General features: G+C 47.9%; 4 protein-coding genes and 1 non-coding gene across 5 annotated transcripts; 2 read left to right on the plus strand and 3 right to left on the minus strand.

The window, feature by feature from the left end:
- Nucleotides 1–14,236: 14,236 nt before the first annotated feature.
- GAREM2 (GRB2 associated regulator of MAPK1 subtype 2) lies at nucleotides 14,237–24,523 on the plus strand. The gene is made up of 6 exons (XM_040992940.1): nucleotides 14,237–14,348; nucleotides 16,612–16,752; nucleotides 20,278–20,408; nucleotides 20,958–22,028; nucleotides 22,801–22,970; nucleotides 23,310–24,523. The coding sequence occupies exons 1-6, from the start codon at nucleotides 14,237–14,239 to the stop codon at nucleotides 24,340–24,342; spliced, it is 2,658 nt and encodes an 885-aa protein (XP_040848874.1). The 3' UTR covers nucleotides 24,343–24,523.
- A 2,047-nt stretch (nucleotides 24,524–26,570) lies between these two features.
- On the minus strand, nucleotides 26,571–74,190 carry HADHA (hydroxyacyl-CoA dehydrogenase trifunctional multienzyme complex subunit alpha). Its single transcript, XM_040992941.1, has 20 exons — nucleotides 74,073–74,190; nucleotides 69,922–69,963; nucleotides 69,759–69,829; nucleotides 67,366–67,499; nucleotides 60,898–61,036; nucleotides 59,897–60,016; nucleotides 57,721–57,823; nucleotides 47,046–47,168; nucleotides 46,532–46,650; nucleotides 45,335–45,391; nucleotides 43,073–43,182; nucleotides 39,312–39,446; nucleotides 36,038–36,209; nucleotides 31,961–32,047; nucleotides 29,860–30,000; nucleotides 29,158–29,226; nucleotides 28,353–28,548; nucleotides 27,813–27,927; nucleotides 27,173–27,318; nucleotides 26,571–27,087 (listed from the first exon to the last, which is right to left on the minus strand). Exons 1-20 carry the CDS (start codon nucleotides 74,137–74,139, stop codon nucleotides 26,942–26,944), a joined length of 2,292 nt encoding a protein of 763 aa, XP_040848875.1. The 5' UTR covers nucleotides 74,140–74,190; the 3' UTR covers nucleotides 26,571–26,941.
- On the minus strand, nucleotides 55,620–55,722 carry LOC121165443. The gene has a single exon (XR_005885236.1). It is a non-coding gene; the product is annotated as a U6 spliceosomal RNA (small nuclear RNA).
- Nucleotides 74,191–74,430: 240 nt separating the features above from the next.
- Nucleotides 74,431–104,457, plus strand: HADHB (hydroxyacyl-CoA dehydrogenase trifunctional multienzyme complex subunit beta). Its single transcript, XM_040992942.1, has 16 exons — nucleotides 74,431–74,515; nucleotides 79,155–79,229; nucleotides 79,338–79,382; nucleotides 85,259–85,358; nucleotides 87,241–87,285; nucleotides 89,951–90,050; nucleotides 94,191–94,278; nucleotides 96,427–96,614; nucleotides 96,929–97,109; nucleotides 97,599–97,720; nucleotides 99,664–99,743; nucleotides 99,822–99,869; nucleotides 100,427–100,514; nucleotides 100,860–100,934; nucleotides 101,536–101,700; nucleotides 103,934–104,457. Exons 2-16 carry the CDS (start codon nucleotides 79,163–79,165, stop codon nucleotides 103,967–103,969), a joined length of 1,428 nt encoding a protein of 475 aa, XP_040848876.1. The 5' UTR covers nucleotides 74,431–74,515; nucleotides 79,155–79,162; the 3' UTR covers nucleotides 103,970–104,457.
- Nucleotides 104,458–109,655: 5,198 nt separating this feature from the next.
- ADGRF3 (adhesion G protein-coupled receptor F3) lies at nucleotides 109,656–118,217 on the minus strand. Its single transcript, XM_040992741.1, has 11 exons — nucleotides 118,134–118,217; nucleotides 116,946–117,006; nucleotides 116,477–116,608; nucleotides 115,815–116,030; nucleotides 114,308–114,508; nucleotides 113,547–113,602; nucleotides 113,009–113,152; nucleotides 110,948–112,315; nucleotides 110,193–110,234; nucleotides 110,042–110,104; nucleotides 109,656–109,715 (listed from the first exon to the last, which is right to left on the minus strand). The coding sequence occupies exons 1-11, from the start codon at nucleotides 118,215–118,217 to the stop codon at nucleotides 109,656–109,658; spliced, it is 2,427 nt and encodes an 808-aa protein (XP_040848675.1).
- Nucleotides 118,218–126,412: the final 8,195 nt, after the last annotated feature.

Consider the following 126,412-nt stretch of genomic DNA (forward strand, 5'->3'; position numbering starts at 1 on the left):
CCCAAAGCTTTGGGACCCTGCACCCATATGGGAGACCCAGAAGAAGCTCCTGACTCCTGGCTTCAGATTGGCTCAGCTCCAGCTGTTGTGGCCACTTGGGGAGTGAACCATCTGATGGAAGATCTTCCTCTCTGTCTCTTTTCCTCTCTGTATATCTGCTTTTGCAGTAAAAAGAAATCTTTAGGGCCCAGCGTGGTGGCGCAAGTGGCTAAGATCCTCGCCTTGCATGCCTGGGATCCCATATGCACGCCAATTCTAATCCCGGCAGCCCCGCTTCCCTTCCAGCTCCCTGCCTGTGGCCCGGGAAAGCAGTCGAGGACGGCCCAAAGCTTTGGGACCCTGCACCCACGTGGGAGACCCAGAAGAGGCTCCTGGCTTTGGATTGGCTCAGCTCCAGCCGTCGCGGCTGCCTGGGGAGTAAATCATTGGATGGAAGATCTTCCTCTCTGTCTCTCCTCTCTATATATCTGCCTTTCCAATAAAAATAAAATAAATCTTAGAAAAATAAATAAGTAAATGAATAAATAAATCTTTAAAAAATGCAGTTGATCATTTAAAAAAATAAATCTTTAAAAAAAACCAAAAAACCTCCTTAAAAAAAGACATTTTTTTTTTTTAATTGGAAAGGCAGATAGATTAGAAGATATAGAGAGAATGATCTTCCATCCACTGGTTCCCTAGGCTATTGCCCTGGGCCCAGGGGCTTTGGGATTGTAGAGTCCATCTTAGTAATGTCTTCTTCCTGGTAATGTGCTGTGTGTCACACTCTACAGAAATCATGCAAATCAAGGTCACTTCAGTGTTCTCAGATGTGGTCTTCCAGAAACTTTAGTTTTGCATTTGTTTCTTTCCCAGCAAAGGCCTCTGAGTGTGCCTTGTCATCCCAGGTCCACGTGTCAGAGAGTCCACGTTCCCCACCCCATCATCACCTTTGCCCTTTGCCTTTGGGCATCCATCTGACCTAGCACACACGGCTCTCCATTCTGTCCCTTTGGTGCATTTGTCTTATGGCTCAAACCAAAACGTCAGTAGGACGTTGGATAATGTCTTAGCAGGTGAGAACTTCAGTTTATTCATCAATTTGATTGACGCAAGAGGTGTTGGGTGATTTCCACATAACCCAAGTCTACTAAAATGTTTCTTCACTCAAATGTGTTTCTGAAATGTGAAAGAAAGCCAACATGAGTTGTGTCTTTTGGGAAGCAATTTGAACAAAGTGATTTTTAGAAAACATTTGGGGCCACGATTGTAACATAGTGGGTTATATTGCCACCTGCAATTCTGGCACCCTGTCCGCGTGCCAGCTCAAGCTCCCAGCTGTTGTACCCCCATTCCAATTCCCTGTTAAAAGTTACTGGGAAAGCAGTGAAAGTTGGGCTGCATGCTTAGATCCCTACACCCACACTGGAAACCTCAGTGGAGTTACGTGCGCCTGGGCTGGGCCTGGGCTAGCCAAAGCCATTGCAGATGTTTAGGGAGTGAAGCAGCAGATGAAAGATCTCACTCGCAACTCTGCATTTCAAACAAATCCATCTTTAAATGTTTTTAATGGAAAATATTTATTTGAAATACAGAGTAACAGAGAAAGATGGAGATGGAAAAGAACTTCCACAGAGTCAGCACCATGGTGTATAGTCACCCATTTGAGTCCTGGCTGCTCCACTTCCAATCCAGCTCCTTGCTTATGGCCTGAGAAAGTAATGCAGGCTAGCCCAAGTGTTTGGGTCCCTGCAGTGCCAACAACTCATACGGATTCTGGCTATTGCCGTTCCTATCCAGCTCCATGCTAATGCACCTGAGAAAGCAAAAGAAGATGGCCCAAGTCCTTTGGCCCCTGCCATCAACTGACATGAGAGACCTGGAAGCAGCTTTTGGGTCCTGGCTTAGGTTTGGTGAAGCCCTGACTGATGTAGCTATATGAGGAGTGAACCAGGGATGGAAAATCTGGCTCTCACTAAATCCTCTCTGTCTTTATAATATCTTTCTTTCTTTTTTTTTTTTTTTTAAGATTTATTTTTATTGGAAAGTCAGATATACAGAGAGGAGGAGAGACAGAGAGGAAGATCTCCCATCTGATGATTCACTCCCCAAGTGAGCGCAATGGCCGATACTATGCCGATCCAAAGCCAGGATCCAGGATCTTCTTCCAGATCTCCCACATAGGTGCAGAGTCCCAAGGCTTTGGGCCATCCTCAACTGCTTTCCCAGGTCACAAGCAGGGAGCTGGATGGGAAGTGGAGCTGCCGGGATTAGAACCGGCACCCATATGGGATCCAGGCACGGTCAAGGCAAGGACTTAAGCCGCTAGGCCACGCCACCAGGCCCTATAATATCTTTAAACAAGTTTTACAGTTGAAAAGCAGAGTTACATAGAGGAGATACAGGGATCCTCCATCTGCAGGTTCACACCCTAGATAGCCGCAAATGCCAGAGCTGAGCTGATCCAAAACCAGGAGCTTCTTCTGGGTCTCCCACATGGGCGCAAGGGTGCAAGGGCTCAAGGCTTTGGGCCGTCCTCCACTCATTTCCCAGGCCACAAGCAAGGAGCTGGATGGGAAGTGGAGCAGCCGGGACACAAGCCAACGCCCATATGGGTTGTAATAATCCCCTTGAATCATCTCCTGTCTTGTTTTCTTGCATTAAAGGACTTGGGGTTGGATGAATGACAACAAAAGTTCACCAAACTCTTCTCCTGTTTTTTAAAATTCTGAAACATTTTGTAATTCATGCCACAAAAAGGAATCTGAGAAGAACTGATTTTATACCCCAATTTCATATCAAGCTTTCAAATCTGGGGATGTGTCAACTGAACGGTCTGGGGTCTATTAAACTGGGTGAGAAATCGTAAGCTACCATGTAGACACCCGTTATTGTCATGAGGAATAAAACCACAGGCTGTGCTAGGAGTAGGGCCTCGGGCAAAGATGGCTTACTTTTATCCATTATGCCATACACCCTTGCCTCCACAAAACACCTCAAGGTGACACTGCATCTTTGTCCACCCGTCACTGTGGCACAACAGGGCCGGTTTGGACCTGGATTCCCAAGCCAAATCCAACATCTTGAATAGAAGTGGGCCTGGGAGCATTCTGCACCTTCCTCCTTGTCGCCGACCAGCAGCGACACTACCTACGAGGCACACTCTAGAGGGTCTGGGAAAAGCCTGAACCGCAACTGGACCCCTTTATCGCCAAAAGCGGCTGCGTTTATATCCCTTCTCCTTTCCTCCCCTCTCTCTCTTTCTTCCCTCTCTCCGCTGCTCTTCTCCGTTCTTGTCCCCATACTTTTTGCTGCATTTCTCCGTTCTTGTCCCCGTACTTTTCTCTCCATACGCTTTTTACTCCCTCCGCTGCTTTTTTCTGTTCTTGTCCCCGTATGTACGTCTTACTGCTTCTGTACCGCTTTTGTACCCTTCTCTGCCACTTTCCTCCATTCTTGTCCCCGTATGTTGGTCTTACTGCTTCTGTACTGCTTTTGTAACCCCTCTCTGCTTTTTCTCCCCATACGCCTTAGCTTTTCCACCCCCTCACTGCTGCCCCATTCTTCTCATTTTGTCTCTCGTTCTTCTTCCCATCTTTCTTCTCCGCGTCGTCCTCCCCTCACCTTAGCTTTTGCCAGCTGCTTTTATACCGCTCTCCACCAATCACTTCTCCCTGTGGGTCCACTTGGTGCTACCTGATAGGCTAAGTAGCAATGGCATAATCGCAGCGAGGGCATCAGCCTATCCCTGTGACTTCCTGTTTACCTGCTGGCAAGACCAACCCCACCTCCTGGCCCTGGGCCAGCTACCATCCTGCGATGGCCCTTCCTATTCCGGGGAGCGGCTTTGGCACCCCACTCCCAACACCTCTTAGTGGTCATTTTTGAGTTGTTTCAGGTGAGCCAAGTCAACCCCCTTGTGAAATCAAGCACATTTGCGAGATCTTTGTCTTGGTTCCCAAACCTGTGAATGCTCCATGCAGTTATGACACACAGGTAATACCGTGTTCACCTCTAACAATGACAGCAAGAACTATTAAGGTATAACATGAGAACGTGGGGCTGGCTTGTCAACACACAGCCACCAGGAGCAGAGCAGCCATGCACGCATGTCGCTAAGTGGGGTACACGTCACTGTGTCGGGTATGTGTCACTGTATGGGATACATGTCTGTATGCAAGGTCCTATTGATAGGACAGGTATTTTAGAACATTGATCATTTGAAATATAGTGCCTTTCTTGGTGTAAAATGATAACCTCATTTGAGAAATTTTTTTGTAAGAAGAAAGTAATTGTTACAATGTTGGCAGAGGGACAGCTCTGCCTAAGGTTCAATTCTGCATTTACCCTAACCTGAATAAAGGTAAGGGGAGACTTGCTTTTTGCATTTTATTAGGGGCTGGTGCTGTGGGGCTGTAGGTTAAGCCACAGTCTACAGCACCTGTATCCCCTATGGGTGTTGGTTTGAATTCCATCTGCTCCACTTCTTATCCGGCTCCCTGCCAATGGCCTGAAAAAGCAGTGGAAGATGGTCCAGCTCCTTGGATCCCTGCACCAGTGAGACCCAGTAGAAACTCCTCTCTCCTGGCTTCAGCCCCACTCAGCCAGGGTGCTGTGGCCATTTGAGGAGTGAACTAGCAGAGAGAAGACCGATCTCTGCCTCCTTGCTGTGACTCTGCCTTTTAAATAAATAGGGCCCAATACAATGATTTGATTAACTAAACCTCCTGCTTCATGTCTGGGATCCTGTGTGGACACCAGTTGGTGTCCTGCTTGCTCCATTTTCTATCTAGTCCCCTGCATACAGCCTGGGAAATCGGCAAAGGATGGCCCAAAGTCCAAGTCCCTGCCCAAGTCCCAGGTAATAATGGGTATGCATTAATGGACACACTGACACATGGGTGAGTGAAAAATATGCACAGGCATGGGAGGTGCAGCTTCCAGACCCGTGACCCTAATCTAATTCCTGCCTAGATCATATCAGTGCCACCAACACTGGCCTCATCAGAAAATTAAAATCTCTTTAATATATACATTTTTTTAAACCATCACTTAAAACGATTTTGTTTGAAAGAGTTAGAGAGGAGGTGGAGAGAGATCCTCCAAGCACTGATTCATTCCCTAGATAGCTGCAATGGCTAGAGCTGATTTGAAGCCAGGAACTTCCTCCAGATCTCTGCTGTGGGTGTCCACGGTTGCTTTCCTAGGCCATTAACAGAGAGCTGGATTGAAAGTGAGGCTGCTAGGACTTGAACTACTGCCCATAAGGGATGCAGTGCTGCAGGTGGAGGGTTAGCTTGCTATGCCTCCATGCTGGTACCCGAAATCACTTAAAAGCAAAATAAATATTTGAGGCGGGCTCTATGGCTCAGCAGACGAGTCCTCCACTTTCAAGCATCAGCATTTCACATGGACATTCGTTCCTGTCCTGGCGACTCCACTTCTCATCCATTTCTCTGCTTATGAGAGAGGAGTGGCCTGGGGAAGCAGCAGAAGATGGCTCAAGTCCTTGCTCCCCTGCACACATGTAAGGGACCCAAAAGAAGCTCTTGGCTTCAGATTGGCTCAGCTGTGCCCATTGTGGCCATTTGGGGAGTAAACCAGTAGATGAACAATCTGTCTCCTCTCTGTAACTACATTTCAAATAAAAATAAACCTTAAAATTTTTATTTTACTGGGGGGGGGCATGGGGAGGAGTTAAGGGAATCCCAGAGCCTATGAAACTGTTACATAATGCAATGTAATTAATTTAAAACAATTTTTTTTTTAGGGTCCAGCGTGATAGTCTAGTGGTTAAAGTCCCTGCCTTGGATGCACTGGGATTCCATATGGGCATTGGTTCTAATTCTGGAAGCTGCACTTCCCATCCAGCTCCCTGTTTGTGGCCTGGAAAAGCAGTCCAAGACGGCCCAAAGCCTGAGAACCCTGCACCTGTGTGGGAAACCTGGAAGAGGCTCCTGGTTCCTGACTTCAGATGGGCGTAGCTCCAGCTGTTGTGGCTGCTTGGGGAGTGAATTAACGGACAGAAGATCTTTCTCTCTGTCTCTCCTCCTCTCTGTATATCTAACTTTCTAATACAAATAAATAAATCTTTTAAAATTTGTTTTATTTGAAAGAGAAAGAGAAACACGCTAAGTGGCTAAAACAGCCAGGGTTGGGCCAGGCTGAAGCCAGGCTGCTGGAGCTCAGTCAGCTCTCCCCAGGAGGGTCAAGGACCCAAGCACTTGGACCATTCTCCACTGTTTTCCCAGGTGCAATAGCAGGGAGCTAGATGGGAAGTGGAGCAGCTGGGATTCAAACTGGTACCCATCGGGATTCCAGAGTCACAGGCACTGGCTTAACCCACTGCCCCCGGCTGCTTAAAATATTTTCATCTACTTGAAAGGACAGAGCAAAAATGAGATCTACCATCCATTGGTTAAGTCCTTACATGCCCACAACTGCCAGGGATGTGCCAGGCCAAAGTCAGGAACTAAGAATGCCATCAGAATCTCCCACGTCAGTGGCCTACACACTTGAACCATCACGTGCTGTATTTCTGGATGCATCAGCGGGAATCTGGACTGGAAGCCGAGCAGCTGGGACTCAGACCAGCACTCCAACATGGGATGCAGGTATCTTGGCCATCGGCTTCACCTGCAGCACCACAAGGTTCACCCCATACCCTTTTGGACATTGCACTAGCCCATGGATTTCCTCCATATCATAACAATTTTCATGAAGTGTGATTTCTAATGGAAATGTGATCTATGTGCCTTGGAGATGTCTAATGACCGTCGGATGCTAGCAGCTGCTCAGCCCAGGGACGAGACGATCGAAGAGCAGTATTTACAGTCACCGTCCATAGAGCGTGTGGCACACGCTGTGCTAAGTGCTTTATTTGCATCCCGCGTGAAGCTGCAATTTTAATTCCCACGTTATAATCAGCTGGGGCAGGAAGGGAGGGTGAATGTAAACATGTTGCAGTTACTCTCCAGGAAAAAAACCCAAGAAGGTCCTGACTCAGCATGCATGTGCCCACTTGTGGAGTGGAAATCCTCCCCGCCCCACGGTCAGTTTCAATCGTCAGTCTGACATCACTGAAGCGCCATGGAGCACAGCCTGAACGGGAAGACAGCTCACCTACGGACCCCTGGAAATGGTGACCTGCGGTCATAAGGGGATGGTTTTAGAGGGTTAGGCATTTCTTACATTATTAAAGCACAAACCCTGCCTTTAACAGTGGTTCCTGAAATGGTAACAATTGGCTTTTGCTGCCACCAAGAAAAGGCACAGTCACCAGCACAGCCTCTGGGGCTTCCGATGGTGTGCTTCCAGCTCTGGGCTGGCTGATGCTTGTGGCAAACCAGATGCTGTGTGAGCCCCACTGGGGAGTCAGATACGAGCAGAGGCAGCAGGTAAACCCGAGGAGTGCCGAAGCCACGCAGTTTGTCCCAAAGGGAAGGCAATGGCCAGACAATGCTCCACCCCAGCAGCTGACATGGAAAAGTGCAGTCACGTGACATTGTGCACCTGCAATGGAGAGACCACCCCCCTCACGACACGCCCCCAACACAACTCAAGTGGTCTGCATTTGAAGTCAGTTACCCTGCCCCATTACCAACTGAGACGACCAGATGACAGAGCAGAATGCTAACCCATCCCCCAGGGGTTGTGGGAAACACTGCAGGACAAATTACCTGGTTTCTCCTATGAGTTCATTGCCATTGAAACAAAGTCAATCTATGGGTGCACTGGGACTTTGATTTGGATCAATACAAACTGTAGGAGACAACTAAATGTATTACAGTGGTAAGAAAATCCTGAAGCAACTGGCACCGCACAGAAGACACGGCTTGTGACACCAGGGTTTCGTACCAGAGGGCCAGTCTGAGTCCCAGCTGTTCTGACCCAGCTTCCTGCCCATGTGCCAGGAAGGGAGTCGAGGATGGTCCCTGCTGTCCATAAGTGCGGCCGCGATGGAGTTCTGGGCTCAGTCCTGACTGCTGGAGTCATCCAGGGAGCAAACCAGAAGATGGAAGATCTGTCTCTCCCTCTATGCCACTCTGCCTTTCAAATAAATACTTTAAAAAATTTATTTCTTTAACAGAGAGGAGGAGAGAGAGAGGAAGATTGTCCATCTGCTGATTCCTCCCCAAGTGGCTGCAATGGCAGAGTGAGCCTATCTGAATCCAGGAGCGAGGAGCTTCCTCTGGGTCTCCCACAAGGGTGCAGGGTCCCAAGGCTTTGGGCCATTCTGGATTGCTTTCCCAGGCCACAAGCAGGGAGCTGGATGGGAAATGGGGCCACTGGGATTAGAATCAGTGCCCATATAGGATTCTGGTGCATGTAAGGCAAGGACTTTAGCCTCTAGACTACCATGCTGGGCCCTCAAATACATTTTTTTAAAAGAAAATGTCTTACAGTCATTATTTTAAAATTTTCTATCTTATACAGAAATATTTAAAGATGAAACGGTAAGAATCTAAAGTGTTCTGAAGTTCTCTGACAGCAACATGGGTCAATTGGTAAAGGAAACTAAATGGGAGAAGAGGCTGGCATGGTGCAGCAGTAAAGGGATGCTAACATCCTATATGGGAAACCAGTGTCTTGGCTGCTTCCCTTCCAGTCCAGCTCCCTGTTATTGTGTCTGGAGAAAACAATAGAAAATGGCCCAAGTACTGGGTCCCTGCACCCACGAGGGAGACCCAAATCAATCTTCTGGTTTTGATGGGCATAGTCCTGGCTGTTAGAGACATCTGGGCAGTGAAGCAGCAGATGGAAAAACTCCTCTCTCTTTCTCTCTTTCAAATAAATAGTTTCTAAAGAAATGAAGAATAGCCTTCTCCATAAATACTGCTCTGAAACTAGATATTCATCTGCAAAAGAATGAACTGCATTTCCCTAGCTCATACCATACAAAAAAATAAAAACGAAGCATAGAAATAAATACAAGGACAAACCTTTACAATTACTGAAAAAAAAAACTTGAAAGTAAGTCTTCGTAGTCTAGGATCACACCAAGGCTCTTAAAAAAAAAAGATTTATTTGAAAGGCAGAGTTATAGAATTAGAGGGACAGAGATCTTCCGCCCATTGGTTCACTCCTCAAATGGCTGCAAAGTTGGAACCGGGCCAGTCCAAAGGAGTTTTATGTGTGTCTCCATGTGGACGCAGGAGCCCAAGCACTCGGACCGTCCTTTCCTACTTTCCCAGGCACATGAGCAGGGAGCTGGGTTGGAAATGGAATAGTGGGGATTCAAACCATACAGGATTCCAGTGCTGCAGGCAGTGGCATTATCTGCTGTGCCACAGCACCAGCCCCTACGTGATAGTTGCTTAGCTATGACATCAAAAATCACTAATACAAAAGAGCGACACAGTTCAATCACATATTCAAAAAATTGTGCGGCAATTACCATCACGTGAAAATACAACACACAGAACGGAGAAAATGCTTGCAAATTATTTCTCTGACAAAGGAGTTCAGGCAGGATATATAAAGAAATTTTACAAATAAAAAAAAGAAAACAACAAAAAAGAACTTTCACAATCCAGCAATGAAAGGACGAAGATGCTACCTTGAATCTGGGCAAGGCAAGGACTTCAACCACTATACTATTGCGCCGGACACAAAAAAAATGGGCCAAGGATCTCTATAGATATTTCTGGAAAGATACACACATTTCCAACAAGCATAGGGAAGTGTGCTGAGCATTGTTAGTCATTTGGGAAAATGCAAATTACAACCAGCACGAGGGAATCCCATATATTAGGATGGCTACAAAACACGACAGACAGTACTAAGTATTGACCAGGATGTGCAGAAAGTGAAAATGGTGGGAATGTTAGATTTTTTAATAGTTAAACAGAGTTAACAAATGACCCAGCAACTCCAACTGCAGGTAGAGGAATGAGGACGCGGCCCCCCCAACTATTCACACCCAAATGTGCATAGCTATACTCATTACTCACCACAGCTGAAAAATGGAAACGGGACAAATGTCCACCCACTGACGGACACGGGTACACAAGTCAGTGTGTCTATGTTAGGAGATGCCATTCGATCATGAACAGAAGTGACAGGCTTGATACCTGAATGAACCCCAAGACTTCCACAAATGGGCCCAGCGCACTAGGGTAGTGGCTAAAAAGTCCTCACATTACATGCGCCAAGATCCCATATGGACGCTGGTTCTAATCCTGGCAGCCTTGCTTCCCTTCCAGCTCCCTGGTTGTCATCTGGGAAAGCAGTCGAGGACAGCCCAAAGCCTTGGGACCCTGCACCCATATGGGAGACCTGAAAGTGGTTCCATATGGGTGCACCCGCATGGGAGACCCAGAAGCGGCTCAGGGCTCCTGATTTCAGATTGGCACAGCTCCCGCCGTTGCCATCACTTGGGGAGTGAACCAACAAATGAAGATCTTCCTTTCTCTCTCTTCCTCTCTGTATATCTGACTTTGCAATAAAAATAAAATAAATCTTTAAAAAAAAAGTCTTTCCCAAATGAAAAAAGCCACTCCCCAAGAGCAGGTAGGACTACCTAAAGAAAATTCAGCCAAGTCCTTGAGATTAGTGGCTGTACAGGGCTGTTCATGGATCCGAGTTTTCTCCATAGGGGAGGAAATGTAGGGAAACGGATTGTAATGGATGCCTGACAGCTGGACATGCTAAACAGACACACCTGTGTAAGGTTGTGCAGCATGGGATTCATCACAGAAGCGTCTCTGAGGAGGGGAGTAAGCAAGTGCATGGAAATCAGCTCAGCCACAGGTTGTTTTGCTGCTGACGCTGGGAAACAGTGATGGGGCTCATCACACTACTAGTTCTTGTCTCTTTTTGGATTGTGGGTGTCCCAGAGAAGTCATCGGCTATCGCAGATGACCTGTGATTGACAAATAGCAATGTTGGCATGCACATGGGGATTTTGGGAGTCAGCCAACAGGAGAGGCCTTGGGAAGGTGGACTTCACAGGCAGCTAGCAAGAGAGCATGCAGTGGTCAACTGCAGACAGCTGGGCTCCAGGCGCAAGATGCCTCCACCACTCCAAACCCAGAAATCGGCCTGGTGACTGACAGCGCTCACCGGTCTAACCTTCCCTGCAGCTACTCCTTCCTTGAAAACTCTTCATTGGCAGGAACAGCGCATGAGTTCCGCATAACTGCCAGCTGCTAGAACTAAAGCTTGTCCTTCCACCAGCATTCAACTCGTGCTGGACTGCCTTGTCCAATGGTGGGCAGCAAGGGCTAATTATTGGTCCAGCCACAGCTGGGTTTAACATTCTCTGCAACAGGCCTAGTGGCTAAGTCCTTGCCTTATGTGCACCAGGATCCCATATGAGTACCAGCTCTTGTCCTGGCTGCTCCACTTCCCATCCAGCTCCCTGCTTGTGGCCTGGGAAAGCAGTCAAGATGGCCCAAAGCCTTGGGACCCTGCACCTGTGTGGGAGACCCAGAGGAAGCTCCTGGCTTTGGATCAGCTCAGCTCTGGCCATTGTGGCCACTTGGGGAGTGAACCAACAGACAGCAGATCTTTTTCTCTGTATCTCCTCTTTGCAAATCTGCCTTTCCAATAAAAATACATAAAATCTTTTCTAATTCTCTGCAACACACAAACATGGCGCCAGTGCGGTAATGCGGCTGCCACCTGCAACCCAAGTTGGAACGCTTATTTGAGTCCCACTCACTCTGCTTCTGACCCCTGTTTGTCACCAAGCCTGTTTCAAAAGGGGCTCACAATAGACCCCAACCCTGCCTTGGCCCCAGCCTTCTCTGGAGCATCAGGTGCAGGTGCTGCCTCATCTACCTCCATCCCTAGACGCTGGCTCCTGACTTTCAGCAAGCAGGAGCACCTGTGTATCTGCGTGTCCGGGCAGGGTGTGGGGGTTTGCAATAATTAAGCTGCCTCGGAGAAGCCTGAAAGCATTCTAAAACAGTTTAAGAGGAGTTGCCCAACGTTTCAAGCCTGTGCTGTCCCCAACTCAGCCAAGGGCCAGGGTCACATGGAGTATTAGAAGGAAATGGGAAAGGTAGCCTGGCAGGGACTGGAAGTGGGGACCTGTGGAGGTCACCTTTCCCTCATTGCAATGCCTAACCAACAGGGCCTGCCAACTTAGAAACAAGAGAAAATTTAGCAACTTACAGTTTTGGAGGCTCAGGAGCAGGAGGCCTCAGTGCTTCGTGTCTGAGATGGGTGATGCAGCGCACGCACGGCGAACCAGAAAGGCAAAGAGAGCCGCTGCCCACAGCTCACCTTTTATAACCAACACTCTCGTGAAAACACGCTTCCTCCCAGGTGCGCTAAGGGCCTGCACCAGGCCCCCACCTCTCCTCATTAGAACAGAATTCTACTCTGCCCCGCCCCTCACCTCCATAAAGTATCATTCACTTAGGATTTCAGCTTTCAAGGCTAAATGCAGAACCACGGCAGGCTCTGTGGAGTGGGACAGGTGAGGAGCAGAGTTGCCAGGGTTTGGTGCTGGAGAAAAGATCTCTATCTGATGTCCTTAGCCAGGAGAGGGAAAAGACAAGTGGAACAGGCGTTCATGTGACTGCTGAAAGGGAGGTGGCTGAGAGTGCCTTGGCGGGCAGAGTGGGCAAGGCTGGGTGAGGGACTCAGGCAGCCCTCCACTGCAGGAGTGGCCTTCTCCTCCCCCGGGGGTGGGGAGAGCTGGGCAACTGGAGAACCACAGACCCCAGCACAGTTTACACCTGCTGTCTGCAGTTGGGGTCCTGCCTGTCATCCTGGCCCAGCAGGCAGGTGGTAGCACCTAGTTGTTCCCCAAAATATCCCATTTGGATGATGGGAATCCCCACACACTGGAGCCCCTTCAGGTTGGGAAAGGAGAGGGTTCCCTTTTCATTTGTGTTGCTCCCTTCAGCTTTCAGGCACCACTTCAGGCCCCATTCCCCCTTGAGACATGCCGCCACTTTTCATCTTTCCTTTCCTTGCGTCTTTTTTAAAAAACCACATCTTTGTGTTTGAAAGGCAGAGTGGTACAGAAATAGAGACACAGGTCTTCGAGCTGCTGGTTCACCTTCCAAATGTGTCCAACCAGGTGGAAGCCAGGCCCCGGGGGTTCCATCCTGGTCTCCCCCGTGCTTGCAGAGACCCAAGCCCTTGAGCCATCTTCTGCTGCCCTTCCAGGTGCGTCAGTGAGGAGATGGATCGCAACTGGAGCTGCCGGGATTGGAGCAACGCTCCTATGGGACCCTGCCATGGCAGGTGTCCCAGAAGGCCAGCCCCCCCTCTCTCTCTCTCTCTCTCTCTCTCTCTCTCTCTCTCTCTCTCTCTCTCTCTCCCTTTAAGTTTTATTATTCATCCAAAAGGCAAACTGACACGGAGCGAGCTTCGATCAGCTGGTTCATTCCAACATTTCTGGGAATTCACTGTAGGTCTTCTACTGGGCTGACAAGGGCCCAAGCATCTAGGCATCCACCCGGGGTGCTCAAAAGTAGGATTCCAGCTGGGCACTAAGACACAGGCGATGGGCATTCCAGTGGCTGTTTAACCCACCTGGGTCCTCTTTTTCCTGGAAATGACGCCACCCTTGCAGGCCAAGGAGAGCGCAAAGCACACGGGAAGTAAGGGCTGGGGTTCACGCGCAGACCCAGAGACACCCTCCCTCCCTTCCTGTACAAGGAGCTGAGCGTCTCTCCACTGACCACTGTCTGGGGATCAGGCTCCATGCTCTTCACCTAGGGTTCTGGGCGGTGGGGACATGGGGCTCCTCTGCGGCCCCCGACCACCGGCAGAGGGCACCGCACACGCGCCTCGAGGGACCGGTCGACCTGTAGACCTCAGGCTTCGGGAAGAGATCCTCGAGGGGAAGGCGGGCAGGGCAGGACAGTTCTCATGTGGGGATCGGAGAAGGGCGGGGACCCTGGGACGACCAGGACCAGAGGACACCGGGCAGGTTGCTCGTCCAGCTTCAGGGTCTCCACTAGCGCGCCGAGAGGCGCTAAGGCCAGGCAGAGGCCGGGGGCTCCGGGATGCCCGATCGGTGCTGGGTTCGAGTCCTGGATCCCCCTGCTCCGCGGGCCGGCGGGGCGGGCCTGGCGCGGGGCGGTCGGGCAGGCGGGCAGGCGGGCAGGCGGGCGCCGCGGGGGTGGGGCGAGGGGCGGGCGCGGGGCCCGCGGGAGGCCGACACGTGACGCTGCGCCCGGCCCCGCCGCCCCGGAGCTACACCGCGGCTCCAGAGGTGACGGGCACCGGAGCCCGGCGGCGCGGGACTGGCCGTCGGGGCCCCGGGACGGCGGGCCCCCGGCGCGCCCATGCCATGGAGAAACTGGCGGCCGGATTGGCCGGCTTGCGCTGGAGCATGGGCGCCTTCCCGCTCGATCTCATCGTCAGCCGCTGCCGCCTGCCCACGCTCGCTTGCCTCGGGCCAGGTACCGGGGTGCGGGAAAGGACTGGGTCCCTGGGAAGCCGAGGTTAACCGCCTTCCCCCAACCCTGGCTGGGGCGGCGGGGCCCTGCCTGTGCGCCGCCCGGGGGAAGGGAAACCCGGGAGCTACCACGAGCACGGAGTCCACTGCTGGGCCCCCCACGCTCAGGCATAGGGTCAAAAGGCCTGGGGGACAGGGCTAGCGATAGAGTTCCTGGCGTCGCTGGATCCCCGAGCGCGGTCAAGCCTGGTGCCCGCCCCGTCGGTGCGCCCCTGTCCGGCCACCCTAGGACCCCCTGCTTCCGCTGGGCCCCCTCCATCCCTTTGTCTTCGCCTCTCACCCCTGGGGCTTCGGGCTCTCTGCAAGTTCCTCCACTCCCTACCTCTGCCATCTCCTGGCCTCGCTAGGTCACTCATTTCAGCGTCCTTCTTTCGTGTACCCCCGGGAGTACTCTTGGGTCCCTGAGGTGCACAGGCCACTTTCAGAGCGGGGTGGAGCAAGCGGACGTTGTGGCTGGGGGATCCCGCCCTCCCCCCCGCCCTCCCTTACTCCTCCTTCCACTTGTTCCTGGGACTTTGCAGATGGGACCATGCATGGGGGGCCAGAGAGAGCACACCCCACAAAGGTGGCATGGAGTGAGGAAACTGTGGAGAGCAGGGTGGAGAGGGGGGCGGCTTGGTTGGGGGAGGGGCTGGAGCTGGGGCTGGCAGCCAGGCCGGGGGTTTTGTGTGTGAGAAGAATAGGGGTTTGGCCCGCGTTGGCACACTCGCTTCCCTGCATGCTAATGGGGCTGGTGGCCGCAGCGGCTGGGCTGGGCACTGAGAGCCTCGGTGAGGCCCGTGCAGGCCCTTGGTGGACGCAGATGAGTTGGGTCATCGGGCAGGGGTGCCCGATGGTCCAACAGCGTCATGGTCGCAGGCATGGTCAGTGAAGGATCCTGGGTTTGTCTGTGTGTGAATGGGATGAGAAGCCTTAGTTCCCTCTTGGCACCTCTCCCTTGCCTGCTACTGCTTTGGAGGGGGCACCCTTCCTGGCAGAAGCTCTTCATGGAATGGGTATGTGTGTCCAGAACAACTGGCATGATGGCCTACTCTCTTTCTGTCTGTGGCAGGACTGGATGGAGGCCGTGGCTGGCATGGGAGCATGTCTGATCAACACTGTTTGTCCCCAAATGTTGTATACATCTCTGTCAGGAGGGTTGCTGTTTTGGGGGGCGGATCCTGGGGTGCCTGGTCCCCATCCCTGGCTGTTGTGGTTGGGCGGCTGGTGGTCATAACCCACGGCTAATGTGTATGTGTGTGCATGGCTGTAGTCTGTGCCCAGGGGAGGTGTCTTCAGGTCATGCCTAGCACCCCCTCCACCCCGATATACAGACACACATGCACACACTTTGCAGAATCCCCAAGCTTCCCAGGAAGCCATTTCCCAGTGGGTGGGGTGGCGGGAATTCCGTAGCTTGTGTCTGGGGGGCTGGGAGGAAGAGTGTACACACACACACACACACACACACACACACAGAAATACTCCCCACCCCCCGCCCTGCCATCCACCAGCTGCCCAGTGGCCTCCTGGAAACCAGCCTCCCTCCTGCTCCCCTGGAAACCGTTGCTGGGTTTGGAGCCTGTGGGGCAAGGCCCCTCCCAACTTCCAACACCTCTGCCCCTGTGTGGGTTGCCCCCGTCGCTGAGCTCCTGGCTCCTGCCTGTAAGACCTGCTTCCCCCTCCTTCCCCTGGCCCTCCAGTCACTGTAACCAGGAGGACGTGAATTGGCAGAGGGAGAGCGGAAAAGCGCTTCTCTGGGATGGCTCTGGCATCTGGGGAATCTCCCCCTCTCCTCTGAGGCCCCTGGGTGCAGCAGACTGCCCACAGCCAAGAGCAGCAAGTCCAGAGTGGGACCCTCTGTGCCTGCCCACTGGAGTTCCCTAGGGCCCTGGGGCTCTCCTGGCAGGGGCCCACAGCATCCATTCCTGCCAGGCCAAAGCATGGAGGACCCAAAGCTCCTGAGCCCCCTGCAGGGTTGCCTCTCACCTCTCTGCGAGTCCCCACTGCTCCCCCTCTTCTCGCTTCCCCAAGGGCCTGGGTGCACGCACTGTGGCAGGTCAGCACAGGTCACAGCTGGCAGCTGCTGGTCCCTGGAGCCTGGCTGACATGGCCGGGGTCATGGTGGGGAGGTGAGGTCATCCCTGCGTGCTCTTCCAGCCCCTGCTTATCTCCCCTCTCTTTCCTTCTTCCCCTACCCTCCCTCACTTCTCCCTCTCACCTCTCAGGGGAGTATGCGGAGGGCGTCAGCGAGCGAGACATCCTGCTCATCCATTCCTGCCGCCAGTGGACCACGGTGACAGCCCACACCCTGGAGGAAGGCCACTATGTCATCGGGCCCAAGATTGACATCCCTCTCCAATACCCAGGTGTGCCCAACTGGGGGCCGGGCACACAGCCTTGGGGGAGGGTGTTCCTGCACCTGCAGGAGGCAGGGCTGACAGGTATGGACAGGAGCAGAGTGAACAGCTGATTGTTTCTGTGCTGTTGCCTGGAGCCCTGGGTTCCTGGAGAGGTGGCTCGCGGATCCACATCTTTTTCAGGAATAGATTTGACAATAACGACTAAAAACATGCCCACATCCCTCCAGTGTTCACAAGCCAAACCTTCCCCCCTTATCCGCCTTCTTCGCACAGAGCCCCAAGAGAACATTTGTTGGGAGCTTCCTCCAACTCCCAACTCCCCAAACCCAGGCAGGAGTGCTCAGGGCCTCAGGGCTGCACCTGGCAGCTCGACTTCTGCTGCCCATAACTCTTGTTTTCACCCGGGGACTTAACAAGTGAGCGTTGACGCGTTGGGATTTCACATGATATTGGTGGGATCCAGCCTACTCTCAAGAGTGAAGGTGCGCTCCCTGCTGCACAACACCGGAACTGCAGGGCTGTTGTTGCTGCCTGGCGCCCTTTGTAAGCCCAGGACCCTACAGCGTCTGTATTCCCCACACTGGACTGAAACACCCCACCTGGCTCTTGGTCTCCCCAAGTCTCCTGGAGCCAGTGGGACAGACTGGGCTCCATACTCAGGCTGCTGCACACTGGCACGACCCTGGGCAGTGGGTACCTCCATTTCCCTGCACCCCATTAACAGATGACTGTCTCAAGTATCCCTCCCACCTGGCTCTCTTGTGGGCCTGTGGCCTCTTGAAGTTGCCTGAAGAAGGGGCCCCAGATTGTTGGCTTTCTGGAGTTCAGAGAAGCAATTGTGGGTGAAAGCCCTGGCAGAACTGTGACTTGGGGGGCTATGTCTGGTTCACTGTGTTATAAGGCCTTGGGAGACCAAGGCATGGCAGCTCTTAGGGGATCCAGCTCCAGGGCTCCCAAACCTGCCTTGTACCTCTGTGGTGGTGATAGGATGGCCCTAGGTCCCCATATTTGCTTGTAGCGGGAAGGGAAAGTGGAGACCAGGAACAGGGGGAGGGGCTGGTGAGTTAACAGGGGAGTCTCTGAGTGCAATGATTCCACCTAATGAATTAATAATGGCCCTGGGCTGGCAGGGTGGCCGGCAGTGGACTGTGAAGACAGCCTCAGCCAAGGTGGGGGAGGGGAGACGATGCAGGCAGTGCCCCTTCTAAGTGGGCGGGAGGTGCTGTCTGGCAACCCTGGAGCCTGTAAGATGCTGTTTCTCCAAAAGTCAGGGACACCTGCTCTTTCCACCATGGGTGTCTTCCTAGAGTGCCGTGCCACTCCCCAGCACTTGGCACATGCACCCTGAGCCAGATAGTCAGCTTCTATTTTACAGATGGGACAGTTGAGGTCCTGGGAGTCAGGGATTTGCCCAAGGTCATCCAGCTGGCCAGGTCTGACTTTAGAGCCTGTGCTGTCACCTCCACCCAGTCTATTAAGTGTGAGCTATGGAGTTGACGCCAGGAGTGGGGAGTGGGAGGAGAATGAGAGCCTGTGCCAGCGGTCAAGGGAAGGCTGAGGGGACATAAATGTGTCCTGGGAGGGCAGGGACAATGTGGAGGGACTGCCAGGGCAAGGCAGGCCCCTGGGGGTGCAGGAGACTGAGCAACCGCCCAGGGCTCCCACCTAGCAGGAGTCAGGAGAGGAAGCTGTAGGGGGAAGAGGCGGCTGGCCGTGGCTGGGTGTCAGTCCCGGGAGGTCTCCCTTCCTTCCACCCAGCAGTAATGGCCACCGCTGGGCTCTGGGCTGTGGCCAGGGGGGTTGTGCTGGGTGCCATGGTTACATCGATCTTCCCTGCCACATCCTCCCCCAGTTCCAGCCCTGACTTGGCTCTGAATCTCCCCCACGGTGGTGGTGGTGGTGGGGGCGGGGAGAGTGGCAGCCACTTCTCACTGCCTGGCTGCTTGCAGTGGGGGTGGGGGAAGGCTACTCCTGGTCAGTTGATGGCAGACTTCAGCGCCTGCTCCTTGACACCCCAAACTCAGCTCGTTACCTAGCTCCCTCTCCTTGTATCCCTGCCACCTTCCAGGGTTGTGGGTGGGCTAGAGCCAGGAAGATCCTGGAGTGTTTGGGGTAGGACAGGGCACCCTCCCAGCTTGCCTCTGTTCTCCCCTCGTGTCTCTGTGTTGTCCCTTCTCTCCTTACGCTGAAGTGCTGCTGCTTCACGCCCCGCCCTTGCCTCCTTGCCCTGCACACCTGCACGGGTGTCCATGGAACACCCTGCAGTTCTCCCCCATGGCCCCACAATGTGCTCCTGCTGGGTCCCAGCCTTTGCTTGGCAGCTGTGCCATTGCTGCGGGGGAGAGGGGACCAGATTGGTGGCCTGAGGACAGCACCCCTCCTTCCTTCATGTCTACTCTCTCAGTCCCCCTTCCAGTATCTGGTGGTCTGTTTTTCTTTTGACTCTTCCCTGAATGCTGGGTCATTTGCCTGCTCCCTACCCCGGTTTCCCCCTCAGCCTCCTCCCCTCCAGGCACCAGCATGTCAGGCAAGGCAGGCGGTCTCCATGTGGGATGTCTGCACTGTGCAATCACTCCCACTCCTCTGCAGCTCAGTGACACCTCTACAACACAGTCTCCCTTTCGCTTTTTGTCCCCAGGCTGTGGTAGCAGGGGTTGTGGTAGCCCCTGTAGGGCTGTGATGCATAAGGATCCTGCAGGGATGCTTGCAGGATAAACACAAGTGGGAGTGACACATCCCTGAGAACTGGGGACACTGCACCTGTCATTGTGTCACCTGTGCCAGGCTCCTCCCACAGTATCACACCTAGGAAGAAGCTGCCCAGTGGATGCCTGGACATTTTGTGCTCCTGAAGTGGGCACAAAAGAGGCATAGCACGAGCTGACAGTTACGTACGTGGGATTCGGGTTAGGTCATTAAAGTCCATATTTGTGGGAAGTGGCTTTACTAGGTTCATGTCAAAGGCCTCTGGATTGGTGGATTGGAGGTTAGGACAGGGTAGGACTTGGGAATACACTTTTGGGCTCAGAACAGCCCTTCTGAAGCCCCCAAGGCCTGGGGCAGGGGCTCTATTCTGCCTAAGGCAAGTGTTTGGGCTTCAGAGCCAGCCAGGGACTTTGATCTCTTATCCTGACCCCTCAGATCCTAAAGAGGCTGAGGGCCTTGCTTAGGGTCCCAGTGGGTCGGAGATCAGCCAGGAGACATGCCAGGAGCTGGTGACTGGACCTGGTGTCGTGTGGATGGTTGGCCAGAGGCCAGCTTTGCGTCCAGGAATTTGGGGCCAGTTGGCACAGGGTTTCTGTAAGCAGGTCCTGCTGGCCTTGTGTGCACCCACTGGCTTTGGGTGAGGCTGGATGCCTGTTCTGGGGGGAACATAGCGTGTTTCTTTGCTAAGGCTGTGCAGTGCCCACTCATGCCTGGACAGAATTGCCTTTTGGCTTCTAAGTTCTGTCTGAGATCGGTGTAGCAAGCAGAGGGGCCACCAGGGCTCCATGCAGGTACACCCCAGCAGCTGTACTTCCTCCTGCACAGGGAAGTTCAAGCTCTTGGAGCAGGCGAGGGACGTGCGGGAACCAGTGAGGTATTTCAGCAGCGTGGAGGAGGTGGCCAGCGTCTTCCCAGACCGCATCTTTGTGATGGAAGCCATCACCTTCAGCGTCAAGGTCAGTCCTTGACCCCTTCCCTGGGCAAGGGGAGGAGGAGTTAGCCAGTCAGAACGGAGAGAGGTACTGAACATGGCTTTGGGTGGCACTTGCCAGAAAGGCCCAGCAGGGGGCCCAATACTTCTCCTGAAGAGTGCAGCAGCAGGAGAGCATGAGTGCATGTGGGGTCATGTACCCCACTTTGAGGCCTTTTCAGGTAGCACTGGCTGCAAGGGTGCAGTGCCCACTGGGCTCCTGTTTACAAGTCCTTTCCTTTCTTTCCACCGGTTCCTCTTGGCTGGGTGAGCAGCACAATGGGCTGGCCCACACGGGCATCTCACTGGCCCGAGGTTCTGTAACTCCCCCAGCAGCAGCTGGCAGTCACAGTCGCCACAGGAGGTAGCACAGGGTCTCGGAGGCAGTGCAGCCAAGACCCAACAGCTGCCAGGGGCCACTCTGGATCTGTTTTTGGGTGGAGAGGGCCGCAGAGAAGGGCTGCTGTGCCCTTCCCTGCCATGGCTTTCCATGCAGGCCCAGGCTGAGGCCCTACCCTCTCTCTGGGGTCCCCAGGTGGTGTCTGGTGAATTCAGCGAGGACAGCGAGGTGTACAACTTCACGCTGCACGCGGGAGACGAGCTCACCCTTATGGGCCAGGCGGAGATTCTGTGCGCCAAGAGCACCAAGGAGCGTTCGCGCTTCACTACGCTCCTGCGCAAGCTGGGCCGGGCCGGGGCGCTGGCCGGGGTGGGCAGTGGTGGCCCAGGGACTGCCGGGGGCTCGGGCAGCAACGGCGGCGGGGCGGGGGCTCGGCCCATCAAAGGCAAGATGCCCTGCCTCATCTGCATGAACCACCGCACCAATGAGAGCCTGAGCCTGCCCTTCCAGTGTCAGGGCCGCTTCAGCACACGCAGCCCGTTGGAGTTGCAGATGCAGGAGGGCGAGCACACGGTGCGCGCCATCATTGAGCGTGTGCGGCTGCCAGTGAACGTGCTGGTGCCCAGCCGGCCTCCGCGCAACCCCTACGACCTGCACCCAGTGCGCGAGGGCCACTGCTACAAGCTGGTCAGCATCATCTCTAAGACCGTGGTCCTGGGGCTGGCGCTGCGCCGCGAGGGCCCGGCGCCGCTGCACTTCCTGCTGCTCACCGACACACCACGCTTCGCGCTGCCCCAGGGCCTGCTGGCGGGGGACCCGCGCGTCGAGCGCCTGGTGCGTGACAGCGCCTCCTACTGCCGCGAGCGCTTCGACCCAGACGAGTACTCTACCGCCGTGCGTGAGGCGCCCCCCGAGCTCGCCGACGACTGCGCCAGCCCGCGTCGTGGACGCCTCTGCCTGCCCGCGCTGCGCGCCCCCGTACCCACCCGCATCCCCGGCCCGCTCGTGCCTGCCCCTGCGACTGCCCCTGCCGGCGATGGCGACCAGGAGTACGTGAGCCCGGACTGGGCTGCCGCCAACACTGCCGCACCACCCGCGGAGATCCCCTATGAAGAGCTGTGGGCACACCAGGCTCCTGAGAGCCTCGCTGAGGCCCGCACGCGGCCGCTGCCCCCTGGGCCCGACCTAATCTCCTTTGGGGCTCCCATGCCACCATCGCGTAGGGAGCTCGAGACGCCGCCTCCTGTCCCTCCCAAGTCCGAGGCGGTGAGTGTCCAGCCAGAGGCTGTCCTGCTGCCTCAGTGCCCAAGTGCAGGACAGTCTGTGGTGTGATGCTGCGGGGAAGACAGAGAAAGACCCAACCACAGCGGTGTGCGGGCCTCACACAGGGCAGGGGCATTATGGGCGTACATCACCCTGGTAGGCCCTTGGCCTCTGAGGATGTGGCACAAGCCCAGGCCCCGTGACCTAGAAGGTTCTGTGGAACAGGAGTCCTTGGCCAGGGAAGAGAAGGCTCCACTGGGTAGAGACTCAGAGCATATCCAAGGCTCTGACAAGTCCTGCATGAAGAAAACCTGTTTTAACCAGAATTTCCCAAACACACCTGCCTCACAGGACAGGTCCTTCTCTGGTGATGCCTGTCACCATTCCCGAATCGGCTCTGGGGATCTGCCTGTGAGGAGGGAACCCGACTTCACAGGCTTCCCTTCCCTCTGCCCCAGGGTCACACTCTTCCTCTCTTGTTCCCTGGGTTGGGAGGGAGACCACCTGGGGTTGTCCCTCATCTACTTGTGATTAGTTTCCAAGGCAATAAGAGACTGTGCGTGTGTGTTGGGGTGCTGCAGGTGGGGGAAATATGTCCCACCTTTTCACTAAGAGGCAGCGGAGTGGGGTGGTGGGTGGCATTTGGGCTGCAGGGCAAAGCAGCTATTGGCAAAGTGGGTTACAAGTCAGTCCCTAGAGCCTGCCTGACCCAGCTGCTGGGGAGAGGGTGTGGGGAGGAGTGGCCGATCAGGGTCATGGCCCCCTCTACTTGCAGGTGAAGGAAGAGTGTCGCTTGCTCAACGCGCCACCTGTGCCTCCGCGGGGTGGCAGTGGCAGTGGCCAGCTCTCCGGCAGCCCCCCGGTGCCCCCTCGCTTCCCCAAGCTGCAACCTGTCCACTCCCCCAGCTCCAGCCTCTCTTTCTATTCTGCTGGCCTCCAGGATGGGTGAGTCCTCATTTTTCTTTATCCTGGGCATGGAGGGGTGATTGGAAGGCTGGGGTCCGGGTGGGCTCAGGCAGGCCTGGCACAGTCTAATGGCACACGCAGCAACTGGGGAGAGGCCCCTCCCCCAGTTGCCCCAGCAAGTTTCTTTCGTAAATTGGTGATAGGAATTGGCTGTAGGGGAGGATGCCCCTTGCCACTGTAAAGTGCCTGTTGAACTCAGTTTAATTTTCCCTTTGTGCTCTTTGCTCTGGGTTGGGGATGCTGGGAGGAAGGCCTGGTGGTCCCTGGGGTGGGGTCTCAGGGCCTGACCAGGCCTGGTGGGTCTGTGTCTCCTTACAGGGCAGGCTCCCGCAGTGGTAGTGGCTCCCCATCCCCGGATGCCTACTCCCTCTATTGCTACCCATGCTCCTGGGGAGACTGCAAGGCGGGCGAGTCCCCCAGCCGGCCACCCCCAGGACCTCTTCCCTCCACCACACAGCCGGGCCAGGCCTCCCGGGTTCCCACAGAGTCACTGAGCACTAGAGCTGCTGCCGTTCTGGGGGCAGACGTTCCCAGCAAGGCCTTGCATGGCTGCCTGCCTGCGTTCAAGCCCTCTCACCCTCCAAAACGCTTCATGCCCTTTGGAGCCCTCAATCCCTTTTCTGGCCCCCCCTACCCATCAGGCCCTGCAGTGGCCACCTCTTCCGGGCCCACTAATGCCTCGGGCCCACTGGCTACCTCCAGCCCTGCTTATTCTGCACACCCAGCCTCCCCAGGCCAAGCCTACCTACCTGCTGCCCCCTCCTCCTGCCCACCCTCCTTGTCTTCTTCCTCTGAGTGGCAGGAAACATCCCTGGAGCCCCTGGAGCCCTTCGAGCTGGGCCAGGGTATTTCTGCTGAGCCCGAGCTGCTGTGCTGTCCAGAGCCCCGAGCAGTGGGGGCCCCTGGGCCCTGCCTCTCGCCACTTGGCTCCACCAAGGCCTTTGAGCCTGAAGGTTTGGTCGTGCGGCAGGTTCCCACCCCGCTGTCACCAGCTGCCCTTCCGGGGTCTGAGGCAGGTGGGGCACGACTCTTCCTCTCGCAGGGGCGCCTAGATGGGCCCCCAGGCAGTCCCCGGGATGGAGCTGTGGGCTCTGGCAGCCGGGAGTCCTCATCGCCATCGTCGTGGCAGCCCCCTGCTGACCTGTCTGCGCTCTCCCTGGAGGAAGTGTCGCGTAGTCTGCGGTTTATCGGACTCTCGGAGGATGTGGTGAGCTTCTTTGCTCGCGAGCGCATCGACGGCAGCATCTTCGTGCAGCTCAGCGAGGACATCCTGGCAGACGACTTTCACCTCACCAAGCTGCAGGTCAAGAAGGTTATGCAGTTCATCAAAGGCTGGCGGCCCAAGATCTGATCCAGCCAGCCTGGGACTGCCCAGCACCAATGACAGAGCCCCTGGGAACCTGGCTGTAGGGAAGGTCTGAGCTAAGACCCAGGCCACTCAAGAGTGCCTACTCTGACTGAGCCACAGTGGGAGCCCTGCCTGGAGTGCACAGAACATATGGGTGGGGACTGGAAGCACCACGCTGGCCTTAGCAGTGACCTTGTGATCCTAGGCCACAGGCCTTTGGTGACCTCTGAAGCTCACTGATTCAGGCTGGAAAGGGAGGACAACAGTGCCTAATTCAAGCACACATTCCCCAAGTGCCCAGCCTCCTTTGCGCTCGGTGGGCTTCTTGGCCTAAAAGTGCCCAAGTCAGGGCTACTGATTTCTGTGCCTCCGACCCTTTTTGCTCCCTCCTGTCTCCCATTCGGGGTTTAGGAGTCTCCCTATAAGCACAGGTGAATGAAGCCTGAGCCCCATGCCATGGTGCCTGGAGCCTCCCCTCTGGCTCCAGTCCTGATATGCCAGCTTGGAAGCACACAGTGCTACTGTTGGCCTGTCCAGGGAGGTGCTCCTTGGTGGTGCCCCAGCTCTGTGCATACCTCATTGTGACCACCCACCCCCTACCTTGGTCTCCAGAGATCAGCTCTGAACCAGGGCAGGTCTGAAGAGCTGAAGCAACTAGGTGGCTGATTTCCCTTGTGCTCAGCTCCTGCCCCGTCTGGTTCTGATGAACATAGTCCTGCCTTGTGCTGTGGCACTGGCAGTTGGGAGAGAATGCTCGGTTGCACGGACAACCCACTTCTCCCTTTCCCTGGAGCTCAGTTTTGTGCTTGGTCACAGGCTTTGGGACAGATTTTTGTGTCCTTGGATCCCAGGTGTGGGCGGCATGTTTGGCCCTCAGAGTGGTCACTGCACATCACCATCCCTCATGCTCACCAGTGCCAGGGCCCCAGGGCGGCCTGCCTTCTCTGCCCTCCCTAATCTACCTAGATATTTATTTCCTCCAGTTTTTATCTTAGCAGTAGCAGCCAAGCTATGCTGGCGCCCATGTCCCAGCAGGGGAATAGGGCACAGGAACTGGTGTGCAACACCTCTAATGAATCTTGAAGGACCAGTGGAATAAATGCCAGCCTGCTGATGGCTGGTGCAGGTGCAACTCTGAGGGTCAGTTGCTTGCTTTGAGGGCTGTGGGTCTTGGCAGACCCCACGTGCGTCCTGACAGGCGAGAACCTTAGAGTATCATGGGCACAGGGCTGGCTCAGATTCCTGGAGGCAGCTGGCTGTGGTCCCGAGTCTGGTTTACCCTTCAGGACCCCACTGACTCCCATGATGGTTCAGAGAGTCACACTCACCTTGTACTGCTGAAGAGATCCCAATGTCAAAGGGAATGTCCGGCCTGGCAGAACGCTCGCTTTCAGGCTCACAGACTTCTGGGTGTAGAAGCCTGTAATGGCTTTGGAGTGCATGGCCTGTTCGCTGCTTTTTACTCCTCACCCAGAGAGCCTCGCTCAAGGTGAACTTCAGGGTCCAGCTCCTAGCAGCCTGCAGTGCCAAGTTGGGTCCATGCTGAGTTGCCTGCCTGCCAGACCCAACCACGGAGCCAGAATCAGGGCAGGACATGGAGTCCTGGTAGCGGGGGGCATCTAAAAATGTGCCAGGGGCTGGTCTGTGATCTGCACATACATTCTCAGTGTGCCTCCTGCTTGACCAGGCCTAGTCGAGGTCCAGTGCCACTTACCTGACCCGGCCACTACTTCTGCCAGAACACAAGGAGGAATGTTCCACACATGGAATAGGGGGAGGGCAGGCAAGTGGAGATCACAGCAGAGAGCAGGTGGCATGGCCTGGGGGAGTGTTCCCATGCTGCCCACATCCCTGTGCAGGTATGTCCCACCTCCACAGCTAGAGTGCCCAAGGCATGTAGGAGTGCTGGGTGGCATAAACTGCACCCTGACAAGTGCACTGGGTCTGATCAGATGGCAGGATGTCTAATCTGGGAAAATGGGGCTTCTACATCCTGGTGTACCAGCTGCTTATGTTCCTGCTATCCTGGCTAACCGAGGTCACTTCCCGAGGGAAGCCCAACCTAGCCAGGATTTCAGTGGCTTCAGGCATGTTCATTCCCTTTCTCATGCCCTGGCTGCCTCTGAAAGAGGGCTATCTGGAACCCTCTAGCATGGGGCTTTAATCCAGCTCACCTCCTGAAGGAGGGTTTAGACTAGAAGCACAAAGACAAGGAAGGAAGAAGCAGAGGCTGAGGGGTCTGGTTTTATTGTTGCCCTGTGTTGGCTGGGTGTGGAACTGCCCTCACTATGTTGGCCACCACAGCCCCCTGAAGGAAGAGACAGCAAAGGTGGCTCCAGAGGGCTTGGACTGGCCACTCTGGGCCTTGGGGCTGACCAAAGGAGCCCAGTGGGTCCTGCCTTCCAGCACGAAGTGCAAACTACGTCACAGTCAGACTTCATTGGGAGGGAGATGTGGTCCAAGCTGAAGGCACTTTAATCAAGCAGCAAACCCTAGGCCACCGCATGTCCTCCTCCTGGTCTTATGCGAATACCAGACAGTGTCCAAGGAGCAGCAGCCTGGCCAGTGGCAGGGGTGGGTGGTGCGCTGGGCAGCGAGCTGCTCACTGGTAGAACTTCTTGCCTGGGCTGTTGGCATGGTCAATCAGCAGCTGGCATGGGGTGAACTGCTGGCCATAGGCAGCCTCGTATTTGCGGAGTCGGTCCACTACCTTCTGAGCACCGAACAGGTCCACGAAGTGGAAGGGCCCTGGACAGCAGAAAGGCACTCAGTGGAAGGGGCAGCAAGCAGAGCTCTGGGGCCAGGTGAACCCCTCCCATCCTGCAGGACCAACCTCCTAGGAAGGGCGGGAAGCCAAGCCCGAAGACAGCTCCAATGTCTCCCTCGGCGGGTGTGGCTAGGATCCCTTCCTGCAGGCACATGACTGCCTCGTTCACAAACCTTGTTAGCAGGCGGTACTGGATGTCCTCGTCGGAGGAGCTGAGAACCACAAGACACCGTTAGGCACAGTGCAGAGCAGAAAGGGGACTTTCAGGGGCCAGGGGCTGAGTGTGCAGGGAGGACAGGGGTGGCTGCTCTGCAGAAGAGATGTGCCGGGGCCCCCACCTTTCCCCAGGAAAAAGGGGAGCGGATGTTCTTGGCCCTGAGCCACAGGGAACCCAAATCTCTCAACAGGCCTGCTTCTCGGCCATCTTCTGAGTTCAACATTGGTTAAGTGCTTCCACATGAGAACACGGCTCCAGGAAGGCAGGGGGCCCTGTTGCTGTAGGGACCCTCCCAGGGACAGCACAGTCCACCTGCAGGCCCCATGGAGCCCAGGGAGACTGTGTGAGGCTCCACATGTGTGGAGAGCCAGCACTGGGGACACTCTTCCTCAAGGGTACGAGTGGCAAGGACAGGGAATGGGGCTAGGGCAGCTCTGGACAGCCAGAGACACTGCATTTCCACGCCTGGGGCTCCTTGAGGGCACTTACACCTCGGGTTTGGCAGGCAGCTTCAGACTCGCCAAAATACTGTCCATGTCAGGATTCACATTCTTATTTTTTGAGCCCTCCTGATAGATGTAAAAGCCTTTTCCAGACTTGCGACCTGTAAAAGTAAGCAAAGGCTGTGTTGCTGTCAACTCTTCTCAGAGCCTGGGCCTGAGAATTCTCATTCTGTTGGTTGGATATGAGCTCTGGCTTCTCTTCTGAATTCTGGAATCTCTGTCTCATTCATTCTAGCAGCAGAGCTGGACCTGGGGGCCACCGGGTGAGCTTTAATGTCCAGAAACACAAGGCAGGGGTCAGGTCTTGGAAAAAGCCCCTTCCCAGGGGCCTCCACTGAATCCACAATGCTGACAGGTGGCTAGGCAGCAGTAGCTGCCCAGAAAGCTGGAGTGCTGCCTTTCTCCACGCCTCACTGCCCCCAGAGTAGTTTTCGTAAATCCTGTGACATCCCCAGACTTCCACACCAGCCTGCTCTGACTACGGAGGACAGAGTGGGATTGGCTGTGGTGCCCCGAGCTCACGCACCCAGGAAGCCCTTGGAGACCATCTGCTGCAGCAGCTCCAGGCTCCCGCCTCCGAACCGCTCCCCGAAGGCCTTGCCCAGATCCTCGGCCACATGCTTCGCTACGTCCACGCCGACTTCATCCGCCAGGGTGGCAGCACCCACAGGAAAGCCAAAGCTGGTGCTCAGGGAATCCAGCTTCTTGGGGCCAACACCTTCCTGAGCAACGAGTGAAGGAGGGCATCAGGAGGGGGTATCCCAGGCTCTCCTTCCACCCAAATCTCTCCAGACTGATCCCAAAACAGCTGCTGCAAAAGTTGCTTTTGGGGGCTGCCTGGCCAGGTTCAAGACTGGCTCATGGACCACTGGTGGGAAGGCTAGTCTTTCATAACACCTGACAAATGTGTAGCGCACACTTTTTGTCTGCAATTTTGTCAGCAGGGCAGTTCCACAGCAGACATGGCAGAGGGAGCCGGGGTGGAGCAGGGACCCAGCGCTCTGCATGAGTGGCTGAATGCCCAGCCAGGGAAAGACCTGGCCAGCCACAGAAGTGCACATGTGGCAGGAACACAGGCAGTCCTGGTCAGACCCAGTGGGCCCTGCTATGCAAAGTACTCTCCAGAGGCGAGGCGGGAAGAGCAAAGCTGGAGGAAGCGAAGTGAGCCATTAGCCTTATTGCAGTGTTGGCCCCACAATTCCTGCTACCATGCAGAAGAAGGCACCAAAGGGCCTTCCGGGAGAAGAGGTGGGAGCTGGCAGGCAGGCAGGAAGTATGTCCCCAGCTCTGTGTGCTGGGAGATGACTGGTGCACTTGCGGGCATTCCCTACCTGCAGGATCCGTATGACTTCAGACATCATGGGGGCCAGACACCTGGTGGTGTAGAAGCCAGGTCCATCCTGCAAGGGAGAGAACGTCACCTCACTGCCCATCCCTGCTCCCACTTCCCACTCCTGAGTCCAGTCTCCCCACCTGACATTTCTGCAGAATGTAAGGTGATTTACAAATCTCAATCTGAATTCTTAAAGAAAAGGAGGTTGGCATTTGGCACAGGGGGTTAAGCCGCCACCTGCAATGCCAGCATCCATGTTAGCACTAGCCTGAGGCCCCGATGCTCCTTGCTAATGGCCTGTGCCACTCATGTAGACGATTGGATGGAATTCTGAACTATGAGCTTTAGCTTTAGCTTGTCATAACCTCTGCCATTTGGGGGGTGAACTAGCAGATGAAAACAAATCTAAAAAAAAAAAAAACAAAAAAAACCTTGCAGGGCAGCCACTCCAGGGTAGCCTATTACAGCATATCATTTCATGGTCACCTTCAAGGTTTGCAATGTTAGGAGACTGCCACCCCTGATGCTCCCCATTCCTGCCTCCTCTGGGTGGCACAGAGCTAATACCTCTGTCCATCATGGATACAGTTAAGGGGAAAACCCAGCTAAAGCAGGGCTGATCTGCTAAGAACAAGCATCAGCAAGCCTGGAGGTATGAGGAGTGCTAACCAGAGGCAGCCACTGTCACATGGCCCCTTACCTTAACCACAATAATGAGTTTCCCCTGCTTGAGGCCCACCGCTACAGCTGAAGCAGTCGTGTCCTTGGAAGTTTTCTGGGTAGTGACAATCTCCAGCAGCTGCATCTTGTCCACGGGGGAGAAGTAGTGCATGCCAATGACCTGGCAGGGGAAGTGAGGGCTGGAGATGAGTGTTGGATGAGGCATCTAACATGGTCCCTTCCCACTAGGTGACACTGCGGGGAGGACAGAGCAATACCACTTGATAGGTGGCTTGGTCCCCTATGTTTAGGGAGAGACTACTGGGATCCTCTGGCTTTTCCATTTGCTTCTGAGACATTTGGTCCTCCTACCCGCAGCACAGTAAGTGCCAAAATCACAGCCCCAGCCAAACTGCATTTAGCGGGATGAGGTAGAAAAGTTTTCACTTGCATAACTACTGCCTCTGACAGATTAGCCAACAGGTCTACCCTACGATGAGAGATAGCAGAAGGATTAGGCTGGATGCTGAGTCCTCCCGGGGATTCTGGCACATCCCAAGAAGCCCTCAGCAAACCGAGGGTTATGTGGTCTTCCCAGCAGAGCTGTGAATGATGTCTATCCACCTACCTGGTGCTGAGCCTGCCCCGTCATCAGCTACAGGGAACAACAGCCAGGACTGTCCACCTGTTCCTTAGTCAGACGATGACATGCTCCTTCATCCACTCTCTTATCATCCTGAACTGCTCAGTCTAACTATCAAAGTTAAAAGCAGCAGCTAAGGGTCAGCTGACAAAGGGCAGCAGGGATGCCTCCACAGGCCTGTGTCCAGAGCCCAACCACTGAGCACTACACAACATGATACAGCTATCCCTCAGAGTGTGTTTGACAATGATGGATTCCGGGACCCCAGTGTATTAAAATCCCCAATCAAGCCCTTCCTACAATAGAATCAATGTTCAGCCATCCGAAAATCTTGTCATCTCCACATTACTTCTCACACCTAATACAATGTAAATGCCAAGAGTGGCTGTTACACTGTACCATGTAGGGGTAACACCAAGAAGTGGGAAGTCAGCACATCATCAGTACAGGTGCACCTCCAGAGGATGAGGAAACACTGCGATCACCGGTTAACCCCCAGGGGTTTCTTCACGGCTCTAACACTGGACCTGACTGAGACCATGTCAGCATTTACTGACACAGATAACCCATATATAACAAAACACAGAGGTCTTCAAGCACTCAATGACATTTGATAACTGTATATGCCCTAGAGCAAAACACAATCCTGTCACTCAGAGGGTTGGGCCAAGGGTGAGCATTCATTGTTGATCTCAGTTGAAGCACTGATGGTCCTATTGGGGACAAACTGAGGCAGCTGTTCACCTCACCCAGTTCCCCAGCCAGTGGGTGAGACTGGATAGCTAAGACCCCTGCACGAGTATCATCCTCTGCTCCTGCAGAGGGGGGCAAGAAGCTGGCAGCAAAGGAACAGCAGGGACTCGTTTCACTGCTCTCCGGTAGTGCACCGAGGCTTCAGGGCAGTCTCAGCTGACTGTGCACTGTGCTGCATGGTCAGGCTGCCAGCTGCCATGGCTTCCTGCTGTCTGTGGCCTGCCTCTCTCATGGTCACATCACCTCCCCTTGCTGTGTCAGGAGCCTAAGCCACTCTGCTCTAGCAAGCTGTAAGAGGAGGGACAAACAGGCTTTTGTGTTTTCAGTATAGACTGTGTATGAACAACCACAGCTGCTTAAAGGGATTTTCTGGCTCCTGCCTACCTTTGGCTGAGTCTGGTCAGCTGTAGCTAACTGGTAGCCTCCAGAGAAGGGGGCTGTCTTCTCCTTTCTTGTATAATTTCTCTTTTTCCTTTGATGAATCAGCCCTTCATATCCTGAGTAGATGGTCTCAGCTTACAGTGGCTGCAGCTACCACATATTCTGACCAGAGCTGGCATTATTGAGAAACCGACCCCACAGCCCCCAGACTGCCTGCAGCCAACTCATGTTCTGTGACATCCCTTCTCATTTTAGGGCCAAACTTTGATTGTCTAAATGTAATACCCAAAAGGGATGTGGTCCCAGCTTTCACCAGTGAGCCTGAAGCAGAACACTGCAGGGTGCCCCTCTGCTCGGCACTTACCTTCTCTGGTCTTTTGCTGACAGCAGCAATTTCATTGATGGGGAGAGCAGATGTGTTACTGGCAAAGATACAATGATCTGGAATGACCTGCGGAGAAAAGCAGTTAAGAGCATGTCACGTAAGCCCAGGAGAGGACTGGTGTGCACAGCCCAGCCAATGAGCGATGCCTTGGCCTGCCCGCCTCGTGTGCTGGGAGATGCTCGCTATCAGTCACTTGGACATTGATGGAGTTACCGAGGGGCTTCAGGGCGGGGGCAGGTGCTGATTTGCTCTGTGCCCACTCAACCTTCCTCTAGCAAGGGGTTACCCTAAGGCCATCTAATGGAGACTCCATCTGGTGAATCAAATGTGTCTGATGAACAATGAAAAGATGGCATGAATTGAGCACGGGGTCAATGCCTCTTCCTGTTTAGATCTGCCCTGGAGTCGGGAAGCTTTGACCCTGGGCCCTGCCTTCACCTTCACAAGAACAAGTCACAGGGCCCAGTGTTGTAGCCTAGAGGCTAAAGTCCGCGCCTTGTAAGCATTGGGATCCCATATGGGTGCCAGTTCTAATCCCAGCAGCCCTGCTTCCCATCCAGCTCTCTGCTTGTGGCCTGGGAAGACAGTGGAGAATGGCCCAAAGCCTTGGGACCCTGCACCCATGCAGGAGACCCAGAAGAGGCTCTGGGCTCCTGGCTTTGGATTGGCACAGCTCCAGCCATTGGCAGACACTTGGGGAATGAAAGCAGAGGGAAGATCTTCCTCTCTGTCTCTCCTCTCCATGTATCTGATTTTTCAATAAAAAAAAATAAATCTTATAAAAAAAAAAAACAAGCCACAGTACACACTTGTCTAGCCCCCCGCAGCGCGCTGGACTACACAGCAGCATGACAGTCACCCGCACAAGGCCTGCACACTGATCCCCGGGAGTTGCACATCCCGAGGACAGGCTCGCATTCACACAGCACTCCACCTGGATACCAACTCAATCATGATTTCATCCAGATGCCTGGATGAAAAGCTTGGCAGGCAGCACCCCTGACAAATGCATGTAAATCTAGTAGGAAAGCAAAGTCGAATCACAGAGATGAAAATCATGATCAATTATAGTGGAGATAAAGTACTGCATTCAAATCTTATGATTATTTTTTAAAAAGGTGAAAAGAAAGTACAAGCACATGATGAGAGCAGGCTTGGTATGAGACTTGGATAAGGATTCCCTGTGTTTGGGCCCGGTGTGATAGCCTAGTAGCTGAATTCTTGCCTTGCAGGTGCAAGGATCCCATATGGGTGTTGGTTCATGTCCTGGCTGCCTCACTTCTCATCAAGCTCCCTGCTTGTGGCCTGGGAAAGCAGTAAAAGATGGCCCAGAGCCTTGGGACTCTCCACTTATGTGGGAGACCTGGAGGAGGTTTCTAGCTCCTGGCTTCATATCAGCTCAGCTTTGGCCACTGCAACTACTTGGGGAATGAACCAGCGGGCGGAAGATCTTTCCATCTCTCCTTCTCTCTGTAAATCTTTCCAATAAAAATAAATAAATATGAAAAAAATTTTTTTGTAAAGGATCTTATGAATTTGGCTACTTAACACTGGGAAGTGGTGGTTGCTGTTGTGGCACAGCATGGGAAGTTAGCTTTCATTTCCCATCTCCGCTTGCAGTCCCTGGTTCCTCGCCCTAGTGACTGCACGGTCACAGCAGCCCTTGCCTTTTCCTTCCATGCCAATCCATCTCTTTTAACCCTAAATTTTTAACTATCAGATTAAAAAAAAAATCTATATATTTTATTTATTTGAAAAAGTCAAAGAGAGGGAAGGGAAAGGAAATAGAAAAGTAGGAGGGAGGGAAGAAGGAGGACAGAAGAGAGAAAGGCAGCAAAGAGATCTTCCATCCTGATTCACTTCCCCAAGCGCTGCAGCAGCTAGGCCAGCACGAAGCCAGGAGCTGACATGGGTGGCAGGGGTCCCAGTCGATACAGTGGCTTGGGACATCTTCCACCTCTCCCCAGATGCATTAGCAGAGCTTGATCAGAAGCGGAGCAGTTGGGACTTTATAGGCACTCCTACAGGCGTGGCTTAACCACCATTGCCACACAACTCTAGCCCCAATCTTTTTTTTTAAAAAAAACAATGTTTTAAAATGTATTTTCATCTGCCTGAAAGGTAGAATGAGTGAAACCGGGAGTAAGAAAATGCTAGTTCACTCTAAATGCCTCAGCCAGGGCTGGGTCAGGCTGGAGGCAGGAGCCCTGGACTCAATCTTCACTTCCCACTTGGGGAGCAGGGCCCAAGCACCCGAGCCATCACCCGCTGGCTTCCACGATGCAGCAACAGAAGCTGGAGTGGAAGCTGCGTAGCGAAGTCGCCACCCAGAGCTCTGCTGTGGGATGCTTGCCACTTACCAGTGCGAACATCAGCCACACCACATCCTACTTGTCCCCCCTGTGTGACTGCTTCCAGGTTCCTAGAATCCATTTGCCACTTACCCAGCAGTACTCCCAAAGTCCCAAGAACCTCACTGAAGTCTCTAAGCTGAATGCCATCTGACACAGATGGCATATAAATCTCCCCAGTCTCAGAGTTTTCTTCTTGAGCTAACTAAACACACTCTACTGAAGAAAAGATTCTGAAAGGAGTGTCTCACAAGTGGAATTTGTCCCCAGCACGAAGAAACCCCACTGGTTTCACACCCTCCTCAGGTTCAGCAGAACTGCCTATGCCCACAGGGAAGGGCATCCCAGGAATCCACGAATCTTGTAGTGATCCCGTGGCACACAGCACATGGGCTGCCCTATGGTCCATTCTCTGTGGCTGACCCACTCTATCCGAGCACAGGCTTGTCCAGGCCTTGTCCCCACTGTGTGCCTGGGTTGCTACAATTTCTCCTATTTTTTGGGCTCTTTTTCCCCCATCTTTCCTTCCATGCTCTTTTTTTTTTTTTTAAGACTTATTTATTTTAAAAGCAGAATGTTGGACAGAAGGGTTGGTAGGAAGAAGAAACAGAGAAGAGAGTTCTTTTGCCAGTAAATGCTGGGCTGGGCCAGGCTGAAACTAGGAACAAGGATCTCCACCCAGGTTTCTCACACGGGCGGCAAAGGCCTAAGCACTTGGGCTACCATGTGCCACCTCCTGGGCTCATTAGCAGTGAGCCAGACTAGCCTCAGAGTGGCTGAGACTTGAATCAGGCACTCTGACACAGGATGCATGGCTCCTCTGTGCCAACTTGACCCACTGTGCCCACCCCAGGGCTCTTTACAGCCCATACTTCAAGGTTTTATTTGTGCTATCCCTTCTCTGCAGCACATCTGGGAACATCTGGGAACAGCACCAGGGCAGCATCTCCATAGAAGAAGCAGACTCCTGCCTGCAGGAAGTGTTTTCCCTGGTGCCTTCACTGCCTTGACCTGAAGGAGCCTGGTTACGGCCAAGGCAGCCAGGCTACAGGCTATGCCAAGACATCTGGCTGTACACCATTAGGTTCTCTGCATGTTACAGGGTCTGGATTCCCCCATCCATAAGGCCAATAAAACATGTGCTTCAGTTAATAAGCTCCCAGATTTTCCCACTTAGGATTAGCACTAGAGTTTTTTTTTTTTTTTTAACATACTGTAGTGAGGTCACATAAAAACCTGTGTTTGGGGCTCAGTGCAGTAGCCTAGTGGCTAAAGTCCTGATCTTGTATTTGCTGGGATCCCATATGGACACCAGTCCGCATCCCAGCTGTTTCACTTCCCATCTAGATTCCTGCTTGTAGCATGGGAAAGTATTCGAGGACTGCCTAAGGTCTTGGGATCCTGCACCTGTGTGGGAGACCTGAAGAAAGCTCCTGGCTCCTGGCTTTGCAAGGGCTCAGCTCAAGCCCTTGCAGCCACGTGGGGAATCAATCAGCGGATGGAAGATCTTTTTCTCTAACTCCTTCTCTCTGTAAATTTGATTTTCCAATAAAAATTAAAAGCAAAACAAAAAGCCTATGTTTGGAAATTAATAATTCTATAAGGAGAACCATGAGTTTCTTCTAATTCTTTTAAAAGCATCATTGGGTGTCCCACCCTTCTCGACCCTGGGATCCAAGTCCAGCCCAACAGGTCCCTTACTCACCGCTTCTACTTCCTTCAACACTTTGTGTTTCAGACTGAGGTCCTCAAACACAGCTTCGATCACCATGTCAGCCTTCTCAAAGTTCTGGTAATCGAGCTGTCCTGTCAACTTGCTGAAGATGGAATCCCTTTCAAATGATGTTAGAGCTTTTTTCTTCACCTTATCATTCAATCTAGAAAAAACACAGCCCTAGTCAGGGAAAAAGAGATGGACACTGACACACTTCCTGAGTGTCCAGGGGCAGACCAAGGCTCTGTGTGGTGTTCATCAACACGGGGACATTATCCATCCCCCACTATGGGCAAGCTGAGCAGCTCATGTGGTCAAACAGTTCCAGGAGGATGCCAGCATCCACAGTTCGAACCCCATGTATCCCTCATAACATAGTAACAGGTGCCAAGCACAGTGACGAGCACCAGCAGTAGAATGGCAGCTACCAGTGTGTCCTGCCGGCTGTGTGGCTTGTTTTTGCTCAGCTACCATTTTATGTTTATGTCACTGTAATCCTCCAGGGGTCAGAGACAGGCAGCATTCCTGCTATCCTCAACCCAGCTCCCACTTATCACCTTATAACATACTACCTTTTTTAACATATAGTATCAACCCATGGGGTCTTCCTTTCCTTAGGAACAAAAACAAATTTCTGCTACTGAGATAGCCAGTAGATATTTTTTGTTTTGTTTTGCTTTGTTTTACTGCCAAAGATGATACATTCTTGTAGTTTCAACCTGACCACACTTCAGAGTTCTCCTTTGAATGAACAAGAACTAAATCCTACTCACTAGTTTCCTTAGCCAAATGAAAATAAAAGCCACAAGACAACCTGGAAGAAGTATTCAATCAAGATATTGAAAACTTGGGTTCAAGCAGATGGAAGATCTCTATCTGTTGTGCTATCTTTCAAATAAATAAATTTTGAAAAAAAAAAAAAAAAGCATAGTTCAAACCTCTTGGTTTCTGACAACAGTTAGCAAACAACATCCTTGTTAGAGTTCAAAATACCTTGCTGCTCTGGCTTGGGTGCCCAGGGCCTGGAGCAGTACTTGATAGGATGGGATATGCCCTGTTTTATGGGTTTTGTTTTGTTTTGTTTTTAAGATTTATTTTTATTGGAAAGGCAGACCAGACTGACGGAGAGAAGGAGAGACAGAAAGTAAGATCTTCCATCTGCTGGTTCATTCCCTAAAATGGCCATAATGGCTGGAGCTGAGCTGATCTGAAGCCAGCAGGCAGGAACTTCCTGAGTCTCCCATGTGGGAGCTTTGGGCCATTCTCTACTGCTTCTACAGGCCGTAACCAGAGAGCTGGATGGGAAGTGGATGGAAAGTGGAACAGCCGGTTCATGAACCGGCACCCATATGCGATCTCAGCAGTTGCAAGGTGAGTATTCAGCCACTGAGCCATTGTGGAAAGAAAAATGAGAGAGAAATAGAAGGAGAGCTGTATCTTCCACCCACTGTTTCACTCCCCAAAAAGTTGCAATAGAGGAGCTCAGCCAGGAGTCTGGGTCTCCCCAGGGTATGACAGAGACTCAAGTACTCTGGCCATCTTTTGCCACTTTCCCAAGCCCTTGAGCAGGGAACTGAATCAGAAGCAGAGGCAGGGACTTGGGCTGTTATTCATATGGAATGTCAGCACTGCGAGTGGCAGTTTAACACACAGAATCACAATGCTAGCCCCAGAATCTGATAACTCTAAGACAGAAAGCAAAAGCAGCGCTGCTGTCTCCTAAACAAATCAAGGGAGAGTGCTATTCTAGAGCAGTGGCTTATCTTTGAAGAGCTGCTTTACAACACCTGCATGCTGGCTCAGGGCAATGCTGCTGGGAAGCTTGGGCTATTCTGGGAGGCCGATTCTCTTACTGTGACCCCCTCAGAATTTCACATTAATCTGCTAACAAAACTAAAGCTGCCAGGTCCTCGTGGTTGTCAAGGTGGCAGTGCACGAGCCTCTGGCACACAAGGATAATGCGATGCTTAGCTACACAATCTCTTAAGACAGGACGAGCATGGGCCCCGCGTGATAGCGTAGCTGTTAAAGTCCTCGCCTTTAACCCACGGTATCCCATATGGGTGCTGGTTCTAATCCTGGCCGCTCCACCTCCCATCCAGCTCCCTGCTTGTGGCCTGGAAAAGCAGTTGAGGACTGCCTAAACCCTTGGGACCCTGCACCTGCGTGGGAGACCTGGAAGGGGCTTGTGGCTTCGGATTGGCTCAGCTCTAGCCGTTGCGGCTGCTTGGGGAGTGAACCATTGGATGGAAGATCTTCCTCTATGTCTCTCCTCCCTGTACATCTGCCTTTCCAATAAAAAAAAAAAAAATAAATCTTTAAAAAAAGAAAGAAAGAAACAGGAAGAATTTAAGGTCACATGCAGCTTGATGTACACCTAGCTTGCCCATTACACTGGAGCTGAACACTGCTGAAGCTACCCCTCAGTGTGCCAAAGCCACTCCCTTCTTCCCACTTGCAAACAAGGCTGAGTGTGTGTGTAGGTAAGGAATTAAGCAGCGAGGAAGGCAAATAAGACACTCTTCATTACTCCACAAGATGGAAACTGGGATGTGTGGACTAACCGGCCAACCACTTCGGTGTGGAAGACAAGGCTGAAGGGCTGGGATCCTGGCCTCGCCTTTTCCCTCAGCTATCACCTCTGCCCTCATGCTCTAATGTTAATCTCTGTGCACCTCACACATGGCGGTTGCTGTTTCAGTAATCTATGACAATGACTGCTTCAGGCAATGCCTCTAAAATCCACTGTCTCAGAATTTCTAAACTGTTATCACACTGTAAAATATGTAGAAACCATATGATAGTTTTCCCTTCTGTAATCAAAGACTACAGAACTACAGACTCCAATTAGGTTAACAGTCTATAAAACAAAAGGAAGTTAGGCTAGTCATGGCATAACAGCCTAAGCTTCCACCTGTAGTGCTGGCATTCCATATGAGTGCTGATTCATTCCTGGCTGCTCCACAGCTCCACTTTCAGGATCCAGCTCCCTGCTTATGGCCTGGGAAAGCAGTGGCTAATGGCTCAAGTCCTCAGGCCCCTGCACCCATGTGGGAGAAGTGAAAGAAGTTTCTGGCTCCTAGCTTTGGATTGGCTCAGTTCTGGCTGTTGTGGCCTTTCTAAAAATCAAAGGAAATTAGGTTGAACTCTGAAGCATCCAGTGTGTTTAAGAAAAGGAAATTAGTGATGGTAAAATCCAAGACCAAATTGGACAACCAAAACCCACACAGCACTCTTAACTCCAGGCCAAAGAGAACAGACTCACCCTTTGAACACTTGTTGCTGTCCTCGGCCCAGGCCGGCCACTGCTGCATCTTTCAGGATGGTGTTCAGGCCCTTGTCCACAGAGACCTGGGCAATGCCGGCTCCCATCAGCCCTGCCCCGAGAATGGCGAGTTGCCTGGAAGGAAGAAAAAGCTTGGGTAAATGACTGACTCACTGCAGTAAACAGAAGTGTGGCTCCCACTAGCATCCCATCAACCAACCACAGCAGGTACGAAAAGACAGTTTTACACATAATTTTTATCTATACTATAGTTTTAATAAAGAATGGGTTTGTACCTGGCATGATACCCTAGCAGCTAAAGTCCTCGTCTTGAATACGTCAGGATCCCATATGGGTGCCAGTTCTAATCCTGGTAGCCTCGCTTCCCATCCACCTCCCTGTTTGCGGCCTGGAAAAGCAGCTGAGAAAGGCCCAAAGCCTGGGGACCCTGCACCCACGTGAAAGCCCTGGAAGAAGCTCCTGGCTTCAGATTGGCTCAGCTCCAGCCATTGCAGCCACCTGGGGAGTGAATCATTGAATGGGAGATCTTCCTCTCTTCTACCCTTCTCTCTGTATATCTGACTTTTTTTTTTTAAGATTTATTTTTTTATTATTTTTTTTATTGGAAAGGCGGATATACAGAGAGGAGAGACAGAGAGGAAGATCTTCCATCTGATGATTCACTCCCCAGGCGGCCGCAACAGCTGGAGCTGAGCCAATCTGAAGCCAGGAGCCTCTTCTGGGTCTCCCGCGTGGGTGCAGGTTCCCAAAGCTTTGCGCCGTCCTCGACTGCTTTCCTGGGCCACAGGCAGGGAGCTGGATGGGAAGTAGGGCCACCGGGATTAGAACTGGCGCGCATATGGGATACCGTGGGCGTGCAAGGTGAGGACCTTAACCACTGCGCCATCGTGCTGGGCCCCTGTATATCTGACTTTCTAATAAATATAAATAAATCTTTAAAAAAATGATGAGTTTTTTAGAAGTTAAAACACAAAATCCCAGGAGAGCTAAAAAACTGGTCTAGAAATAAAGACTCAATTATACTAGTTCTCATTCTTGCCTAGAGATCAATGAACGAGACCATCCAGTCTATGCTGCAGTCTGAGAGCCTGGGCATGTTGGCAGGAAGCCAGGTCAGAAGCAGGAGAGGGTTTCAATTCCAGTCTGGGAAGTACACACCCCAGGCTCACCACCCCTGCCATGTCTGCTAATTTCCTTGAATAAACATCACCAGCATCCCTGTAATGTAATTACTGACTGGTGTGCCTTTCCAGCAAGTTATTATCTGTGGGGCTTTGATATTTATAAGTCAACTGCAGAGTAACATCTACATTTGAGAACTGACTACACAGAAATGTTGCAGTATGAAAAATGTTTAACAAGGTCCCTTCTTTGCATACCAATCCGTAGTTTGGTAACTTTTAAGATAACTGCTATTCTTCCTTTATTGGAATTTAGGAAACTGGTTAGTTGAGTGAAAAGTCATAAAGATAACAGGCAACGAATTCAAATTATCCAAAGTGAGGTGGACTGAGCCCAGAAAAAAAGCCTAAACAGGAGTGCACCTGACAAACAGGACGTGGGAAGTGATCATCCTCCCTTCCATTTCTGGTTCAGTCAGTCTTGCTTCGGGAATTTCACATTGAGCCTTTCTTTCTAAGATGCTGCTGCCTTTTTCTTTCTTTCCTAATTTAGATCAATTATTAGATTTGATCCTGTTTCTCCAGGACATAATTTTGACTTTTCAAAATTTTCTTCCCTCATATGAAAATGCTTTTTATGAATACTTAATTCAAACTGGGGAGTGTTCTGTCACTATTTTCTTCTCTATTGTGGTTGTTTTGAGTGGTGGGAGAATTTTCATATTTGTTTTGATTTTCTTTGTTCTTTACCCTTCTGTACATTCTGTTGTGATGTGAAATTTCTTTAATTGAAAGCATGCTTTCTGTCCATGGAAGGCTGGGTTAGAAGTACAGGTGCAGGGGTAGGGGCTGGTATGTTTATAGTTTTGTGATTTTTATAGCTTTCAGATATCTTTTTATTTCCTGTCACAATAAAGTCCTCCTCTTACATGCATAATTATTAGTTAGCAGTATCCACTAGCTTCCATTTAGGCAGTACATGGGGAAGAAGTGGCTTTTTTTTCTTAATGTATTGGGGTTCTGTAGAATGGGTGAAGTGAACTGAAGCAGATTTAAGTGGCAACACCTAAATAACTGCCCCCACTCACAGACTCCAAGGCACTGTCACGGTTAGGTGCAAGATTCGCAGTGGAGTTAGCCTGACACTAATCACTAAGGAGGCTGCAGAACCAGCAGGGCTGTTTGCAGACTCGATGCGGAAACCAGCCCTCTGGTCTAGAATCAGAGCTGTCGCGCCAGATTTCTCATCCAGGTCACTGTCTTTCTGGGTGGTGACCTCACTAAAGGTGAAAAGATGGAGAAGCTTCTATCAGCTGCTTTTCTTAAACACCTCACAGTAACTCAGCCAGCAAGGGCTCTCGGCCTCAGTGCTACTGACACCCTGGCCTGGAATGGCACTGGGAGCATCACCATGCACTGCAGGCTCTTTGGTGCCTCTGACCAGTACTATTCCTCTCTCCCTACTTGTGACAGCCAAAAACATACCCTACCCAGACACGGTCACATATCCAATTCCCCACAGTGAGAGTCACAGTGATTGGTGGTAAACCTCAGACGTGGCAGGGCTGCTGGGCTGTGGATGCTGAGAAAGGCTTCTGATGAGATCGGACATGAAAGTGGCAAGCAGGCAGCAATGCTCAGGGTAGGTGAAAAGGAGGACAAGATGGGGCAGGTGTCACGGCATAGTAGCTTAAGCCTACGCCTGCAGTCCTGGCATTCCACAAGGGCATCATTTTGAGATCTGGTTGCTCCACTTTTTTAAAAAACCTTTTTCTTTTAATAATAAATTAATTTTATTCTTGGTGATGTTTACATAGTTAAGAAAGATGCTTGCCCATGTGGACCACTGATTAGGGTGGGGAGGGTTGAGGAATGGAGGACAGTGGATGGGACAACTATTTCCAATTTCCTTTTTTCATCCTCTATCTGGGGAAAGTGAGGAGAGAAGGGGAGAGGGCTGCACCCAGCAGCCTAACTCCATCAATAATCAGGGATGGGAGGATGGCACCTGATGTCAGCCCAAGATCCCCTATGTGACAGCTACTCCACTTTTAATCCAGCTCCCTGCTGATGTGCCTGGGAAAGCAATGGAAGATGATCCAGAACCTTGGATCCCTGCACTCATGTGGGAGACCTGGAGAAAGCTCCAGGCTCTTGGCTTCAGACGGGTTCAGCTCTGCTGTTGCTGCCATTTGGGGAGTGAACCAAGATTTAAGATATCTCTGTCTCTTCTCTTTTCTCTCTGAAAATCTGCCTTTCAAATAAAAATAAATAAACCTTAGGAAAAACAAAAAAAATGCCTTTACCAATCACAGTGAAGATTTATGTTGTAAGCGTCCGAGATGGCACCTCTGGTCCCAGGGAGAGATCATTACACACTGCAGAGGCTGTGCATCCGGGGTGGGAAACGAGAAGGCAGAGCAACCAGACACCCAGGAACCACTTCTGTGAGGCAAGAAACCCTCTGAAGGACTCATTAGCGGGATAGACTCAGAGCTCTGCAAGCCCAAGAAGTCCTTGGTAGAGCCATAGGAATGCAGGCAGCTAGGGGAGGAGCTGAATCAGCATCTACAAGCTTTACACAGAAACACACTGTATTTTTTAGGTAGTTTGACTTACTTAACTTCCTTCTGTGGAGTTCCAAATTTATTCTTCTTGCACAGCACCTGACCATGATAAAGTCCCATCAAGGCCTTTGATTCTTTGGTCATTGCAAGTTCTCCAAATTTCTGAAAAGAGAATGTAACAAGGTAGAGCTCCGTGGCCTGGATGAGGTGGCTTTCTGCAGCAGGTTTTCCCTCTTTGGCTGGGGCTGGAGCTGAGTCAGGCCAAAGCCAGGAGTCAGCAGCCTCTTCCAGGTCTCCCATGTGGATGCCAGGGTCCAGACACTTGGGACATCTGCTGTTGCTTTCCCAGGCCAGAAGCAGGACGCTAGATTGAAAATGGAGCAGTCAGACTCAAACTACTGCCCATATGGGATGCTGGCACTGCAGGGGGAAGCTTAGCCTACTACATCATGGCACTGGCCTCCTATTACCAACTTTTCTCATGATCAGTGAAAACTTTAAAACAACTCAAACCACTTAAATCTGTAGTACCGGGGCTGTGCTGTGGTGCAGGTTAAGGCTGCAATTCTGGCATCACATGTGGATGCAGGGTGCAGTCTTGGATGCTCCACTTTCCATTTAGCTCCCTGCTTATGGCCTTGGAAAGCAGTGGAAAATTCTGCAAGTCCCCAGGACCCTGTACCTGCACAGCAGACTGAGAAGAAGCTCCTAGCTCCTGGCTTCAGACTGCTCAGCTCTGTGGCCATTTGGGGAGTGAACCAGTGAATTGGAAGATCTCCCCCACCCCAAATTCATCAAATAAATAAACAAATCTAAAAAGAAATTCTGTAGGGTCCTGGCAGCTGGGATCCTTGCCTTGCATGTGCCGGGATCCCATGTAGGCAATGGTTCTAATCCTGGCGACCCTGCTTCCCATTCAGCTCCCTGCCTGTGGCCTGGGTAATCAGTGGAATATGGCCCAAAGCCTTGGGACCCTGCACCCATGTAAGTGACCCAGTGAAGGCTCTTGGCTCCTGGCTTCAGATCGGCTCAGCTCTGGCTGTTGTGCTCACTTGGGGAGTGAATCAGTGGATGGAAGATCTTCCTCTCTGTCTCTCCTCCTCTCTATATATGAGTTTTCCAATAAAAATACATAAATCTTGGGCCCAGCACGATGGCGCAGTGGTTAAGGTCCTCGCCTTGCACGCCCGGGATCCCATATGGGCGCTGGTTCTATCCCAGCAGTCCCGCTTTCCTTCCAGCTCCCTGCCTGTGGCCTGGGAAAGCAGTCGAGGACGGCCCAAAGCTTTGGGACCCTGCACCCGTGTGGGAGACCCGGAAGAGGCTCCTGGCTTTGGATCGGCATAGTATCGACCGTTGCGCTCACTTGGGGAGTGAATCATGGGACGGAAGATCTTCCTCTCTGTCTCTCCTCTCTATATATCTGCCTTTCCAATAAAAAAAAAACTTAAAAAAAATACATAAATCTTAAAAAAAAAGAAAGTCTGTAGTAGCATCAACCTCAATAACAGCAGAAGCAGGGAGTGAGACAGGTCCACAGATGCTTCTTATCATTGTCTTCTACCAGATATGAGATCGCTCCACTTGCTTCGAAATTCACCAGAGACACTGGGCCTCACATTTTCCTCCATATTCAAATAAATAAACAAATCCTTCCAACCTGTTGCACTTCATAGCAAAATCAGTCTAAGTTCAAAACTAAAACATCCAAGTGATTTACATTAAAAAAATTACAACTGTTTCCAATCTTTTTGATTACAGCCTCATCATAGACAGCAAGTTTAGGAGATGTTGTGGGGTGGTGAGTTAAGCTACCATTTGTAACACCTGCATTCTATTTGACTACAGGTTTGAGGCCCACTTGCTCTACTTCTGATCCAGCTCTTGGTTAATATGCCTGAGAAAGTATTAGAAGATGGCTCAAGTGCTTAGAGCTGGGACCCTGCCACACGTGGGAGACTGGGATGGATTTCAGGATCCTGGCTTTGGTTTGGCCCAGCCCAACCCATTGTGGCTATTTGGGGCTTAAACCATCAGCAAACCAGCAGATGGAAGATCTCTCAGTTTTTTCCTTTCTCCACAACTCTGCCTCTGAAATAAGTCAATCTTGAGAGAGAGAGCAAGTTCAAACATCTGCAGATGACCAGTTTCATTATCTATCTGCTGTTCACTTACAGCAATCCTAAGAAACAATAGCCACTGGAAGAAGAAACAAACTTTTAGGCCATTGATATTTTTTATTTGGCTTTAGACAGAGCACTGGATCTTTGGTTTTCCTGTAACTTGTAATAAAAAATTTGGAGGAAATAACTACCTGAGATTCAGCAAGGTAACCGGCATCACTTCCCTGCTCAAGTCCTGTCTTGACCACCTAAAAAAAAAAACAAAGCACTATTCAATGTCAGCACAGACGGTGAGATGAACAGTGATGCCGAATAAAACTGCCAATGCTGTTAGTCTACACAGAGCAAGTCAAGATCTGGATTTACCAAGAGAGGGACTGCATGGCTGCTTGACACTGGTTTAATTCTCTATCTCCAAGGCAACACTTTAAGTCCAAAATGGAAACAGAAGGAAAGAGAAAGCTCACGTCACTCCTATGGTTTCCCTGCCCTTCTCCAATCTCAGAGTCCAGGTGCCACCTCCCCTTCTCTAGTATGCTTTCCTCCCCACCCTCTGTACTACTTTTCTTCACCTACTCTCCTCCATCCATTTTTTTTTGGGGGGTGGGGGGCGCGGCTCAGATCAGCTCTCCTGAGGCTCTGCCTGACCTCTTTGGAGCAGGAGTGCCTCGTCCCCTGGGCACTTGGTGAGTCCCTCTGCTGAGACTGTGTATTGGAATTATCAAACCTCCCCAGCCCACACTGCGAGGTGCATGCAGGCCAGGTCACATCTCACAGTTCATGCACCCTGGCATCTTCTGCTCAGAATACACTAGTATTTGTTGACTAACCAATTCCCCAGTCTCAAGTTCTGATTACATGTTCTCTTAACCCTGGACCTCCCATTCTGAGTTCAGTGTTTGGAAGTCTACTGCTACGGGTTTCTTCACCTTGTGACCATTTTAACTGTTCTCCTTGATATTTTCACAAATTCTTTATATCATTACATCTTTTTACTAACTACAGCACCGAGGGAGTTCTTGAGAATTTAGGTACTGACAGTGGTTGGATTAAGGACAGAACACAATCATCAATATTGGTTCAAAATACTCCTCCATCAGTGCCCAATATTACACTGTGCCTGTTATATGCGTATGATTTAGGCTCCTTTCCTGATTTCTCACTGGTGATTCTAGATGCATCAACAAGTACGCACGTCTAGCACTTAAATGTCTTCAATTATCACTTTCTATGAGTCCCTTTCACTTGTTACCTATTTTTGCAAAGTATTTTAGTAGCAGTAACAAGAACTATGGTACTGACACACAGGTTCTTGAGTGGCACTTAATAGCACTGCTCTTTATAAAGGGTGGGAAGCAGGAAAAGCAGGGGCACAGGATAAGACTCACATCAATGATTTTCAGAGGTGCAGGATAAAGGCCTTTGGTCTGCTTTTGCACTTGCTCTTCCACCTTTTTGTAAATCTGTTGCCTGACAAATGGAATGGTCATGGCGTACGATGTCAATTCTGTAAGGTAAAATGCTTTCAGACACTTCCTGGCAAGAGCCTAGTACTCCTGTAAACTGCATACAAATGGAGTAATTCTAGCTAAATTTCAACCTAAGTATTTCTTCATATACGCTTTAATTACCCGATAAATGCAGAATCTGGACCTTGGGTAGATGAGTGCTTAACACAGTTTCTATTTTTGTATTAGTATTTAAAAAGTTTCAAAAGAAAAATTTTAATTGGCCAGTATAAGGTTGAGAACTTGATTTTAGCATAGAGGTATTCTATCATTCAGGATGGGCTTTATGTTTTAAGTAAACCATGCATCTACCTCTTTCTCATTTCCACTCTACAGCAAACCAAATGAAACTCCCAGGAAAGCAGCTTTGCCTTGTTCTGCAAGTGACACTCACTTTCCACCAATCCCTTGTCTCTCTTTGGAGAGATCTTCTTGTCAGCTAGTCCTTTGGCAAAAGTAATTGCAACTTCTTCTAGGTATTCAATAGTTCGTTCTTCTGCAGGTTTTAATCCTGGTCCTGTGAAAACAAAGGTAGCAGTTTGGATTGCAAATTGGGCAGAGATCAGTCTGAGGTTGGAGGTCACCTAGCCATGCACGTCAAGGCTAACGGCTCCAGTACAGCTTCCCATTCTAGACAGGCTGGTGGCAGTGTCATGAACTTCAGGTTCAAAGAAGGAAAACACTGAACAACAATGTTACAGCAGATCAAAGGCAGGATTTAAAATCATCCTAATCTTTTACCCTGAGCAGGGCAAAGTTAACGTGTCTTATGAAGCCTGTTCTATTTCTGCAAGACTAACGATAATAATGATAATAATAAAAAAAAGTGAGTTTTAAAATCATGTATAAAGATACTAGAGGGTTGTGGCAGCACAGGGAAGTACATGAAGTGACATTACAGTGGGGGGAGCTCAAGATTACTGGTCATTTTCTTCCTGGTGGCAAATCATGCTTTGGGGCTTGGACTGAGGTTGGAATACTCTTGCAGAGGGATCCTGCTGGGGACAAGTACATTCCTGCAAGATGCTGGTGGTCACCAGATGGGAAGCTGGAAGAAAGCAAACACACAGCCAGCTTTCTTTGTGGCGCATCTGTGGTGTCCTACAGCCCTGCAGAAGGCTGAAAGGCAGATTGAGATCACCCGCTGTGCTACAGAACTCAGTACGTAAGCAGGAGAAGGGACTTCAACAAGTATGCAACTGAATTCCCACTGAAGGCACTTGTCAGACTTTGCAGTCTGCTTGAGCAGGAGATGAAAGAGCTCCCAACAGTTCAAGGAGGGAAGTCACAGGCCTAGGGAGACAGACACTTACCAGGCTCCCCATCAAAAGTCTGTAAGAGTCACACTGGAGAAGGTAGCTGAGGTTAAAAAGGTGTGTAAGCCTGTGGAGCTTGGGAAACAAAATCCCCACAAAAGGTGTAAAATTTCTCCTTTAAGACCTGTGTAGGTTAGGAGAAGAAACAACTCAACCCCAAATTTCCAAATAGCAAAAGTGCAAAGGGTCCACAAAGATCCCAACAGTTACACTTGCAGGGAGGCTGAAGCCAGGAGCACTGTGAAGTAAAACCCTGAAGGGCAGCTGCCACCCAGAAGGAACGCTCCAAGTGGGCTGAGCAGCTTTCTGCACACGTACCACAGCAAACTGCCTATGGCCAGGAAAGGACACCAAAAAGGGAACTCCTAGCTGGGAGACAAACCAACTGACAATGCAGATTCAAAAATAGGGGAAATAATTGGCTTGATATATATGAAAAAGGATATCTAAATTTATGCTTATGGCTTAAGAAGGCAGAGGAAAACAGGAAAATAATGAAGAAAAACTGAATCTATAAAAGCAAATCAAGGGCTGGCATTGTGATGCAGGGGGTTAAGCTGCCATGTGAGATGACAGCACCTCAGAGTCCTAGGTGCTCTACTTCCAATCCAGCTCTCTAGTAACGCACCTGGGATGGCTCTCTAGTAATGCAAGAGACGGCTCATGTACTTAGGCCCCTAGCACCTACACGGGAGATCCATATGCAGCTCCACGCTCCTGGCTTCAACATGGCTCAGGTCTGAGCCTTGTGGCATTTGGGTGATCATTTCTTTATCTGTGCATTTCAAATAAATCTTATTTAAAGAGTGAAACAAAAGGTAATTTCAGAGATGAGAAAAACAATGTCCCAAGTGGAAAACACAGGATTGGATTAATAGCAGATTGTACAATGGAAAAAAGATCACAAATTTGACACAGGCTAATAGAAAGTACCTGAGCTGCATTTTGGAACAATATCAACTTCTCCAACTCATATAAACTGAAATATCTGAAAACAGCTGTGGGACACAGAAAAATGTTGGAGGAAATAATGGTGAAAGAAACTTGGAATTTTGATGAAAACTGCAAGCTCACCTATGCAAAATGCCCCATGAGTTCTACGCACAACATTCAAAAGAAAAACCAACAAACCAGGCGCATGATAAACAAATGACTAAACCCAAGTGTAAAGGGAAACTGAAAGCAGCTGGCACGGACAACGACACACCATCTGTGAAAGAACAGCCACTAATGGCATTAACTTATCCTCACATGCCAAGCAATCACAACACAATGGAGACATCAATAAGGTACCAAAAGACAAATCCTGGCAATTTGGATATTTACACTTAAAAATATTTTTAAAAATGAAACTGAAATAAAGATAGACTGAAACAAGAATTAAAAGACAGGAGAATCACAATTACCAGCAGATCGACACTAGAGTGTTGAAGGAATTCTTCAAGTTGGGAGAAAATCAAACCAGAGGGGAACCCAGACCTAAACAAAGCGAACACAGTGCTGAATATGGCAACCAAAACAAACCCAAAACATAGGCTTTTGTTTCTTAATAAAGATTTTACTTATTTTATTTATTTGAAAGGTAGAATTACAGAACAGAAAGGGAGAAACAGAGACAGAGGAATCTTCCATCTGCTGGTTCATTCTCCAAGTGGCCATGATGGCTGGGGCTTGGCTAGGCCAAAGCCAAGAGTAGGACTTCTACCCGGGTCTCCTGGGTGGTTGGCAGGGGCCAAATACTCAGGCCACTTTCTGCCGCTTCCTAAGCACATTAACAGCAAACTGGATTGGAAATGTTGGAGCCAGGACTCAAAGCAGCATTAACACGGGACACGGTGTTGCAGACAGCTGTGTAACTTGCTATACTAAAATGCTGTCCTCCTGTTAATCTCTTTAAAAGATAATTCTCCAAAACAGAAAAACAAATGTGTTGGGCCCGGCGCGGTGGCGCAGTGGTTAAGGTCCTCGCCTTGCACGCCCGGGATCCCATATGGGCGCCGGTTCTAATCCCGGCAGCCCCGCTTCCCTTCCAGCTCCCTGCTTGTGGCCTGGGAAAGCAGTCGAGGACGACCCAAAAGCTTTGGGACCCTGCACCCGCGTGGGAGACCCAGAAGAGGCTCCTGGCTTCGGATCGGCATAGCATCGACCGTTGCGCTCACTTGGGGAGTGAATCATCGGATGGAAGATCTTCCTCTCTGTCTCTCCTCTCTGTATATCCGCCTTTCCAATGAAAAAATAATAAAAATAAATCTTTAAAAAAAAAAAAAAGAAAAACAAATGTGCTGAGGAATTTATATATACACACAAAATGAATAGGGGAAGGCATTGTGGCACAGTGGGTTCAACCACCATCTCCCACATGTGAGCATCCAGCATCCCACATGGGTTCTGGTTCGAGTCCCAGCTTTTCCACCTCCAGTCCAACTTCCTGTTAATGTGCCCGAGAAAGCAGTGGAAGATGCTCTGAATCTTTGAGCCCCTGCACCCGCAACGGAGTGCTGGATGAAGATCCTGGCTCCTGTTTTCAGCCTGGCCCAGCTCCAGCCCTTGCAGCCACTTGAGGAGGGAACCAACAGATGGGAAAGTCTGTCTTTGTAACTCTGATTTTCAAATAAAGCAATATTAAAAAATAAAAAGTTTATTACAAAACAGCACAAAGAAGGGAGAAAGATCAAAGTGTACTATTGTCTTACTGTTCTAAGGGTCTTGACTATGTAAAATAGTATCTCATTTAAAGACTGACACATTAAAGATGTATATTGGGCTTGGCGCAGTAGCCTTGCAACTAAAGCCCTTGCCTTGCAAGTGCTGGTATCCCATATGAGCGCCAGTTCCAATCCTGGCAGCCCTGCTTGTCATCCAGCACCCTGGATGGCCTGGGTAATCAATGTAGGATGGCCCAAAGCCTTGGGATCCTGCCTACATGGGAGACCCAGTGAAGGCTCTTGGCTCCTGGCTTTGGATTGGCTCAGCTCTGCCACTTGGGGAGTGAATCTTCCCCTCTGTCTCTCCTCCTCTCTATATATCTGCCTTTTCAATAAAAATAAATAAATCTTAAAAAAAATATGTATACTCTAAACTCTAATAATCATTGAAAGACAGAAGCAAAGCAAAGGCCAGTAGTGCATACAAAAAAGGAATAATCCAAAGAAAAGTAAGAAGAAAAAAGGAACAAAGAACAGATGGAACAAACAAACAAAAAGTAGCATTAAGTGACCTTAAAATGTCAGAACCTCTGGTATATCCTAAGAACCAAAAAGCTTAATGAGGCAACTGGAACAATAACAGTGGATTTGGCAGGCCCAGGTCAGCTACCTGCAAGGGCAGAATGGGCACACCTTCCATGACCACAACAAGAAATCAGTTTGTGAGCAGAGGCCCAGGTCAGAAATGACAGTGGGAACACTGTTACCATCATTCAGAATCCTGCAACACGGTGAGGACAATGAGATCCAAGGTGGCCGAGGCCAACGAGCAGGACTTAACTGGCCAATCAGAGTGGGCATGAGGACTGTAAACGGTCAGTGCAGCCAAGCCAGACATTTGAATAGCATGCCCTGCAGAGACCAGTGGTGCCAGTGGGTGGAGCATGATGTTCTTAGAAATGGATGGGTAGTTTATCAAACTCTTAAATCTGTTTAAGTGAAAAACACTGTAGATCCAGTAAACTTAACTGTAACTTAAATCACCACAGGGTCCTGGTCCCAGGATAAAATCCCAGAATTGACCCAGCTCGCAGACCCAAAGTCTAAAGTAAGAAGACTTTACCATTTCTTTCCCTCTGACTTAACCCCTCAGGGGCTGCTTCAGATTTTGAAAGCAGCCTATTACTCACTGTGTTGCTACTCCAGCCCATTTACCAAGTGACTAGAAAGATGGCTACTCTGAGAGCCTGGAACCTGTTCTGCCACCTGGGTCAACCAAGTCCAATTTAATGGGACCTCAAGTCTGAGCAACAGTAAGAGACACTGTCTGGAACCTTCAGCAGCACCACAGGGGGAGTCACAGGGCAGCCTCTTAGGCTGCGTGAGGAAAGCCCTCCAATGGTTTGGAGTAACTACTCCTCCTCAGGGGAAGCAGCTTTTGTCCTTAGTGGGCCTTAGTAGATGTTTGGCAAGCCATAGGCCATCAAGTTACCTGGGGACCTGAAATGGATGTGGTCAATCCTCTGAGGCATAAAATTGGGTGTGGACAACTGTACATCATTACACAGTGAAGAGACACACATGAACCTGGGTTCAAACAGAACCTTTAAAGGCACAAGCTAAAACACCCATGGCTCTTATTCCTTCTCCAGCCTGCACCTACAGGCTTCTAGCGGACTTCTCTAGTGCCAGTTTACTGGCGAAAGGGAAACTTGGGCCAATCTGGGTGATAGGCAGGCAGCACTTAGAAGCAGGCAGCTGCAACACCAGTTCCTTTCAGACTACTGAGGCAGGGAGAGTCTCCTGTGGGCAGATCTTCTAGCGGTGCCCCGGGTGGCTCATTCTGCCCGGTAGGAAAACAGCCAGAGCTGGGCCTATATGACCTCACAGGCTGTGGCCAATGGCTTCACTGATGGTAACTCGGAACCCGGATGGAAACCTGGTGACAAAGTGTTGAGACCTCAGTTCTGTCCCCTAGAAATTCACGAGGAAGCCCGAACCCTCTATATCTCATCAAATGAGACTGTACTTTGAGACAGAGCCTTGCAAAAGGAAGTTAGTTAAAATGGGACCCTTAGGTAGGTCCTATTGATAAGAACTTCCAGGGCCCCTGGAAAGAAAAGGACAACACATGACATGACTAACCAGGAGCACTGGGCACACACAGTGTAATCCTTAGATGCTGGTAAATGCCCAGGGGACCTGAGGTAGTGAGCAGTCTGCACACTTTCCTGCTTCAGTACCCTGAAGTTCATGTGCCATGTCTCATTACCATTTACTTTTAGTAAATGATTGGTTGCTACTATTTTTAAAAAATCTTAATTTTTAAAAAGATTTATTTATGGGCTTGGTGCAGTAGTCTAGTAGCTAAGGTCCTCACCTTGCATGCGCCAGGATCCCATATGGGCACTGGTTCATGTCCTGGCTGTTCCACTTTCCATCCAACTCCCTGCTTATGGCCTGGGAAAGCAGTGGAGGATGAGCAGGAGGAGATTCCTGGCTCCTGGCTATGGATCAGCTCAGTTCCAGCAGTTGAGGCCGCTTGGGGAGTGAACCAGTGGAAGTAAAATCTTTCTTTCTGTATCTCTTCCTCTCTGTATATCTGACTTTCCAAAAAAAAAAGTATTTTAAAAAAAGATTTACTTAATTTGAGAGTTACAGAGACAAGAGGAGGGGAAAAGAGAGCCTAAATCCACTGGTTCACTCTCCAGACGCTCACATGGCTGGCACTGGGCCAGGCCCAAAGCCAGGAGCTTCTTTTGGCCTCCTACATGGGTGGCAGGTGCCCAAACACTTGGGCATTCATCCACAGTTTTCCCAGGCCATCTGGATGGGAAGTGCAACAGCCAGGACTTGGTACAGTGCCAAATCAGGATGCCAACATTATAGACAGCAACTTTACTCACTGGGCTGCGATGTTAGCCCCTGGCTGTTAGTCTTGATTCTTGATCTGCTGCTATCTCTGCCTCCTAATTGGCTGTTCTGTCCCTCCACTTACTGGCTAGATTGGTATTCTTTTCATTTTTTTAAAGATTCATTCTTATTGGAAAGGGAGATTTACAGATTGAAAAGGAGGTAGAGAGAAAGATCTTTCATGCACTGGCTCACCACCCCACCTCCAAGTGGCAGCAATGGCAGGAGCTGAGCCGATCTGAAGCCAGGAGCCAAGAGCCTCCTCCAGTTCTCCCATGTGGGTACAGGATCCCAAGGCTTTGGGCCATCCTCCACTGATTACCCAGGCCACAAGCAGGGCGCTGGATGGGAAGTAGGGCCACCAGGATTAAAACTGGTACCCATAGTTCAGCCACTAGGCTCCTGCTTCAGGGCCAAATTTATCTCCCTAATGCCACATAACAGCTGGCTGGCCAGAACTGTGGAAGGAACTTTGGGAACACTCAGTAACACTGTCAGCTAAGTGATCATACTTGGCAGGGCACTGTCAGTGTACTCGAGGATACTATGTATATTAAACACCAATTTCCAGTATTTGGTACAATTTCTCTCTTAGACAAGATTTACAAGTCTAGCAAGCAAGGAGGAAAAGGATGAATGGTTCTGCTTGCCATCAGTCCTAGCAGCTCACAGGGTAGCACCTCCTTGCTTCCTGTCTCTGTGATTTCTAAATCTGTAGGAGGAAAGGGTTCAGTTCCAAAACCCGGAACACTTCCACCCAGAGACACAACAGTTCTACTGACTCGGAAGCCAACACTCCTCTCTGACCTCGCTTCCCGTCTCTCAATCATCAGCCGGGGAGCTGCTGCACAGGCTGGGCTGATTAATTTGGTTGCCAAGGGGAAACTGGGTTGCTAATTCACAATGCAGGGAAGAATATTTTTCAATGGAAAAGCATATGTTTCAATTCAAGCCAGTCTGCTGATGGCCTTGACCTTAAAGGAATGAAGATCACCTCCCCAGGCAAAGAGTCATGACCAGTCAAGGTTCTAAAAGGCAAAGGGACTAGGAAACAGGTACTGGACATCCTGTTCTCCCCAAGTTACACTCAGCACGCAGTGAGGGCACACAGTCCTTGAAGGATTGACAGCTAAGCATTCAGGTCTGCTGGGCTCACCCTGCTTGTCACAAATTCCCATCCCCAGGCCAGACCGCTTCATTCTCAGCTTTCTATATGGGGCCTATGGCCACACACACCTTACTGAGGAAAGAAGAGAAAAATCTTAAAACCACTTTTTCTCCTACTCCAATCAGCATCCAATTACCAGTCCATAAGGCACAGAAGCCTTTTGTTGTGGGCTTCCCCATGTGCATGCTAACGACTCCTGGCCACTGACTGCACCATTCTACAGGGAAAACGGGATAGGCACAGGAAGTGCTTTCTCTGGCTCCAGTGAGTAGATTTTACTAACCCTGTCCACTGGGTGTGTTGTTTCAGGCAGCCACTCTGTCAGCTGGCAGTGCTGCTCCCCCTCCACTCTGCCCAGCTGCTGACAGAAATGAACACTGTAAAAATTATAAAGTATTTCTTTTTTTACCATGCTGCATGTTCATATATAATTAGCCAAATATTCCTTCTTCCTCCTCTCCCACCTGTTGTAGTCACTTGGAGAGTACACCAGCAGACAGAAGATTTCTCATCTCCCTCACTCTCCCTTTCAATTAAATAAATAAGTTTAACAAAATCATAAGATTCAGGTCCATGTTCAAAAATAAATTAAATTTTTACACATCCTAGTAATTACATGAAACTGAAGTTTAGCGGTTAAAGTCCTTGTCTAGCCCACACTGGGGTCCCATATGGGCACTGGCTTGTATCCCCGGTGGCCCCACTTCCCCTCCAGCTCTCTGCTTGTGGCCTGGAAAAGCAGTCGAGGACGGCCCAAAGCCTTGGGACCCCGCACCCATGTGGGAGACCTGGAAGAAGCTTCTGGTTCTGAATCAGCTCAGCTCCAGCTGTTGTGGCTATTTGGGGAGTGAATCAGCAATGGAAAATCTTCTCTCTCCTCTTCGCTGTATATTTGACTTTCCAATAAAATAAATAAATCTTTAAAAATATATATGGAACATTTCATGAATTTGTATGCCATCCTTGCTTGGGGGCCATACTAATCTTCTCTGTATTGTTTCAATTTTAGTATATGTGCTGCCAAAGCATGTACCATTATGATCTTGAGTTACTTGCTGCACTTAAGATCCAGTTCCCTGCTAATGTACCTGGGGAAGTATCAGAAAACGGCCCAAGTACTTGGGCCCTGCCACCCATGTGGAAGACTTGGATGGAATCTGATATCCTAGCTTTAGCCTGGGTCAGTCCTTGCTACTGCAGTCACGTGAAGGGTGAACTAATCGGTGGAAGATCTGTCTTTCTACTTGTTTCAAATAAACAAATTAATAATCTTTAAAAAAAATAAGAGAGAAATTGATAAACTGGATTTCATCAAAATTAAGAATCTGTTTTTAGGTAATTAAAAGAAAATCCACAGACTGGAAAAAAATATTTGCAAATCATATATCTGATCAAGGACTTGAATCCCAACATATAAAGAAAGCTAGAATTCAGTAACAGGAAAAACTCAATCAACAAAATGGGCTAAAGGTCTGAACAAACACTTTACAGGGGGCAAATAAACATGAGATACTCAGTATTTCTGATGATAAGGGAGGGAATTATGAAACAATAGTAACATAGAACTTGTTAAAATGTCTAAAGGTCTGACTATGCAAACAGGCTGATAATTAAAACTTTAATTAATCACTGACAGAAACATAATAGTATAGTCACTTTGGCAAAACAACTTGATGACATCCTAAAAGCTAAACACATACACATTTTTAATATGTGGGACAGCCAATTTATTCTTCAGCACTGACCTAGTAGAAATGAAGTGCTATGTCCTTATGAAAGATTTAGGAAAAGCAGCTCTATTCAGAATACCTCCAAATTGGAAATAATGCAAAGGTCCAATATTTGATGAACGGATTTAAACACTATAGTATATTTATACACAGTACAACACTGAGCAATAACTGCTAACATATGCGACAACACGGATGTATCTCCTAACATTAGGCTGAAGGAAAAGACACGCAAGGCTATATATCAGAAATGTTCTGAATGTTGTGCTTTTAAACAGCTACGTGCCTTTACCTAAATGCAAACTCTACATTGAAAATGGACATAATATTATGAGGGTACTTCAAAAAGCTCATTTTGATGCAAAGGAATTCCAAAATCCAAGAGGAGTCTTCAAAAGGCTCACAGAAAATATGCATTATGAAGAAAACTGCATGGATTTTAATGGGTTTTATTTGGCAACAAAATAAACCTTTCAAAGTAGTCTCCTATGTAAATATAGCCTGGAAACGCTGATTATTACGAAATAAAGAGTGATGAACACACAATTCAGAATAGAAATTTTCTTGGGTAAGTAGCAGGTAAGAAATTGGAGGGCAGGGGAGAGAGTAAATGGACATCCACCTAAATGGATGTCAATTATAGTAAAATTCTCTGGCTGTTCCATGTATATTTATTATGCTATTAAAATAGACCCAGAAAACAGAACACTACACAGAGATAATGCTATAAGTAATTGAAAAGCTAAAAATGCCTGACTGAATATTGGACTCCTGATGTCCGAATCATGCATAAAATAGAAATCATGGCAATACTGGAAATGATATAGTATTAGCTAGTTCAGAAAATGTCACTCAAAATGATTAAATTCTTGAGTTTGAGTTTTGGGTCCAGCATAATAGCCTAGTGGCTAAATCTGTGCCTTGCACATTCAGGATCCCATGTGGGTACCAGTTCATGTCCCAGCTGTTCTACTTTCCATCCAGCTCCTGGCTTGTGGCCTGGGAAAGCAGTCAAGGACGGCCCAAAGCCTTGGGACTCTTGTACCCAGATGGGAGACCTGGAAGAAGCTCCTGGCTCCTGGCTTCGGATAGGCTCAGATCTGGCTGTTGTAGCCGCTTGGGGGAGTGAACCAGTGGATGAAGATCTTTGTTTCTCCCTCTCTCTGTATATCTGCCTTTCCAATAAAAATAAATAAATATTAAAGTGTTCAACTTTCACTCTGCCTGATACTCAGATTAACTATTTAAGAAAGAGAGTAACTTTGTGAGTCCAACTCAGAGACATGCTGATGCTTACCCAGGGGTTCCACCAGCTGGTCAACCAGTCCCATCTTCTTTGCTCTGTCTGCCCGAATGCTTCTCCCGGTCAGCATCATGTCGAAAGCAGCAGGCACACCCACCTAAATGCGAGCAATGACCACAGTGTAGAGAAAAAGAACATTAGGCAACAATCACAGTAAGTAAACAGTAAAACAAGAATGTCAAACCATATTTTTATGGTACTTATCAGTAAGTTAAAATTTAGAAACTGATACACATTCAGATTTTGACATTAGATACCTCCCAGCTCAAGAAAAAAATGTCTGTATATCTCTAAATTCAATGTTAGATTTCTGTCTTATAGAATTCAGAAGGCAGAAAATTAACTTTAGGGTTCCTAAAATACTGTATATTTATGTCATTCTAAATGTGTTCTTTATTTTTCATATAATATTTTTAATTCCTACATGGAAACTACTAGAGACTTTGAGAAAACTGGTAATGATCAGTCTGAAAAAAAATTTAACAAAAATAAAATTCAGCTACAATGTCTTACATGAGGTGTTATTAGAATGGCTCATAGCAACCTTCAAATATCAACTGCAGGGGTGGGGTTGTGGCATACAAGTTAAAATTCCATCCTCCCACTCAGGGGCATCTGGGTTCGAGACCTGCCTTTGCTTCTGATGCCAGCTTCCTGCTAGTGCTCACCTTGGGAGCAGCAGGTAATGGCTCAAGTCCCCGGGTCTCTGTCACCCACTCAGGAGACCCAGACTGAGTTCCTGACTCAGGGCATTTGCAGGCATTTGGGAAGTATCAGATCAAAGATCTCTGTCTGTCTCTCTCTGTATTTCAAGCAGATAAAAATAACTAAATTTCTGAAACCCCAAGTGTAGTTTAAAAAAATAAAGAAAAAGGTAAAGCAAATTTTCTTTACAAACCTATGTGCTTAACCACTCTAGTAAAATTCTCTTGCTATTCCTAGGGAGGAATGTACATTATTTTTCCCAAGTTAACACCAAAAGCCTTTCTAATTTGTTATTCCTGACTCCCACAGACTTCTCTGTGAAGGGAATTATTTCCACTGCGGTATCTAAAGTGCCCAGAGCTGGGAGGGTTAGCATGCCCTTGGGTTTGCCCTAAGATTGCTCTGCACCTTCTGGCCTGAGTGTCCTGTCCTCATCTTAACAACTGAAAAGACTGATGGGCCCCTAAAAGCATTATGCAAACCTGAGACTGTGGGGAAAGGTCTCCCAGAGTTACCATGAATAGAGCTCAGTTGGAAAAATAGTGAATGTGGTACTGCTCAGAGAAGCAATGAGTTAAAGTCCCAGAAAAAGAGATGAACCTTCCTCTCCAGGGACTAACAAAGGACTCTGATCTATAATTCTGTTGTCGGACTCATGTACAGTGCAGTTAAGCTGCTGCTTACAAATCGAGGTAGAGTGTGGCCGCTCTGCTTGTGATCCAGCTTCATGGAAAGGTGGCAGAAGGCGGTGCAATTTCTCGGCCCCCTGCCAGTTACATGGGAGACCATGACAGTGATCCTGGCTCCTGGTCTCAGCCTGGGCCAGACTTGGCTGTTGTAGCCATCTGGGGAGTGAACCACTGCACTGGATGGTGACCTCTTTCTGTCTCATCCTGTCACTCTGTTTTAAGGGGAAAAAAAGTATTTACATATTTATTTATTTGAAAGGAGGAGCTAGACAGAGACAGAGGAAGAGACAGATCTCTTTCATCCACAAGTTCACTCTCCAAATGGCTGCAATGGCTGGAGCTCAGCTGGTCTGAAGCTGGGAGCTAGGAACTTCTTCTAGGTCTCCCACATGGTGCAGAGGCCCTAGCACTTGGGCCATCTTTCACTGCCTTCCCAGGCACATGAGCAGGGGTAGAATCAGAGGTGGAGCAGCCTGGACTTGAACCAGGGCCCATATGGGATGCTGGCAGAGCAGAGAGCTGTTTTACCCTACTTTGACACAACGTGGGAATCGTCACTCTGCCTTTCAAATAAATCTTTAAAAAAGTTTTTGTGGAATTGAAAAAACAAATTCCAGGAATGAAAAAAATCTGTTGCTGCTTCTGTGTAGTCGTGTTTCATTTGTGGCTTCAACATTCTACAATGAGTATCCTTATTATGCATTTTGTATAACAGGAAATAGTTGTAAAGGACCAAATACTTCCTGAGTTATTGGTGGGGGATATCTCAAACTTACCATTTTGGGAAGCCTTTGAGTGCCTCCTGCTCCAGGTAAGATCCCCAGCAAGACTTCAGGAACTCCTAATACTGTTTTTCTATCTTTTGTTGCTATTCTGTACTGGCATGAAATGGCAAGCTTCAAACAAATGAAAGAAAATTCAAATGTTAAAAATTTAACTCCAAAACATTTTAGTATCTATGAGGGTCTGATTATTTATAAAGCAGGAATGTATCCACCAAATACAAAGAAGCCCCTTAACCTGGCATCTGACAACTCCCTGAAATTTACTTCTTCAAGTTTTTTTCCATACTCTCTCCCTAATTTATTTAACTCTTTCTCACTGAAGATGTTCTCAAAAATCTGCTGAAAGTTATCAAAGTTCTCAAGAGAAAAATGCACACCTAATTTTACAGGGACTCCAAATAAAGAAGGCCTGTACCCAGCATAGACTCCTCACAATTTACAGAATTCCAGCAGGCTTTGCCTACACTTGCCTTGGCTCACATCACAGCATAATGGAAATGCTTTTTCCACTACCACGTGACTAATTAAATTCTGCTCATCTTTCAGAGCTAGAGAAAGTTGTCCTTAAGGCATGCGAAAGTGTCTAGCTTAGAGTTCAGATGTGATAAATACTCCAGAGATGGTATTTTCTTTTTCTCTATTTCTTTCCTGTAGGCTCCAGTTTGGCCTTTCAAATCTTGCATTGTTTACCATAGTTACTACTATTGAAGCACTTAAAACTAGATTCATGGAGCTCAAGACACAGATGACACTTTCAAATCTTTCCCATACAAACTTGCACCAGGTTTTTTTAAATGCAAAGCGTGGTAGAGATGTAGTCCAACTACTTCTGATTTCTAAGTAAACACTTCCTACCTGGGACTCATGTGCACTGCGTCACTGGCCCTGTCACCCAGATTAAAAACATTTTAAAAAACCCAAAGCTGTAATTCACTGCTGAACCCCACCATGGAGCTGGCCAGTGCCTCAATGGCACTGGAGTAAGTCTATACCTCAAGTCCTCCTCCCAGGCAGGATCCACTGATGGCAGCTACAATGGGCTTCGTGGACTTCTCCAGTTTCTCAAACATTCTCTGTCCCTCCTGGGATACTTGTGTTGCTTCTTGAGAGGTTTTGCAAGTGGCTAGCATGCTATGGTGTGCAGGAAAGTGGAGAACAGGAAAAAAAAACATTAAAAAAAATGAGACTGCAGCCTGTTTTCTTCAGATTCACACTCTAGTTTCCATCATTTATTAATATTTGCTAGAACATCTTCAAATATAAAACAAAAATGTTATCTAATTTTTTTCTTCTGTAACAAATAAGGTCTGTACATGGGGACATCATCATCTGGTAAACATTTTCACTACTGGATGAAACATTTCACTAACAGGCAGCTATTTAACAGCAAGCAAAATGACAGGGGGAAAAAAGCTCCATAGTTGCTCAGAAAAAAAAGAGCTAAGAAGTCTAAAAACAGCAAGTACAAAAATGTTGCAGTTAACATACTTTAACTTCAGTTGACTTCATTTGCCAACTTGTTTCTGAACACACCTGAGATGTGCTGGACTTCACACTTCTTCACATGGCTAACTAGTGTTTTTCTTTTTTGTCAGTTCATACCCTAGCAGCATTCTGCTGGCCTCACAGAATCCACATGTATTTCCCTATGGATATAGGCAGCTACAGCCTGCACTATCCGTGACTCCCTGTGCTCAAACGACTGAGCTAGGAGAAAAAACACAGATGATTATTTTTCCTTAAAAAAAAAAAATGAAATGATCAGAACATTTCTGTTATACCACAACACCAGTCCCAACTGTCAATATTTTAAAAACTGTAAGCAAATAATATATGTAAAAATTCTACCATTAAAAAAAGGGGCAGAGGAGTCAGCATTGTGGCACAGGGGATTAAGTGGCACCTGTGACGCTGGCATCCCATAACTGGAGTCATGGCCACTCTACTTCCACTGTAGCTCCCTGCTGGAGCAACGGGGGAAGGCATTGATAGACGCCCAAGTACTTGAGCCCCTGCCACTCACATGGGAGATGTAGGTGAAGTTCCTGGTTCCCGGCTTCAGTTTGGTGCAGCCATGTGGGGAGTAAATCAGTGGACAAATCATCCTTCTCTCTTCCCTTGCCTATAACTGCATTTTAAATCAATCAATCTTTTTTTTTCTTATAAAAGGAAAGTGCTAGGCAGATCTCTAGGTTTCTTTGACACTTCAAGTGCCACCTGACACCTCATCCTCCCTCTTTGGCTCTACACCTCCAGCCATGAGCAACAGAAGGAATTCTTTCAGGCATACAGGGCTTAGCACTATTTACGGGTAGGCATCTGGCCCAGCGGTTGAGATGTCTGCATCCCCCACAGGAATGTGATGGTCCCCAGCTCCAGACTTCAGTTTCCTGCTGAAGGAGGCAGGACTTTCAGATCAAGTTCTTCGGCACTGCCACCCAGATGGGAGGCCTGGGTTGAGATCCTAGCTCCTGGCTTTGGACCCTGCTGTTGTGGTCATTTGGGCAGTGAATCAACCACACAGGAACTCTTTCTGTCTCTCAAGTAAATAAAAATATTTTTAAAAATACATTAATTTCCCTTGGTTTTGTTTAGTGCTATTCCTCTTCTCTGTCAAGAGAACATCTTGAAGTATCACGTGTAGGGCAGGTTTGGAAGAGGCGAATTCTTTTAACTTTTCTTTACTGTGGAAGAATTTTATTTCATTTTCGAAGACAAAAGAAAGCTTTGCTGGATATGTTATCCTAGGCCGACAATTTTTTTCTTTTAGAATCTGGAATATGTCACTCCATTCTCTTCCTGCCTGTACAGTTTTCTGTGAGAGATCTCCTGTGAGTTTAACTGGCATTCCTTTATTTGTCAACTGATTTTTTTCACATGCACATTTAAGGATCTTTTCCTTATGTTCGACTGAAGAGAGCTTGATCATCATGTGTCTTGGTGAAGATCTATCTTGGTCAAGCCTGTTGGGAGTTCTGTGCCCCTCCTGGATCTTGTTTCCCAATTTTTTCTCTAGATTAGGGAAATTTTCCTTTATTTCATTAAATATATTTGTGGGTTTTAAGATTTATTATATTTTTATTGGAAAGGCGGATATACAGAGAGCAGAGACAGAGAGGAAGATCTTCCGTCCAATGATTCACTCCCCAAGTGAGCACAACGGCCGATCTGAAGCCAGGAGCCTCTTCCGGGTCTCCCACACGGGTGCAGGGTCCAAAGCTTTGGGCCATTCTCAACTGCTTTCCCGGGCAACAGGCAAGGAGCTGGATGGGAAGCGGGGCTGCTGGGATTAGAACCGGTCCACATATGGGATCCTGCTGGGATTAGAACCGGTGCGCATATGGGATCCCGGGCATGCAAGGCGAGGACCTTAACCACTGCACCATCCTGCCAGGCCCCATTAAATATATTTGTAAAACCAGTTTCTCTTTCTGCACCTTATGGAACTCCCATAACTCTTATATTTGGCCTCTTAATGGTCAAAACCAAGGTCAAATGGGAAGAACATCCCAGTAAAATGACAACAGAAGACTAAACCAATGAACAACCCATTCCTAAAATGACAGGAACAAAGTACCACCCATACATATTAACTCTGAATGTAAATGGCTTAAACTGAATCAAACATCATAGATTAGTAGACTGGATTAAAAAAACAAAACTCATCTGTTTGTTGTCTAGAAGAGACACACTTCACCAGCAAATATCAGCGGAAACTATAGTGCATAGGATTTGATGTTTTTGTTAGTTTCATCTCTTCAAACCATTTTCTTTTGATTAAATCATTCAATGATTCATAGATCATACAGTAGCATCATTTTCTTCAAGAAGGTTCTTGATTTTCATTTCTTCAACTACACATCAGTCATTTAGTAGCATGTCATTTAACCTCTTGGTGTTGTTAATTTCTTTTTTCTTCCTGATGTTGATTTTGTGTTGTGGCTCTTTATTTAAGGGGATGTATAGTAGCTGTGTAATGGAGACTGTCATATCTAGTAACACATTATTTAACTTCACAGCATTGTAAATTTCTATTTTTCTTTTTATTGTTGATTTTGTATTGTGACTTTTCATTTGAGGGGGATGTACAATGGCTGTGAAATGGAGACTAAAATCCAGATGTGAGGATACAATGCAGTATGCATTTCTACTTCCAGACAAAGATGGATTTACAATGAAATTGTTTATTATATCTTGACAATAGGATTCTGGACACTCTGCCATTGTCCATGCCCGCAATGATGGACATATGACTGTGTATGAAGAACTATACTTTAGTAATGATATAGAGGAACTAGGTGGGGGGTGGAAATTGGGGCTGGGATAAGGAAAATACCAGGAGCCTATTGAACAGTATCATAAAATAATAATAATAATAATAAAATTTTTAAAAAAAGGAAAAATACATTAATTTCTACAAAGTATCGTATGGAACATTCTACAATTTTTTTTAATCTTAGCATTAAAGTTTTAAAATTCAAAATTAAAGAGATTATCTTCCATAACTGGTTCATTCCCCAAATGGCCCCAACAGTGACGGACAGCCCATGCTGAAGCCAGGACCAGCACTCAGGTCTCCCACTTTGGTGGCAAGAACCTAAACACTTGAGCCCATCTGCTGCTTCCCAGCACATCAGCACGAGGCTAGACCAGAAGTGAGGAAAAGCTGGAACTGAAACCAGGCAAACTGCTAAGGGTGTTTCAAGTGGCTGCTTAACCTGGTGTGCCACAAGGCACACCCCAGAATTATGTTTTTGAGGTCTAATATCATGTTATGGATCTAGTTAATTCCTTTGAACTGTTTTGCACTATTTTATCATGTGAAGATTCCATATTTTATTTATCCATTTCCCTACTGATATGTGGTGTTTTAAATCCTTTGTTACTTTAAACTACACAGGACTGCATCTGTGTACACTGATGCTTACAGAGGGAGTGTTCTTCAGTGTATTATATAGAAAAAGATGCATCACTGCATCAAATGATATGCATATTTCCAATTTTACCAACACTTCTAAATTGCTCTCCAAAGTGCTCATATCAACCTGCATTCCTACAAGTAATATACTAATTCTCTCATTTCCTCAAGTTGCTGTTAACACATATTTACCAAATTTTACATGTTTGCTGGTCTGGGGGTATACCGTGGTATCTTACTGTTAGTTTAATTTTATAGTATTTTTTATTTGACTCAAAAATTTCTTTTAGCTTCTTTAAGAAATGGTTAAGAGCTGGTGCTGTGGCATAGTGGGTAAAGTCACTGCTTATGGCACCAGCATTCCATTAGAGGGCTGATTTGAACCCTGGTTATTCTACTTCTGCCCCAGCTGCCTGCTGATGGCATGGGAAAGCAGCGATGATGAGATGGCTTAAGTATCTGGGCCTCTACCACCAATGTGGGTCAAGATATGAATGGAGTTCCTGATTGCAGCCTGGACCAAGCTTGGCCACAGTAGCCATTTGGAGAGTGAAGCAGTGGATGGAAGACCTCTCTCTGCTAGGGTCCTTGCGGTAGGTGTGGATGGCACAAAGGTGTGAAGAGAACAGCTCCCCTGTTTGGCAGGGCCTGGGGGAGCTTCCAGCTGTTTGGCAGGGCCCGGCGGATTTCTCTCTGACCACCCTGACGCTGTTTCACCCTCTGGCTGCATGGACACTCAAGCACCCCACTAAGAATTCTGTATTCTTTTGAGGCATTGTTGTTCGCCCCTGAGAGACAGTTTTTGTAGGTTTTTGCAACCGATGTGAGCTTGAGAGTTAATGTCACTGATAATGTCTTGGTGAGTAGGCCTTTGACAATTTACACACAGGAGCACAATTAAGCCCATGCCATTTTTGGACACCTTATTGTGTGCTAATTATTGCCTCAGAATCTGGCCCAGACATACAGCACACCCTCTGGGAAGGGGCTTGATATATATGTCTTAAATACTAATGCAAGTGATGGGAGTGAGAGCTGAAACTGCTATGGCAATAAATAGTTATTGTTGTCTCAAAGGCTAGCCTGCCTTTGCAATTTTTTTGGAGCCTAGAAAATGTAATTGTTTTAGCTGCTTTTATAATTTTTAGCTAGAGGAATTAAGGATGTTTTATTAACAGAAAAAATGCTTTTAATTATTGCTTTATTGTTTATGGGGTTGTAGGAATCTATAGTTGTAGGGGGATTTAACATTTGAAGTTTCTGTTTTAGATGTTAGATTTTTTTCCCTTGTAACCTATTTTCCCATTAAATGATGAGTAAATTGTAGAAATAGAAATGTGGTAGGTATGTACTACTGATTAGCAGGTAATCTCATGTGCCTTGGCCTTGGAGTCCTGGCTGCTGCTCCATGGCTACTGTTGAAGAATGAATAATAGCTTGCTTTGAAGACTATGAATACAATATTTTACAGAATTATCTTTAGGGGCACCTGTTTAGCCCTGAAGTGCAGACAGAATGACCGAATGTCTATACATGCCCCCCTAGTCTCAAAGTAAAAAATAGAACAATTAGTTGCTTGTGTAGAAGCTTGAGAGGGCTTTGAGTAAATAAAAAGGACAGTTTTTTCCTGAGCTGGTGTGAGAATGCACCAAACGTCTGTGTCTGTGTCTTTCTTTATCGCCGACTCCACGCACCCTTCCTGAGCTCCGAACTCGGCTGGAGCTGGACTCCGGCATCTCTCTATCCCTCCCTTTCTCTGTAACTCTCTCAGATAAAATCAATCTTAAAAAAAAGAAGAAAGAAAGAAAAGGCTATATTTAGACTGACATGGTTTAAGCAACAAGTCGCTCTATTTTAATAACTTTACTATACTTGTTAAAAAATTGGTGGTGGGGGGGGAGGGTGGCATGATGTAATCAGATAAGCCTCTACTGGCAGTCCGGCATCCCCCATGGGCACTGCAGTCCTTGGGCCCCTACACCCATGAAGGAAATCCAGAAGAAGCTCCATGTTCCTGGCTGCGAACAGTTCAGTTTTGGCTATTTCAGTCATTTGAGGAGTGAATCAGTGGATGGACGATCTCTGTCTCTCCTTTTCTCTATGTAACTCTGTCTTTCAAATAAAAACAAATCTTAAAAAGAAAAACCTTTCAGAAAATATACTTCTATCTCCTTTTATTTATTTATCCCTTAACAGAGTGTGAGCAAGGATGCTCTTAAGGAGCTCCAACCACTGGTTCTTTCTCCAAATGTCCATAGCAACTGGGGCTGGCCCAGGCAGCAGCTGGGGACTCAACTAGCTGAGCAGTTACCTGTTGCCTACCACGCTCTGCATTAACCAAGAAGCCGGAATCCAGAAATAGAGACAGAATCTGCATTCCGGTAGTCCAGTCTGGGACCTGAGCATCTCAGCCAGCCTATTACCCATCAGGTCAAATATCTGCCCCTCCACCTTCTTCCTTCTTTCAAAAAGAGTAACTTTAGGTCTAAGAAGTAAACCATTACCTTGGATAAAAAGTGACTTCACATTTCTCAAAACTTACTTGATATCAGCACCTGCCACAAAGCAGCCTGGCTTTGACGAGATAAGGACGGCACTTCTGATCTGATCACTAGTCCAGATTTCATTCATTACTTCCATGAATTCTGACTGCAATTCTTTGTTCAGTGTATTTACCTGCAAAGGGAAATACATAAATTTAGGCATTTAAATTTGAAATAACAAATACAGGCATTACCAAGAAATGCTATTTTGATTATGAGCAATATGTTTATCCAATAGAAATATAGTTAGGGGCCAGGCACGGTAGCCTAGTGGCTAAAGTCCTTGCCTCACACGCACAGAGATCCCGTATGGATGCTGGTTTTACTCACGGTGGCCCTGCTTCCCATCCAGCTTCCTGCTTGTGGCCTGGAAAAGCAGCAGAGGCTGGCCCAAAGCCTTGGGACCACGCACCCAGGTGGAAGACCCAGAAGAGGCCTTGGGCTCCTGGCTTTGGATTGGCTCAGCTTGAGCCATTGCGGCACTTGGAGAGTGAATCAACGGATGGAAGACCCTTCTTCTCTGTATGTCCGCCTTTCCAATAAAAATAAATCTTTTTTAAAAAAGTCACTAGTCTGTTTCTCAGTAAGTAGTTTGAATTAAAAAAAAGATACATGTTGTTAGAAACAACAACAAGAAAAAGCAGAAAACAAAATCTCAAACTCAGTAGTTGGCCGTCCAGACAGCTTTGGTCAAAGCACCTCTTCCTTTAAAAATAGGTCTACTCAAAGCAGGAACTCGAAGTCACACTCCTAAGAGTATGAATCAGATGCAGGCTATATAAATAGGTCTACCTTTACTAGCAAGCAAAATGTTTGGACAATGTTAATTTAATAAATCAAAGTTATATACACACTATGACTAGCGTTGTAAATATTATTTGTTGAAACTGGAGTAAGCGCAATTATTTTTGGATTTAGATTACATATTATTACTATTTGATTTTTTTTAAAGACTTATTTATTTTTATTGGAAAGACAGATTTACAAAGAGAAAGACAGCCAGAGACAGAGAAGGAGAGGGAGGGAGGGAGGGAGGGAGGGAGAGACAGAGAGAGATCCTCTATCTGCTGGCTCACTCCACAAATGGCTGCAACAGTCAAAGCTGAGCTGATCTGAAGCCAGGATCCAAGAATTCCATCCGGGTCTCCCACAAGGGTGCAGGGTCCCAAGGCTTTAGGCCATCCTCGACTGCTTTCTCAGGCCACAAGCAGTGAGCTGGATGGGAACTGGAGCAGCCAGACATGAATTGGTGCTCATGTGGGATGCCAGGGCTTGCAAGCAGAGGATTAGTCAAATTAAGTCTTTGTTCAGGCCTCTGATTTTTTTTACATTTTAACATAGTTGCAAAATTTCTTGTCATTGGCATTTAATACTGCTGATCTAGTAAAAATGCTCATCTTAAAATTCTAAAAAAAATCTCTGAAGCTTCAGTCATGCCTTAGTGGGCACTAAGATTTACTCTGGTGCCAGGGAGTGTTTTTTTTCCTCAATTTTATGCATGTTATCAATTGTTTCTACCCAGGTTCTCCTATTTCTCCTCTAGGTACAAGACTTGGAAATAATATTTTCAGCCTAACTGGCCAAAGTTCTCACCTTGCACGCTCCGGGATCCCATTTGGGTGCTAGTTCTAATCCCAGCAGCCCCACTTCCCATCCAGCTCCCTGCTTGTGACCTGAGAAAGTAGTCGAGGACAGCCCAACATATTGGGACTCTATATCCATGTGGGACAAACAGAAGAGGCTCTGGGCTCCTGGCTTCAGATTGGTTCTGCTCCAGCTGTTGTGTCTGCTTGGGGAGTGAATCAGTGGACGGAAGATTTTCCTCTCTGTTTCTCCTCCTCTCTGTATAACTGACTTTCCAATAAAAATAAATAAATCTTAAAAAAAAAAAAACAACAGAAAGAAACCTTCACACTAATCACAACTCCCATCACAGCACAACCCTGGATTAATGCTTCCTGCACGAATATGCACAATTATGAGGGTCTACCGTGATTTCCAGTAGTTGCATTGCACTAAGCCATTCAGATTCCTCAGGAAGCATGAGGGTCACGGTCCATATTCAACCCAGACACCAGGCAGGTAATTAGGAAGGGGGCTGAGAACTTCAGAGGTGAGAGGGGCAAGTGAGCTGCATCTTATCTCCTAAGCTAGCTTGACAATCCCTGATGCTAAGCTGACACTTAAAGTCAACCAGGAGGGACTCTTCCATAAGGAATTCTGTTTCAGAAAACTGCTCTCCGGGGCAATCTGTCAAATCTTAACTAACCTATCAAAATTAAGGATCCATGTGAGAAAATCATTACTAGACTGGCAGGTTTTGTTCTTTCCCATTCAAATTTACAAATTACATTCAGGACTGAAATACATGGTAGCAAGTTAAATTAGATACCTTTGAATTGGGAGAATTAATCCGAATAACTGCCACATCTCCTTTGACTCCATAGTTAATATGGGTTCTGGCTAAAAAAAAATAAAGAAAGGAAATTTTACTTACAAACATAGTAAGATAACTAAAAAGCAACTTAAGCATGTCAAAAAGAAATTAAACTTACTCAGCAAAGCAGAAGATCCTGTAAAGTTTCGGCAAATATAACCTGTAAGAAAAGGGTATTTCAAAATTAATTATTTTATAAAACAGAATTTATAACCCAACAAAAGACTCAAAAAAGGCTGATGTATTTTAGGCCTGTATTGTGACTATTTATCTATTTCACTTCAGTTATCAGGTCATATGCTTATTCAGATACTAAATGAGGTAGGCAGAACATGTCCACGTCCACACAGCCTGTGTACTTTGGGTTCCATTGCAAAGGGGGAGTAAGACGTTAATATGTTTACCATAATACAGGGAGATTACTGTGGATTAACCAGATGGGCTCTGTGTATCACAAAGGGGAAGAGGGAGCCAAGAGCCACAGACACGGCAGTGTGAGAAAGACACAGGCAGGTTAGTGACTCTGAAGAAGGAATAAGGAAAAAGCCAAGAAACGCAGCCAGCTTCCGGAAGCTGGACGGAAGTAAGGTGATGGATTTTCCCCCAGAGCATCCATCATGAACATAGCATTACTTAACACCCTCGACTTTAACCTTGTGAGGTGCACCAACTTTTAATCTCCCTTTGACAATAAAATGATACTTAAAATATAAAGACTGTAGTAATTTGTTACAGCAGCAACAGGGAAACAGTACACTAAGCAGCAAACCACCTACCAAGGCATCTCAAATGCATTTATCTTAGTTTTGGATTTTTTAATTTTTTCTAGAGAAAAGGACTTTCTGGCATTATAAAAGAGTGACAGTGGCTGCCACCAGTGAAACGTCCCATGTCACACTTTATTATTTTAAGCCTTTCTGACATAGGAAACTGTCCAGGTTTTTTCTGAACATGCTAGTGTATTTACTGATATTATCTCCTTTTTTTACTTGATTACTTAGAATAGGTTTTGTGTGAGCATGTGTGCAACATGGGTAGGTTAGTGGAAGGAGCTGAAATGGTTTAAACTATAGGATGATGCACCAACATATTGTTTCAAATATTTGATCCTTAACCTGTAATTCACGTGAGCCTTCTGTTCTCTTTTCATGCTCAGACATTTATCTTCTGGCATGCTTTCTTTTTCAGAAAGATTTATTTGTTATTTAAAGAGAGAAGGGGAGAGACAGAGAGTCACAATTACAAGCCACAATTACACAAACAGTACAAGGAAGCTTCTACTTAAAAAAAAAAAATCAAACTTTGTGGGTTTTTTTTAAAGGTTTATCATTATTATTATTGGAAAGGCAGATATACAGACAGGAAATACAGAAAGAACTTTCATCCACTGGTTCATCCCCTCAAGTGGCCACAACAGGCAGAACTGAGTTGATTTGAAGCCAGGAACCAGGAGTTTCTTTCAGGTCTCCCATGTAGGTGCAGGGTCCCAAGGCTTTGTGCCTTCCTCCACTGCTTTCCCAGATCACAAATAGGGAGCTAGATAGGAAATGCAGTAGCTGGGATATGAACCAGCACCCATATGGGATCCCAGGTGTGTAAGGTGAGGATTTAACCACTAGGCTATCACACTGGGCCTGGAAGCTTCCACTTGTAATCAGACTTAACCTACTACCCAATAGCCAAGCTGACTCTGCAGCTGTAAGAACTTTGGCCTACATCCACTGTGCCAGACAAACCTTTGACCTACTATTTAATCTTCATTGTGATGTAATTCAGGATCTTGTAAGATACAATCAGTGGGAAAGAGTTGGACTATGTTGACACTAATTTTAAATCTAAAAATGTCACACTGATTATCACAATCAACAGTTTTTCTCAAAATTCAATCCTGTAGGAAGAGATGACTGAAAGTCAATTAAAAAAAAATACACCATCTATGGTGGCATTTGCCTTTAACTCGGCTGTGACTATTTTATCACTCACACAGTTAGGAATTTAGCTATAGGCTAGAGATGGTAATTAAACAAGGTATATTGATTCAGATGAAATTCTCATTTGAGAAGTTCAACAGTTTCTTTTTGTTGTTGTTAAATTTTAATTTGAATTTCTGAATTTCATGGTACAATTTCATAGACTGGGATTCCCCCTCCAGTCTTATTTAAAAGAGTACATCTGCACAGCTGAACACTTTAAAGTATCCCATAAGTCAATTTCAAGAGAATTTAATCACCCACCAGCAAACATCACAAACCCATTAAAAGTTTGGCAATGTCTTGACACAGACTTATATGGTAAAGGATCAATCTATCATGTCAAAATGTAAATTCAGATGTGCAACTAATTTTAAACTCATTTCCAAGACATTAAAAAAATTTTTAATTGCTATTGAGAGGAGCAGTGACTATAACAAATCACACATTTTAAGTGGTTAAGACACAATGCAAAACATACATTTATGTGGATGTACATATTTATAGAATACAGAGAAATTAAGCTGGTAGTTTTTTACTACACATACAAAATGGAAGAATTACTCCAAAAAAACTCTTAGATACACGTATCATGGTTCTTCAAGGCTGAGCAGAGTTAATGACAGCTCATATTTACTGGATATCTATTCTATGAAAAAGTGTCTCAGGACTAGAATAACTCCTGTGGATCTCAAAGGAAGACAGACAGAATGAGAAAACGAGACAAATGGACTGCTGAAGGTCATAGAGGGTAACAGGCAGAACTAGATTCAATTCCAAAGCCAGACTCCCAATCAAATGCTAGTCGTGCGACTTCTCACACCACAGACACTTCATGGGCTTCATTTCTCATTTTACAAATGAGCAAACAGAGCCCACCTGCAGTAGATTAGCTGTCCCCAGTCATGTGGCTTCCCAGTGACCAGAGCCCACGCGACCTGTCATTTCAGTGTTCACACCAGCTGCCAATCCATAAGAGACACCTAAGAGCCAACGCAGCGGCAAGTGCAAAGACACACTTTCAATTTTTCAAATATGTGGAAAATGGGGTAGAAAACCTGTAGGAAAACACAACCAAATGCTAAAGGCAGGCCTCTGAGTAGCTGAGACAAAGCACATTTCTACGCTCTTGAGCCCTTCTCTGGTCTACGATGTATTTCAATTTCCTGAAATCTGGTTACATCATGGCTGGAACCCCCACACATGACAGCCCTGTGGAGACTCAAATGAGGAGTAGAGAAAGACTGATTCATTCAGTGAATCCCTTACAGCAAAGGGAGACTACTCCAGTATCTTAAAATAAATAAATAAATAAATAAAAGCCATGCCACCTCTTATCCCTGCGTTCAGTGGAAGAAAGGGAAAGGAATTCATATTACAAATGAAACTGAGAGTAAAAAAAAAAAAACTAAATAAGTGACAGGAAGTACACCCATGTCATAAAAGTTATGCCTGGAAATGTAATGAAATGGAAATGAAGGAAAATGCTAACTTTGAGGCAACCATGCACGTTAATTTTACTGCCCTTTACTGCCTGTTTGAGGAGAAAAGATACTGTAGCCAATACAAGCTGGCTGGAAATGGTCACAGCCTAGGGCCAGCTTTTTACATGGCACAGTATTTTAGTCCTTAGTCACTATTCTCGCTATTTGCATATTTCTTCAACCTTCTCGTTGCAATTTAACACACTCTACATTCATACTAATTGCTGCATAAGTTGTGCTCCTAACTTGAAATGTAAGTAATAAATAATTAAAACATAAGCGAACAAGTAAAAAATAATAAGCAAAAAAAAAAAAAACCCAGTTAAAAACAAGTTTTAAAAAAAGGAAATTAGTAAAAAAAAAAAAATGGCTGTGAGGGAAAGGCAGCGATCTGTAAGACTCAGCTGTTGTGGACAGGTGCTGTGGACACAAAGATGCAGCACAGCCTGGGTCCCAGGGCTGCGGGAACTCCCAACCTTAGCAGCACCAGGTCGAAAGCCACCACTAACGAAGCCACGGGGGGCATGGGTCCAGCGGGGCGACCCGGGAGCCCTGCAGAGAAAGGGTCAGACCGGCCGAAGAGAACTCAGAAATATGGGGACTGCGGAGGCCGACAGCACAGCAGGACCCAGACGGGAGCCAGGAGATGACAGTCCCAACTTGGCAAAGACGAGAAACGGGGTCCCCGGACAGTGTCCCCCTCCATCCCGAGGGCTGGAGCCCCGGAGGGAGTGGGCCGGAGACGACGCACAGGACAACCGCGGTTCCGGAGTTGCCTTCCGCTGCCTTCTGGGGCACCCTCGGCTGGGGCTCACCTCGGGAGCGGAGGATCCTGAGGGCAGGGAAGCGGCTCAAGCTGCCAATTACCCGGGAGGCCACCATCTTGGGCTGAAGAGGACGAAAGTAGAGAGCGCTTATAGCAGGGGCGGCGGCGGAGCAGAGGACTTTTCTTCCCTTGGCCGGGACGCCCAGGCGCCTGAGGGACTGCCTGACTAAACTCCAGCAGCCAAGCTGCTGCCGGCCACCCAAAACACTACGCTTCGCTCCAAGCTAACAGGGCCAGAAGAACGCTTTTCTCCGCCGGAGCACAGAAGCCAATCGAGGAGGGGCGGAAGGCCGAGTTTTCCAGTCAGGCGGTCAGCGGGCAGCCTGCGCAGGGCGAGGGGACCTTTATGAAGTGGACCCGCCCCTGGGTGCCCCAGAGACTGGTTAACCTGGTTGCAAGCCTCGTCCTGAAGAAGAGTAAACACTGAGAGAGGTGAGCCACGGCTTAGGCTCGGTTTGGCTTCCAGCGTTTGCCGCGGGCGAGCTCTGGCTTCCTCTCCGTCCGCTGGGCCGTCGGGCAAGCGGTCCTCGGAGGAGGACGGTACCAGCCGCGGTTCGGGCGGGGATTTGGGCTGGCGTCGTAGCTGCGGCTCTGAGCGGTAATCACCCGCGTCTGCCTGGATCACCGCAAGCTGCGGGACTGTGAGCGCGCGTGTGTGGGCCTCAGGCGTTGGGCTGTGTTGGGCAGCGCCTCTTCCTCGGGGCTCGGTCGGCTATAGAGATGCGGAACGTCCGGGTTCACCCCATGTCTCTGTAAAGGCGGGGATGGAGTGTTTGGATGTGGAAGGAACTGGGACAGCCCTCGGTCCTGCTTGGTGACCCGTTGTCCCTTCTAATCCAGAAGGGTCCTGGCGGTTATCTGACCATTCAACCCTCCCATCCCCACTTTCTCCGGCGAGTCAGAATGATTTTAGGGACCACAGGTGGCAGACATTGGAGCAGGGCCTCAGTCTTAACCTCGGAGCAGGAGCCCTGCGTTGTGTGACAACCTGTGTTTGTGCGGGGAAGGTAGGCCCGAGTGCTGGGATACGATGTGGGGCGTCTCCGAAGAAAGTAGCATTGATGGCCGCCTGTGCTTTGGGCGCGATGCTAAAGCGAATGTCAGCGTTTGTTAAATGAAGTTTGGGAGAACCTAGGAGATGACGTAAATGCTCGGGTTGGTGGCAGAGCCAAGATTCGGAGAGAAATCCCTGTCTCCACTGGCAGCTCGGTGGACGTTAGAACAAGAAACAAAAGGGATTGTGGGAAAGGGCAGGGACACTGGCCTGAAAGGAAGAAGGAAGAGAGTTTCTCTTGAGGCTTATGTCGGATAGGGTGGTGTTGAGTATAGCAGGTGCCTCTGCTGGTCCTATGCTGGTGCCCCTTGTGTGCACAGGTTGGAGTCCTGGCTGCTCTACTTTCCTTGTTAATACACCTGAGAAAGACTTGGAAGATGGACCAAGTACTTGAGGCCCTGCCACTCGTGTAGGGGAGACCAGAATGGAGCTTCTGGCTTCCGCTTGGCCCAGTGCCTGGGTGTTGCATACTTTTGGGGAATGAAAGGCGGGTGGAAGTTCTGTGTCTCTGTAACTCTACTTCTCAAGTAAAATGAATCTTTTTTGAAAGTGTATTCTTCATCATCGTGAGCACTGTTTTAAAGATTTGTGTGTTCACCCATGTGACAATATCACAGGCCCCACCATGAGCACTTTAAGCAGAAATTGGATGCCCTTGTGAGTAAATTGCAAGAAGGGTTCTTGATGTGCTTGTAAGATATTTGGAGTTTTATAGCCTGCTTCCTGCCCACGTAATGCTGTTGTCACCAAATTGCATTTAGCACTTATTATGTGGGTCAAAGTTGCCATTTTTTTTTTTTTTAATGGCAAGGGCCAGCTTTTAGTTGGCAGTTTTCAAGGCTATGTTTGCAGGGTAAGATATCCTGTTTTGTTTACAACTCTTAACAAAATAAAGGTTAACTTATTTGAAAGGCAGAGTTACAGGAAGAAAGAAATCTTCCATCTGCTGGTTCACTCCCCCAACGGCCACACTAGCCAGGGCTGGACCAGGCTGAAGCTGAGAGCCAGGAGCTTCACTGAGTCTCCCACATGGGTGCAGGGGCCCAAGTATCCCAGCCCTTCTCTGCTGTTTTCTAGGCACATTAACTGGGAGCTGAATTGGAGGTCGAGCATCCAGGACTGGAACTGGCACCTGAATGGGCTCTTGGGGCTGCAGGTGGCGGTTCAGCCTACTGCCTGGCTCCCTGGCTCCTGTTCACAGCTCCTCAGAGGTGTGTAACTTTGAGCCCCAGGGACTGTAGTTTGCCAGCCTCTGATCTAGCTCATACACTTCATTTTATTCCCTGAAGTTACAGCAAAATTGTAAGCTCCACCAGGAGGAAGTGATAGGATGTTTCTTTGTTCTTCAGCACTTCAGTGCAATGGTTTATATTGGAGGGGTACTGAGTATGTATAACTACCAGCTAATAATAATAGCAGGCACGTGCATAGGCACAGCTCTAAGCACCTGCTCATCACAAGCCTACCTGGTGTGTGTTAGGATCGTCTACATTTCATATATCAAAGTTCAAAGAGGAAGGGGAAGTCATGCAGCACAGATGGAGCCAGCGTTTGGACTTAGCCTGGTGTTACAGCCTGTGCCAATTATGTTACACTGTGTCTTAATGATGTTGCAATATTGAGTTCTGGTGCTGCCCATTTTGCTTCTGTGGCTTGCTTAGCCCCTTTTCCCGGACTCCCAGGTGTCTGCAGCTTCCAGTATCTTTGCACAGTTTTTGTTTTGTTTTCATTCGGAGGGTATCTTCAGAGGTACACACCCTCCTCAAGCCTTCCTGAGGGTGTCCATGTATTGAATATCCTTGAGGAAAAATTCCTCTTTGTTTAGCAAGTGGTGGTGAAGGTCAGTCTTCCTACAGGATAGTTTGTGTAGTTGCTCTTACTTATGAAATCTGATTTTTAGGGTGGACTGTGTCAGATATTAGGTTCTGGAGTGATTTTGTCATGCTTGGAGTGGCGAGATTGGCAGTAATTCAGAATTGTTGAATTATCGAGACCTCTTTGAGCAGGACCCTCAGAGCGTGCCCCACATCAGGGACCCTGGGGTGGTGACAGGTGGCTGTCCTCCATCCCAGGGTGCAGAGGGCTTGGGAGGCTGGGTGCGGCTTCTCTGCTTGTTCTTCCACCTTTCCCTAGATACAGGAAGGGAAAAAAAGAGAACGTGGTAATGGTGATCTCACCCACCTTCCTGTAGCCCTTGACCCTATCACCCTAATCAACTATCATCCAAAATAAAATTAATTTTAAAATGTTTATATAATCAGATCTGTTATTCATTCTTTTCCATTATGGCTTTTAGGTCTTATGCATATGTCAAAATTCCTTTCCCATCTAAGATAATCATGAAAAATTCGCTAATAGTTTCTTCTAGAACTATTATACTTTTAAGAACGTGTATACACTTTTTTTTTTTGGTCTTTAGTCTGTCTAATGTCTAATGTTGCTTTGTACTTATGTTATAAGCTGTAGACCTTAGTTTTTGCCCAAAGGTTGGCCATTTTCCAGGCAAACTTACTGAAATGAGTAATTTGTCATTTTTTCACTTATCCAAAATGCTGTATTTATTATATACTAAATTCTTGTATGTAGGAGTATGAGTCTGACCTTGGTAACTCTTGTGCTGTTTTCCAGCTTTCATTTATTCTTGTGCCAGAACTGCTCAAGAAACTGTAGTTGTTGGTGCTTTGTAGAAAGTCTGGCTGTCAGAGCAAGGGCTCCCTTCTTGTGAGCAGTCTTTTCTTGACTTTGTATTTTGACTTTTCTTTTGAGAGGAACTTGGGGGAGTTTGTGTGGCAGACACTTGGGGTGTGTAGGTGGTGCCCATGTCATGAATCTCTTGGTGTTTCCCTGACCAGAGTCGTTTGACTAGACTGAGGCTTTCTAGAGGTGGGCCTTTATCTGTTGCCTACCCACATTGCATTTTTCTTTTTAGAAACTGAAAGGCATTCTCCTTTTAGTGCACAAAGGCCCAAGAGAAGTTAAACCTTAAGACTTTGCTATTGGGCCTGGCACGATGGCCTAGTGGCTAAAGTCTCACCTTGAGCGCACTGGGATCCCACACAGGTATCGATTCTAATCCCAGTAGCCCTGCTTCCCATCCAGTTCCCTGTTTGTGGTCTGGGAAAGCAGTCAAAAACAACCCAAAGCCTTGGGACCCTGCACCCATGTGGGAGACCTGGAAGAACTCCTGGCTTCTGACTTCCGATCAGCGCAGCTCTGGCCGTGGTGGTCACTTGGGGAATGAATCAGTGAATGGAAGATCTTCCTCTCCATCTCTTCTTCTCTCTGAATATACCTGACTTTGTAATTAAATACATAAATAAATAAATACATCCTTTTAAAAAAGACTTTGCTATTATCTATCACTGTGTATTAAAGTACTCCCAAATGTATCAGCTTAAAACAGTAAGTTATCATCTGCCATTCCTGAGAGTCTGGAGCCTGAGCTGAGCTCCCTAGCTGAGTTGTTCTGGGATATCTCGCCAGGTTGCTGTTGGATATTGGCCAGGGCTGTAGTTATCTGGAAGTTTGTCTGCAGTAGAGGGTCCACATCCAAGGTCAGTTGCCTGGCTGTGAGTTCCTCATCCCGTGAGCCCCTTCGTAAGGCAGCCCCATCACATGCGAGCTAGCTCTGGAGTGAGTAATCCCAGATAGACCAAGACAGAATCTGCACTATCCTTTGTAGACTGATCTCAGAAATGGCATTCCATTCCTTCTTTCTGACGTGGACTTTTGTTCACGTAGACCAGCTATGCTAGAGTGTGGGAGGCATCTGTAGCAGGGTGTGGACCCAAGTAATTTGTGGTAAAATTAGCAAATCATAGACTACAAAGTAAGGAATTTTCAGAAAGTTCCTGGGAAATGTATGTTTTGAAAAAGGTATGTATGAGTTTCAATTTTTTTGGTACCAGAATAAACTTAAAAATATTTTAATTCTATTTTCCACAAATTTTTTGGCTTGTCCTCGTATAAACTACAAACTATTTAAATAACCTGGAGTTTATTTATTCTTCTTTTTAGATTTCAGGATGACTTCCATGTTGACACACACAGCTAAAAATCTTCCCAGTACATGCAAATGGGCTCTCCGATTTTGTAAGTTTTGTTTCTTCCTGCTCTTTAAGATGAGCTTTAGGTCTGTGACTTTGTTGCACAAACACTGAGTGGCATTGCTTTTTGTAAATGATTTGTTTTCTTTTGTAGCTCTCAGACCCCTGAGCTGTTCCTCCCAGCTACAAGCTGCACCAGGTACAGTAATTGATCAAAATACACTTGTTTTTTAAATTGAAACATGAGATGTTGTATTTGTGAATTTTGAATAAAAAAGGAGTTTTCCAGTCTTCTCTTTGTTTGCACAACAGGAACATCCCTATTGCCTTCAATTTAAAACTCTGTAGATCCAAAGAGAAGTAACATTACATTGCTTCGAACTGGACTTGCCTGTTGACAGGAACTGCCTCCTGAGCCTTGGAACCTAGAGTCCTGGGGGTTCCATAAAAAAACCTCACTGAGCAGTAGCCTGTCCTCTGGCTGGCTGTCATGGGGAGTGATGGGCTTGCAAACACTTCTGAGACCCTTGTGGGGACGAAGGTTAGCTTTGAACACTTGCAGGAAGGGATGAGCTGGTGCTTGCAGGTGCTGGCTGGTCAGCCAGGACTCAGACTGGCTGGCTTGGCAAGCAGCAGCTTGGCCTGTTTCATCTCAGTGCTGACCCCCTCAACAAGCACTTTGAAGGCTATATAGTTAACATAAATTCAAGATGATATTTTATGTTTTGTATATTCTGAGCGGTCTAGTGCTTAAACCCTACTGCTGTTCTGTGACATATGTATTTCCTGTGTCCTATAATTCCCACTAGAATAGATCTTTTTATTTGCCCCTTTGTGTCTCATTTCACCCTTTCCCTAGTTCTGATGTTCACCTAGCATTGCTTTCAAAGTCACGCAAATAGAGCCAATGCTTGCAAGTAGGAGAAAGGTCATTGCTAATTGCAGCAGATGAAGGCATTTATTTTCATCTTACACTCTTCTTTAGACTGTCCTGCAGTGTAGCTGTTTTTTGATGTTTGCTCTTTAATTACATTGTAGGTTCTCATAAGACTGAAGTTTTTTTTTTTGTATCCCCAGTTGGTACAGTGACTATTGATTTTTAGGTCACTAATGATCATAATAGTGCAAGAAGGCACCTGAAAAGACACAGAAATGTGGCAGCTGGTTTGAGGGTTGGGAGCAGCCAAGTGCCATGCTGAGCAGGTTTTGCATGAAGCAGTTTCATGACTGTTCAATCCCTTTTGAAATGTGTGTGATTATCCAGGCTTGTCATACCTGGTAGGATGAATAAATTAGAGGAAATGGGAAGAGGATTTATTGATTCAGTCAACTTGCTGCCAAACACTCCAAACTGGTTGGAGGCATTGCTGTAGAACCCCCAAACTGAGCCCACAGAGAGCCCATCGCTGACATTAGGGTAGAACACAGTAGGTCTTTATTGCGAAGTGCAGAGCACGGAGCCAGGCAGCTGTTGCTTAATTCCCAGACGTCCTGAGGAACTGAGATGAAGGTTCTTCTAGATTGAAATTGGGTGGAGAGGTGCACAGTCAGCTCACGGCTAACTTCCTGCTGGGTCAGGGGAGCTGACGGCCTTGCTTTCATAGCTCTGTGAGGCTGTGCTCTCCAAGGAGTTTATGATGGCCAGGTGGGCTCCACTTGGTTTGGGGCTTAAGCAAAAGTGACGATTACATTCTACCTGCACCTGGAATTCCACTACAGGAACCACCCCCGGACAACATTGGCTGTTAAGGTTCTTTTTGTTGGAGAAACAAATTAAAGCTTTGGATCACTCCCTTTAAGTCAGTTAATTCCTTTGGTAAAGGATAGAGAAAGACACTTAGGCTAAGAAACACAGACAAGAGGCTGGCTCATGCTTTCTTATTGTAGGAGTTCGGTTTCAAACTAATGAACTAAAAAATAGAATTGTCTGGTGGAAATTTTGACAGACTTGATGATTATATACTTCAAAATGTTTGTGGAAAATAGAGTTGAAAGATAAGCTTGTTATGGGGCAGAAATACTTAAAACCTATACATACTTGCATGCACACACACACTTGCCACGCCTAAATAGCAATTTTATAAAGCATGACCTTTTATCTTTGCCAACTTTGATTCTATAGAAGAGTGCAGTGTGGTTAGCAGTCGCCCACTGAAGCCTAGGTTTGGAGTTTAAGTCACCGTTCCAGTTTCCCTGTTGGCAGAGCAGAGATTAGAACCTACATCTTACACAACCTCTAATTCAGCTCCCTATAGTTCATTGCTATTTTTTCTGCCTCTGGCACTGTGAAATATGTACGGAGCTCTTGTGTTCTTAGCCCTCAGGAAAGGTGTTTCTTTTCTTTCTTTCTTTCTTTTTTTAAGATTTATTTATTTTTATTAGAAAGTCAGAATTACAGAGAGAAGGAGACACAGAGAGAAAGATCCTTATTCTGCTGGTTCCAGCTGCAACAGCTGGAGCTGAGCCAATCCAAAGTTAGGAGCCAAAAGCCTCTTAAGGGTCTCCCATGCGGGCACAGGGTCTCAAGGCTTTGGGCCATCCTCCACTGCTTTCCCAGGCCAAAAGTAGGGAGCTGGAAGGAAAGTGGAGCAGCCGGGATACAAACTGGTGTCCATATGAGATCCCAGTGCCTACAAGGCGAGGATCTCAGGCACTAGGCCATTGCTCCAGGCCCCTCAGGAAAGTTTTGTTGTAGCCAGGAGCTGGTGTATGGATGAAACAGGATGAGAGTGTGGGGTGACTGTTCAATGTGTGATGAAGAATGAGTGGATTTTAAAAAAGGTTTTATTTATTTGAAAGGCAGAATTGCTGGGGGTGAATGGAAGAGAGCGAGATTGTTCATCTGCTGGGTCACTCCTAAAATGGTGACAGCAGCTGAGGCTAGACCAGACCAAGACCAGGACCCAGGAGCGCCATCCTGGTCTCTCACATGAGTTGCAACGCTCAGGCACTTGGGATATGTTTTTTTGTTTGTTTGTTTTTCTAAGACTTATTTAGTTTTGTTTGAAAGGCATATTTTACAGATGAGAGGAGAGATTGTTCATCATCTGATTCACTCTCCAAATGCTAACAGTGGCCAGAGCTGAGCAGATCTGAAGCCAGGAGCTAGGAGCTTCCTCCAGGCCTCCTATGTGTGTGCAGGGTCCAAAGGCCTTGGACCATTCTCCACTGCTTTCCCAGGCCACAAGCAGGGAGCTGAATCAGAAGTGGAACAGCCAGGACACAAACCAGTGTCCATATGGGATGCTGGCACTGAAAGTGGAAGCTTAGCTTGCTATACTAGTGCACTGGCCCTAATTTGTGTCATCTTTTACTGCTTTCCCACACAGCTCAACAGGGAGCTGGACCAGAAACAAAGCAGACAGGACTTGATTAGCATTCTGATACAGGATGCTGTAGGCTCAACCTGCTTGGCCACAATCCTGGCCTCCAAGAATTGATTTGTTTAAATGCTTGTAGGATTATCTTAAGTATTCTGTAGAATGATTAGTGGTTTGAAATGGCCAGTGTTTGTGCTAGAAGTTGCTGTGGACATTCAGAATTAGAAACTGCCAAGATCTGTGGTTACCAGGGAAGCTTGTGCTAGGAGGCTGAATGTGGTGTAAGCCTGAGAGATAGTTGATAATTGCGATAATTGAGTGTGAAGGGAGCTATACAGTTGGGAGGGTGCATGACCCAAGACAGGAGGCTGAAAGGAGTGAGGCTTTGAGAGATTAGTGGCCTGTTCTTGGTAAATTTGGAGAAGTAGTGGAACATACTTGTGGACAGTCAAGGAGGAAGCAAGCCAAGCAGGATGTAGAGGATGTAGGAATTTGAATTTTATCAGAAGGTGTATAAAAAGTGTCAGTTGTTAAAAGGCCAGGTGACGGGATGGTGTGTCCTCTGTTTTCTCCTCATCAGTCTGTTCTCTGTTTGCAGTCATGAGGGGTTATCGGGGTTCCTGATTGCAGGATTTTTTGTCCTGGTTCCTTTGAAGTGGAAGTATTGACTGTCTAACCCCCCTACTCTTCCCCTACCCTCCTGCTCCTGCCCCTCCCCCAGGCTCCCTTCTGATGTTTCTACCCTGGCAGTGTAGGGGGACCACAAAGCAGGGCATTTTAGTTGTAGCTGAGGACCCCCAAGTACAAGATGAGAGGATGTGCTCTAAGTGGAACATGGTAAGAACCAGGCTAGCAGCTGTAGGAACCAGCAGGTTTTCTCTGCCTTGCCTTGCATGGTGTGTGCCCTTCTTGGCCTTTTTTGCGGTGTTTATCTCTTTTCACTCATATTTCTGGCATCTTGGCTCACTTGAGGTTTTTGCTGGCCCGTGATTCTGGCCTGTGGATGGCTTTAGTTTATCTTTCCCTGGTTCTTTGTCTTTCTCTTTAGTTTCTCATCTCTAGATATCCACTTGCATATTCCCCCATCATGTCAAAGTTAGCAATTTAAAAATGAAGTTTTTGGACCTATCATGATACCTCAGGCTAAATCCTCACCTTGCAAGGATTTGTAGCATCCGGGTAATGTCTCATTAACATATTGTAGTCACCTTGCTGTCACAATAAATAAAAATCAAGAGATCAAGAATTTCTTGGAGAGTGAACCAGCAAATGGAAGTTCTTTCTCTCTGTACCTCCTCACTGTATATCTGCTTTTCCAATAAAAGCAGTTCTTTAAAAATGAAATTTTTATTCTTCCGAAGCCAGTTCTCCCTTTGTGTAGAATAGCTGGATTTTCTTAGTCTCTAAGCTTGCTTTAGGATCCTATTTTCCTTTTTTCTGGCCTTCCTGTCTGTGCTTGGTAGCCAGTCTTCTGACAAGTCTCTTAGGTTGGTCCTGCCCTTCCCCTGGTCCTGAGTGTGGTCTGCATGTGTTACCTGTCCCCCTCCTACTGAGCCTCCTACTGCCCCTGCTGCCTTCACCAGCCTGCCTCCATTAGAGCTATAAGGATCATTTTTATTTTTACTTTTAGCTCTTTCAAGCTGGTGATAGACATTTATTATGAATATTTTTCTAAGGGGCCAGCATGGTGGCTCAATGGGCTAATCTTCTGCCTGTGGCACTGGCATCCCATATAGGCTCCCGTTTTAGTCCCTGCTGCTCTGTATCTGATCCAACTCCCTATTTATGTTCTGGGAAGGCAGCAGAGGATGACCTCTGGGTCCCTACATGCATGCAGGAGACCTGGAGGAAGCTCTTCGTCCTGGCTTCAGATCAGATCAGCTCTGACTTGTCATCTGGGTAAACAGCCAACAGAGAAAAGATATCTCTCCCGCGCGTGCACTCTTGCTCTCTTTCTCAGCTTTTTTTTCTCTGTGTAGATTTGCCTTTCAAATAAAAGTGAATCTTTAAAATAAATAAGTATTTTTCTGTGACTTCAGTGAGAGTATGAGGTGGTTGTTGCGGTGTGGTTCCCAAAAATTTGAAATTTGTTTCTGTCTCTGCTAATGAAGGAGTAAATGATTATAAGTGACCTCCAGTATTAACACCAACATGAGGGAATGATCTAGGCTTGAATATACCATTGGGGAAATATCTTCACATTTTAATGTTAAGTAAAAAAATATATACTTCATACACAAGTGTATACATGTGCATGGAGTAAAAGGAAAAAAGGATTTGCAAATATACATACCAAATTAACATCATTTACCTCTGGGAAAGAAGTAGTGAGTATTTAGTTAATTTAGGTCAAGTAGACTAAGGAAGCATTCTGGATTTTTGCAGAATAACAATAGTCATCACTCATGTAGTCTTCATTTCTACACAGGAAGGCAAAAACATCAAATTATGCAAAGGGTACACTGCGTTAACCAAGGCAACCTCTAATATGGGCATACTTATGTCTAAATTGATTGTTTCTAACACAGTAGGCTGTCACATATGAAATTAAAAAGAACAATTTTGTTAATGGAATAAATACTCTTGTCATTGGGTTTAGTCTTTATTGACCTAAAATATTACTTAAAGTTTGTGTCAATGTCTAATTATGCTGCCCTCATTTTTAAATATTGAAATGGTAAATGCAGCTTGTCACTGAATGATGTAATTCAGTGCAACTATTTTAATTAATAGTTCCTTCAATTTTATCTTAAAGCTGTCCAGACGAAATCGAAGAAGACCTTAGCCAAACCCAACGTAAAGAATATCGTGGTGGTAGATGGGGTTCGCACTCCATTTTTGTTGGCAGGCACTTCGTGAGTATGAAACAATCATGTATTTATTTTATCTGTTAAGAAACTGTTAGAAGCTAATCATATTGTTAATGAACTAATATTTGGATAGCATCCCCATAAAATTATTACACAGTGAGTTAGGCTAGGGATGAAATAATATGACCACATTTATTTTTTACCCTTTCTCGTAAGCAGTCCTAGTGTCATTTTAACTTGAAATGACAGTGTTCTACAAGTCAAGTATGTAGGCCCGATGGCTCACTTCCGACATGGTTATCTTTGCTGGAGACAGGTGTACTGCTTCTGTCCCTCCCGGGACTGGAGTGCTCAGGATGTGGGCAGTTGAAGGACCTCTAATCTGTTGGCAGGCAGTGCAAACCTAAGTGTATGGGGCTAGAATGAATTCAGACCACCCCAGACTTCCCCAGGACCACCAGCTTTTCTTCTACTTTTTTGTCTACAGGTGAGGGTTGATCTCTCCAAAACTGGTTATGGACTTTGGCAGTTCAGCTCAAACTATTGGTTCTATTGTTTTGATGTTATTTTAAGCATGCAGTCACTAATTTAAAAACTTGCTGGGTGTATTAGGCACCTGGTAAAACTAATGAGAGCCATCACTATAGAGGATTTAAAATGTGAATGTTCAGGGTAGACATTAAGATGCAGAATTTGTGTATAATAGAACAAGAGGGAGTATCATAAAAACAATTAGAACCTTGTGTTTTCTTATTTAGATAAAGCCATTGCCAGCCACACTGGGATCACATGTGGGCACTGGTTTGAGTCCTGTCTGCTCCATTTCCAGTCCCATACCCTGGTAATGTGTCTGGGAAAGCAATGGAAGATGACCCAAGTATGTGGGCCCTTTCACCCACATGGGACACCCAGAAGAAGCTTCTGGCTCTTGGCTTAGGACCAGCTCAGCTCCAGCTGCTGTCAGTCATTTAGGCAGTGAACCAGGAGATAGAAGATCAGTCTCTTTTTCTCTGTAACTCTTTCAAATTAATTAATTAAAAGAAGTAATGCTGTAAATAAATGGTAGTGCAAGTTCTTCATTCATCCCCTTTTACAAGTATAGTAGCCCATTTTAAAAAGTTTCTCTCTTTGATCTGTTTTCTGTGCTCATACAGTAGCAGAAAAACTAAGATTCTGAAGTCTGCAGTAGCAGGAAAGTGAAGAGATAATGTTATCATTGTACCCAGCAGTAACAGGACAGAAAAAGAACGATCCTCAAGAAAAGAAATCTCTTGGCTAGTAAAAATGTTTTTTGTTCTTGTTAAGGGTTGTTGTATTTGATTCCCACTGTTTTACCAGTTGTTAAGAAATGTAAACATAAGGACAAATGTGGCATAGCACATTAAGCTTCTAGTTGGTGTGTCTGCATCCCAAACCAGAGTGCCTGGTTCCTGTCCTGGCTCTGCTTTTGATCCAGCCTCCTGCCAGTGCACCCTGGGAAAGTAACAAACGAGCAAGTGCTTATGCCTTGCTACCCACGGGGGAGACAGGATTAAATCTCTGGCTCCTGGCTTTGACCTGGCCCCGTTTTGGCTGGTACTGACATTTGGCATAATGAAGACATTAAAATTTGTATTAAAGGAGATCTCAAAACAGAGTTTAGTTTTGAGGATCCTTTAACCCAAGTCATGCTGAATAAGATATTGAGTAACGTTTTGATAGGTTCTTAGCAAGGGCAGTAAGAGGTAGGGCTTGCCAGATGTTTTGAGGATGATACACAGCAAAGCCACACTGTTTCTTCACTTGAAATGGAATGCTGTGGATAGCAAAATATGTCGGCACAAACATATGTTAGATGCTTTTTTTGAATATATCAAATAGAAGGGGGCGATTGTTACTGGAGTTCTGGGCTTTTGGTTAAAGTTACTTGTTTGTTTTATTTCCCCAGATATAAAGACCTGATGCCACATGATTTGGCCAGAGCAGCACTTTCGTAAGTAAATGTAGTTTCATGTTAGTTTTTATTTCATTAAAGGCACTTGCTACCAGTTTTTACACTTGAAATTCTACAGAATTTTCCTATCTAGATAATATGCTTTTATGTTGTGGGGGCGGAAAAAAACCCACTAATCAGCTCTTCCTGAATCAGTTCATTTGTTTTAACCATTGCCACTACAGAAGTTGGAGTAGTGTGTGAGTGTCAGTAGTCATTGCTTTGCTTTGCAGGCTTAACTTGCAGTGTCTTGACGTAAAAGGATTCTGCCATGGGACTAGATGAGATTGTCAGTGTAAACTCATTATGTATTTTTTTTAAAACAAGACTTGTTTATTTTTTTATTGCAAAGTCAGATATTACAGAAAGGAGAGACAGAAAGAAAAAATCTTCCATCTGCTGATTCATTTCCCAAGCAGCCACAACGACTTTTGCCAAGGCAATCCAGAGCCAGGAGCCAGGAGGCTGCCCTGGGCCTCCCACACAGGTACAGGGTCCCAAGCCATTGGGCCACCACCCAGTACTTTCCCAGGCCACAAGCAGGGAGCTAGAAGGGAAGTGGAACATCCAGAATATGAACTGGCATCCATCTGGGATCCCAGCACATTCAAGGCAAGGACTCCAACCACTAGCTAATGCGCTGGGCCCTTTATTTATTTATTCACTTATTTAAGATTGATTTATGGGCCCAACGAGGTAGCCTAGTGGCTAAAATCCTCACCTTACATGCGCTGGGATCCCATATGGGTGCCAGTTCTAATCCCGGCAGCCCCACTTTCCATCCATCTCCCTGCTTGTGGCCTGGGAATGCAGTCAAGTACAGTGCAAAAGCTTGGGACCTTGCACCCATGTGGGAGACACACAAAGAAGCTCCTGGCTTCTGGCTATGGAGGGCTCAACTCTGGCCGTTTTAGCCACTTGGGTAGAACCAGTGGATGGAAGATCTTCCTCTCTGTCTCTCCTCCTCTCTCTATATTTTTGACTTACCAAAAGAAATAAATAAACCTTCATTAAAAATTTTAATTACGGGCCCGGCATGGTGGTGCAAGTGGTTAAGGTCCTCACCTTGCACGCCCGGGATCCCATATGGGCGCCGGTTCTGATCCCGGCGGCCCCTCTTCCCATCCAGCTCCCTGCTTGTGGCCTGGGAAAGCAGTTGAGGACGGCCCAAAGCTTTCGGACTCTGCACCCATGTGGGAGACCCAGAAGAGGCTCCTGGCTTCGGATCGGCATAGCATCGGCCGTTAAGTTCACTTGGGGAGTGAATCATCGGACGGAAGATCTTCCTCTCTGTCTCTCCTCTCTGTATATCTGCCTTTCCAATAAAAATAAAAAATAAATCTTTAAAAAGAAACTTTAATTACTGGGGGGAGGTTTTTGGCACTGCAGGTACAGTACTGTTTGGGATTGCATGTGTGTGGAATGCCTGGGTCTGAGTCCCAATGCAGCTTCCAGTTCTAGCTTCTTGCTGATGTGTGCCCTGAGAAGCAGCAGGTGATGGATGGCTTAAGTGGAAAAGTCTACCTTGAGTTTCTGGCCGCTGGCCTTGCCTGAAAGCTGATGTATTTTATTTTATTCTTATTCTGGCACTATTGTAATGCCAGATAGGAAATTTACAAGTTTTTCTTCAACTTTTTATTTTTGGAAAATGTCCAGGTTGTGTTAAAACTGAAATAACACAGTGACCAGCTAAATGCACACCTGAATTGGTTAAGCGGTAGCCTGTTGCTGTATCTACAGTCAGCTGCAGACAAGCCACTTCAACCCTAAACACTTGAGCAGGTATCTGCCAAGAATAGGACTCCCCCACTCCCAAAAAAAGACCATCCCTTAAAACCACAATTTAAAATTTTATTTTAATATTTTATACATAGTTTAGAGGGTTGCATGCTCATATGGACCTCTAAGTAGGGGAGGGAGGGTTGAGGTTAGAGAAAGGACGTGGCACAAATGTTTACAGTTTCTTTCCCTCCTGCTTGTACTGCAGGGGAAGGGGAGGGTCTCACTCCTTTCTGTCAAACTCCTTAGCACCCAGGGGTCCGGAGGATCATTTGATAACTCCTTAGAGGCTCATGGTAGCTTCGAATAGCTAGTTCATGTTCACATCATCTTCAGTTATTCCAAGAATGGCTTTCTAACTTTTCTTTTTCAAACCAGGATTACCAGGATTCATTTTATAAATGAATGTCTCTTGAATCTCTCTTTTTAAAATTTTATTTTTAAAAAATTAAATCATTTACTTGAAAGCAGAGTTCCAGATCAAAGCAGAGACAGAGATCTGCCATCTGCTGGTTCACCCCCAGTTGGCCACAGCAAGCCGGAGCTGTACCAGTCTGAAGCCAGAAGCTTCTGTGATTGTACAGTGAACTAGTCCTCCACCCCATGGCTCTGGCATCCCATGTGTATACCAGTTCATGTCCCAGCTGTTCCACTTCCAACCCAGCTCTCTGCTTCTGACTCTAGCTTCAGATCAGATCTGAGGTGGGACCCAGTGGATGGAAGCCTTCTCTCTGAGTAAAGTCTGTTAAGAAATTTAAAAAGATATAGTCTCTGCCCTTATAAGTTCAGTGCTTATCTTTTTTTAAAAAGTGCTGTGTTTTATGTGATGATTTCAGCATTACCTCTCAGTGAGAAAGTTTCCTTTGCTCTGGATTTCTGCTTTTAGGGGCCTGCTGCATCGGACTGATGTCCCAAAGGAAGTTGTTGACTATATCATCTTTGGAACTGTTATTCAGGAAGTGAAAACAAGTAATGTTGCGAGAGAGGTGAGTAAAACAATCTTTGTGGTTGAAATCTGGTCAGGTGTTTGCTTTAGAGCTTATAATAATGGCTCACACAGCCATGGCCCAAGGCAAGATCATTGGGTTCAATCCCATCTCTGACTCCAACTTCCTGCTAACGAGGATCTGGGATCTGGTGTCACAGTCCCAGCCAGTGGGTCATTGCAGACATTGGAGTGACCCAGTAGATGGGAGAAAAAAGAGAAGAATTGATAGAAGAGCCAATTTACTTTTTAAGGATTTCAAAATCTGGTAAGTCACATTTGATATAAAAGGTGATCTTATAGTTTGGATCATAGTGCGTAAAAGAATTATGAATCAAGTGGCAAAAGCTACATTTGCATGTATTCGTACTGAACAATTAGTAAGTTTTTTGGACTAGTTTTTAGGAAGCATTATGCCAAAGTGTGGCTGATGTTATTTTTAGTACTGTTAAACCTCATGACTTATATTTAGTTTAAAATTTCAGCATTCCCCAAGGAGTTGTTTCATGGCAGTTTTTATCAGTTGGAGGTAGCCTCATTCTTAGTCTCACTGCCTGCTAACAGCTGGGTGGTGTTCGGTAAGCCATTTCACAGGAGTTTACTTTTACCCTAGTTGGCACAGCTCCAGGAAGTGTTGAGCAACTGGGCTCATGACCTGCCTGGGCACAGCCACGTTTCTTACAGGCATCTCACAGTGCCTAGTCCAAACAGGTCTTTTGTGCTTGCCCTCCCTTTTAAAGTGATGACTTGGACAAAGTTCAGCCTGTAGCCATTCTCAGTGGCTGAGCCTTTTCCTTATTTCAGGTCAATTCCTGCTGTATAGTTGGTTCAGGGTGTTTGTGAGGGTGGCAGCATCTTTCACTTTCGGTCAAGAGAAGAAGGCAAAGGAACAAGACTGGAAGGCATGGCCATCCTCCACCTGGGTGCCCATGAGTCTTCACAGGCCTGGCACTGCTGGCACTGCTGAAGCCCACAAAAATGAAGTATTTGTTGTCAGGGAACAGGGAAGAGTTCAGAACAGAAGGAAATTGGTTTACCTCCTAAACTCTCTGAACTTTCATGTTATTGCATGTATCATAGATTAATTTCCTGAGTACATGCAGCTGCAAGGCTGCTTAAAATACATGTTCAACTTAGAGCTGAGTGACTTGGAATAAAGTATTGAAAATAACATAGTTTTAGTATAGAGACTAAATCCGTTTCTGTTTTCTCTGTACTCTCATTCTTTCTTAAAACTAAAACCATAGTGTTCTGTCACTTGTTTTCTGGAAGTTTTATGTCCAGTGATTATCTCAGCTGCTGATTGACAGTAAGCTAGGAGCCCTCCCTTGCCCTCTCCTAACACCAATGGGACTGCTGGTACTTTCTGGACTCCAGGTTATTTTAGCAGTGACTGTGGGGAAGGCTGAGTTACAGTACTATATTATAATAATGTTACCTCCCAGTGGTGTTGTAATGTAATTTCCAGCTAAGGATTTTGTTAAGGACATGATGCCAGCTTGAAATCCTAAAAAGATCTTTGAGGTTCATCAGCCCGACTTTTCTGAAAGTCCCGTTCTCTAGATCAGGTATGGGCAATGTCATCTCCTTTCCCCTCTGTGCCTTGAGAGCTCTTTGGACTTTAAATAGACGCTGGAGGACAGGAGCACCAACTGCCATTTCTATTTAAAGCAGCTTCAGTCCAGAGGTCAGTGGGAGCCAAGGGTGGCCCTACTGGAGTGGCCTCGGGAGAACCAGGCTGGAGCAGCTGGAGGGCATCTTGCCCACTGGGGAGCCTACCTTCCCACCCCTGAACTCTTGCCTATCCCCACCCCCTCTCTGTTTTGGATTAGTTTGTGGGAGAGGCTGACGTGCAGTTGCCAGGCGATAACTATCAGCAAAGTTGACTGGGAACTTGGTGTCAGGCCAACCTGGAAAAGCCAGAATAGGGAAGTGGTACCCATACACTGCATTTCCAAAGAGGGTGGTAAATGGTATGAAGGCAGTGTGAATATCAGAGGAAAAACCAGAAATCAGTTATAAGGTATTGGGGCACTTTGACCTAGACTTTGAAAACATTTTGTTTATCTAACCGTTGGGGGATTTTATTGTGGGGATAAAGGTTTTTCTTTTTTTAAGATTTTTTTTTTTTTTAATTGGAAAGGCGGATATACAGAGAGGAGAGACAGAGAGGAAGATCTTCCGTCCCATGATTCACTCCCCAAGTGAACTTAACGGCCGATGCTATGCCAATCCGAAGCCAGGAGCCTCTTCTGGGTCTCCCACGCGGGTGCAGGGTCCCAAAGCTTTGGGCCGTCCTCAACTGTTTTCCCGGGCCACCGGCAGGGAGCTGGAAGGGAAGCGGGGCTGCCGGGATAGAACCAGTGCCCATATGGGATCCCGGGCGTGCAAGGCGAGGACCTTAACCACTGCGCCACCGCGCCGGGCCCAGGATAAAGGTTTTTTAAAAAGCCCATTGAAATTGAGTTCCCTCTGATGGAGTTCAGAATTTCATGGCAAATAGATGGGCAAGGACCCAGGATTAGGTTGGAGGACTTTGTAATTGCACATATGAACTGATTCTTTAGTGAGTTTTGGGTTTTTGTTGTTGTTAAGATTCATTAATTTACATGAAAGGCAGAATTACAGAGCATGCAAGCAAGCTTTCTTTCACTGGTTTACTCTTGTTTTGATCTCAATGGCCAAGGTTGGACTAGGCTGAAGCCAGGAGTCAAATACTTACCTGGGTCTCTCATGTAGTTGACAGGGGCCTGAGTACTTGGTACTAAGTACTAAGCTGTCATGTGGTGCCTCCCAGGATACACACTAACAGGAAGTAGGAATTGGAAGTGGAGCAAGGACTTGGGCCCAGGCATTCTGAAATGGGATGCAAGTGACCCAAGTAGTGTAAAGATTTTTTTTAAAGGTTTATTTACTTCATTACTAATCTATTTGGCATGCAGTGACAGAGAAAGGACCAAAGGAAGCAGTGTGGGGAGAGAGAAGTACAGAGCTATTCCATCTTTTGGCTCACTTCCCCAGTGGCCACAATGACCTGAGCTGGTTCAGGTTGAAGCTAATAGTCAAAAATTCTATCTGTGTCTCCTGTTTGGGTGCCCACTCAAGCCATCACCACTGCTTTCCTGCATGTTAGCAGGAAGCTGGATCAAAAGCAGAGCAGCTGACACTTGACTCAGCACTATAGGATGCCAATGTTGCAGGCAGCAGCTTAACTTACTGCATTGCAGTGCTGGCCCCACCAAACTGCATCTTAGCCACTGAGCCAAATATAATTGCTTACTTAAGTAAAAGTGGAATCAGAAGCAGGCATCGATTTTGTTTTTTTGGCAACATATCTCCCCAGTAAATAGTCTGATTTCCTCAATAATTACTTAAATAGTTTTTTCTTGAAGCCATTTTTGCAATATTAATGAAGGGCCTGAGTTTTTCTCAATGCCCCTGAAATTATTCTCTTTCTGAGTCTCCAGTGGTGTCATTATCCTGTCCAGGTTTGTGTTTCCCAGCAGTGACTTGATCTGATCCTTATTTGTCAGACTTGTAACTCAGGCAGCTCTCAAGCTTGCTTTATCAGTGTGCATGGCCACAGGTTGGCAAGGTTTCCATCTCTAGTTTGCACAGAGTCTGCCATGCTCTGTCCATAGTGCTAGGAGACGCTGGCCAGCTGTGAGGTCCAGTGGTTGCCAAGCAGGCAGGGCCACATGGCAGCTCCACTGCGATTTATGGTGTGTCCTATAACTTCAGCCATGCTGCTAAGCTCACAGGAACTTGGATGATGAGACCCTCCCCCCACCCATGGCCTTTCATCCTGCTGTCTGTTGTGTTTGTCAGAGTTGCTTTCGTCATATTTGAAAAATGAAAGTTTGAGTCAAATTACGTGTTGATAACCCTGAAGGTTCTGAGCAAAGTGTTGCTGCAAACATTGTGTGGGATTAGAAGAGTGTGGTGGCCGTGTTTGGAACACCAGGTACCAGGCCACCAGCTATTTGATGGAGTGCCTGTCCATCAGAGGCTAGATCTGAAAGGCTAGTAAACCATTTTCGCGTCAGGCTGGGTTGCATTTTCAGTGTGGCTCTGGAGACTGAAACGGAAACCCTAGCCTTTCCACTTGAAGTGATCATTTCATTGGCTGTATTTCTTCAAGGCTGCCCTTGGAGCTGGCTTCTCTGACAAGACTCCTGCTCACACTGTCACCATGGCTTGCATCTCTGCCAACCAGGCCATGACCACAGGTATGATGTGTGACTGGGAGCAGAAGGTGTGTGCTGTGTGCTGGCTCTCTTCCCTTTGAAAAGGCTTTGATGTAATCAAATTCAGTGATTAGTATAGATGCCTACATTTGTGTGTGTGTGTGTGTGTGTGTGTGTGTGTGTGTGTGTGTGTGTGTGTGTCTGTGTGTGTATTCATGTGAAAGTATAAAAAAAGAAAGAAGTCTTCCATCCACTAGCTTACTCCCCTGATGGCCTTGATGGCCAGAGCTGAACCAGGTTGAAGCCAGGAATTTCATCTGGGTCTCCCACTTGATGGCAGGGACCCAACTGTTGGGCCCTCTTCACTGCTTTCCCAAGCACATTAGCAGAGAGCTGGATTGAAAGTGGAGCAGCCAGGACTCAAACCAGCACCCATATAGGATGCCAGCATGGCTAAATCCACTACACCACAACACTGCCTCCTACCTTTGGATTTTTCATTGTGACGGTTTAGGAGCTGATACTTTTGGTCACCACAATGTGGCTGAGACCAGAGGATAGATATTACAAACAGCATCAAGAAGAATTTATATGAAACTAGCTAGCATGGAGAAGTCTTGATTTTCAGTAGCAGTTCTCAGCCTCTTCCCTGCTCTCCATGTCTGAAGGACCTAATCATCAGCTGCTCCTCCACTAGAAACCAGGGATGTTGTAAAAGGAGGCAACTTCAGCATCTGGGGCTAAGTCCCTGGCTCCTGATGGACCACAAGCTCAGGGGTTCGACTCAGTCCTTGCCCCCATAGAGACACAGTGCTCCATCCCTGCCATAATTGGCAGCTGCTACTCTAAGTGCTGCAGTTCTCTCCTTCCCTGTCTTCTTTATGAGTCACCACACTCTCCCAGTGAACTGCTGCAAAGTTGTTGGATGTTTTGTAGCATCAGCCCTGAGCTGGGGAAGGGAGGATGCATGAAGACTTAGTAATTCCGTGCCCTTTTGGTACCATTAGAGCCCAGGCTTGGCAGCCCAGCTCCTCGGTGGCAGAGAAAGAAGGATGCCAGCTGCAGTGGCTAGGGTGTCCCATATTGCTATTAAGCATGTATTCTGCTCCCAGTTAAAGCAAAGAACTACTTGCCAGTGGTCCCAAAGATACAAGGGGGATACCTTATATCTCTAACGCTTGAATTTCTCTGACTCAGGAGAAATGAATACTCCCTTTTTAGGAACTATCTTTCTGATAACCAAGAGTTTGTAAACTAAGCAAGATGCTCTGATTAGAATACAGTTTGATGGTTGAACTTGTGAATAATCCCCACAGTTGATGTCTGGATGGCTTGAGTGAATCTTGGTCTTTGTTAATTTGTCGTTTGAAAAAAAACTGCCTTGGCACTGGCTTGTGGTGCAGTAGGTTCAGCTCTGCTTACAACACTACTGTCCCATGTTAGAGTTCCAGTTTGAATTTTCAGCTGCCTCTCTTCCGACCCAGCTCCCTGCTAATGTGCCTGAGGAGGCAGTGAAAGACTGCTCAAGTGCTTGGGTCCATGCCACCTGTGCGGGAAGCTTAGCTGGAATTCTGAGTTCCCGGTTTCACCTGGCCCAGTCCTAGCTGTTGCGGCCATTTAGAGAGCGAACCAGTGGATGAAAAATCCTTGTCTGTCATTCTGTCTTTCAAATAAATACATAGAACTTTTTTAAGAGAAAAAATTATTCCCTCTGACAAGATAATTGTAGTTATAGATACTGTACAAAGCTGGTGTAATTATCGTATAGCTTGTTAGTCAAGAAACTTAAAATTTGGCAGGTGTTTGTCCTAACACCGAAGATGCTAGCATCCCATACTCTAGTGCTTGAATTTCAGTTCTAGCTCCATTTTTGATGCTAGCATCCTGCTAGCATGCACCCTATGTGGCAGCAGGTGATGGTTCAAGAACTTGGGTCCTTACCACCCACATGGGAAACCTGATATGAGTTCTAGGCTTCTAGCTATGACCTGGCCCAGCCCTCACCATCACTGGCAAAGCTTGGGGAGTGAACCCAAGCATGAGAGCTCTGTACATCACTGTCTCTGCCTCTGCAGTAAACAAATAAATAAATAGAAATTTAAAACTAAATACATGAATTTTTTTAATATTAAATTGCAATAATGTGTTCTTTTCTGCAAAAGACATTCATATGCATGTGACTGCCCGCAGGTGTTGGCTTGATTGCTTCGGGCCAGTGTGATGTCATTGTGGCAGGTGGTGCTGAGTTAATGTCTGATGTCCCTATTCGCCATTCGAGGAAAATGAGGAAAATGATGCTTGATCTCAATAAGGCCAAGAGTCTGGGCCAGCGGCTGTCTCTCATCTCTAAATTCAGATTGAACTTCTTGTCGCCTGAGGTATGACTTGTGAACTTAACCATGAATAAAGACTTGTTTCCAGAGCATCCACCATAGAGTTGTAGAATTCAGTATAACAGCATGGGTTCAGCTCTGCCCCAGTCATCATCGGTGCCCCTTGGAGTTATAGGGCAGGGGTAAACATTTAGTTGTCATGGAAAAAGGCACTAGGGGATTTGAGTTGTGAGCTGTATTCAGAGACATTTCCAGAGAGCTTCCCTGGTAAACAGTGGACAATAGACTGGGGCTTTTCCTGAGAGCAGAGCAGCCCTGGGAGTCACCAAGCACTATTACCAGCCTGTCTCCCTCCCCAGCTGCCAGCTGTGGCTGAGTTCTCCACCAGCGAGACCATGGGCCACTCGGCAGACCGACTGGCTGCCGCCTTTGCTGTGTCTCGGTTGGAGCAGGATGAATACGCACTGCGCTCCCACAGTCTGGCCAAGAAGGCACAGGACGAGGGGCTTCTGTCTGACATTGTACCCTTTAAAGTACCAGGTAAGCCCACCTGCTGCCTGCAGGTCCAGGTTGCTCCAGAGCCTCCTAAAACCCATAGACTTCCAGCGACTTTGCAGCCAGTCCTTTGTTTCTGTTTGTCCCTTTATTCCTACACAGACTCGGGTTCTAATTTAGGTTGTAAAAGCAGGTGAGCGTTTGCAACAGCTCTGTCTGATATGTGTAGGGTCTCACCTGCATGCCGATTTTGAAAATTCCAGATTCCCACCGTTTCTGTACAGAGTAGCCTCGTGGTGGGAGTGACTATTGTGGGAAGACAGGACATCCTTTCTCTTAAACCATTTTGAGTACTTTTCGCACATCTTAAGGTTTTGGTTTAAGATTTAGTCATCTCATGACTACTGTACAAGCCTCTCTAGTGAATAGCTAAGGTTTATGTTTTCGATTGGTAGAATTTTTAAAGCATGTTTCTCTGTACAAGTTGCACTTGCCTATAATTGTTCAGAGTTAAGACAGTTTGTGTTTTTGTAGGAAAAGACACTGTCACCAAAGACAACGGAATCCGTCCTTCATCGCTGGAGCAGATGGCCAAGCTCAAACCTGCCTTCATCAAGCCATATGGCACTGTGACAGCTGCAAATTCTTCTTTCCTGGTAGTTGCCACTGCTGTTTCTGTTTCTCTTCTCTCCTGAGAAAAGCTTAAAGTAGATTCATTTGCGTGTATTAGGAGCAGAGGCTGAATAATATAGTCATTCATGAATGAGGTTGAGTTAAGAGAGAACCATGTAAAAACCACACAGTAGTCTCAAGGCCTTAGACTTCATCTGATGTGGCCACACTGTTCTGGTGTAAAAGCTGTTCTTTTCAGGAAATTCATGTTACCTGTATGAAACACTAGCGGTGAGAGAGACAATTGTGATACAGTGAGAAAGTGTTGTGACCGGTTGTGTAGAGAAAATTTAAAAAAAAAAAAAAAAAGGACCCTGACTCAAACAGGGATTAGAGGGTAACAAGCAAGTGTTGCAGGGAGAGGAAAAGCTTATTTAAGAAGTGCAAACTAGGCATTCCTAGGGAGTGAACCAGGGTGTGCAGTGGAGCAGTATATGCCAAATTAAAGAGATCTGAGGACAGGGCCTGTTTGGGGACCAGTGTAGCTGGGGAGTCAAAAAAGATGTAGGAAATTAGGCAGAGTAATGGGGTTCTTCTCTAATCCTGAGAGTTACAAGACAGAATCTTTTACTGACCCTAGAGTTACTTTCCCGTAAGCACCATGGAGGTTAGTCCCTTTCCTGTGTTTTCTGTGTTCTGTGTGTCTGCATGTGGCTTCTTGTCCTTTCCTGGTTGTTTGGCTCCTCACTGATGAGCCATCCACATTGGTTCAGCTGCTGCTTGTCACAGGTCTCTCTTCCCACCACAGTGGTGTAGTCTCTTGGATACAATGCAGCTGTTCGGTGTTTCTGTTATATTACGCTTCTCTTCCCTGTCCAGCCATAAAGTATGGAAGTAAAATTGCCCATGGTAAGTGACTAGGACCTGCCATTGGTAGGCTAGGTGAAAGGTACGAAGTGGTGCTGACATGATGGTCCACCGCTCTGTGAAGCCCAAGTGGTAAAGGGCTGATCTTTTGCAAAACCAGACTGGCTGTCAGGGCAACACAACATGAGCTATACTCTTCAGGTCACATCTAAAACCCCTTGATCACTTCTGGAATATGCTAAAGGTCCAGATTTAGTCAGTGTCAGAGACACAAATCATCAGGGATAGCACATCACAGGTGCCTGGGTTTTTGAAAACACGTCAATGCATTATGTTCATTTTAATTGGCATAGTGGCATATTGACCATACTATTAATGCAGTAGCACAGACCATTTATGACATATGGTCACCTGTGTGTTCCGTGTTTATGACCCTCCTGTTGCTAGCCACAGGGTTTCTTCCATGCTGCCGAGTTAGGAAACTGATGGTAGGGCAGGGTAGAACTTGATTTTGGTTTTGCCAACTATACGAAATGGTTTTATCTTCTTTGGAGTTTTAGATTTTGAGGGGCTGTTCTTGTTTTTGTTTGAAGTAATGGTAAAAGGCTTTTTCTCCCTGATGCTGTTGCCTCATTGAGGTATTTGTGTCCCTAAGAGGAAGGTGGTTATTCTGATGTTCTTCTGTTTGCTTGCTGTGAAGTCTGTAGCTAGGAGAAGATCACCAAGAAACACTAGACAGGAAGCAACTGAGAAATAGCCCAGAATCTGTAAGCATAAGTAAATCAGAGATGATTCTAATTTTGAAAATGCCTTTTATTCTGTGCCAGAAGCAAAAAGCTCTGGCTGGAGTTTATGCTGACTACACATTTCTGAGGTTACCCTTCTTCTTATCCATTTTGATAATTGTGGTATGTTTTGAACTGGCTCCTGCCCCATCCTCCAGAAGTGAGTCAGTGCGCATTTGCATTATGATTTAGTGATGGGTGCAGTAAAATAAGGGCCATCGCATAAAATCACTCTTGAAGTCTGATGAGCTTCTGGAACAGGGTTTATAAGATGACTCTAGAAGGAGTCCGGGCAAGCTAAGGAACCAAGTGCAGTTGTCTGGTTCACCTTTCAGACTGATGGTGCTTCTGCAATGCTGATTATGTCAGAGGACAAAGCCCTGGCTATGGGTTATAAGCCGAAGGCATATCTGAGGTAAGGCGATGTGTTCAAGTGAATTTGTCTCATTTCATTATCTTACTGTCGGAGCTAACCTGTCTGTTTTCCCCCTAGGGATTTTGTGTATGTGTCTCAGGATCCTAAAGATCAGCTTCTGCTTGGGTAGGTGGCCATGTGTGTCCCTGGACTATATACATCCTAAAGGATGTGAAGCCCTGAGTTCAGAATGGGTTGGTATGGTCAGTTTTTTTTTAAAGACAGCCATCATTCTTGATTTTACTATATAGTTGTACAGTTTTCTTTTCCATTTTTCCACATATGTTTATACTTACAAATATTGGATATACTACCTTGTCTTCTTTTTTTCACCCCCATGTTATAAGTGCTTTTGCATATTGCTGCACCCCGTACATAGACTGTGTCCCCATCAAGGCTCTGCCCGTGGGCTCCCAGTGTGACTTGCACATGCATCAGGCCTTTTCCTGTGCCTAGTCATTGTTTCCTTGTTACCTGTTTCAGCACTGAATGATATAAGCTGAATCCGGACAGAGGGCGGGTATGTTCAGTTCCCTGGCCTGTCCCCCAACTTATTGTCTGCACACTGGGGTCAGTGCGAAGAAAACACTTTGATACTGGCCCAAAACTCAGTTTGGGGAATACACAGAACTCTTAAGTTAAAAATTCAAGTTTTAAGATGTTACCTTCTTTTTTTCTTTCAGACCCACATATGCCACTCCAAAGGTTCTAGAAAAGGCGGGATTAACCATGAATGATATTGACGCTTTTGAATTTCATGAAGCTTTCTCAGTAAGTCATTTAGAAGACGTGTACGCAGAACTGTAGTCACAGAAACAGCATCCATGTTTGTGGGAGAAAAAAGTGGGGGGCATGGCTTGTGATGAGCAAAGACAGTGATTGATGCTTGATGGTTCAAGTTCTGGGGGCGCGTGGAGAGGGAACGAGGGTTGCAGACACCTTTTGGGGTGTCCCTCAGAGACCCTCCAAGAGCACCACATTGTTTCTCGATATCTCCCCTCAATCCTGGCGTAAGGATGTGCTCCACTTTGAAGTTACACCATCTGACCCATGCCTAAAATGTTGCCTGGAGAGTTATTAATAATAAGGTACTTACTGAATTGTCTTCCCTTATAGGGACAGATTTTGGCTAATTTTAAAGCCATGGATTCTGATTGGTTTGCACAGAACTACATGGGTAGGAAAACCAAGGTAAGGTTCCAATGAAGGATATGTGTGTTTCCAAATCACCTTCCTATTTGGGAATATTAACCCAGTCTGCATTGAGTTTTTACCTTCCAAATTGCTGCAGCCCAGCCACACCGTTGTGGTCATTTAGGGAGTGAACCAGCAAATGGGAGCTCTTTCTGTCTCTCAAATTATATATAAGAAGGAAAAAGCTGCTTCTTATAAAGAGTTTGCATTTCACTAAATATATGTATTCCTCATTTAAAAACAGATTCTGGATTGATTTTGTGGTTTTAGTGCCAGGCCTAGCCCCAACCATTGAGGGCATTGGGAAATCAGCCTGTATCTCGGAGCTCCCTCTGTCTCTCTTATACACACACACATGCAGTACTTTAGCAAAAGTAAAATTCTCTGTTGGCTTTTTTTCCCAGATAGTAAATGAAAAGTTGGCCCTTTTCATTTAGTATGAAGCTAGACTTTATTTTATAGTGAAATTATTTGTAAGGAGCCTAACATTAATAATTTCATTGTATCTCGAATTCTTATTGCTAAAAACTAAACTTGATTCTTAAATAAACTCACCTTCATTTCATGTTGTATTGTGTCTTGTGTTTGTGGGAGCCAGGTGGGGACGCCACCTTTGGAGAAGTTTAATACCTGGGGCGGATCGCTGTCCCTGGGCCACCCTTTCGGAGCCACGGGCTGCCGCCTGGTCATAACTGCTGCCAACAGACTGCGGAAGGAGGGGGGCCAGTACGGCCTGGTGGCTGCATGTGCTGCCGGAGGACAGGTATGTCCCAGCCGCTTCCTGCGAGCCTGTGGGAAGGTACTTCCTCTGCAGGAAATGTCGACATATAAACCTTATCTGTGAAAATAAGAGGCAAATTGACCTTCTAAACCGCTGACACACCCCTTACCTAGAGAACCAGGTTGCCTCTGGAAAGCTCCTCTGCAGCCAGGGGATTCATGTTATTCTGGTGGAGTTTCTCCCACGTACCTCACTCAGCCTCCTACCTTCTCCAGCAGTTAACTCTGTGAAGAAAATCTGAAGGGAGCCAGTGTGGTCGTCGTCTTGTCTTAATCCTGATAGTTTTCCCCCAGATTCTCTGTGACTGGTGGAGGTGGGTGAACACAGTCTAGAAGCACAGACAGGGACCTGCCAGGACTTTATGCCCCAGCTGTCCCTCTGAGACTGAAGCAGCAGAGGGTTGGTTATCTATAAGTAGAATATTCTAGCCCTGGCAGTCAGAGCGTGCTTTGATTCATGTAATTCATTTCCCCCCAAACCACAGAGAGACTGAGCCATCCTCTTCCCCCAAGGATGATCACTCGTGCACAGCCTGGCCACCATGTGCATTGCTATCCTGTGGTCTGAGTATATGGCCTTACTGCTTCAGTTAACACAGGGTGGGTCAATACTATAATAGATGTTTTCTGGGTGAGCAAAAAGTAACACCCAGCCCTCCTTTGGGAGAAGTCCTCAGTGTGGAAGTCTCAGTGTGGAGAAAGGAACTTTGTTAAACCCAGCACTGGTGTATCACAAGTCAGGCGAGTGGCAGCAGCATGATTGGGAGGTAAGAAGAGCAACCCGTCACCAGGGGCAGCGGGCAGGCTTTCTAGACTTCAACACTGCTGGCATTAGTGCTGGGTCTGTGCTGTGTGCAAGGCCCTTGCCTGCTGAACTCCAGTATCAACAAACTTCTTCCCAACCCTCCCTGGCACCAGTGGTACATACACACAGACAGCTGGAAGTGCCTCCAGGTGTTGCCAGGTGTCCTCTGGGGAGCCTGGGGGCACTGACCTAGAGCAGTGTCATGCTTGCTGGGCATAGATACTGCATCTGGCAGAGAGAGCAGCAGGCACGCCCTCACATCGCTGCCCTACAGGCAGCTCTACACAGCCACACCATCCAGCCCTGTTCATGCTCTCAGAATTCTTAGCAGCTAGACTGGGGACAGAGTGGGCAGAAAATCTTTGTACCCACACCCTGTTCAACCTGGTGCCTCATAATTACTAGTTTCTTATTAAGCATGTGTGGGGGTTGAATTGGCCTTGAAGCAGGGAGATTAGATAGGCTGAGAACAGTTCTGGTGACAGTCCACAGGTTAGAGCGGGTGAGTCAGGCAGGGTCTTGATTCATGAGATGCTGCGCTTCTGTGGTTAGCTCAGCAAGCAGTGTAACTGGCTCACAGCACCATGTGCAGTGCTGAGCAGGGAGTCTCCTTACCCTGTGTGGGAGAGAATTGGCTAGCTTGCGGAGTCACTCAGACCCAGGTCCCAGTCTCACACTGCCAGTTAACAACAGCTTTGTGACTAGAATGAGTCACTACCTTTCCAAAGCTTCAGTGCTCTGTGAAATTTACAATTTTGTTGACATTCACATGTTTGTTTATACAACTAAAACTTCTGATTTCTCACTGTAGTAGCAGCCATCCATAGAGCATCAGCTGGGAGCCAGACTGTGCTAGGCGTGTATACATGTGTGCAAGCGCAAGGTGATGCCAGACATGCACAGAAGATGTCATCACAAGCTGTGTTTATGTTGGTGCAAGAAAAATGTGAAATCCAAGCGCATGCAAGGGGTCTTTAAGAAGCTCTCGAAGGGCCTGGCAGTGCAATGCAGTGGCATGCTGGCATCTCGTATGAGCGCCAGTTTGAGTCCCGGCTGCTCCACACTCCCTACTCTAAATAACTGTGTCCTTCAAATAAACAGAAGTTCTTCAAAATGCATATTATGAATGCACCAATATAAGTTTAGCTTTGAATTTCATTTGTAATAAACTCTGAAGTACCGTCTTACACACTGTATGCTGTCTTATTTAATGTTCACAAGACTCCATGAAGCAGGCCCGCAAGCACTGTTTATAGAGGAGATTGAAGTTGAAGCTGTTAACTTCGCCAAGCTCTGTCACCCAGCCGATGATGAGCTCTGCAGCCTGCGGTTTTCCCATTGTTCTCTGCTGCTTCCCCCAGCTGGAATCTTGCCTTTTCTTTTCTCTAACTGCACTTTGTTTTTGTTCCAGGGCCATGCGATGATAGTGGAAGCTTACCCGAAGTAACGGAGGCAGAAGAGGGGCCAGCAAGATCTGTGCTGCACTCGCACTAGGCAGTGCCGTGTCAGTGCATTCCCAGACAGCAACTGTAGTTCCCAGCTCCTCTGGGCAGACGTCATTCGTGGCCTTGGTTCTGAGCGTTTTGGTTGTCGCAGCTGAATGCTCTTTCAGGGGTTTCTAAGCCACCAGATCTCACACAAGCATCTTTAGGAACTTGGTTTGGGACTCTTACATCACAACAACTCAATGAGTGGTTGCAGTTTGAGCAGCAAGTTAATTGCGATTTGAAGTCACCATTGTAATATTTGCAAATTGTTCTTGTTCTTCTGCTTGTGATACAGTCCTCAAGATAAGTGTTTTCTCTAAAATACCAGTGTGCCTGAATTAACCTAATTATGGAAGAGTATTCAGAACCTCAACATTATTGAAGACTTTGTGTTTATATTTGTAAGCACTTAGCCATAATAAAATGGAGCAGTACTGGAGGACTCTTAGACGTGATTTGTTTGTTTATTTTTAAAGATTTACTTATTTTTATTGCAAAGTCAAATATATATAGGGAGGAGGAAAGAGAGAAAGAAATCTCTTCTGTCCGATGGTTCACTCCTCAAGTGAGCGCAATGGCCGGAGCTCCGCTGACCCGAAGCTAGGAGCCAGGGGCTCTTCTGGGTCTTCCACATGGGTACAGGATCCTAAGGCTTTGGGCCATCCTCCCTTGCTTTCCCAGGCCACAAGCAGGGAATGGGAAGGGGGGCTTCTGGAATACGAACTGGCGCCCATATGGGATCCCAGTGCGTTCAAGGTGAGGACTTTAGCCATTAGGCCACCATACCAGGCCTGGCCATGGTTTGTTTATATCAGGGCCTCAGGGAGGTTCTGCAGGCAGAGTGCTAGGCTGGGCCCAGGCTCACTCATTGGTCACTTCTGTTTCAGTCACCTGGGGAGGCTGCTAGAACCCAAAGAGGGCCTTGCTTTAGAGTAATACCCTTTCTACCATTCCTTCACTGGAATAAACTTATTTTGCTCTTTGGTAATGCTTCTGGTTTACCAGGGTTTAGACTTCAACACTGCTGGCATTAGTGCTGGGTCTGTGCTGTGTGCAAGGCCGATGATTCACTCCCCAAGTGAGCGCAACGGCCGATACTATGTGAATCCGAAGCCAGGAGCCTCTTCTGGGTCTCCCGCGCGGGTGCAGGTTCCCAAAGCTTTGGGCCGTCCTCCACTGCTTTCCCTGGCCACAGGCAGGGAGCTGGATGGGAAGCAGGGCTGCCGGGATAGAACCCGCGCCCATATGGGATCCCGGGCGTGCAAGGCGAGGACCTTAACCACTGCGCCACCGCGCCGGGCCCAAAATAAATAAATCTTAAAAAAAAAAGAAAACGGGCAAGGAATTTGCTTAGCTATTCTGCCAAAGAAGATGTGAATGGCAATAAAGCACGGAAAAGCTGTTCAGCATCATTCATAACTGGGGAAATGTGTATCAAGTCTGCACTGAGCTGCCACCTGCTGTCCACTAGTGTGGCTGCATTCAAAAGAGCAGAGCGGAACAGCTATCAGTGAGGAAAGGGAGAAATGTGACCCTTTTTGTACCACTCTACAGAACATCCCTCTGTCCCCTCCTCATGAGAATTGAGCCATCTGGCCAGTTTCTCAAGGAACTGCATTCATGTCCAAGGCACCCTGTTACTGGATCCACGGCCAACTTCAGTACCTGCCTCAGCAGCCCAACTCCCCTTTGGCACCCCTCGAAAACTCCAGATCACCCTCACTGAGCGAGACTCCAAAGTTTGTTGTCACCATCTACGGATAGATTAAACTTTCCTTTGTTGTTCTGCTTCAGCACCACAGGCAAGGAGCAAACTTAGGGTAACCCAAAGAATCCAACTACGAGAAGACAAGCCCTGTGTGACTACTTACGTGAGTGTCTGAAACGGAAGTGCAGACAGCAGATAGAATGCCGGGGGCTGGGGGAGGGAGACAAGGTTGTATCTTGCATCAGGAGTGGAGAGTTGGAGATGGGCTGAATAACAATGTAAATCTACTTAACTGAGTTAAATGGTTAAAATGGATGTAGGTTTTTGGCATAGCTTGGAATACCCACTTGTATTGCAGGGCCTGGGTTCTACTCCTGGTTTCACTCCTGATTCCAGATTCCTGCTATTATTATTTGTTTTTGTAAGATTTATTTTACTCACTTGGAAGGCAGAGATATAGTGAGAAAGTTACAGAGGAACAGAGATCTTCCAACTGCTGGTTCACTCCTAAATGGCCACAATGGCCAGGGACAGGCCAGATGAAAGCCAGGAGTGAAGCACTTTATCTGGGTCTGCCACATGATTACAGGGGCCCAAGTATTTGCATTATCTTTAAACAATTTTTTAAATTTATTTCTATTTGAAAGGTAGATGTGAGAGAGAGAAGGGAGAGAGAGAGAGAGAGAGAGAGAGAGAAAGTCTTCCATTTCTAGTTCCACAGTGGCCAGAGCTGAGCCAATCTGAAGCTGGGGATTAGGAGCTTCTTCCAGGTGCATGGGGCCAAGCATTTGAAAACCTCCACTGCTTTCTCAGGGCACAAGCAGGGAGATGAATGGGAAGTGTAGCAGCCAGGATCTAAATCAGCACCCATATGAGATGCCAGTACTTATAGGCAGAGGATCAGCCTGTTGTGCTGTCATGCTTGGATTATTTTCCTCTGCTTTCCCAGACATGAACTGAATCAGAAGTGGAACAGCTAGGATTTAAACTGGCACCCATATGGGGATGCTGGCATTGCAGGCAGCAGCTTAACTTCCTATACCACAATACCAGCTCCTAGCTTCCTGTTAACACTTTACGTTGCAACTGATGATGGCTCAAATACTTGGGTCTCTGCCATCGTGTGAGCAATCCAGATTGAGTTTCTGGTTCCCAGCTTCAGCCTTGCCCAGCTTCTGCTGTTGTGGATCTTTGGGATTCAAACCCTTCAATGGGAACTCTCATTCTGTCTCTATCACTCTGCCTTCCAAAGAAAATATATAAAGGGCCTGGCATGATGGTTCAATGGCTGAATCCTCACCTTGCATACGCTGGAATCCTATATGGTTGCTGGTTTGTGTCCCATCCAGCTCCCTGACTGTAGCCTGGGAAAGCAGTGGGGGATGGCCCATAGCCTTGAGACTCTGCACCCATGTGGGAGACCCAGAAGCAGCTCTTGGTTTTTGGCTTCGGAATAGCTCAGCTCTAGCCATTGCGGCCACTTGGGGAATGAACCAGTGGATGGAAAATCTTTGTCTCTTCTCTCTGTAAATCTGCCTTTCCACTAAAAATAAATAAGTGTGTATATGTATAAAATATATAATATATTATATATTATATAATAATTATATATAATTCATATATGACCCATTTGATTTCTGTATATATATAGAAATTTTTATGTTACACATATTTTGCCACAATGTTAAAAGACTTGTGGGGCAAAGAAGATGTTGGGGACTAGGTTTTGTTGGGTGGGGGACTGGAGTGCCCTCAGAAGACTCTACGACCTTGCTGCTGCACTGCTGCTGTTGCTGCTGCCAACGTCCTGGTTCTGGGTTGTGCCTGGGTCTGGTTCCCAGCTCCGGATCCAGACCCCCGCTTCCTGTCAGTGTGGGATGTAACTGTGTCCACTCAAGGAATGGAGGAGTCCTTGCTGTCTGTGGGGGACGGCTAGATTGAGGGATGCTGCCCATCCTGTCTCTCCCACAGTGACAGGGCTTTGGAAAATAGCTGGGAGCTCTCTCTCAGATAAACATTTAAACAATAGTCAACAGGTCATTAAGTGAAAAATTGTTTTAAATTAAAAAATGTTTCCAACAGCATGTGGCAGCAAATCTATTCTTATTTAAACAGAAAATGTCCCTTTTCTATTTTTTTGTTTTGTTTTTGTTGTTTTTTGCTCTTATTATTGCAGGGTACAAGTGAGATCACGCCAGACAAGCCTGGGGCTTATTAAGGAGTCTTTATTAACCAAATTTGGTGATAACAGGGCCCACTAGAAATAGCAAATCACAAGTCCATATAGCAATCTAGTCAATCAAAACCCCAAGAGGAACAAATGGTCATTACCCTGAAGTCCATCTGTTTAACTGAAGATCTATGTCCCAGCTTCCCCAGGAATATAAGTTATCCTTACAGACATGCAACGAATAACCTGGGCACACTTACAAAGCTTCAGACATTCACCTTTCCCTGGCTTCTCTGCCCCACATTCCATTACTGCTAGGCCTCACCTCTTCCGGAACTCTGGAAATTACACAAATTAGAAATACAAAGCATCTCAGCATTGCTGTCTTCATTGTCCCGCCCAACCAGTGAACAGAGGGTGAGGAATACAGACATACAGCGGCCTTGCTCAAGGGTTACCTGTTCTCAGAGTTTGTGTGCGGGAAGACAGAGAGCAAGCAGGTGCTGGGGAGGACAAGAGTCGGATGCCAGAGCGATGGAAGCACACGACCAAGAGCCCCTCCTTATCTTAGGCCTTTATGGGGGCTTGCGAGGGGAGTGGTTACACGACAATGCAATACCACCCCCTCTCGGGTGCCAGGTGATGACAGATGAGCGTCACAGGGGGGCAGGAGGGAACGCCTAGGTGATGGTGGGGCAGTGCCTTCCAAGCTTCTGACGCTGAACTAGCTGCCTACCCCTCAACATTATTTTCATTCAAAAAGAAAGAAAAGAAACAACAATTTCCAATGTCCTCATTTTAAAAAATTTATTTAGCTTTAAATGTTTTTAGAAACCTATCATCTTCGGCTCAAGAATTCCAGAAGCTCATTCAGCCAGGTCCCTCGGCGGCTTCTGTAAGTTTTCCTTCAATCTTTCTCCAACGTCTTAGCTCCAAGACTTTTAAATGCCAGTCTTTGCAATCTTTTCTCCTTCATTCTCATTAGTCAGGGACATCTTTCCCTCTACTGTGAAATTTAATAATGCACTTTTACTAATGTGCTCCTAGTAGTATCAACCCATACTGATACTTTGTAAGGGTGAAAGAAAGAGGGACCAATGAATGTCATCTTTCCTTAAATCTTGAAAAGAAAACAAATTCTGCCCTCTCTTGCCAGTTCCTATCGATTAAGCAGTCCTTTCTTTATAGCTATGAGAAAGAAAGCAAAACAGTAATCACTGAATAGTGAGAGCTGTTTTTATCAACTATTCCCTTACCAGGGCCCATTATTCATTAGAACCTGGTTGAGACAGTTTTACTTCCAATTATTTTGGACTTTGGTTTCCTGTTGGTTAGTTTTACATCAAAGGCGAATTTACTCACTGGGTAGTGTTAGCCAGTTTTTCACGCTCTTCTTGTTTAGATGCTTTGCAGGGAGAGGGGTGGGGCAGATAGGGAGGAGGCGGGCAAGTGGAGACAGCTGGGCTGTGAGAGGAATGAGTGTGACTGATGAAAACACAGGCTGCTTTTCCCAAGGGCTTACAGAAGGGGAGGGAGGCTTCAGAGCATATGGTAACATAATAGGGGATATTTGAAGTGAATGGAGTTAGGGGAGGCTAGTGGTGAAAGTCTCCCAGCTTTCTACAAGCCACTGTGCCTTCTGTTGCAGCCCCAGTCCACTGGAAATGGCTCCCCTAGGAAAGGTTGCTCCTGAGCCCTTGGGCTTGGGTGGTTCCATGGAGAGAAGCCTCGCTGGAGCTTTGCTTCACCCAGCCCTGCTCCCCGGCTCTCACCTGCTGCTTTCCCTTCCTCCTTTGCTCTGGTCTGAGACGTGGGTTTCATTTGTGCCCTGGGAAGAAGTGGAAAGGCCCATTTCAGGGTGATTACTGCCTGCAGCATTGCTTGGAAGAGCGCTGTCCGGTTGGCACCATCACCTACTGCCCGCCTGTCATCCTGGGATTTGGGGCTTTCCGGGAGGGCAATTCCAGTGAGCACCCATCTTGCCATTTCTCTCCCATTGCTAATCCAGCACAGAAATCAGGGACCAGTTACTGCTGGAGACCTTGAGCCTGAAATCTGCTCATTTTCAAAAACAGCCTTGATCTTCCCTAGGCCCTGCGGATGGCTGAGGGATACCTTTCGGCCTCCTCAGGGTGGGGTGGGTGACTGACTCACCAGGGAGATGGCCGAGCTGGGGGCTTGGGTGCGGCAGAAGCGTTTCCGCAAAGCCTCCAGTACCTGCAGGTGAGGGAGATGCCCACTTAGGCAGACCACATCCCTGTCTCAGGACTTTGAATCACGTGAGGGGTTAGGTGTTCAGACTCACCTTCCTGTCCATGAGGCAACCAAACAGTAAGATGAAGACACCCTGAGAGGAGGGACGGGGATAATGAGCTCAAGTGTCTCACTGCCTCTCCCTTTCCTTCAGTCTGCATCCTCCTGGCTAACCCACATCCCCAGGCTTCCCAACTCCATCTCTGCATGCAAGCACCATCTATCACACAGGAGCCATTTAGATGCTTTTCTTATTGCTATGTTTACAAGAGGGATGTTAAGCAGTTGGGTATTGGCAACTTCCTGACTTCTCTAGCATATCAGATGGGATCTTACAGGTAAAACAAAGTTCAGGGGCTGGCCTTGTGGCATACTGGCCCCGTGCATATAGGGGCATCAGTTTATTAGCCTGGCTGTTCCATTTTACATGCAGCTCCCTAAAAGCAACAGAGGATTTCCCAAGTGCTTGGGCCCCTGCCAGCCATGTGGGAGGCCTGGAAGAAGCTCTTCGTAACTGGTTTCAACCTGGCCCAGGCTACTAGCCAGTGTGGCCATTGGGAAAATGAACCAGCAGATGTTCACACTCTCTCTCCTTCTCTCTTTAACTTTTTCAAATAAATAAATAAATCTAAAAAGAAAAAGGAACCCTAAGCTCAGAAAGGCTGTGTAACTTGCCTGGAGTGACTCAGCTGGCCAGAGCAACCACTGGGATCCATTCTCCTTGCATCCCTGGGCCTGTTCTTTCTGACTGATCACAATGCTTCCTTGAGAGGAGACAACACACCCAGCCACCACCTTTGCACCTACCTGGAAGGCGTTGAAGATGGTAAAGATGTAGTGAGGGACTATGGAGCCTGTCTCTAACAGAGTGGCCAGGCTCAGTACCCAGGTGAGGCCAAAGATGGGTGTGAGAACGAGCAGGGCCTTGACCACTCCCAGAAGAGCCTGGCGCTTCTCTGCTGGAGGCCCCTCTGACAGCGATGGTCTCAGCAGCTTCAGCACCGCCATGGCCAGCACCAGCCCGTTGACACCCACGATGATGAGCACAGGCCCCACGAAGGTATAGTACGCCCCTCCCTTCGCATCCAGCCAGCATAGTCCCTGCCGTAGGTACTTCTCCTGAGGAAGGTAGAGGCCAATGGTGGCCCCAGCAAGGCCCAAGGGGCACAGGTAGCCAAGGATCACCATGAGGGTGAGGACTCGGTGCTTAGAGAGCGGATGGAAGACAAAAAGCAGTTGGTGGGCCAGCACCAGGGCCTGTGCCAGCATCCAGAAAAAGGTGGCCAGGTAAAGGAAATGAGAGAAAAAGGCTGCGGCCAGGCAGAACAGGCTCTGGGGTTCAGGTTGGAACAGTAGGGAGCCCAGGAAGCAGGTGTCTGCAAACAGCAAGCAGAAAGTCATGTTGACCAGGGCGGCATGGCGGAAGTAGGCAATTTTGTTCCGTACCACACATCTCCATACCAGCCTATACACGGCCAGGCATGCTAGCAGTGCCATTATGGAGGTCCCCAGGCCCACCTGACTCAGCAGTTCCAGGGCAGGGTCATGTGGGGCAGAGTGTTGGGACATAAGGATGGAGAAGGCAGTGAGGTGCTCACAAATGCACTGAGCAGTGTGCTTTGCAAAGGCCACCCGGCACCCTTCCTTTGACCAACCCCCTTTGGGCCAAAAGAGACTGTAGTTCCAGAAGACACAGTGGGGGACACCATTTATGGCCTCAAAGTGCATGATGACATTTGCCTGCTTGATGGCCTGGCGACCAGCCATGACGGAAATGGAGAGGATGCGACCAGAAGTGACGTAGAGGTCGTCTCCCAGCTCCTGCCCATAGTTTGTGGGCAGGAGATGGTCTAGTTTTTGCAGCAGCAAGCTCGTAATTCGGACACTGGTTCCATTAGGGACATGTGGGGCCAGTGAGTGCCAGGGGATATGTGCCTGCACAAGGGGCAAGGCCATTATATAGTTAGAAGAGGATGTAGGTGGGTAGATCTGGCTGTGCAGGAACACGTTGGTCAAGTTGAGGGTGATTGATCGATTCAGCAGGTGCAGTCGGCTTGCCAGGGTCTCCACAGCCCACAGGAAGAATGAGGGCATCCGGGGATACTGGACCTGGACCGCTGTCCACAAGGAACTGATATTCATGTCTAGGATCTTGTCCATGGTTATCAGGATATTCTGTGACAGAGAGATGAGCGTGAGGGAGAAGATTCTGTAGACCCCTATCTCCTCTCTTCCTAAGCCAGTATGAGATCCGGGGTGGGAGAGGAATGGGGAGAGGATGATAAGCCCTCCCCAAATGGGGCAGCTTCAAAGATGTGGCCTTCTGACCCATACCCAGCCCTGCTGCCCATCAACATAGCTGTATCTTGAGGCCACCTGGGCACCTATCTTCAATTCCTCAACCCCACCCCAGTCTGTGCTCCCTGCCTGCCTCCCATATATGCCCTCTTATATCCCCAGGCACAAAGGGTGTGCAGTAGCATTGCTCCTTGTGATTAAGGGGCTGCAGCTTGTGGGTCACCAGAGACCCCCCTACTGAGAGCTAATTCAGTGAGTCCAACAAAGCCAAGTGTGTTTAGGCAGCTGTATGTGCAACCCGTATGTGTATGTGAGTGTGAGGTACAGGCACACCTCCATGCTCAAGTCTCCACCCCCTCGCCTGCCTTCTAACTTCCTGTGTGTTCCCAGCATCGAGGCCTTCCTATGTTCTAAGGCCTTGCAAACTGGTGCTTCTTCCACGACCAGGTATGGACAGCACAACAGACACTTGGACCCTTTGAAGTCTGGCATCTGACAGGTGCACCCATGGGCACAGAACTTCCAATCTTCACTGTCCAAGCCAACTTAACTATGGCTCAGAAAAGTCACCTGTAGGATCTCGGGCTTAAGCTGCCCCTGGTTCTGTGCTATCACCATGCCCAGGTGCTCTGTGTTGTTCAGTAGTGACAGCAAGTCAGAGGGCAACATGGTCCTCTCCTCTAGACTTTGTAGGCGGGTCAAGTCTGCCAGCACCTGCAGAAACCAAACAGAGAGCTGGAATGAAACAGGTGAGAGAGCCCTCAGCACAGGGGGAGGGGACGGAGGACCCTCTTGTCCTTCTGTCCACGTGCTTGTCTCCCCACTTCCAGAGTTCGTTCCAGAGAGAGCAGGAAGCAAAGGTGGGAGTGCAGGGTCTGCATGGAAGGTGCCGACCCCTATGCTAAAGCACACACTCCGTGGGCTGTAGTTTGCAAATGCACATTGCACCCTGGGGAGAATGATGACCCTAAGGTCTCAACTAGAGCTGCAGGACAGAGGAGGCTGCACTTTGGCTGACAGGGCCTGGAACCTGTTGAATAGTTACATTTGCTGGAGCCCCCTTCACCATATCCCTCTTGCCCGTAGGACCAGGACATGAGGCCTGTACCCGGAAGACAGCCTTGGTGATATTCCAGGAGTCCTCAGAGCACATGATGTCACCATCTAAAGACAAAGAAGTTAAGGACACTGGAGCCTCGCCCTGTTGCCTGGACAGGTGACCCCAACCAGGAGGCCCCTGCTCCCAGGCCAAGCAGCTGAGGGGGTGGGCCTCCCAGACCCCTGCACCCCACATACCCTGGATGTCAGTGATGGAGACGGGGACCCTGAGAGAAACTGATCCCTGGCTCTGCAGCTTGCACGTGCTTGTGATGTCGGTAGCTGGGCAGTGCTGGACAGCCTGCACCAGGCACTGAGGGCTCCATGTGTGCAGGAAGGGGGCTGAGGGCGAGAGAGGTTGGAGGGAAGGACAGTCATGAGGCCTGACACAGGCTGGAACCCAGCCAGGCTTGACATTATCACGTCAGCTCTTGTAGCATTTTCAGAAACAGATGGGACAGGGCTGTGGGATCAGACAGCTGAGGGGAGTGCAGGCTTAAGTCTACTGAGGACAGAACCTGGGTTTCACTGAGGGGCACCCTGGTTGGGAAGGGGTGTGTGTCTTGATGGGTCCCTATCTGTCAAATGGGGACACATCCCAAAGTTGAGCATGACATGGGTTTGGCTGCAGAGTGGCATTCTTCAAACCTATCACAACCACAAAATGGGGACTGCTCTGCGGGGGCCAAGACCCCTAACTCCCAGCCTCTGTTTCTCCAACTGCCCCCATCACCCCGACTGCCTACCCCTGGACTGGGCACCCCCTCTCACCCTCACTGTCCTCCCCAGAACTCCAGGTAGCCATGTAGGTCAGGGATGTGTTGGGGACACAGCAACTCAGCTGGAAGCCAGAGGAGCTGGTGCAGAAGACGGACAGCTGGTCCAGAAGGTGAGCTGCTTCCAAGGACACATTCACCACTTGGTACAGCTCCCACAGAACTCCCTGGGCCTTGAAGCTGCACGTGCGCTCACCTGCGGACGCACACCTGCTGTGGTGGCCACAGAAGCCCTGCTGCTTTCTGAGCAGCCCCCAGGCCCACCCAGAGCTTACCTCCCACACCCCCCCACAGTATTTGCAAATCTCTTTAACATCTGGCTGAATGGAAGCTAGCCCAGGTTTTTCTTTCTTCAATTTCCAGTATGACCTTATGGCCCTGGGGGACATGCTCTGCCTACTCCTAAGGAGGTACAGTAGCCAGCACGGCCATCATTGTAACTGGGAACTCCCAGAAGGGTCCCAGAAGTCACCAGACCATTGTTAAAAACAGTTGACTGTTTCTAGACTTTTTCATAGAGTGGCTCTCCACACCTTTGTTTCCCCAGAATGAGTCAATGAAAAGGTGGAAAAGGTGAGACGGAAAGAAAGGAGAATGGAGGGGGCAGAGGAAGGAAGGGAGAAGCAGAGAAGAAAAAGGGAGAGAGAGAGAGAAAAACAAAACAAAACAAAACAGAGGAGACAGGAGAGACCACGCCTGCTACCTGCCCACTCCTGGGGCATTGGAGTGACAGGGAGGGCAGCCTGGTCCTGGCTGGGAATCAGAGACACCTGTGCCCCCGGCCCCAGGGGGCTGTTGTGCTCTCCGGGGCTCCTCACAAGCCATCTCAGGCTGGCGAGTTCCTGGCTGAAGTTGAGGGTCAGCTGCAGCGTGCTGCCAGGGGTATGTCGGCTGGAGGGGAGGCTCTGGTTCCAGGGGGCTGCAAGCAGGCAGGAGATGGGGAAGTCTGCAGGGAGTACACTCAGCACCCCTCCTCCCAGCGACCACCCTGGGCAGCCAAGAGGTTGCTCCCCCTGTCTGCTCAAACCCACCTATGCTTCTCCACACCTGTCTGTGACCCTCCACGCCTTTTCAAACCTCTCCAAGTCCCTCCACATTCCTCCACGTCCCTCCATACTCCTCCATGCCCCTCCATACTCCTCCATGTCCCTCCATGCCCCTCCAAGCCTAACTTTATGTTTTGGGCCCTGGATCTAAATTGCTTTGGTTCAGACTGGGACCCTACTAGTGGTGGGAACAAAACTGGTAAACTAGTCTATAACTTCTCTTCCCCAAATAGCTAACTTATAATTAACTCAAGGTTGCTCCAGCTGCTTCTTGGATCCTTCGGCTAAAAAGCAGGTCACTTTAGCACCATCTCCCCTTGTCCAAATTCTCCCTGGGGTTCCCGCATCCTCTGCTGGGAGGACTGGCTTTCTCTCTTCCGCAGAGGAGCCCTGGAACAGGCCTGGCTATCAGGCTTGGGGAAGGAAGGACACGCGTCTGTTTCTCTACACACATACCTTGGACGTTGTGGTTCTCCAGTTCCCTGCCTGGCTCACCAGGTGGCAGTAACTGGCAGTAGCTGGGTTCAGAATGCCTGAAGATCAGACAACGGCAGGGTGGATGCCAGGGAGAGTCAGGGCAGCGCTGGTGGCTGGAGCAGAAGCTGACGTTCCACTGGTATCCTGTGCAGCATGTGCAAGAGATGGCCGCATCCTGGCGACTGGCATTGCACACTGGACAGGGTACAGAAGGGTGGTGAGGAGGGTACTGGCTGAGGATGCCGGGCGGCCACCCATAGCTGCCTGATGCCCTTGAGGCTGGAGGCTGCATGTCAGGGCCAAACACAAAGCCCTGAGGCCTCAGTCACACACACCCCTACCCCCACACTACCCCATCCTTAACCTGGACTTCCTCTTCAAGCCAGTGCTCAGAGCAGGAGAGGGAGCAGGGCTGAGGGCATCAGGGACAGGGTGAGCCAGTCTGGGCCCCATGGCCCACCCTGGGGCCTTCTGCAGAAGTTAGAAAACAGACACAGGGACAGGAAGAGGGGCGAGTGGGCACGAGGAGGGAGCTGGGACAGGAAGAAGGAAGCAGGTGGAACCCCCAGAAACAGGGAGGCACCTGTGCAGCAAGCCCAGGGCACTGGCTGGAGGAGGCCTGGGAAGTGGGCAGGTGGTACCTGTTGTGAGACTGAGGCGAGTGAAGGAAGAGGAAGGCAAAGTGGTGGGGAGAGTCAGGCTTTCAGCAAGCACAGAGAGCCAGGCCGCCTCTGGAACCTCCAGACGTAGGTGGACAGCAACCAGCGCTGATTCTACAGGAGCAGAAGGGACAGCTGGAGAGGAGGGGCAGCAAGGTTACAACCCTGCCACCTCCTGCACTCGTGGCCTGGGTGGGCGCACAGACAGGGCTCAGCAGTGCAGAAGCCCTGGGCCCAGCAAGTTCATTTGGACACATGCTCCCTCTGAGCCCCACAGGCCATAGGAGGCTCAAGAAGCAGGAGTGTCTGGCTGTCTGCTGAGAGCCAGAAAACTGCTGGGGCTCCCTGGCCTGTTGAGGTCAGAGCGTGCCTACTGTGCCCTGCTGCTCTGCCATTGAGCCCTCCTGCAGCCCTTCTCAGTCACCTCCTTTTGCCCTGGTCTCTCACTCACCCCCTGCGCTGCCCTCTTGGGTTGGGGGCTGCTCAGATCCCCTTCCAGCCTGGCTCTGTCCCTGAAAGAGAACACAGGGATGTGGACTCTGAGAAGGCGCTGTACCCTGCACGGTCCAGGGTGCGTGGAGCTCTTGGCAGCGCTGCTGTCTTTGGGCCATCCAGAGCATGCATCAGGTGGGGAAAGTAGGCTCCGGCAGCAGTGTCCAGGGAGCCATAGCCTGCAAGTCTCACCTGAAACGAGGAAGAGGCACGCGCCCTGGGCAGTCAACATGTTTTGCTTAAATTCCTTCCTGAACCTCTAGGCTAATTGAAATGGCTGGGCTGGACAGAAATGCAGGGAGCCAGGGGCTTGGGAACCAAATTCCTGCTGGAGAATTTGAAAGAGGGGGAATAGGAGGCCACATCTTCCTCGTTGTTTTCAGTTCCTGTAGAATTAATTCTGCACCAGCTCCCCTTTCAAGACTGCATGTACTTACCTTCCAACCCCAGAATAAGACAGGAGCTAGATAGGGGTTGGAGAAGGCACAGATTTACACAAGGATTAAGATGTAAATCTAAGGATACATATTGATTTGGAGATAGAATTCAGTAGACAAAACTCTTGACGTCCTATCCTAATCTGGGCTAGGCATTTGGGCTGATGGGTCACCTGTGTCCTGCATCACAGAGCCTGGTTTGAGTACTGGCTCTGCTTCTGACCAGCGGTTCCTGGCAATGCGTGTGTGCCCATAAGGAGCAGCGACAGCTCAGGGACTTGGGTTCCTGCCACCCACACGGGAAACCCAGACTGAGTTTGAGGCTTCTAGCTTCCGCCTGGCCCAGTCCTTCCTGTTTGGGACAGTTGAACAGCGAGTATGGTCTTGCTCACTCTCCTGCTTTTCAAAACGAGATCAGCAAATAAACGTTGCAAGTACTCCAATCTGTGGCCTTTTCTTTAGATGGTTCACTAGTCTGGAGAACTTTTCTTTCCTCTCCCAAGTTCAAGTAGACTGGGAAGGCCTTTATCTGAAGTGTAGTACCATCTGTGGAACTCATAAGGACCCAGATATCAGAACACAGAGCTGGCCCTCAGAACTCAGGCTGCGTCTCTTCCTCTCACATGGGCAGAGGCCTTCTGCTCACCTGTCCTTTCACCCCGTATTTTGCTCATTCACAACCTAGTGCCCCTCACCCTTGTGGTACTTACAGGCTGGAATGCCGTGGCACCTGGTGACCCCAGCAGGGACAGGGTCACGGCCAGGAGCAGCAGGGGGGTGGTGGGAGAGACCATGGCTCAGCGAAGCAGCCCCTCAGAGCCTTCCTGCTGCTGCATGATGCAAATTTCGTTGTAGAAATGTTGAGCTGTGCCCGGATGGGAGGTGGAGAAGCGGGTGGGAAGGGAGCCAGGATCATACTGATGGAGGAAGTGTCACGGCTGTGACTCTGAGTCAAATGAGCCCCCTGGGTGGCTGGGGCCTCCTGGAACCCACAACCCCCCTCCCCCGAGAGAGTCCAGCTCAGGTGTCCCTGAGGTCTGCATTGAGCACTGAGAGAGCAGGAGAGGACTTAAGTATCCGAGGCAATAATCAGTTATGGATCAGTCATGTTCCCCAGGACCTAGGAAATCTTGAATGTTTTGGAACTTCTGCAGGAAGTTGAGTCATTGATCAAAGAGCCAAGGTTAGAAAAGAAAAAGAGAGAGATAATTGATGCAACTTAAAATAATTTCCAGATAAAACCTTTTAAAATTAAGATTTATTTGAAAGCCATAGGGAGTGGGGGATGGGGCACACCAGCCCTACAGTGTAATGGGTTAAGCTTCCGCTCACAGTGCCAGCATCCCTTATGGGTGCAGATCCAAGTCCCAGATGCTCTACTTCCGACCCAGATTCCCGCTCATGTGTCTGGGAAGGCAGCGGAAGATGGCCCAAGTGTTGGGCTCCCTGCCACCCACGTGGAAGACTGGATGCAGTTTCCGGTTCCTAGCTTTGACCTGACCCAGCCCCGACTTTTGTGGCCATATGAGAAGTAAACCAACAGATTGAAGGCATTTCTCTTTTTTTTTTCTCTTTCCATTCCCCCAACCTCCTCCCTCTCTATTAATTTGCCTATCTGATAAGCAAAATAAATCTTTCTTTAAGACTCTGAGACTTGGGGAGGTATGTGTGTGGGGGGGAGGGGGGTGATGGTGCCGAGTAACAGATATCAATTAGAGTCAGAGAGAAGGAATCTTCCAGCACAGAGGATGATGGTTCTTATTGTTTGCTGAGATTGGCGCCAGGGCTGTAATGATAAGCATAGGGCAATGGAGGGGAAGGGAGATGGGGGGAGATGTTATAACCCAATGTCCCCCACCAATATACGCAATTGCTGTTAATAAAAAACAAACCATACCAAAAACTATGACTTTTTAAAAGTCAATAAATTTTTTTACAAATTTCAAGAATTAAGAAAGAATGGAGGGGAGGAAGGAAGGAAGGTGGGCAAAAAAGGAGGGGCTCTTGGGAGCTGGGAGGACTCTTGCTGAATCCATCCCCAAAGCACAATCTTCCCTGCCACTCATCTCCCATTTGGAGTCCATGAGACGTGAGAGAGACAAAGGGGAGAGGAACATATTCAGTGAAGCCCGAAGTGTTGTAAGCGCCTTATTCTGGGTAGACCAGAATGCCACTGGAATGGAAAACTGCTTCTTTTTAGGAAAAAAAAAAATCATCTCAAACCCTACCAGGCAGGTCCCTGATATTCATCTCTCTGTTCCCACCCTGCAGGAAAAGGTGACTGTTGGTGTATGAAAATATGGGATGTATCAGTCAACAGAGAGCTGTGAGATGGCAATGTTACTCCAGGAGAGAAGATGCACTTTCCTCTTTGAGCCAAGGTCTCTCCATGAAGCTTTGACAAGAGTCTGCTAATGGAAGAGTCGATCAAAAAGCCAGGTAGCTGGGGATGACAATCAGCTTCCTAATGGGGAAACTGGGTGAGATGAACTGGTCTGGACCTGAGCCAATGGATTTCCCAATCTACAGCCCTGCCTCTGCCCCTTTGTCCCCACCTGCCCCTCCATTCCAGACACAAACTGGGCATCTCCAGGCTTGTTGCTCAAGGAAGGAGGTGCTGAGGGCATAAGGGTGGGGAGTTAGCTACTCCAGAGTAGGAGCATCCAGAGCCCCCAAATTTGCCAAGTCTTATCAATCACACGTGTCACAGGTGTCATTCTCCCTTGTGGGAGACAGAGCCTGAATACACTGTTCTCCTGCGGGCAGAAATCACCTCCCCCCGGGGAAAATGTGAAGACAAAGGAACAAGCATTTCGGGGCAACATCATGAGCTCCTGTTGATAACCTTACCTCGATGGTATGGTAAGCCAGGAAAGGAAACACACAAACAAGTAGGCTTTACCAAGCCAGGTGACCCAGAAAATATTTTGTTTATTTATTCTGCTTTTCATTTTACTTGAAAGGCAGAGAGCTCTTTCATCCTCTGATTCCCTCCCCAGATGGCCAAAGCAGCTAGGGTGGGGCTGGGTCACAGCCAGGTGCTCCAACCTGGAAATCAATCTAGGTTCCCCGTGTGGGTGACCAGGCTGCCTGAAAGGAAACGCAGGCGTCTTTAGCAGCAACCTAGGTGCCGTGCCAAATGCTTGTGCCTTTGAGAATATTTTAAACAGCTTCTTAGATGCCAGGAAAATGCTGGGTACCCTGTTGTGTCGTAAGTATAGTTTTTAATATTTTTGTTATTTCTAAAGCGTTAAACAAGCAAACCATCCAGATGCCAAACCAAAAAAGAAAAAAAAAAAAAAATCAACTGGGGCAAATATGTGTCAAGGACAAATAGCAGGCACTTGTACTGGAAGGCTATTACATTCCAGTAATTTTTAAATTGTTTCCTGGGAAATTCTCTCCACTCAAACTACAGAAGGAGGCACTGTTTACACTGACCCTAAACTACAGTCTAGCCGTGGGGACACATTTAGCCCCAAGTTGAAACAATTTGTTTCCCTGGGGTCGTTTTAGGGAGAGCCAGAGCCCTTTGAAACTGCAGCACATAAGACTCATAAGCTGTCAATCTTTTGCCACGTGGCCTGGGAAAAGGCCTGAGTTCAAAGGAGACATCAACTCAGACACAGGCTGAGCTGTGGGAGACTTTGGCCTCTTCTAATGATTTCTTTGCTGGCGTCAGCTAGCTGGAGCAGTTTCTGTTGTTTGCCAGCTAGGAACAGCCCTAGATAAACTCCGGAGGCCATGGCCATGGTGGTGGCATAAGCCTTGTGGTGGAAGACAGCCGCGGCTTCGCCCTCCTTGTACAGTGAACATGAGTGAAGCCGGGCAGGAGGAGTGTGTGGCTCTAGCCGCCTCGCTCTGTGTCTCCTCCTGGCAGTGTGGTACAGCAGGATTCTCTCTGCAGGATTCTGTACCGTGTGTCTCCTGGCACAGCTCCCCACCTCCATCTCATCCCCCTGTGCTTCCCCCTCCTCCCCGCCCCCGCTTTGGCCCATGGAGTGAAATTATATGATCTTTGGGGCCCCAGCAATCATATAATGGTGTAGTAGGTTAAGCCTCTGCTTGTGGTGTTGGCATCACATATGAATGCCAATTTGAGTCCTGGCGTCTCCATTTCCAATTCAGTTCCCTGCTAATGTGCCTGGGAAAGCAGAGAAAGATGGCTCAAGTCCTTGGGCCCTCTGCACCCACATGCAAAACTTGGAACAGCCACCTGGCTCTGCTTTCAGATCAGCTTAGCTCTGACCATTGTGGCCATTTGGGAAGTGAATCAGCAAATGGAAGATTCTCTCTCTGTTTCTCCTTCTCCCTGTAGAACTGGCTTTCAAATATCTTTTAAAAAGATGATCTTTGATGTATTTTAAGTTTTTGTGTAGTTTTAAAAATTTCTTTGAAAGGTAGAGGGATATTCAGAGAGAGACACATCTCCTATCCACTAATTTACTCCTCCAAATGATAATAGCCAGGGGGAAGTCCAACCAAACTTGGGAACCAAGAATTCCATCTAAGATATCCAAGTACTTGAACCATCACCTGCTGCCTCCCAGGGTGTACAGGAAACTGGAATTTGAAGTAGAACCAAGATGCTAAATGCCTGTTCCAGCAATGTTCTGAAACGGCTTTCACAGCTTCTGCTGTAAATCCATGCCACGAGACTCTTGTCCCCCTACAAATATGTCATTTTCTTGACCATTTTACTTTATTTTTCACTTTTTAAAAAAGATTTATTTCATTTTTATTGGAAAGGCAGATATACAGAGAGGAGAGACAGAGAGGAAGATTTTCCGTCCGATGATTCACTCCCCAGGCGGCCGCAATGGCTGGAGCTGAGCCAATCCGAAGCCAGGAGTTTCTTCCAGGTCTCCCACACGGGTGCAGGGTCCCAAAGCCTTGGGCTGTCCTTGACTGCTTTCCCGGGCCACAGGCAGGGAGCTGGAAGGGAAGCGGGGCTGCCGGGATTAGAACCGGCGCCCATATGGGATCCCGGGTGTGCAAGGCGAGGACCTTAACCACTGCGCCATCGTGCCGGGCCCTTATTTTTCACTTTGAGCAGCTCCATATGTCTAGGCCTGTGTTTTCTTTGGGCTTATCCTAGTTGGACTCACTGAGCTTTTTGTATCTATAGTTTTATGTCTCATCAGATCTGGGTACTTCAGCCACTGGAACTTCTCATATTTTTCCCACACTGTACTCCTCTCCTTCTGGAATGCTAATGAGGCAACTGTTAGGCCTTTTCAGTATTTTTCCCCCAGACCTTAAATGTTCTGTGCAGTTCTCCAGTCTTTGTTATTTCAGGCCCAGCATGATGGCTCAATGGCTAAATTCTCACCTTGCAAGAAGCTCTGGGGTCCGATGCTGGTGCAGGTTCATGTCCCAGCCCCTCCACTTTCCATCCAGCTTCCTGCTTGTGGTCCAGGAAACCAATGGAAGATGGCCCTGCACTCAAGTGGGAGATCCAGAAGAAGCTCCTGGCCCCAGCTTCAGATTGGTTCAACTCAATGCTGTGGCCATTTGGAGAGTAAACCAACAGATGGAAGATTTCTCTTTCTCTTCTTTCTGTAGTTCTGCCTTTGAAATAAAAACAGTTTCTTTTTTTTAAAGATGCTGGTTGATTTGGTACACGTGTGTCCTTTTCAGGGTACCTGAGTTTTAGCCATGGTTCCAGTGTTGGGAGCCAGTGTCCCGCCAATGGAAACTCTAGGAGGCAGAGGTGGTGGCTCATTAAGTACATGCCATTCCGGGAAGACTTGGATTTTACACTACCTGCAGCCTTTGGTTTGGCCCCGGCCTGTCTCAGGCATCATAGTGGGCGTGTGAACTGGAAGGTAGTGAACTGGAAGGTGGAAGCTGTTTCTCACTTTGTCTCTCTTTATGTGTTTTTCTGCCTTTTGAATAAGTAACAAAAACTTTTGAAAAGCCTCAGTGGTCTATAGCAATATATATGTATAAACATAAACATATTAAATAAAGGGCAGCCATTTGGTGCAAGACATCAAATGGATGTTCTTATCTCATATTGGTTCCATCTCTTCCAGTGCCAGCTTCCTGCTAATATACTGAGTCCTTGCCCCCAACAGGGAGATCCAGAAGGAGTTCCGGGCTCCTGCTTTGGTTTGGCCCAGCTCTGACTGTTGCAGACATTTGGGGAGTGAATTAGTGGATGGAAGACCTTAATCTCTCTATCTTTCAAATAAAATAAGAATAATTTTAAGACTTCTGAACCAGAAAAGAATTTAAGTGTTTTGTTGCTGAATTCTCCTTCATTACAGTGGCTACAGAAGTAATTTAATGGTGAACCCATGGAACATATTAAAGTTTTGGCTGCTGAATTTTTCAGTCTTCAGATTTCCGTTGGGTTTGTCCTCACTTGTTCTGTTTCCTCATTGTGACTTTCCCTACATTCCAGGAGTACTCACATTGTCAGCACCTCTTAGTAGTGCCTTAATCATCATGGGCACTGTGTGCTCTCAGCATTGACATCTGCTGATGCTCTTGTCCTGTGTAACGGTAATTTCCTGGTTCTTCATAGGACAGGTACTTTGGGATTGTACTGAAAAAAAAATCCTACAAAAAAATCTTGATGTATTTGCTAACAGGCAATCAGCCTGTTAGGTTTAAGTCACAAGCTTAAACCAACTGTGGCTTTCCACACCAGTTTCTTCCCAGCCTTTTGTAGGGCTTGGTGGATCTGCGGCAGACGTGCGCCTCCTAGTGGCCGGTTGGGAACCTGCCTGATGGGATGGTCAACACAGTCCATCCTCCAGGGCATGTAGTTTGGGTCCGATCCCATATGCAACTGAAGGGTCATCATACTTTTTATGGTCTACTTCCTGAACTCCTCCTCTCTGATCATTCTGATACCTTCTGGTTCCTTGGCCAACAATGCAGGGCTTTATTGACGGGTTCTACCATGCACTTCTTGTGTTCTTATCTGGAACCTCCTGGCAGGCTCATTAGCAAAGCAACGGAGGCTTCCCCCTACCCTCTCAGCACCTTCACGCAAAGGAGTTAAAGGAATTCCACTCCTACAGCTACCATGGGATTGTTTAGGGGTTGGGTATAAAATAACAGAGAAAAGAAAAACGTGAGGGCTCTTCCCCACTCTTTCTGATCTTTAGAGGTCTTTTTTTCCTTATCTTGACCCTGCAGGGCTTCTCCAGGGGTTGTGTCTGTGCGGTTTCCCATTTCCGGGTTCTCTAGGTTGCCTTGTAGGCGAGCCAATAGATTCCAGAGGGGAAGAATGTCAAGTTCACCACTAGTTTGGAACTTCGAATTATGGATGACTTCCTCAACACACCTGCTGCTGTGGTCTCTCTGGAGCCCTTGTCGCCCAGTTGCACGTGATCTCTCCAGTGTGGCTCACTGCCAGCGCCACGCATCCCCTCACCCCAGGACGGAACCTGTAGCTCTCAACCTCTGTATTTTCATTATGATTCAGTTTCAAATATTTTCTTTAGAAAGATTATTTATTGATTTGAAAGGTAGAGTTAGTGAGAGAGAGAGAGAGAGAGAATGGAGAGTACTATTAACTTGCTTCCTGAAATAGCTGCAGCAGCTAGATCAGGGCCGGTCCAAAGCCGGGAGCCAGGAGCTTCTCTCGGGTCTCCCACCTGGTATAGGGGCCCAAACACTCGGGCCACTTTCTGCTGAGCCATCCTCCGCTGCTCTCCCAGGCCAAAAGCAGGGAGCTGGAAGGAAAGTGGAGCAGCAAGGACAAGAACCAAGTGCCCATATGGAATGTCTGTGCTTGCAGGAGGTTTAGTTTGCTATGCCACTGTGTTGACCCCTTTTACTTTTTTTTTTTTAAGTATTTTCATTATCTTTATCTCCACGGAAACATTTAGGTTGTTTACATTTAGTGTCACTACTGATAACTTAGATTTCCATTTATCTCTCCATATGTTTTCTGTTTGCTCCACTGTTTTCACCTTTTTTTCTTATTTTTGTTTAATAACTTCATTCAAACCCTTCCTTCCCTTATCTTGTTCCCCACATTTTTAGCAGTTGTTTAGAAGTTTTCTCTGGGAGGCTCTTGATGACTTAAGGAGTTCAAGACTCTTTCACTCTTTTCACACACACACACACACACTGTCCCCAGCTTGTGTGCAGAAAAGGGTCCAAGACAGGTGATCTGTTCAGTCCAAGGGAAGGACCAGAGTTTGCCTCGGGGAAGGGGCACGGCCACTTCAGACCTTGGGGACGCCATCATAAAGCAGTGCAGGCTGTGACGCAGAGTGTGGTGAGCGGGTCAAGAACTGCCAGATCTAGAGTAGTGACATCCACCTGTGGCACCAGCATCCCGTATGGGCACTGCTTCAACTTCCAGCTGCTCTACTTCCCTTCCAGCTCCCTGCTGTGGCCTGGGAAATCAGTAGGGCAGGACCCAAAGCCTTGGGACCCTGCACCCTCGTGGGAGACCCGGAAGAAGCTCCCAGCTCCTGGCTTCACATCAGCTCTGCTCTGGGCCTTGCAAACAGTTGGGGAGTGAACCAGCAGATGCAACATCTCTGTGTCTCGCCTTCTTTGTGTTAATCTGCTTTTCAAATAAAAATAAATAAATCTTAAAACAAAGCAAACAAACGCCTGCTGGAGACACAGCTGGAGAAGGAAGAGGAGTTAGATGAGGAAACGCTGTCTACACACTAGGTGACAAGATGGACATGAACAAACGGAGGGCAGCAACCTGAAACGAGACAGCACAAGACATAAGGTGAATAGGGCAGAGCTGGCGCCTAGCTTTCACACATTAAGGAAACGTCACATGTTTGGCTATTTCTCCAACCAGAGAACATTAAAAAGCATTCATAGGTGCTGCCTGGGAGAGTCTCCTTGCAGTCCTTCCCCGAACACTCCCCTACCAAGAAAGCCCTCCTGTACTTGCTGGCTGCCTTCCCGATGCCCTCATGGTGCCCTTTGGAAGCCACATTCTCCTGTGAGTGAGCAAGGTTCTCTCCACTATCAAATCTTCCCTAATACATTCAAGTCA

Source organism: Ochotona curzoniae, unplaced genomic scaffold, assembly GCF_017591425.1.
Source record: "Ochotona curzoniae isolate NIBS_2020 unplaced genomic scaffold, NIBS_Ocur_1.0 contig_883, whole genome shotgun sequence".
Classification (NCBI taxonomy): domain Eukaryota; kingdom Metazoa; phylum Chordata; class Mammalia; order Lagomorpha; family Ochotonidae; genus Ochotona; species Ochotona curzoniae.

What these genes read in the sequence shown, in the direction of transcription:
- GAREM2 (XM_040992940.1), top strand. Translation starts at nt 14,237, where the DNA reads ATGGAGAAACTGGCGGCCGGATTGGCCGGCTTGCGCTGGAGCATGGGC. An exon ending in CCATCACCTTCAGCGTCAAG is followed by an intron (nt 20,409 to 20,957) that starts GTCAGTCCTTGA and finishes TGGGGTCCCCAG; the next exon opens with GTGGTGTCTGGTGAATTCAG. An exon ending in TCTGCTGGCCTCCAGGATGG is followed by an intron (nt 22,971 to 23,309) that starts GTGAGTCCTCAT and finishes GTCTCCTTACAG; the next exon opens with GGCAGGCTCCCGCAGTGGTA.
- HADHA (XM_040992941.1), bottom strand. Translation starts at nt 74,139, where the DNA reads ATGGTGGCCTCCCGGGTAATTGGCAGCTTGAGCCGCTTCCCTGCCCTC. An exon ending in GTGGCAGGTGCTGATATCAA is followed by an intron (nt 61,037 to 67,365) that starts GTAAGTTTTGAG and finishes TGCACACCATAG; the next exon opens with CATGCTAGCCACTTGCAAAA. An exon ending in GGTCTCCAAGGGCTTCCTGG is followed by an intron (nt 27,928 to 28,352) that starts GTGCGTGAGCTC and finishes TTACTTTTACAG; the next exon opens with GTCGCAAGTCTGGAAAAGGC.
- HADHB (XM_040992942.1), top strand. Translation starts at nt 79,163, where the DNA reads ATGACTTCCATGTTGACACACACAGCTAAAAATCTTCCCAGTACATGC. An exon ending in TTTTTGTTGGCAGGCACTTC is followed by an intron (nt 85,359 to 87,240) that starts GTGAGTATGAAA and finishes TTATTTCCCCAG; the next exon opens with ATATAAAGACCTGATGCCAC. An exon ending in AATTTCATGAAGCTTTCTCA is followed by an intron (nt 100,515 to 100,859) that starts GTAAGTCATTTA and finishes CTTCCCTTATAG; the next exon opens with GGACAGATTTTGGCTAATTT.
- ADGRF3 (XM_040992741.1), bottom strand. Translation starts at nt 118,217, where the DNA reads ATGGTCTCTCCCACCACCCCCCTGCTGCTCCTGGCCGTGACCCTGTCC. An exon ending in GGAGAACCACAACGTCCAAG is followed by an intron (nt 114,509 to 115,814) that starts GTATGTGTGTAG and finishes GTGCGTCCGCAG; the next exon opens with GTGAGCGCACGTGCAGCTTC. An exon ending in CCAGCTCGGCCATCTCCCTG is followed by an intron (nt 109,716 to 110,041) that starts GTGAGTCAGTCA and finishes ACTTCTTCCCAG; the next exon opens with GGCACAAATGAAACCCACGT.